General features: G+C 50.7%; 4 protein-coding genes across 10 annotated transcripts in view; 1 reads left to right on the top strand and 3 right to left on the bottom strand.

The window, feature by feature from the left end:
• Positions 1-5,704, bottom strand: part of SEMA4A (semaphorin 4A) — a 39,074-nt gene extending 33,370 nt beyond the window's left edge. For 2 of the 4 annotated variants that reach the window (XM_020815249.3, XM_020815247.3), the window contains exons 1-2: positions 5,309-5,704; positions 1,640-1,807 (exon numbers count right to left, since the gene is read on the bottom strand). The gene's annotated coding sequence lies outside the window, so the exon portion shown is untranslated. Of the gene's footprint in view, positions 1-1,396; positions 1,808-5,308 lie in introns of all 4 variants that reach the window. The other 2 variants (XM_078382124.1, XM_078382123.1) reach the window with 1 other exon arrangement.
• A 3,254-nt stretch (positions 5,705-8,958) lies between these two features.
• Positions 8,959-76,108, bottom strand: LMNA (lamin A/C). 4 transcript variants are annotated; one of them, XM_078382131.1, is made up of 15 exons: positions 74,263-76,108; positions 71,141-71,235; positions 68,606-68,881; positions 62,435-62,498; positions 22,217-22,373; positions 20,825-20,950; positions 20,053-20,223; positions 19,641-19,766; positions 19,153-19,373; positions 18,227-18,440; positions 17,048-17,155; positions 16,749-16,868; positions 16,278-16,376; positions 13,236-13,496; positions 8,959-11,661 (listed from the first exon to the last, which is right to left on the bottom strand). In XM_078382131.1, exons 6-15 carry the CDS (start codon positions 20,936-20,938, stop codon positions 11,635-11,637), a joined length of 1,461 nt encoding a protein of 486 aa, XP_078238257.1. In that variant the 5' UTR covers positions 20,939-20,950; positions 22,217-22,373; positions 62,435-62,498; positions 68,606-68,881; positions 71,141-71,235; positions 74,263-76,108; the 3' UTR covers positions 8,959-11,634. The 4 variants fall into 4 exon arrangements, with proteins under 4 accessions (XP_078238257.1, XP_072840060.2, XP_078238256.1 ...); XM_072983959.2 differs by having other exon boundaries at positions 68,401-68,881; XM_078382130.1 differs by lacking the exons at positions 68,606-68,881; positions 71,141-71,235; positions 74,263-76,108 and adding an exon at positions 68,401-68,521.
• Positions 76,109-77,253: 1,145 nt separating this feature from the next.
• MEX3A (mex-3 RNA binding family member A) lies at positions 77,254-107,632 on the top strand. The gene is given in 4 exon segments (XM_078382132.1): positions 77,254-77,499; positions 77,750-77,789; positions 77,792-77,962; positions 92,639-107,632. Coding segments are annotated over 4 exon segments (1,566 nt in total). The 3' UTR covers positions 93,748-107,632.
• A 4,879-nt stretch (positions 107,633-112,511) lies between these two features.
• Positions 112,512-121,079, bottom strand: LOC110091229 (ras-related protein Rab-11A). Its single transcript, XM_020815261.3, has 5 exons — positions 120,868-121,079; positions 115,592-115,787; positions 115,174-115,367; positions 114,616-114,696; positions 112,512-113,501 (listed from the first exon to the last, which is right to left on the bottom strand). The coding sequence occupies exons 1-5, from the start codon at positions 120,905-120,907 to the stop codon at positions 113,356-113,358; spliced, it is 657 nt and encodes a 218-aa protein (XP_020670920.1). The 5' UTR covers positions 120,908-121,079; the 3' UTR covers positions 112,512-113,355.
• Between the last annotated feature and the right edge of the window lie 216 nt (positions 121,080-121,295).

Below are 121,295 nucleotides of genomic sequence, written 5' to 3' on the forward strand. Positions count from 1 at the left end.
GTCCCAGTGTTACCAACCAAGGCGGGCTGCCGCCTGAGGACAGCTCCCTTCCCCAGCCTTCCTACTCCTTCCCACATTCCCCCCCCCCCGTTCACCCTGGGTCTTGCCGGACAAGAGGGGCAGGTGCGCTAGACGGGGCACCGATTCCCACAATGGCTGGTCCAGACGGCGGGTACAACCATCACCCGGGGGCTCCGATTCACAGCCGCGAACCAGACCAACGCCACGAGGAGCCGAGGACCGCGTCCAGCGGTTTCTGAGATTATATCGATCCACGCCTCCCACCCTGCCTGCATTTTCTCCCTGGTGAGGCGGAAGGCTCCAGCTGGTTCTGGTTGCATCGTCCCTTTCCCCTCAGACCATAAAATAATCCTATATTTTCGGGCCTTCCGGATCCCCCTGCCATCTTTGGCTCAGCTTCTGCCACCCAGGAATTAATCCCCCATCATCCACTCCCTGGGGAGCAAACCGAGAGCAGCCACGCTTGATGGAAAACAGATGGCTTCATTTTTCCACAGCTGGGGAGGCGCCGAGACCCATCCACGAATGTGTCGCCCTCTGGATGTGGGAGGCGTTGGGACCCTCCTGGACCGCAACCCCCCAGGTGTGTGTGGGCATCCCCCCCCAAACCTGTTCTCCCCATGACAGCTGAATGCCACCACCATCCTCACCCCAGACTTTGAGATTTATGGAGTAGGATAATTCCCACAAAGACGGGGAGAAAGAACCCAGACTCAGGCCAACCTACGAGCCTATTTTCTGGACCCAACCAGATGTAAGGACCCAGTTTTTTTAAAAAAAATCAAATTAAAGTAGTCTGTTTTCCGATTCCTTCATCTGTCCGTCCGTCCACCCACGCCGCCCCACCCCAAATCCACCTCGGTCTACCGAACCGTCGGCTCCAGCGGAAAGCCACCACCAAACCTCCTCCAGAAAGACAGCAATTTTTTTTTTTGGACAGAAAGCTCCAGACATTTAATTTTTTTTTTTTTTTTTTTACAGCAAGAGCTGCCCTTAGCGTGCGGGGAAGCTCCCTTCGATGCAAAAGCACGTGCGTTGAAATTAGAACCAGCGTGGAACCGGCTCATTCATTTACAAAGATGGGAAACCGATATAATACAAACCCCCAAGATGACTTTTTATTTATTTATTTATTTTTACTGAGGCTGCATTTATGGTCTTCTGAGTGTAACTCGCAGGTGGGGGAAATCCTTAAGAACAATGATCCCCCCCAAAAAAAAAATCCCAGAAAGGGTTTTATTTCCTTAATCTGCTCCAAATGCTTTCTCCGTGAAACCTCCCATCAGAGCCACCCAGGCTCTGTCACATGTTTTTTTCATTTTTCCCAATGAAAATCCAATGTTTAAGAAGAGAAATAAAGAGAGATTTTTTTTACCTGGTGGGTTCAGTGCATTCTAGATCTTGATCCTCGCAGGGTCTGGAGGATGCTCGGCTCTCTGGCCGGCCCGGATCTGCTCCCTTGTGGGTTCTCTACCACCATCGGCCTCCGCTTTACAACCGTGCAAAGGAAAAGCCCCTCCGTGGACGTGCATCTCTCCCCCCCCCACCGCCACACGCAGGAGCCCGCTGGCTCTGCTCCCCCAAACATCATCCCTGCGTTGCCATAGCGACGGCTTACCTCCAGCCGTGGTCCAGGCCTCAGATCTCCGGGCGGCGCTTGTCAGCCGTGCAAAGGAAACCGGCCGGCGAGGGCGAACCCCAGGTCCAGATCCAGCAGGAGGGGTCGGACAGAAAGGCGGTGCCGGGCGCATGGTCCCCCCACCCGGACCTCATCGTCGTGCGGCTTCTGGGGGAAAATAATAATAATAATAGTGATAATAGAGGGAGACACAACGAGGCGGAACCAGACCTGGCTTCCAGTCTCCCTTGAACAATGAAAGGGGCTGCCCGCCAGATGTTCCAGCCTCCCCACCCACAAGGCATCGGGGCTTTGAGCAAAAAGCCTCCACAGCTGCCCAACAGGCCAGGGTAGGAAAGGATCCGACCCGGATTTTTTTCCCAAAAGGAAGGGAATCCTCCTGTGGTGCTATGTGAGGTTTCTTTCAAGGCGGGAGGGATCCGGGTCATTTGCCAAGGGCCTGGGGAGGATGCTGAGCTCGGTTCAAACTGACCGAGGCAGGATTTTGCTCCCTGATTGGGGGGGATTTCTGCCTTTCTTCCACATTTGGGGCAAGGGGAACGGTGGCTCATCGCCGCTCAGCGATAGTCTCGTGCCTGGTCGTGTGGCTGGCGCGTGACCAGGGGTGCAAGCCGTGTCGCGATGCAAATGAAATGGTTAAAGAGGATTCTCTGACCATGTGCAAAGGGCAGCCTTGAGTGGCCACAGCCGGCCTGGCTCCCTCAGCGGGGACCAACTGACCCAGAAAAACAGCCGTCGCCTGCTCCTGCGCCTTCGACGACCGCTCGAGCTGCCCGGATGAGCTGTAAAGGCCGCCCAAGTGGAGCTTCCACCCTTGGAGGCAGTATACCTGTCTAAAGGTATTCTAGGCGAGCTGGGCCCACATCGTTGTCCATGTGCCAGGCCTTTGCAAGACCTGCTGGGCCCACTTTGCAACTCATGTTCAGCAAAGCCTTTCTTAGCTGCCTCGGAATGGCATTCCATTGCCCTTAAGGGCCGGCCTCCCTGATCTTGTGCATATTCAGTAACGACACTATGAAAGTCAAAGTGGCGTCTTTCGAACGAGCTTCCAAGGCCATCAGGATTTGGGGGGAGGGGGGTTGCGTTTGCTTTAGAAAAGTCGAGAGATTTTTCTCGGCGCAAATGGATCCATTCATAGCAAGCCCGGCGTCCGGTCCAAGCTCCTTGAGTGGCTGAGCCCAAGGTATGCTAAGCCGGAGAGAGAGAGAGAAGCGTGGGAATCAGGGCGCTCAGAGATTCGGGAGGGGCACCCGGCTTGCCCGCTCTTCCTGGGGGAATAAAAATCCCTTAAGATGCCAAGCCGAGACGGGCCAGAGAACGGCCTCGTGGTGTTTTCAAGGGGAGTGACTGGATTCGCCATAGAGTCAAAGAACGATGGATCCAGACGGGAGCCCAGAAGGTCATCTAGCCCAACCCCATTTCGCCAACAGGAGTAAACTAAAGCACTCTGTTTTTGAAGCTTCCCAGGAAGGAGAGAGGCCACCGCCTTCTTTGCCGAAGCCAAAAGCATGATTTGTGGTGTCTGAAAGAGGAGCACATTTCATTGGGCCCGACCTGTCGCTTGCTCTGTCTTCAGGCGGCTGAAAAAGAGGGCCCAGAGGCTAGGAAATGCTTGGGCCCGTAAAACTCTCTGAAGTGCCACCAGACTCTTGGCTGGTTTTGCTTGCAAACGTCTGTCCTTTTCTTTTGCAAGGAAAGAGCTTTGCTTTAAAAGGCTCCTGTGCCTTTAAAAACAGCAGAGCCCTCCAGGCAGAAACTCCACAGGTGCAGCAGCTTGGACATCACCCTCACCACCCAGCTGGTGGGAGGTAACAACACTTTGGGAGTCAGGCAGCCGCCTGTCCCTCGTTATCCTTTTGGGGTTAATGAGGGTGCAACTAAGTTACATTTGCAAAACCAACACCGGAAAGCAGGAGTAAAGTTAACGTATCAAATGCACGGAGCAAGTAGTTCCTTGTTCCTTTCAAACGTTCCTTCCCAAATAAAAGCTGTTTTGACAAGCAAAATGGGGCAGTGGATTTAAAAAATAAAATTAAAATTGGCAAGGTGCTTTTAAAATTACTTCTAATCCCACTGTATTTTAGAATTTAACTGGCTACTACATATGGGCCTCCGCTGAGGATGTTTGCACCCGAGGAGGCCTCAGACAGGAACAAAGCACACCTCCTCCTCCACCTTTTCGACTCCCCCCACCGAGAGATTTTGCAAAACCAGGACTAGACCCCCGATAATCCCCAGTTTGAGGCTGGGGCCCCTTGTTTCAGAATCTGGGGTCAGAAACCTGGCCCCCAAACCCTCGTTCACCCCACCCCGTCCACAGGGACCGACAGTGGCCCATTGTCACTGTTTCAGGTGGAAAACCTCTCCCAAGTCCTGAGATACTGACTCCAGGCTCCTCTTTTGCAGGCAGAAGAAAGGGTCCCGAATGAGTATCCCAGAACAGTGAGATCGGGAGGGACACCGGGAGGTCATTTAGTCCAACCCCCTTCTACCAATCTGCTTCAAAAGGATCTCTGACCGGCGGCCCTCGACCCTCAGCTTCGAAACCTTCCAAAATAAAATGTATCCCCTTTTCTTTGTTTTGATGCTCTTCGCCTTTCTTGGCATCGTTCACCCTCGGGTTCGGGTCTTACCCTCCCGAGTCACCGAAAACAGCATTGCTCCATCTTCCACATGATGGCTCTGTGAATGTCTGAAGGCGGCGCTCCTGCCAGCTCTCCATCCAGAAGCCTGCTCTGCCGGGCTGGGCTGAGGGCCCCCGAGAGACGTCTGAGCACCCTTTCTGTCTCCCGACTCAGCGCACTGCTGATTCCAACGTTGACCACCAGCCTGGATAGAGGAGAGCCAGGCTTTCCTAGCACAGGAGAGCTGCAGGTGCAGAAGGGGTGTGTGTGGTGGTTTCTGGGCAATGGGATAAAGAAGGCCCAGCTGAGAAGGATGCTGAATTAACGAGGGGATGTTTTAATTGGTGGTTTGGGCCGGTTCCCCAGGTGAATCCGTGGGAGCGGAGCCCACCACCGGACGACAGGGGTGTCTTAATTAGCTTCCCTTCGGGGGGAAAAAGAGAGAGAAGCTGGAAAGTTCCTTTTGCAAAGCCATTTGGCCCCGATGTTTGGCACAGACAGCCGTTTGGGGAAATAAATTGTGGGCATGACAAGAAAGTGACTTGGTACAAGGCCGGGGGGGGGGGGTATCGTGAGAATCCACAAGGACAAGCGCCACGAGAAAAAGTGTGTGTGTGTTAGAATAAAATTGGCTCTTTATTCTAGAAAAGCTGCACCGATACCTCAAGATCAGCACAGGGACGTTTTAGGGGAATGGTGACCCCTAAACGGTGACCCATTTCTGCACCGAGCAACCACCCCGGGGGTTGGTGGTGCCCGGCGGCCTCTCCGGCAAGGCCGGCACATGCTTGGACGCCTCAGGAACAACATCCACATCTGGAGCCCAAGGAGCGTTAACGGGAGGCCCACAAGTCTTCCTGTCCTCCACCTCCCCACAACAAGGCCCATGTGCCACCTATGGCACACACACAGGCGCAAAACTCTGGTGGTCACCCCTGGCCAGGCAGAGGCACTTCCTCTTCGGAGAGACACGTGCCTCTCCCACCTTTCCCCGAGGCCACGAAAGAAGGGTCACACAACTCACCTGGCTGCGCCCTGGTCGGACGGCTCCCGGGGTCCCTTGCCAGCTGGGTTGGCATGCCCACCCCGGGCAGAGGCGGTTAAAAGACGCCAGCGAGAACGGAACGACGGCCGTGTCGGTGGTTGTTTCTCTTTTCTCCCAAACTTGATGTTCCAGGGCTTGCCCTCCTTCCTCCTTCCTCCCTTCTCGCCAACCTCCCAGGTCTCCCTGGAAGGATTAGGGTGGGCGAAATCTCTGGGCCAAGAGGCCGGTGCCAGGCGGGCACTGCTTGGCACTGCCCCCCAGCCCTGTGCCGGCTGGCAGAGAAACCCTCCCGAGGTCTTTCACAACTTCCCGGGCGAGATCAACACTCCGGAGGAGAGCCTGCTTCTCTCGCCTTGCCGTTTTTTATCACACACACTGGGGAGTGTTTTACACACCACGCACGTGACCTCATTCCAAGGCGGCTGAGTTCTGGGCAGGATTACTGGGAAAAGCCTGGGTCACAATGGGTTTTTATCGCCGGCCTCTGGAGATCCCCCCACCTCCGCTTGTCTGCTGTTTCTTAGGGGCCAGGCAAGAGGCAAGGGGGGGGGAGAGGGGGTGTGTGTGTGTGTTTCCCATCACACAGCCGCCTTTCCACAAGGTTTTCTGGGCCAGGCAAAGCAGGCTGGCGCATCATATGAGTATAATGCGCCCATTATTAAAAAGGACGTGGGCAAGGCTCCAGAAACAAGCCGAGGGCTATGCACCCCGCAGGCCGACATACGGAGCAGGGAAGGTCATCCTTCCATGTGACTCACAATCCAGAAGGATTTGATTATTATTATTATTATTATTTTGCAGGCCTCTCCGTGGGCTGGTTGCGCTCCAGTGTGTGTGTATGTGTATATATGTGCGTCCGTGCGCAAATGTTCAGCAGTTCTCTCTGGCAAGCGAAATCTGAGACTGGTCTGTTCCGAATTATGCTCTCTTGTTTTGCACAGAGGAGGAAAGAAGGATACAAAGCTGTCCCGCCTTTTCAATGACGGGAAAGCTAAGGTTCGAGATGGCCCCGATGAACACATCATTTATCTGGAAATTTAATGCTCCCCAGGACGGACTGGCCATCCCGTAAAGCCAGACACGAAACCTCTTTCTGCTGATTATCTAGGAGTATTCTTGGGGAAAAGCAAAACTGGCGCAGACCACAGATGCACCAGCATGGATTTGCAGTAATGGTCAAAAAAGAGAGAGAGGTGTGTGTTTGGAAGAACAGGAAAGACAAACAGAGCGAGTGGCCCCCAGGTAGAGGTCTGCAGGCTTTAAAATATTGTAATTTAGTGCAGTGGTTCTTAACGTGGGCGATAATGCCCCCCAGGGGGTGATTTCATTTTTCAGGGGGGCAGTAGAACGAAAAGGGGTGGCGTGGGGGCGCTGGAGCAGAAGGGGGCGGTAGGGGGGCGCTGGAGCAAGCCAAACCTGTGAAGATGGCTGCAGCCTTTTTACAGTGTGCATGAATATATATTTTCCTCCAATCTTAATTTAGTTTCAGAGTTTTTGTCTTGAAATTTTTAGTTCCTGCATTGTGGTTTGTTTTTATACCCTTTTAATATTTCTTTTTCTGTCTTAAAATCTGCTTGCAACTAAATCATTAAATGTTCCTTTTTGGGGGCATTTCATTTTCTTGGAATTGAATTTTGTTTTCAGGGGTCATTGGATTTAAGTGTCTTAAATAAATAAATAAATAAATAAATAAATAAGTAAGTAAGTAAGTAAGTAAGTAAGTAAGTAAGTAAGTAAGTAAGTAAGTAAGTAAATAAATAAATAAATAAATAAATAAATAAATAAGATATCATCACCATGGGGAGGGGGGCGATGATAACTTCCTCAATGACTCAAGGGGGCGTTTCTTTCAAAAAGGTTAAGAACCACTGATTTAGTGTATTGCAAAATACAACTTGTGAAAAAATGTTCTAAAACGTCGTCCGTCTTTTCAATGGGCAAGCTTCTGGGTCTCACCGGACTCTTCATCAGGATGGCTGTTGAAGGCCTGGAGGGGAGAAAAAGAAAAATCCAAAAATCTTCCCGGCCGGAGGTGGAAGCTTCAGGATCGATTCTTAAATGACAGGCAGTGGCACTTTAAAGGTTTGCCGTTTCCTTTAGAAATCTTCACGTAGGGAAAACTCCTGGCCAAAAGAAACGGTCTACTTCTTCCCTCTCTTAGCTCTGTAGCGTGCAGGCTGGAAGAAGAGTCTTGTTAAACTCCAAAGCTTATCCATTTGTGAAGTTCAGAGGGTGGAAGAAAGTTATTACCCAACCGTGTACGTTTTTTCTTTTTTTAAAAAGAGAGATGTCTTGTGGTTCATTTAAAGAGAAAGGTCTTTAGAGACTTCTGCTTTTCTCGAGAGGAAGAACTCCCAGGATTCAATGGGTGGCAAGCGCGAAAATGATTCTTTGCCATGTACAGAGTCAAAGTGCACGGATTTCGCCCCCACGGATGTTGTGACGGTTGCCCGCTTGGATGGCTTTTAAAAGAGGACCGGGTGGCCTCGAGGAGGACCGGCTACCATGTTGGGTAGGGATCATGGCCGGTAATAGAGGAAGTAGGTCTGTGTATCTATCGGCTGATGGAGGACATGAGAGGAAAGGTGGACTCGCACTCGTACCCTGCTGGGGGGCTCCCCACAGGTCCGATTCAGTATTGTGGGGCTGGACTAGATGACCCCTAGAGTCCCCATCGAACTTCACACTGGTTTATCACCCTATGAGGCAACATGGATGTTCTTAGGAACAGTTTTCAGTGTCACACATACAGCCCTGAGTCTGGGGATAATGGGGAGTGTAGTCACAACTCTGGAAACCATCCTCCAGATAGGCATGGTTTGGCAGCACCTCCTAGAGAGGGAGGCGCTTGGTGGGGAAAGGAGAGCAAAGGGCGCCCTCTCGTGGCCACACCGGGTACACTGCACAACTCCCAACCGGATTTCGCTCTCAGATGTTACAAAAAGTCCCCTCGCTCCTTCTATAACTTTTAAGCCCACCCTTCTTTGGGTTTTTGCAGTTCTATGCACAAGAACCCCCCCCCCTTTTTCAGGAGGACAGGGCCCAACCTCGGCCCTGCTGACCAGCTCTGAACTTCTCCACGGCCCCATGGGGCCGCCATTTATCTGGGCGGTCAAAACGGCCCACCGCCTCCGTCCGAGACCCTCGCTTGGCTCCTGGAAGGCAATTTTGTTTGGAGCCCCTGTCTCCAGACCCCCCCAAAATTAACAAAATTAAAATGCACCTGACAACAGCGTGTTTCTGCCTCCAAAACGTGGCTGCCCGAGGCCCCTACCCGCCTAGAGACCTGATATTTCAAGGGCTAGGGTCTGTCGGCTTGCCTGGTGTATCTGTTGGAGGACACCGTCCTGGCTTTCCGTTTTCCTCCTGCACAAAAGGACCCGTGCAGGGATTCCCCCACCCCAATCCGTTCTTACAGGGAGGTGCCAGAGGCGGAGGGAGCCCACGCCCTGGATCCGAACCAGGCTGGCCTTGGGGGTCTCCAGCGGGTCACCCCCTCCTTCTTGGGCTCAGGACCCCACGCTTTTGAGAGGCTCCCACCCACCCTGGAAAGATGTCCCCCCCCCCCAAAAAAAGAGAGTCTTCTCTCCAACTGGAGCTGGCAGAAGAAAGAACCACAGGAGACAAGGTGGAGTAAACTTTTTGTTAACTTGTATTGGCTTTAGGAGGGGAGAAAAAAACATAACAGAAACGCTGGACTCCGGCCAAAGGATCGGCGACGCCGGGCTCGGCCGATCCGCCCTCGGGTACCCCAAAACCAGCGGCAAACAGAGGAAACAATTAGCAGTCGCTTCTCATGGACACAACATTAGACGTACAGCTCGTTGGCGGATCTTTGGGAAACGCCGGGCGCGGCTGCGGCTTAAGGCATTGGGTGGGTTTTTTCCCCACAGCTGCCCCCTGGACGTGGTGCCAAAACGCCCGGTCAGCTGACCGTCTAATAATCTGGGGGGGGTCAAGTTGGCTGATCCGGGGCCCCTGCTTGGGCTGGGAGGGGGGAACCCTCAAAACCGACCTTCTCTCTCTCTCTCTGATTTTTATTCTGCGTTCCTACCGAGCGTGGGCTGGAGGGGCCAAACGGATCACCATTTTTCCTGCAGGACCTCGGAGATGCTCCCCGGAAAATGATGACACTCAGCCGGAACTGGGTGCCTTTCCTGCTGAGAGGTTTAGGGGAAAGGTGGAGGAGGAGACTGGCAGAGGGAACCAGGGGAAGGCAGGTGGCAGCCCCCCAGATGTGGGGGAGACGCAACCCCCCTCCCAGGTTCCTTCACTAAGAGAGGGGCCAGGAGCTGCAAGCCGACATCTGGGTGGCTGACATCCCTCCCCGATCCCTAACAGGAACCAATCTCCTCTCCAGCCACTTTTTTTGGGGGGGGGGGCAAGACAGTAGAGATACAGATTTCTGTGGGGCTGCCCCACTTTACTCCATGAGAGAGGGTTCTCTCTCCCCCCCCCCAACTCTGGGATACCAGGATTCAGGCTTCTGTGTCTAAGAAGCAAAACCCTCTGGCCAGTGCTGCTCTCAGCATCTCAAAAGACTCGGCTGTTTGGGGAAACATTCAATGTGGCAAGCCCCCCCCCCCCCCCGAAAGGGGGTCAAGGCCACAGAAACAGAAACCCGGCCCCCCGGGGGGCTCAGATCAAGGCACGTTCTTCTCAGCTATCCTAAGTTCAACTTTCTGTTTAAAAAAAAAAACACCCCTTTAGGGATTTGGAAGGATCACCTTTTCTGTGGGTGTGGAGGGAAGCTACAACAGGCAAGCGTCCAGGGGCTGTGCTGGGATGTGGCTTCGGGTGACGGGAAAAAGGATTTTGCACCAGGACGGCGGATAGGAAGCCTGATCAGGGAAAAGCTCCGGGTTTGAATCCTGTCCTTCCTCCATCTTTCTCCCTCACCCCGTCTAAGGCCACCAACCTCCCTCCGAAGGCACATTTCGGCACCGCCGTCACCCTCAAATGCACCACCGTGAAGAACAATACAGTACATAAGCATCAACCCGGCCGCAGGGATCTCGTCCGTTCTAGCGCTATATCGGTTAGCAAGGGCGGGGTGGGGATTAACAGCAGCAGCAGCTCAAGCCAAGCAAGGCAAGGAGAAGGGGCGGGGTGGGGTGGGGTCGTCTCCAGAGATTTTGGAGTCGGTAGCTGCCAAGCCTCAGCTGCCGACAAGCTCCCCTTTCCAAACCAGGGAGCAGAGTCAATGCCGTTTCCCAAAGCACGGCATTTCCCCAAATTTTACGGTAAATATCTAAACATCCTGTAAAGCAAAAACAGACAATCGTCTTTGAAAACAGTCAAGCGGGACATCGAAAGGGCATGTTTTGATCCCACGCCCGAAGTTTCGCGTGGAAGGGGTTCGTCCAGATTCTGATTTTTTTAAGTGCAACCACGTCCCATGTAGACGCAGCCAAATCTGGATTCAAACCGGTCGAAGGAAGTGTCTTTTCTGCGTTCCAAGAGGGAAGGCGCCACTATGTTTCTTAAAAACTGAATTTGATTTTTAAATCTGAATTTCAATGTTGACCCAAAATTTGGGAGAACTGGTTTTAGAACCTGGGCTGATGACTGAAGGCCGTTTTGGATTTTAATCCGAACAACCTGCCAGTCTTCCGATGCAGGTTTCTCAGTCCGGAATTAAACAGGATGGATCTAGGTTGGATTAAGCACAGCTTTGTTTCCTATCCAGAATTTCAAATGGGAAAATCAGTACAAAATGAAGACGCAAACCGGATCCCGAACGGGAAGCGGTCTGCGCGGGTGAGCCAGGCCATCTTATTCCCGGGTTTGTGGCTTAACGGTGGAGCGCGGCTGCTGTTAACTAAGGTGCGATACAGGAATAATTCCTGCTTTGAGCACATCCCACAGGGAGACATTCAAGTGCAAAAAAACCCCCAACCCTTCAGAGTTTGCCTCGAGAGGACAAGACGAATCTTGGAGGCTTTTCCTTTTACAAGCAGAAAGCCAGATAGATATAACACAGCTATCTAAAGCATTATCGAACCATAAATGACATTCTTTTCTCTCTCTCTCTCTCTTTTTTTTTGGTAATAACATCTTTGGCTTGGCTTTTTTAAATATAAGTTTTCCTTGTTATAGAAAAAAAAGATTTTTTTCCCTCTCCTTTAAAAAAACCCCTGAAGCATCTTTAGCATTTTACATATAATAAAGTATAAATTCCTGCTGTAGAAAATAACTTCTTTAAAAATCTTTTCTCTTCTTTCCCCTTGCTCCCTCCCTCTCCTTCTCTTTCTCCTGCACAAGCTGTGTTAAGCATCATCATCGGGGAGGGAGAAACAGGGAGATTACATGATGCTGCAGTTTTGAGGACCCTGGAAAAGAAAAGAGAGAAAGGAGAAGTATTGGATTGCGTCCTGAAACCACTGAAGAATTGGTTGACGGCTCCCCAAAAGCCCGTCCTTTTGTAAAAAAAGCACAGGTTCCTCCCCTCTCCTGCAAGCTACCTGTGCCCACCTGGTGAGATTTTGAGCTGGAAACACTCTGGGTTTTAGCCCGAACACTCCCAACTGTGTGTCATTCGCTCACCCTCCTAAACCCAACTTTTAGAGTTTGGCACCTTTAGAGTTCGGAATAAAACCCACAGTGGGTCGAGCGCCCCAGCAAAACTGGAGCTGGCATCTTCGGCTGTGGAAGGCAGGGGCGAATCAAACCCAGTTTCAAAGCCCCCTCTTCCAAGCACAGGGTTAAGCAAATTTCCAACTGGCGCCTCCGTAATGGGAACGTGCATTGCCCTTCACGGTAGGGAGAGTTCCTGGAGGGTGCATCATCTCCTCTCTGCCCGCTCTCTGTCCTCCAAGGACCGAACCCATAAACAGCCAGCCAGCAAAACAACCAAGGGAGACCATTCAGAACACGGCCAAAGAGCCCGAAAACCCCACAACAACCATTACGAAACCATTAAGGCCAGTTGGTCATCTTTACGCCTCACGGGTCTCTGGGCGACCAACCCCAAAGCAAACTGGGGCTTCCCTCAGAATTATAATGCGCCTGACCTCTTTATTTATTTATTTTCAGGTCAAGGGGATGGGAATTGATAGTTTTAAGTAGCAGTAAGTAAAACGGTAATTGTGAAATTGGTTCTAAACTGGGAACTCCATTACCTGCAGGAGTATATGTGTGTGTTGGTGGGGAGAAATCCGACCCTATTGTGAAGAGGGGAGAGGGAAAAAAGGTGTCAAGAGAAACACCGAGGGATCCTGCGTAGGATGGCAAAGTAGAGCTCATAGAAAGCTGCATCCAGAGCAGAGTTAGGTGCATTCACTTATTTATTTATATATTTATTTATTTTATTTATATCCCGCCTATCTAGTCGATTAAGACCACTCTAGGCGGCTACCATCACTACCATCAAATACAATAAAAGCAAAAGAAGAGAATGCCAGGCAGCTACGAATATAATTGATGGCTTCTATACAGCCGCGACCCACTTTCTTGGACTGTTTGACAGATGGGGCAGAACACAGGGAGCGTTAAGAGCCCCTGGCTCAGAATGTGGAACAGGTATTAACTCTCTTTAGGTGGGTCAGGAAAGAAAAAGAGGCCCCAGATGTTACGGGTGGTTTTCAGAAACACGGCACACGACACTCTAGGCTGTTTTCTTCCTACTGAAACCCCGATGGTTTCTTAAAGTCCCCACCTTGGGCCCCCAGATGTTCTTGAACTACAACTCCCAGAGACCCCGGCCAGCACCGCAGGTGGTGAAAAGGCTTCTGGGAGTTGCAGTCCAAGGTGGGGAACCCCTGGCCTCGCCCCATACGCCCAGCTCTGGCTGGCAGCTGCAGCGCCCCAGAGATCGGGGCCAGCTCTTTCTCAAAAGCTGGTCCGGCGAGCCACAGGGGTGACCCCCGTGTATCTCCTCCCCCCAAGCCCCAAACCGAGGACTGACCTGCTGGCGTGGGCTGGAATTCCCCAGGATGTAACTCCTGGGCAGGAGACCCTCTCCGAGGGAGGTCCCCCCGGAGCGGTAAGTGCGCGTGATGGTGAGGCTGGAAGAGGAGGAGCCGGAGGACAGGGTGCTGGTGCCCGCGTTGGTGGTGCCGCCACTGACGCCGCCGGTCTTGTCCGCGGGCTGGCCGCAGGAGCCACACAGGACGGTGCGAGAGCGCAGGTTGTACTCGCCGGGGTCGCCCGATCCGCTGCAGTGGCTCTAGGGGGGGGGGGAGGAGGGAGAAGACGGAAAAGGTCAAGATCCGGAACTGGAGGCGCAAAGAAGCCCAGATTCCTCTTGGTCGCCCGAGGAAACGTAGCAGTGTTTCCTCTTCTTAATTCTGCTCCCCCCCCCTCCCGGTCTCTTATTTGTGTGTCGGACGGCTGCTAGAATTAGAAGCGGATCTTCACGGCCGTGTTTGGGGTGCAACCTCTGAGCCGCTTCGGGGTCCTTCTGCCGGGGGGAAAAAAGACAAGGGAGGAAAAGCAACACAACGCAGAGCAATGCAATACCTCTTGAAACCCTCTGGAAGCCACATCGATGGCACCCTTTCTGCAGACCGAACAGGCCGAACGGCCGGCAAAGTCAAAAGACCTCCCACCCCTTGGACCCTGAAAGGGGCTGCTTTAGAGGAGAACTGTTTGAAGTCAGGGAGAAGAGCCGAGCATCCCCAGAGACGTGGGAACGGCCGTCTCCACCGTGTCCATCCTCTCCGGCTTCCCGTCCAAGCTGGCCAGACTCAGAGTCTCTCCCTAGTGATGGCTGTGAACTGTAAAGGAGATGCGGGATCCTGGCTCTGGATTTCCAGTGTGGCCCCAGGTCGCTCAGAGGGATTTTTGGAACTAGATTTTGCACGCATGCACCCCACAGGGGAGAGGGCCGAGCGATGAAGGAGAGGACCTCCATGAAACGGGTGGAAAGCAGGTCCAAAGGATGGCGCAACCAGGAAAAACCAAACAGGGAAAGCCAACCAGCGCCATTCAAGGTCCTGGCTGGTGGGGTTCAGGATCTCTCCTTTTTCTCCGTTGCTTTCACGCACTCTTTCGCTCCAAACCTTTCGGACGCCCGTTTGGTGGAAAACAGACAGTCACCCCCGAGAGAACGGCCGCAGCCCTGCTTGCAGCACCTCCATCCTCTACCGGCTTCTGCGCGGCTTAAGGACAGCCAAGCACCTGCTACCCCCATCTCAGTTTCCCCCTTAAAAACGGAATCTGCCAGAGGGGAAGAGAGTCTTCGGCATCAGCAACTCGGGGGGGGGGGGCTTCCGGAACCCTTTTGCCTCGTCCCGTAAGAGATGCGTTTTCTGCAGTGTTTCTGGAAATGCGAGGAGGGCGAAAGGAAGGGGTTGCCCTCGTGTGTTGAGTGACAGAAGCTTATTATAGGATTTTTTCCCTGGATGATCACCTTTTCTGACCCAATACTGCCTTTAATACCCATCCATCCATCCGTGCTCTTTTGCATTTAAAGGCTCCCTCAACCCCACCTCTTGGGGCTGCCCTCGTGGTTGCCAGGGTGCATCCTTGCTGCGCGGGATGGGTGATGATGGCCTTGCCCAGGGATCATCACCCACACTTATTTAGCACTTGAACCTACATGGAGGGTGCCGACCCTACAGACGTGCCCCCTACACGATCACCCGGTCTAGTAGAAACTGGCTGTCAGACCACGGAAAGGGGTGCCCCACGGGGGTGGTGGTATTCCTCGTGGCTCAGCGGGCCGTGGTGGCCACGGAGTCTCCCACCTGCCCACCAAACATCCTTCATGGTGCCTCCAAACTTTCCCCCTCACTGAAAGGTTTTCTGCCAAAAATTATGTACCCTTTTCGACTCTTGGAAGTTTTACCACAGAAGGCAGTCTGAAAAAACCCACAAAAACCAAACACACACACACAGGAGAAGATGTCCAGCCAACATTCAGCTTGGCTCTATCTTCCTCTGAGTTGATTTTCAGTCCAAATGCCAACTTCTAGAAGGCTGCGAGGCTGGAAAATGGCCCCCCCAGCTGACAAGTCCCCCTTTCCCCTGTTCTACGAGGGGCAGGAGGAGGAGGAGAGCCCTCTCAGTTGGCCCGCGGACGGAAGACCTCGCGACACACATTTTCCCAACGATGGCTGAAGGAGGAGGATGGTTAAGACCTGTGCCCAGGGCACACGGATCCGTCTCTGCTAAAGGGGGTCTGTAAAAATCTGGGGGGTCCCGCTCCCCCCAAGGGTGGGTGACGGCCCTGATTGCCTCTGATTCTCTGACAAACTTGCTTCCTCTCCTGCTTCCACCCACCGGCCACTGTTGGGAAAACTCTGAACAGAGGCCATCAGCCATGGTCCTGTAGGGCCACTGACGCTGGCATACGTGTCCACGGTACAGACTGCAGTGGTAAACGGCCCCTGGTTAAGGTCTCTCTAGTGTGCAAACTGCTGCCCTTTAATTAGGGCCGCTCACTGCAACACCACCACGTGCCGAAACAACCCACATTCCCCTGGGACCACGGATTCTCTGAAGACACGCCGCAGAAACTTCCACCCACAAACCCCGCAGCTAACGCTGTTGATATAAATATATTTTAACGACTCACACATTTGGCCCTCAGAGATATGCATTCGTCGCTTTTGACGCTTCCCATTAAAAAAAGAACAACCCACAAACCCTAATTTCCGGCATCGGCCTTGAGTAAAACATCATCATTTCCGGTTTTCTCTCTCCTTTTATTTCATGATTCTGATGGTCGAGACAACGTTGGGAACACGTTTGTACAATTTTTTTAACCGCACGCAATGGGGATCTCGGGGCGCCGGCCCTTTCCCCCCTCTTTCGGGGCCTCTAAGAGAGACGTCCAGGAGGGCACCGGAGGCCACCGGGACGGGATCCCCGTTCTCTGTCCAGATGGACAGAGGGGGTCAGGATCCCGCCCCTTCGCCGGCCGCGCTTACGGGAACCCGCGGCGGAGCAGGGAGGTGGTGACCGTCGTTCTGGAGGTGGTGGCCGAGACCCTCCCGGAACTCACGTGGTGGTGGTGGCGATGGAGGCCGTCTTCCTCCTCCTCCTCCTCTTCCTCCTCGTCGTTGATGATCACGGTGCGCACCAGCTTCCTCATGGCCACCTCCTGGGAAGAGCAGGCGGGGAGGGAAAGGGAGACGCGTTCAGGGCACCAGAAAGCACCAGGCTTGGCTTTTTTCAGGACGGGCTGAAAGGGGATCACGGGGAAAGGCACAGAGCGGAGAGAGCCAGGAGCAGAAGAGACTCCGGATCCGAGCCTTGGTCCCGAGTAGACCTTCCAAGCAGAACCATCAGCCAAAAACACAAGGGAAGCACCAAACGGGGAGACCAAGGCAACCGTTTTGATCTCCGGCTCCTCTTCCATCATCTGCTCTGAACAAGCATCTCTCTCTCTTTCTCTGGCCTCACTGAGGACCAGGCGGTCGACGCGCCCCCTCCCGGGCACTCCCCCCCCGGCGTTCGTGGTCCCGAGTCTCACCTCTCCAGAGGAGGTCAGGAGCGCAGTGCGCAGGCTGTCTCCGCAGCCCCACGAGGCCTGGTTCTTCCACACCATGTCGGAAGGCGGGTTGTGGGTCACGCCTGCTCCGGAGCCCCAGATCTGCCGTTTGGGGAAAGGGAAGGAGGAAGAGGAGAGGACAAACCGCCCCGTTAAAAACATCCGGGCTCTGGGCACCAGTGACGCGTTTGTGGGAGTTGCCGGCCAGCCGGCCTCTTCTCCCGAGGCCGGGAAAGGGTCAGCCACCCACCACGCTAAGGGGCCGCGTAGTAGCCACTCACCGTCACCACCTGGCCGGCTTTCAGGGTGAACTTGGGCGGGAACCGGTAGGTGAAGGCCGGGTCGTCTCCGTTCTGGCGCTTGATCTGCCAGTTGCCCAGCGACTGGTCCTAGGGAAACGAGCAGACAGAGACGGTCACCAGAGTCCGTCCCCCTTGAGTTGGTGGCAGGCGGCAGTTCTATAATCCTCAGATTATTATTACGAATTATTCTGAACTGCTGGATAGCTCCATCAGTTTATTAACCCTATACGGAGGTTAGACCAAGCCTCCAGAACCTCATGCAGCTAGCATGCCATGTTGAAAGTAATTTGCTCCCGTTATTTAGTACAGGGAGGCAAAAACAATTTGAGTAGAAACTCTGTAGCCATGGGATCCGTATCCTCGGCGTCAACAATCCAGAGTTTGAAAATATTAAAAATATTAGAAAGAAAAAAAACACTAGAAACTATTGCTGCAATGTATTTATCAGATCTGGCCACTAGAGGGAACCAGAGACCACGGTAGGGAACGTATGCTTGGTGTTGAAGAATACACAGCAGTCTCTGGCTCCCTCCAGTGGCCAGTCCTGGTAAATATATTGTGAAAATACAGGTTTCTAATTTTCCCTCTCCCCCTTTTACTGTGCTATACAGTGGTGCCCCGCATAGCGATGTTAATCCGTTCCAGGATTAACGTCACTATTCGGATTCTTCGCTCTCCGGGCGGGGAAAACCCATAGAAACGCATTAAACTCCATTTAATGCGTTCCTATTAGGGAAAAACTCACCAGTAAGTGAAGAATCCTGGATCTGGCCGCCATTTTCGCTGCCCGGTAAGCAAGGGGAGGGCGCAAAAATGGTGCAGGCAGCCATTTTCTGCACCCGGCGGCCATTTTGGAACCACCGATCAGCTGTTCCCAAAATGGCCGCCGGGTGCAGAAATGATCGGAATGCGATGTTTAGCCTATCTAAACATCACAATGCGATCGCATTAATGACTGCAAAAACCGGGTCGCTATGCGGATTCATCGTCAAACGGTGCGCTCGTTAAGCGAGGCACCACTGTATATAGCGCTAACTACTATCCACGGTTTTTAGCATCTGTGGGGAAGGGTTTTGGAACGATACAGGGGCCCTGTGGTATTCCTGAAACTTCCCAAGCTTTGAGCTTTCCCGGCCCCCACCCAGTCCTGACACCCACCTCGTTTGACTTGTTCCTGAGACGGACAAACTTCCCTTCCAGGTCCACTTCCTCCACGGCCACGCGGCCGCTGGTCCGGGCGTGGTGGGAGAAGTTGGTGCGGCTCTCCCCGTCGCCCAGCTTCCTCTTCTTGGACGAGCCTTGCATGGAGGAGTGCGAGATGCGGGTGCGAGAGCCACTCTTCTGGGAGGACGGGCTGGGGGAGAGGCGCAGCCTGCGGGAGGGAGACAGAAAGAGGTCGTTTACGGATGAGGAGGGGAGACGCCTCTGGATCCCAGGACCTTCCCCTCAGCAAAGTTGGGTGGCAGGGAATCCGTTCCGAGATTTAGTCCAAACCGTCCGCGGCACTGAATCTGTTTGTGGGATAATCCCTGTAGAATTCGGACTATAAAAAGTATAACCATCCCACAAAATCTGTAATAACATCCTCCATACAGTTTTAAATCTAGCACTAAGCTTTATTCTTTCAACCCTTCTTCCTGGTAGGATTTGGGCTTGGAAAAAATTCTGTTGACAAACACTTTTGTTGTTGTTAAATAGTCACTCACTCTTCATTTCAATAAACAAATAAATGAACGAACAAACAAATATATCAATACTCAACATTTTCACTTATCCACCGTCTGAAAATATTAAAACAAACAAAACACCTAGAAAAAATATTTTCACATGCATTACCAGAAATGGCCACTAGAGAGAGCGAGAGACCATGCTATGAATACTTTTGAGTGAAGAATACATAGCATGTTCTCTGCCCCCCTCTAGTGGCCAGTTCTGGTAATGCATGTGAAAAAGTTACCTTGTTTTTTGCTCTCTCTCTCTGTGAGTATGTGTATCCTACTGTACACCAATTTATTAAAAAGGGTTTTGTTATCTGACCACTCTAGGATGATGGTTTTCTGACGCCCATCTTCTCAGGTACCCACCTCTCCTCCTCGCCCTCCAGGAGCTTGCGGTAGGCATGGATCTCCATGTCCAGGGCCAGCTTGATGTCCAGCAGCTCCTGGTACTCATCCAGCTGCTGCTGCATGCGAGCTCGCATGTCGGCCATTTCCCGCTCCTTGTCAGCCAGGATACGGCGGCTGGTCTCACGTTCCCGGGCAAGCGCGTCCTCCAGGTCATGAAGTTTGGCCTCCTTAGCTGCCAACTGGGAAAAAGACACAGAGAGAGAAATGGTTAAAGGAAAGGTGGAAAAGCCTATTCCACCTGGCGGGGCAAATATAGGTTTCCCTGCCTTGGAGTTAATTGGACAGCGCTGGACTGCCTTGAACAGCATCCCATGATTATTTCACCAGACACATTTGATTTTTGTTTGAAAGGGAAGATTTAGGACAGGAGGATTCAGCGCTTCCAGGACGTCAGCGAGCTAGGAAGGGCAACCAGGTTCTCGCCACCCGCTTCGAGCAACCCCAACCTGCTTCTGCAGCTGGCTCAGCTGGGCCGACAGGCTGTCGATGCGAATGCGTGTCTGCTGAAGCTCCTCGTGGGCTGCCCCGGCCATGCTGCTGTTTCTCTCGGCCGACTGCTTGGCGTTCTCCAGCTGGAAAGAAAGGAGGGGGAGAAGGCGTTCAACGGAATCCTCGAAGGGAAGAACACCACTTACTGGGAGGGAAGGAAGGAAGGAAGGAAGGAAGGAAGGAAGGAAGGAAGGAAGGAAGGAAGGAAGGAAGAGGTCTCTCTGGAGATGATGGGAGATGTCATTGACCCAGAGCCTGACAAAAAAGCCCATAATCCCCGGAGAGTGCCAGGATGAGAAAGGTGGTGCTCTGGTGGGTTTTGGACTCGAGGGAGGGGGGGGGAAAGAGGGTTGGTTGTTGTTTTTTCACCTTGGCGCTGTAGGTCTTCTCCAGCTCCTCTTTGTAGAGCCGGATCTGGGCCTCGTGCTGGCCTCTCAGATCCTGCAGAGCGTCGGCCAGCTTGTTCTCAAAATCCCGCTGGCGGCCGTTGTCGATCTCCACCAGGCGGGTCTCGTGGCGGCGCTTGGTCTCGCGGAGTTCCTGCGGGGGGTGGGGGAAGCGGAAGGAACCAGAGTCGGGGGGAGCGAAGGCGCCAGTCGGGACGTCGACACCTCTGGGGGCAGAGGCTAGAAGCCGGGAAGACGGAGCCCTGGTCTTTGAACGTGGGGTGCTCCACCCCTCAACTCTCCCCGCTGCCCCCTCCACCCTCCCACCCACTATTTTTCCTTGCAAAAATTGCTTTTTTTAAGCGAAAAAGCTCCCTAGGGGCTGAATGTCTTTCTTTTCAAATAGGTTGTATGGAGAGAGCCCATGGGGTGGCTGGAGACCTTTGGAAGCAGGACTGCATTTCTCCCCAACCCTCCCGGAGAGGTCAGGATGAATGGTTTGCCCGTATTCTGACTGCCAGAAACCACTTGCCTCTGGGCACGGGCAGAGTGCCATTCCCTACAGGCGAAGCTTCCTAGGGAATCCGGCAGCCTGGCCTTTGGCACAACCGGTTAACGGGACGGGAAGGTGGAGGGCCGCCTAGGAAGGTTTCGGGATCGGCGTCTAGGTCTGGCCGGCCGGCGAGCTTGCCCAGGCGGCCACAGCTGGGAGGCCGCAGAAGGAAGGCCGCTTTGCCCTTCCTTTCCCTGCTCACCTCGCTGTAGATGTTCTTCTGGAACTCCAGCTCCTCCTTCAAGGTCTGGAGACGGTTCTCAGCGTCCACCCGGCGCAGCATCTCATCCTGAAGCTGCTTCTTGTTCTCGGCCATGGCGGCTTCCAGCTGGGGGGGATTGGAAAGAGAGGGGAAGGTCATTCATCACAGGGAGGTGGTGGTGGTGGGACAGAACAGCCACCCTCCCACATTGTAGGCAGCCCGGAGATGTTCTGGCTGGACCCGAGACAGATGATTCCCAAGCACCATGCCCGGACAGCCTGCAGTTTTACGTGCTGAGTCAAATTTTTCTCCTCTTGTGATCTAAACTTGCATCACATGCTTTCTTTCAGTTTTTTAAAATCTTTTAAAAAACATGCACACACACAAACAAAAAACTCCAAACAAACAAACCAGAAACGATGCTTCAATTTTTTAAAGTCTGCTTGATTTGGGCAATGGGTTTTTGCTGCCCCCTGCTGGTCCTTTTGGCTATTTTTCCTTTTCCTTAAATGACAACAGGTTTCCTATGATCATTTGGCCAAACTCCGGGAGGCCGTGGAGGACAGGAGGGCCTGGCGTGCTCTGGTCTATGGGGTCACGAAGAGTCGGACACAACTAAACGACTAAACAACAACAACATGACCACAAAACAGGAGGGAACAGCCACACTGGCCGTAAAACCAATCCCGAAAGGCACACTGTTGTTGACACCTTGATCATGACAACTGAAAAAGCCACACATCTCTGTGCAAATACTGGAGATAAAAAAAAATCTGCTCTATCAGGCACACACAAAAAGCAGTGGTGGAGACTGATGTGAATGCTGGCTGCATCAACTCAATCCCACTCTACCTAACCCAACCAAAGAACAAGGTGGACCACCACGTCACGTCATCAAGTCAAGTCAAGACAACTCAACTCAACTAAATAAAAAGATGGACCATCAAGTCATCAAGTCAAGACAACTCAACTAAATAAGGTGGACCACCACATCAAGTCATCAAGTCAAGTCAAGACAACAAAACACAACACAACTCAACCAAATAAAAAGATGGGCCATCAAGTCAAGATAACTCAACTCAACTCAACCAAATAACAAGGTGGACCACCATGTCATCAAGTCAAGTCAAGTCAAGACAACTGAACCCAACCAAATAAAAAGGTTGGACCCTCAAGTCAAGTCAACCCAATGCTACACCATGGTGGGCCACCAACCCAACCCTACAACAAGGTGGACCACCAAGTCACCACTTCTTTGTGAGAGATTCCCCTCCCCAACTGGACTGAGGTCCAGGGGATGAGCAAGGAGATAGCGAGAAAGACCCCACTGGGGCCCCTGCTCTTCCACCATCAGTGGCAAACCCGGTGGAGGCGATTTCTCAGTTTACCCACCTTGGCCACCTGGCCTCGAAGGTCACGGACTTCATTTTCCAGGTTGCGCTTCTCCCCCAAGGCCGTGGTCAGGGCGGCTTCCTTAGAGTTCAGCAGGGCCTCGAGATCCTTGAGGCGGGCCTGGGCGGCCAAAAGGTCCCCTTCCTTCTTGGCATTCCTAGAACGCAAGGTGGAAAAGACGGGTCAGCCGTCGGCCCGGATTGGGGAAACCTGTGTCAGCGCTCCTTGCTACGAGGGGACCCATGACTGTGCAAAGCGTTACAACTGGGAAAGAACGGCGCTTTTAAATCTAAGTGGCTAAATTAACGAAGCAGAGAAGAGTCCAAAGGAGTCAGAGAAAAGATCTGCCTCATTCTGGATTCAACTTCCAGGTCCATCTTGACTTGCTAATTCCTACTGTTAATGCCCTCTCTCCAAATAGCCATTTTCATTCATACTCATACTACCCAAAGCCAAAAAATTGGTAAACCAGGTTTCAAGTAAACATCCTCTTGCTTAATTTACACGGACATGGGAGAAATGGCATCGCCACAGGGGCAGATCACCATACCCTGGAATCTGTGGCTTTGCATGCAACGTAGAATCCAAACAGAGACTCTTCAATTAGTGGCTGCCGCTAATTGAAGAATCCCCGCTCGGATTCTGGGTTGCAATGACACAGAAGGTGTGCCTTCTTAATTAGCAACCATCTGCCGCGGCAATGACATCATTCCTCCGACACCAACGTAAGTAATGCAAGAGGATTTGAGCCCCTTATTGTCAAATGAGGATTTCCCCCCCTTCCACATAATACATTTAAGCTGATACACATTTATTAGGTATAAAGCTACCCGTGGGACATTCTTACTAACTAGCTAGGACACCCATGTTGAGCCAGGAATATTTAACCCAGATCTCTCAGGCAGGGTTGCCATTGAAATTCATTTCCGACTTTCCCGAAAGGTGGAACTCGGGAAGAAATCACCCACACGTGTTTGTTACACATTAAAATCCTCGTACACTTAGCACATGGGCTATGAAACGAGATTATGAGAGCAGGCGGGGTCATGGAGGCAAGTCTTAATTACAAAACGGGACAGACGCTGAGGGGGGGGGAGAGACATTTTGGTCACAACCCCCTCCTCCCCAAGACCCACTGCCAAATCGACTGAAGTTTACTAAAAAGTGCCGTCAGCAGTTTATTGTCTGCATTTCAACTGCCGGCTTTAAGGAGAAAACACCCTGTTTTCTAAAGATTTGTGTGACGTGTTTTATGGATTTTTGCTTTTCTCTAATGATTTGCGTAACTTATTTTATTGGACTTGTTGCACAGCCTGAAGAAGTTGGATGATCATCGAAAGCTAGCTGTTTCTCTTCTTCTTCTTCTTCTTCTTCTTCCTTTTTAGTGGCTTCATAAAAGGTATCACTTGCTCTTGTATTGGTATCATTTACTGATTTATGCTTCTATCACGGTTGAGTCTATGGGAAACCACTGTACTACTAGATCGTCCACGTTCTGCAGTCTTTCACTGTAAGCAACCCTGCAACATTTCTAAACGACCTCCCAGAACGGCTGAAATAAACAGCCGTGGACAAGTGTTTTCATAAATAAAATTTAAAAAAATACAGATAACTTCTCGGCTTCACCCCAGTCTGCTGTCTCATAAAACCAGCGCCTTAATAAGTAAAACTATAAAACAAATATTACAGAGAGTTCCTCTTGGCGTTCCTTTCCACCAAACATCAAGAAAAACGGGGGGCCTCCAGAAAGTATTTTTAGTTTAGTTTTCGGTTGAGGAGAGAGAGAGAGAGAGGAGAGCAGGACTATAAATATGGCAGCGGGAAGGCAAAATCCAAATGGTTTATTGTTATTACACTGGATCCAAGTTTCCATGACTTGGTTACATTCCTCACGGCTCTCTCCCCCTGTTCTTTCCTTCCCCCTCCGGCTTTTAGGCCGAGACAGATGCAGGCGGGAAGCGAAAAGGCAGCTGCTGGACCGAAAAGAAAAAATAAGGGGGGAGAGCAAAAGGCGCCACCCCACACACAGACGGTGGAGTGCGAGAGCACAAATGTGGGCGAAGGAGGACAGACTTCGCTTGTGTGGCTAGAAGGTTGCAAAACAAGGGAGCCCCGGCTGCTTCACGACCAGCCCAGGCGGAGAGCCTGCGGGCCAGCCGCCGGCTAGTGTCAGGTTGCACTACGGTCTGGGAAGGGGGGGGCGGGAGGGGCTGGCAGGAGCTGCCTGGTCCCCTGCAGGCCGCTGGCCAAGGAGGTTCTGGACCCGGGACCGGGAATCAATCGAGGACGGGCTCACGGTGGGCCACGGGGGGGGGGGGCTCTTCCCAAAGCTGGCCCTGGAAAGGAAGGAACCGATTTCTCTGGCACGGGTGTGTGTGTGTGTGTGTGTGTGGCTCGCAAACTTTTCCGACTTGCAGCTCCTTGATGTAGCAACCACCGGCCGTGGTTCTCCAAAATAATACTTAGGGGGTAAAGGGGGAGAGAGGATTCCACCTCCCGGCTGGGAACCACCCCGATTTCTGTCCTCAGTTATCACGGCATTGCTTTTCCACTGCCCGGGAGATGGGGCCGTATTCAGCCCAATGTCCCTGTATGTGCATTTGTAAGGGGAACGCCAGGTGGGGAGTAAAGAGTCCTAGGGAGTAAAAGCACCTTGCATGGATTCTGCGTCTTGAATTCGGCACCTGGGAGATATAAATGTGAACCAAGAGAAACAGGATAGGGTTAAAAGTGAGGAAAGGGGAATCAAAAGCGTGGAGACCTTATAAGGAAGACGGTCAGGACAGTGCCCAAAGGGGGAGGAGGTGACTGACAGCTCCAACCCCCAATGGAGGCCCAAGGACTCTCCAATCCCTGTGCTTCTTTAAAAAAAAACCTGAAGTTACACACCAGAGCTGAATTTGGGTGTGGGTGCTTGCACAAATGAAGGCCGGGTCAGGATGCACCACCTGAATAAGGGAAGGGGAAAAAAAAGGACACCTCCCTAGTCATCCCCCCACAGTCCAGAAAAAGGTACATCAGAAATGCTCTCCGATTCCTACTAGTGGCCACTTTTGATATTGCACCTTGGGAATCTGAGTGGTAGAATATACCAGATGGGCAGGATATAAATCGAACAAATAAATAATAAATAAATAAATCTTTGTAAAAATCCCAAAGATGGAATCAACAAACACTCCCTTTGCCATTTAGGCCAAGAAAGAGAATAGCATAAAACTTGGGGGGGGGGAATGCCTCTCCAAGGTTCTTTAATAGTAACTAGGCATTGCTAGTTACTCCCAAGTAATTGGGGGGTTTCTTCTTGCACCTCTCCTCCTTCATTCATGCCAGCCAGATGCAATCCAAAGGTGGCACAACTTTGCTTAGTGGTTATACCAATTGCTAGCCAAAAGCAACTAGTCATAGGTAACTAGATTACTTGTAACCCAGTTACTTCCCAGTTAAATATACTGTGTAAGGACAACCGGAGTCACCCTTCAGAGTCCTCGATTTGACAATTGCACCTTTAAAAAGCGAATTCTCAGCTAGAAAGGTGGGTGAGCAGGGGGAAGAATCGCCGAATATATAGCAATGGGCCCGATCCACCCCAACAACATGTGTAGGTAACTCTGGGTATTTAAGCCTTGTTTCGCATGGTTCTGATTTTATCGATGCTCTCCGGGTTACGCTTTGGGGATTCAAGGCTCTGCTATCGATCTGCGCGGAACCCCAGCATTGCGAGCGAATGTAACCGTGGGAAAATTCGGGCCGCACAGAAGATGAGTCGCAAGAATAAAAAAACTGGCAAGTTCTGCTTGGCCCCGGGTTGCTTCCTCTGCAGCTGCTTTTGATTCCAGGTCTCAAGGTAAGAGGCTGGCGGCCATTCAGGGACCGGGAGGGCGAAGGTGGCCTGGGAAGAGCAGCTGGGGGGGGGGGAATTGAGAAAAATGCTCGTCTCTCCAGCATTTCCAGGTGTGGCTTCACGAGGGAGGAGCAGGAAGCCGAGGAGACAAGGTCACCAGCGGCTGTTATCCGCCTAAGGCATTGCACGGGTAGGATTTTGCAAGGATCTGCTTTCCTAGGATTTACCAGACGGCCATGGTGAGCCACCAGAGAAGCACAGGTTCGTACATCCATCAGCTGCACGGACGCGTTTCTAGTCCTCATGAGGGCTGTCAAGGCTCTGTTCCTGTTTGAACACCCACCGACGGCTCCCAGGCTCGGGACCCCCGAGAAAGAGGGCTTTGTCTTGAGCAGCAGTTCCTCAAAGCAGGGACTCCTGAGGTGTGGCGCCCCCCCCCAACGCGACCCGGTTCCTGATTCTTTAGAAGTATTTGGCGCTGTGTTGTTGTTTTTAATTGTTTCATTTTCGTCTTCTCCCTGAGGGCACCAGACCTGGGATTCCCCCTGGGCTTGTCAGAAGAATAAAAAAGGGGAAGAGGCACCTCCCTGGTGGTGGCCACCGCAGACGGCGGCGATCCTTCATGTCCTAATCATGAGGCTTCTCACAAAGCGGAAGCCAACGGTTTCTATTCTGGGTTTTGGGTAATTTTTCTTTTACCTCTTCCTGCTTTGGATTTAAGAATTGGTGCAAAACGGACCAGGCAAAATAAGCGGCGGCCAAGCCGTATACGTACTTCCTTCAGTGTTGCGAACAGAAACCCCACGGGACACCCTTCGAGGGGGGGGGGGGTGAAGCCTGAGCAGCCTGAGCCCAAACGGCTTCCCAGAAAACACAGAAATAGACGCACAAATGTTGAACACAACAACCCTCCCCCCTTTTTTTGCAGACATGCACTTTCCCAGCAGTGCAGTAGTAAATGTCACGCTGCTGGCACTCATTGTGACAGTTGCCAAAGCCACTATGCCCAATAAAGTGGACAGATCTGTTCCTAAGGGAGAGAAAAAGGGGTGGGGCAGGTCTTTTGTAAAGTCTATGGCTCTTGATGCTCACCCAAGAACAAACTATCCTCAATAACTTTGCATTGCAACAAGTATAGCTTGCAACCCTGCACTGTTTTCTGAGAAAACCCAGGTCGCTCCCAGTGACGCTAAGGATGGCAGCTAAGTTCAAGAGAAATGGGGCTGAGAAAGGGGTGGGAGAGGGGGGGGGTTTCATCCCAGTTTCTCACAAAGTTCAGGGGGGGGCTTCCACTCTGCCAGCCTTTGCTCCATCACACTGTTGATATTGACCATGGATCTCTTACTGGGCTGAAGTCTCCTCTTCTGGCTTGCAGCGCAGAGGAAATCACGGCGTTGTAGAGCCCGAGGGTCCCCCCAAAGGTCATCTAATCCACCCCCTACCAGTGCTTCTCAATCACAGCCAGACACTCTCAGGGCCGAATTCAACCTTCCCCATGCTCTCCCGCCTACCCTCCATTTCAACCAACGATGGAAATAAAGTATGTCATAATTTCATGTGCGGGAATATATTGCCTGTTTGACGACGCCCATTTTAAAATCTCTGGATCTAAGCCATTTATGATGGTTAATTAAAGATATTTGTTAATAGGCCACTGGAGGAGAGTCAGGATGACTCCCTTCCTGAAATTCTACCCCTCCAGGCAGACTCGGGGTGCAAACCTAGCGATTCCGGTTCTTCGTCACTGGGCTTCCTGCTCCGATTCAACCCATTTCGGAAAGCAGGTTAGAAGTCTGTTTTTTTTTTTTTTTTTTGAAACTGGAGATGCTACAAGGTGCAACCCTGGGACCCCCTGAATCAGGGCCCTGACACATCCCCATTAGGAGGCCCACTTGAACCTCTAGACTGGTCTGGGATGAAAAAAGCACAGAACTTCTATTCCTTCAGGACGTTTTGCTCTCGAAAGACGCGTCCATGGGTATCGTCTTGTTGGGCCTCCCCTCTGTCAAGTCGAGGCAACTGCTTCTGGCTGCCACCCGAGGCTTCCTGCCAGTCCGGACACACCTGAATCCTCGCCTTCCACCTCGATATTCCTCCGGCTTGGGCCTCAGCGCCCACGGGAGCACGTGGCCCAGAAGCCAGTTGGCAGCCGTGCAAGAACAGAGGCGCTAGCAGGGCGGGAACAGGGAAAAGCCGCCGGAAATATCTGGCCCCAGAAAAAAAAAAAAAAGGAAAGAAAGGTCCAGTAAGAAAGCCTGGCACAGATGCCAACTGGCCAGAAACCAAGGCGGGAAGAGTTTGGGGGGGGAGAGCAGCGGTTGTGATCCCCCCCTCCCCATGGGGGAAGGTTGCTGGGTTAGGGTGGGTGGGGTTATTTTCGAAAAACAGCAGAAAAAAAACAGGAAAGGAAGAGGGCAAGGCGGGACGGAACGGGATGCCAGGCTGTGTAACATGTACACACACACACACACACACACACACACACACGCCTTACACCTCTTGACTCATCTATTCTTTCTCGCGTTAAGGACGTCAGCGCCAAATCACTAGGGATGCCCCGTTTGGCAAGAGATGGGCACCACCGTGCTCGCCTGCTCCCAGACCAGATGGACGGGTTTTGATGTTCAAGGACATTCACAAAAGAAGCAGCAAGCCGACAGTGTTGCAGGGCGGGCCAAACCCCAAACGTGTCAGCAGACACACACAAGGGCTTTCAATAGAGAACCGTAAAGGCGTCGCTTGCCCCCCCCCTCTAACCTCAGAGGGCCGCCTCCCCAACCTTCAAAGACAGCCGCTCCAAAAGGTGAGGAAGTTTGGACTACAAAGACCAGCATCCTTTGGCAGATGGGATCTTCCGGCTAGGCTAGGTAGGGGCGTCCTCCCTAGACAGCCAAAGCAGAAGGCAAAGGGCCAAGAGAAAGGTCACTTCTGCCAAATGCCACCTTGACTGGCCCCGGTGTCCAACTGGCCTTCCAAAGACCAAGAACGGGAGCCGGCGATTTCGCCAACGATACGCACCAAAACCTGAATCGTCAAGAAAGCAATCCTGGCAATAAATAATATTCATCTGCTGGAGACCTTCGATCTCAGGGAAGGAAGGAAGAGCTGAGTGGGTACCTTAAATCCACCCAGCGACCCCTTCTTCTACCCACCTCATCGAATAGCTATTGAGAACACAGACAAAATTATTTACAGCTGCCTAATTCATAAAAGATGGTGTGTGTGGGGGAGCATCTGTGGGTCAAGAAGTTACAGTATAAGGGTTCGTGAATGAAACTGGTTTCTCCATGACCAAGAGTTGTAGGCTTTCAAGACTACACAGGTCTCTTTATGCAGCCTTCTGATACGCCCGCCCGCTGTGTTGCTACAGAACGCAGACCGCCTTCCGACCTTTCCCAGCAGCTTTTTGTTTTGGCCTCAAGAGATGACGCTCGGCAGACTGTTCTTGATGTATGAATCGGGCGGAAGCTGTAGTTGGTGTCTGCCTCCATCTAACCACGCTGCTCGAACTGTTGGCCTGCAACACGAACACACGACTCACGAGTAACCGAAGTTTAAATAGTAAAGAGGAAGCACTGGGTTCCCCATCTTCAAAAAAAAATATCCCCATCACATATGCATAGGAATCCTCTTGGTGGCTTTGAGGATTAGCTATTTATTTAAAAATAAATAACTGAATAGCACGCGTGCACACACCTATTTCTTCATATTCTAGCGGGAATCCTGCAGGTTCCACCAAATCTAGTTGCATGTAGAACTACAGGGTGTTAAAAACAGCATAATTTTAGATTCTGATTTATTTGCTTCCTGACACCCACTCCGTGGCTGTATCGGTGGGTCCGGTTTCTTAGGTTTGCCAACGGCCTTGTCCCTCGCGCGATCTACCCCAAGATTTCGACCCAAATCAATTGATGGGAGAGAGGGAAAAAGAGAAGTTTATGTAAAATAAAATCCATACACAACGTGCGCAGAGACTGACAAAACACGGGAGGTAAATCAGGTTGGCAACGTCACCCTCCGGAGCTGTTTACTGGGGGCCTGATCTTGTGTTGAATGAAAAGGAGGGAACAGGGATACTAAACGTTGCATCCGAGAGAGAAAGAGAGAGCGAGAGGAAGATGGCAATGAGCGAAACCTTGGCCGGGACGGCGGGCCCTCCTCGCCTTCGCCCGCCTCCCGCCTCCGTTTCGGCCTGGCTGGAAGGGCTGAGTCATCTCAGCCGCTCGAATCAAGAGTCCCAAAATGGAAACCGGGCATGTTCAGCCCTGTTGGGCCCAACGGAGAGCCTTGGCCACGGACGCCGAGCAGAGGCAGAGGACGAGGCCCAGAGGGGAGGGAGACAAGCGGGGGAGAAAAACGGGAAATGGGGATTTGAGTCAGGGTGGGGTTTTTCTTTTTGGCTGTGGTTCAAAGACACTTTGGGGAGAAATGAGTCAAAAGAATCGTGCATTAGCCAAAGCAAGAGATTCGGGGGGGGGTTTGGTAATTTGCCACTTCGTGGAGAGACGGAGGATGTGAGCCATTGAAAAGAAATGTCAGGATGCGACTTGGGGAAGTTTTTTAAAAAAAATATTTTCCCCACAGAGGGGAAAATACTTGAATATCAGAACAAGATTTGTGGGTGTGTGTGTGGGGGGATTTACACACCTCTGTCTCAGAGATTTAGGGGGAAAGTACAAAGCGGGGAATTGAGGCGTCCTTCCAGGAAAGACACTGCTCGGGGAAACACACACACACACAACCCCAAGGTGTGAAAACGCAGAGATTGGGGGGGGGGGGCAGATTCCTTTCCTCGGTCCTCTCTGCACACCCACCTCAGCGTGCAGGGGGCAAACGCGGCGTCGGCTCCCGCTGGCAAACCCGGCTGCAAAGCAAAGAGGCCCCCGTATGGTGGGGTTTCCACCCCACTGTTCGGAAGCCTCTGTCAAACCGCAGCCCGCTGGGGCAGGAAGCGGCGAGCGACCACAACCAGGTGGAAATAAACCAATTAAAAAAAAAAATCTTAATTTCTGCGCCTAAGTGCCCGGGCCGGCTGCGTTCCTTTCCTCTCCGTCTGGGGCGCTGGAGCGCCGTCTCTGACTCCGTCACCTGCACAAGGATGGGTCACAACTGTACATCTCTCACGCGCGCACACACCCAGACCTCGAGAGACTCGCTGTTCACCTCAGTGGGAATCTTCACCTTTGCAGGAACAATTCTTTGGAGCCCCGGGGCGTGAAGGAACGGCAGCTCCCTCGTTGCCTTCAAATGGAGGGGGGGCTTTTGCTTTGCAAGAACGGATAACAGAGATTTTGCATTCTTTTCTCGTACTGAAATGAAACGAACACACATCCCCACAGGCTAAGTTTGGTCTGGATCCACTGAGAAACAGTGCAACTTTCGTTATCCCCGCGGCTGGGAGATAAGGCGGAGAGGGGACGTGTCTTCGTGGGAGCCACCAGGGCCGAGAGCCACGCTCCGGAGCTCAGGATCTGCTCTGGCTGATTCAGTTGGAGAAATCTGGGCCGGCTTCCAAACTCGGGGGGGTTCCCTGTGCCCCCCCTCCAACCCATCAAGAGAGGCCATGGGGTTTAGCAGTTAGAGCTTTGGACCAAGGCGAAGCCACACCTACAGCCTGGGGAACCTCTCGCCAAGGGCTTTTTTTTAACGTTTAATTGGAGTCCCAACCCAGTAACTGTTCCCGATTTTGGAACAGGAAGGTTCCTAAAACAAAAGCCAACGGTCTGCTTCCCAGGAGAGCAGGAGCCCCTCGTCCCCAGCTTGTCCCGCCTTGCAGGGGTGTGTGGTGAAGATAAAACAGCACCACTCTCCCAAGACAGCCCTTCGTCCTAAGACCAACGTGGGATGAAAACGCCGTTCGTACGGCGTGGGGGGAAAAGGTTGCCGTACCGATTCATAAAACTTCAGCAATGTTGGGAAGTTTGAAAGAGAGGGCAGGCGGCTGGGTTGTGGATGATAGAGGTTATCACAATGGAGACGTGCTGATGGCAGGACAGACGGAAAAAGGAACTTCTCCATCTGGCCCTACATCACTTTGGACGGAGGAGAAGGAAGCCCCGCCCGGCACCCCCAGAACGGTTTTCTTTCTCCAGGGAGCACACAAGCCCCCCCCCCGATTCTTCTGAGAAGGCACAGGGGGCTCCAGGACCCGCCCTTTGTCCCCAAACCGAGGTGGGTCAGGGACACCCTTCCCGTCCTGGCCCCACCCTCCCCGAGGCGGGGAGCCACAGAAGCGCTGGACCCCGGCCAAAACCTCCCTGGAGATGAATCGCTCTTTATGTCCTCTGCGGTCGGAGGAGAGCGAGTGGGGATCAGCAGATCGGATCATGTGCCACTTCGGGAGGGGTGGGTTCGGGACTTTGGACTCTGTGCGTGCATGCCCTCCTACCCCCCCCGGAGAGAGCCACCCATTTCCTCGCAACCTCCACGCCCTTGCCAAACAGGGCCACCCCCGTTCGCTCGGGAAGCCCACCCTCTGCACGGCTGCCTGCCTGAACGACCACGTTTCGGGCCCCTGGCTCCCGCCCACGCTTCAGCCGGCCACGTTCTGGGAACACCCCCCCCCCGCGGGTGGACAGGATGCAGTTCAGGATATCCTGCAAGGGATTTCCTGCCCTGCAGGAGTGTCCGCGTGCGACACGCAGAGGCCTGGGCGGCCACCGGGCACCTCCTTGCCCAAAGGGGCCCCCGTGCCCACCTGCAGAACCCATTTGAATATCCAAATCGACACCTGGGGAGAATTAACGAAACGGGGCAGAATTTCACTACCAATCACAAGTTTTGCACGGGGAAATGGGGTGGATCATGTCCCGGGGAGGGCCGGCCATTTCCAAGACCAGACCCTGTTAACCCATAAGCAACGCTGGTGGGGCCACAGACTGGATTTGCCTTTGAAATGGCTGGGTTTTATGCTCAGAATGAGGCACAGGCTCAATCATCATCCCTCAGTGCTACTTTTGAAAGGCAACTTTCTTGCACTCGTGTTGCTCCAAAAAGTAACTAGTTATACGTAACAACATGCCTTGCGAGGTGTATTGAGTTACCGGGAATTGATGTGTTTACTGAAAACGTTTTCGCCCTGCCTTTCTTCTGAAAAAAGACCCAAGGCAGTGTGTATCATTAAAAATGGCAATGTTAAGAAAAGCTACAAACAGCCAGTATCCAAATCCTGGAAAAGATCAAACAGGTGCCAAAGTAAAAAAACATAAGCAACACGACCAAGTGATACAAGGCAGGAGACTCTGATTTAAAAACCCCACTCAGGGAGGCAGGCAGGCAAGGCAGCCACGGAGGGGAAAGCTCGTCCAAAGAGGCCAGTCTTCCTTTGCCTGCACGCAGAAGGACGGCCAAGAGGGGGACAGGCTGGGCTCCTTCCTCCAGTGGGAGGGAGTTCCACCGTCTTGGGTCTCCACCAAAAGCACCTGGGAAGGTGATGGGACTGAGGGAAAGGCCTCTCCTGTGCCCAGAAACGGATCGACAGCCCCCGGAGCAGCTGTCACAGGGAGGTTCGGCAAGATCCCGGTGACCAGCCCCCGTTGGCAATCTCATGGCTGCTGCCTTCCGGACTCGTGGACGGATTCAGGCCCTGCCTTTGACCCACAAGCTGGCTGGGTAGACTTGTTCTCTCCAGAAGCCTTTCTCCCAACAAAAATAAAGGGTTCGGTCTGCCCATCCATCATGCACACGAGTGGGGGGGGTGAGGGGAAGAAGCTTAACAGGATCCGCACCCCGGCCAGCAGCTGAGTCAGTCCACCTGGCTCCAGCCCCCCCCAAACAAGGGAAACGGTCAAGGCCGCCTCCCGTTTGCGCACATCGGACGCAAATCCCCCCCCCCAGCAAAACGAGGCTTGTGTTATTATGGCTCCAAGTGTTGGAGAGACCCAAACAAACCCCCAGGGTGTATTTTTACAGGGCCAAGACGAACGAAGGCTGGCCGGTTGTGCCCGGTGAGCGTGGAGACGGCTGGGGCCTGTTTCGTCTGCAGAGAGCGAGTGAGCGAGCGAGCGAGAGACGGGGGGGGGGAAGGAGGCCCCGATGGAAAACTGAGCCGAGGAGGAGGAAATGAGTCACCCGTCTTTCCCAGGGAGGGCCTGGCAGCGGCGGGATCGATCCACGTGGCACTGGGCACGAGAGAAAGGCGGCTGGGGTGGGGTAGGCCGCTGTGTGGGGCTCAAAACACCCACCGGCCAGAAAGAGGGACTCCAGTCCTGGTGGACCACGTTGGCCTGCGGTTTCCTAGACAGCCACGACGGCTGAATCCAGCCTCCATGTTCAGCTGCAGTCTACCCCCCCCCCCCGAACGCCAGGCACGGAAGGATGGTCTGGAGAGCAGCCCGTCACGTGAAAGGCAGCCGTTAAGAGACAGGGGTGGGACGTCTCATGAACAAGCCACAAAACCTGCTTCGGGAGGGGGGGCCCTTCAAGGAGTCCCTGTCCCTCAAAGCTGTCCTGCCTCCCAGGGTTGTCATTCGGAAGATCAAGTGGGAAGGAAGGGAAGCAAGCGGCAGACAGACCCCTCAAAGGAAATATGGGATACTAGTATTACTATTATTAATAATAATTATTATTATTAATTAAAACAGTTGACTATATTATTTAATTAAATAATATGTAATTATTAATTTTTACATATGGTGTGGGGGACCATGGAAACGCTTGCCCTACGGCTTGGAAACGGAGATGAGCACCGCGCCCTAGAGTCAGACACGACTGGACTCAATGTCAAGGGGAACCTTTACCTTTACCAGTAATTAAAATTGGATCAAGGCAAACTTTACGGCCTGTTTAAAGCATGCAAGATTGCTCATAAACGGTGATGATGATCTTAAGCCTGCAAGATATGAGAGAGGCCAGCTATTAAAAAAAAGTAAACCCATCAGGACTGAAACAGCTGCCCTGGTTTGGTAGATAAAGCTTCAGATCCACCCACGGCACGCAGGAATCGCACACCGTTTTGGACGACCTGAAGGATTCGTCAAGAAACGGTCTTTGGAACACGCTTTTCTGGACGGCAGCTGGCTTCTCCCCGAGGACCTGGGCTAGGAAAACTCCCGAGGAATTAAAAAATGTTTAGTCTTCAAGGGATCACTAGACTCTTCCGGGTTCCGAGCAAGCGCCCTCTTGGAGATGAATGTCGAAAAGGAAGGCGCCCTTCCTTCCGCGCCGTCCTTGGTCTGCTTCCACTTGGAAAGGTTACTTTCGGGTGCCCGACCAGGGGAGGTGTTGTTTCTTTTTACTCCCCTGGTGCAGCGCCAAAGAGGCCGGAGGGCCGTTCTAGACAAAACTACGCCACTCGGGCGCTGAGCCACTGGCAGGAGAGAGCCAGCTCAACGCCTCGGCCTGTATGCAAAAGAGCTGCTCCCTCGAACGGCATGCAGTGGCGGGGGCCCCCCGATCATCTTTCCAGCCGTGGCCTGCCTAGCTTGGCTCACCGAACGGGGCTGGGGGGGGCGAAGCAGGCCACCCAGAGCAGACGAGAGCCTTTCCCCCGCCCTTCCCGGCTTTCCTTGCTGCAATTTCTTCTCCAAAAGCTGCTGTTCTTCTCAAAGAACCACAAGCTTTGAGGCTTGGGGAGCGCAGGACGGACGGGGAGTGAACAAGGACTCCCCTGCACGGACGGCACATTTAATTTTTCCTCACTGAAAAGGTCAAGAAACTGCACCAGGTTCCTTTTTAAAAAATCAACTGTTTTGCTTCTCAGAGTAAAATAAGCCGGAGAGTTTTAAAAGCAGCCCAGAACTCCTTTCTCTGCCTTTACGTGGGAAAAAACAAAAATATTATCTCTCGGGAAGTGGTTTCGTGGCTTAGGTCCCCAAGCCTCAGTTTTCCCCCCATCTGTAAAATCAACCCCATGGTCTCTTGTGCTGTTCAGCAATGCTGAAATGCCCGGGCTTTTAAGAAAAGCAGAATCAAGCCCTTTAGGGTGGAAATGAAACAAGAGGGAGTGGGATTTCAAAAGGAAGGACGGTGGTCCGAAGCGGTGGGACATGAAACCCCAATTTCAAAGCTGCGGGGCTGCACAGAACTCAAAACAGCAAGCTCACTTCCTTTAAAGGGAGCCCAAATTTTAAAATGGAGTGGAAAAGTTAATCTCATTGCCATCAAACAGCCTCATCCTGTCGTGATTCTGCCCTTTTTTTTTCAGATTAACGCAAAATCTGACTTTTCTAATGAAAGAAGGGAAACGCCGTGTAATCATCTTGTTCTTGATATTTCCTAGCTAACAGGAAATCTGATTTTCAAAAGAGGAAAGCGCAGAAAGGCCGGTCAAGTGCCAAAGATATTCGCCGTCTTTCTGCTTCCTTCTCAAGGTGCCCCACTTTGATCAGTATGTGATGCGCCTAATAGGATGGCGGAACTGCCTGCCACTAGAACATTTCTATGTTTTATCAAAAACATAGTACAGTATTCTTCTCATCAATAGGAGCTCAATGTTGCTCTCAGGGCAACAATTTTAAAAATATGTATATTAGTGCAGAAGTGCTGGCCTGAAAGCATATTCTAGTTTAAAAATGGGTTTTTACAAAGAAATTCCAGTGCCTTTCTACTGACGTCACTGGAATCGCTGATGCGTTTCAGATATTCGCTCGAACAGGCTGCAATTTTTAACAAGACGTTTCTGCTGTAATTGACTGACAGCACATGTTTGCTTTAAAAAGCGTTTAAGCCCAAGTTCTCCCCCCCACACTCCAAAAAGCAGAGTACAAAGCAGTTGTTTGGGTGATTTAGACATTCTATGCGCCTGGGCCGTGCTCGAGACAGAAGTACAGCGTGTCCCTCCGAAGCGAAGCATGCCAAGTTTACACCAGATAATGCAACAGCTGGAGAACACAAGTGTGGCGCTCGGTTCAGAAGCCGCCACACAAGACAGCTGGGGGGGGGGGCTCACGTTCAAGTAACCGTGCCGGCCGGTGGATGATGGGAAGTGCCATCCAAAACAGCAAATTCTCCAAAGATGATGGATTTGGACACTGAACGCTAGAGGCGCAGCCCAACATCACCAAGAACTTTTTTTTTTAAAGAGGAAAGGAGAATTCTCCCCCCCCCGGCCACCCATGCATCGCAAGTTCCAAACTTTAAAACAAAACAAAACAAAAACACAAGTTACAATTTGAGCTTAATTCTTAAGCACAGGGAAACATGAAACACTGGACCAGACGCAAAACCTTTGCTAGGTGGTTTGAATCCACAGAAGTTGGAACATGGGCTTATTGGAAAAATTGCCAGAAACATAAAGGAGAGGTGAATTTAATGAAATTGGGGCGTCCTTTTAATTTGCATATGCAAGACAGGGAGGGACAGGCATCCCTTCGATCCTGGACAGACCCTTTGCAGAAGGACACGGGCGTACAAGTACTGGTCGAGGCCACACGCAAACAAGAAGACTTAGCATTCTTAGATAACAACATCAAAGCAAACAACAAACAACAAGCCACTTTGGCAGCGCCGAACTTTCTGCAAAAAGCATTCTTTAACGTCATCCCTGATAAACTGAAAGAACCACTACCATGACCACGGTTGTAAAAAAAACGGCTGAGGTTTATTGCTTATAACCTGTGATTTTATACTTTAGTAAAACTTTAAAGAAAGCTCTCTCTCTCTCTCTCTCTCTCTCTAAAAAACAAAGAAACTTTAAATCTCAGCTTTTTCCAGGAATTCTGCCCTTTCTCCTACCACTGCAAAAACAACACTACAAAGGTCTTCAGTTTGTCCTGCTAACCATCATCTCCAGCATCTGTTCCTCGGGGGGGGGGTAGCCTGCCTCTGCATCTGGAGGTTCTGCTTATAAGGAACTGCCCACTAAATAAGGTGGGGAGAATCTCTGGATCCTGCCTTCATTCCTCCTGCACAACTTTTCTACTCATCAGAAACCCATCCTGTCTACTTATCTCTAATCTTTGGCATTTTCTCTCTCTCTCTCTCTGCCAACAGGCAAACGACTCCTATTTTGCTTTCAGATGCAGGAAAAGGCCATTATAATAACCGCCGTTCCTGCTGACATGATCTGTTTGGAAAAAAGAGGCGAGAATTTCCAAGGGCCGACTGAATCTGCACACCAAAGACATTTGGGTGGTTTTTTTTTTTAACCAGGAAAATCCACGAAAGAAGCTCAGCCAGTCGCTGGCAAAGGAACCGTTCGGTTTTGGATTGGCTCGTTCAAAACTAGCAAGGGAAACAAGAGTCGGTTCCTGTGGGATTGAGGGAGGGAGGGAGGCTGGCCTCTTCTTGCAAGCACCACAAGGGGAAAATTCAGTTAGAATGGAAAAAAACAATTTTCTTTCCCACTCCATTAAAGCAAAAAATAAAAATACAAATCATGCCCGTGTGGGATTAAAAAACAACAACCCTGCAAAAGACAAAGCTAAAGGAAGCCCCAGAGTGGGTGGGATGAGGAATGGCTCCGTGGGAAGAGGAGTGACACTTCACTATAAGTAGAACCTCTACCTTCAGAGGCAGTCTACCCCCAAGTCCCAGAGGCCAGCGACTGTGGACAGGATATTTATTTGTTTGTTTATTTTATTTATACCCCACCTATCTGGTCATTGCGACCACTCTAGGCGGCTGATAAACCTTTAGGCGCCGCTTTGCAAAATGGAAAACTCTCCAAGAGGCCCATAGCTGGCACGGAAGACGGGGAGCCCCCCCCCAACCGCCATTTCCCGAAACGTGCCACTGGCAAAGAACGAGCTGTTCCGAGCGTGGTTTTGGATCCGGGCAAAAGACGGCAGGAGGATCTCATTAAAACGGGAACACGGCCCCACCCTGCTTCTGGAGGAAGAGGCCGAGGAGGGGTGTTCGGCCTCATCTGCCCCCATAGCGGGTACCCTTGCTTCCCTCTCCGGCGGTCCTGCTCCCTGGGGGGGGGAAACTGATCTGCAAGGGAGAGGCTCTTGTTTCCTGCTCACGGCCCCCACCAAACGGTGGTCCTGGCCTGGCCTCCGGGAAATCACTTTTCTTCTAAAACACCCAACCTGCTCAGGGCAAAGGCTGGGAAAGGCACACAGAGGCAGCCGGCTGCTTTCTGGCCCACGTGCTGCTACGGGGATCGCCAATGTTCGCCGTGGTCTGAGTTGGCTAAGACTGATGGGTGTTGTAGTTCAGCAACAAATGGAGAGCTCCCACCTCAAGTCAGTGTTCACAAGGGGACGGGGGGCAGAAACAGCTGTGTGATGTACAGAAAAGAATTGCTAAAAAGACCCTAACTTTTTTTTTTTTTGCTAAAATAATAATAATAAAAAAGGAAGCAGCTTCAGGAGGACATGTCCCATGGAGCTGAACAATTTAGGAAGGGGTGGGCTACATCACCCTTTCCCTCCTGTTTTTAAAACTCCCTGTTTCAAGATGGTGCATCCCCTTATCCATCTTATTTATTGATTTACTTATTTTACTTCTTCTCTTGCCGTTTCTGCTCTCGCCGGCCATCAGTGCCAGCTTCAGGGCAATATATGCCTCTGGAATTCCCACTACGGAGGGAAAGCCTGAGAAAACGGCAAAGACCTGCTTTGGCTCCATTCAGACGTTATCAGGGCTGCTTCTCCCTGAGCAGGAACTTAGAAATGGAGAAAAAAACCTAAAATGAAATAAGACAAAAGCTGCGTTTGTGCAAAGCTTGCCGAACAAGGCGTGGCCGCTGGGTTGCCGGAATGAGCCGGATCCATTGCAAAACCAAACATTTTGCATTTAAAAGAGAAAACACACATACGCACCTTGCTGCTTTTAAGGAGGACGGGAAGATGCATGCTTGTCAGTTGAACATATAATATTTTGGGTTAATTGTGAGGCTTTGCACAGCTTCCAGATTTGAAGGAAGATGGGTTTTTTTAAAAATGTTTCCTTGCTGAGTTTAACCATTTTCCAACTGAATTGGTTCCTTACTGGTTCCTCTTATTTGTTTTGTGCTGATTATGATGTTAAATAAACACTGGCCAGGGTAAAAAGGCAATCTGACAGTAAAAAACGGGGGCTGGAGATGGGAGAGAGGGTTTGCCCCAGGCTGGCATCTCTTCACTCCCAACAAGTGGCAAGTTTTTGCCCTTTGGGGACGACTCAGAGTCCTTCCCAAAATCCTTACACCCGTTTTGAGAAGAAACCAGCAAAGGCCAGGGTCCAGGCCCTTTGTGGCCCTCCGACTCTTCCCAGACTACAGTTCCCATCAGTCCTGGCCAGCACAGCCAAGGGTGGAGCGGGCAACCCGACTACAGTGGCCAAGACACAGATCACAGTCGAAGGTAAATGCACATTGCCACTGCATGCAACCGCTCTCCCTCTCAGCACGCAAATCTTCCCTGCGCTGCAATCTCCCTGCTGACCCATTTCAGAACAAAACCAGGCTGATTTGCAAAGGTGGGTTAAGGCCAGCTCTGGTTAGAATAAAGAGAGCGTCTTTCCCTCTCGGCTTCTAAATGCAAAATCTGCATCTCACCGAAGGGAGCCTTCCCCCCCCCCCCCCCGAGACTCAGAATGGGAGCAAAGAAAATGCAGAAGACAACTTTATCAAGTGGCGGCTTTGAGGGGTTCCCCAGGCTGAACATACACCTTCAGAGCATGAAGCGCAGGCGTGTCAGCTGGCGGGCTAAACCAAAACCACCCCAGTGGCCCCATTATTGCAAGCAAAATTATGACCACAAGAGCTTTGGCGGACACACAACCCACTGCCCCCCCAGTGCACAAAACAAACAAAACGACAGAAAAGAGCCATCCCATAAAAGCAGAGAAAGAGATGAACAGAGCGCTGGTGCACTGTGCCCCCCCCATCCGGCTCTCTCTGTATTCTTCCAGGAAGCCAGCTATGTCATGGGGGGGGGGGGAGATAACTGTACCATCCAAACAAATGTTATGTACAAAGACATGGTTTTGTTAGAGGTGCCCATTTGGAGGCTCCGATCGCTCAACGCAAGGTTGGGGTTTTTTTTAAAGTGCATCTTGCCCAGGAAGGTTTACACCCAGAAGGCACAGCAGAGGGCAGAGGGTGCCCCTGTGCCATGTGGTGCCCCCCCCCGGTCTCTGAACACTGAACGGGCTATTGGAGAGAGAAAAAAACCCGTCACTTTGAAGCTTGCACCTGGGGAAGGCAGAAGCGTGGGCTGCCACGGAGCCATCATCAGGACTGAAACAAAGCCCCACCCGCCAGAGCGAAGGGCGCTGGCTCCCCGGTGAGTCACGATCCGGGCGAGCCCTTCCTTTGGAGACCGGCAGGCCTCTGGTTCCCAGAATCCCAGGGCCCAATCCGCGCTTTCCCCGGACACGCCCTCCACCGTCCCTGGGCCCGTTCAAAGGGTGCCGGGAGCAGAGTCACCCGCTGGGCCCACGTGAGCGGATGCGGAGGGAAAGCGTTGCCCGTTGGTGCCAGCGCAAGACTTGGCACTCGGGTCTGCCAGCAACAGAGGAAAGGGCAGAGGCCTGGGACGGCCCACCCGCTAATCATTTCCCAACCCCTTTTAGTTTTTCGCCGGGGGTGTCTTGGAATGCCAAGGCCGAGAGCTTCATCGCTTTCCCTCTACTTGGCAACAAGGGCAAAATAGATGAAGAGCCCGTTGTTGTGTTTCTTCCAACAATGCCCCCCTTCCTACACAACAGCACCCCTCAAATGGCTGCTTTGCACATTCCTGCTGATGCAGAAAGTGGCTTCCTCCGCCCCCCCCCCTCTTCGTGCATCTGTGTTTTGGCACAGCATTTCTAAGCTGGAACCCAGTAAGGGAAGCCCAACATGCACCAAGGAAATCAGACGTTGAATTCCACGGTCTGGGTTGGCACCGTCAGTCTTCGCTGGCACCAGTCCCGTGGCTTCTCCTGGCCTGACTCCCCTGGAAATCCTACAGCCCCAGGCTCAAGGGACGGGCGAACCATGCCGAGCGGGCGCCCGGCCACCAAACCCCTGCACGGCCCGGTGGCCAAGAGAACCAGCCAATCTGCGTGGAGGGGAGGTGCCCACAACCAGCTTTGCAAACAAAGCCACAAAAAGTCACTCGCCCACAGCTTTTGAGGAACAGCGTCCACCTCCAACACCAGCCGTGTCTGATCATTGACAGCTTGAGAAGAACAGCCAGGCTCGCTTAGATATCAAAAAGGGTTTCGGTTTGCTCTCGAGCGACAGGAAAGAACATTCTCACCCAAAGAAGGGGCTTCTTTACGGAGAAGTACAAATTATCTATTTGTTATGTTTATATTCCATCTTTCCTACACGTAATGGCGCACGACAGTCAGGAAAGATCCGACAAGTGAACAGGAAGGAGGTGGGCAACCCTAAGCCGCTCGGTCCGGGAGGGCAAAGCCTGAGAAAAGAGATCGGTGTGGTTCAGACAACCACGTCCCTCTGCTTCCTTCGAGGCATAACGCGTTGTTCTTCCCTATTTGCAAACAAGGCACTTGCTCAGAGCCCGGGAGTAGGCGGCTATAGCTGCACGCCCCAGATAACAGCCCGCCTGGACCGCCAGGCTGTCCCTGAGCACCCCCGATAGCCGGCGGCTGTTTCCGCCCAGCATCCTCCGAACGCAAGAGGGCATTTACAGACTCACCCGGGGGTTACCCTGCTTCTTCCGAAGGGGAACAGCACGTAGGCAAGGCCTGGGAGTCGGGGGCCGAGAACCGGCATGGCGGTTCAAAGGTTGAGCTGCGTGATGGGAAATGTAGGGTATGAATTGCACCCGCCCGCTCGGAGACCTTGGGGATGGCACCCTCTCTCTCCCTCTCTCTCTCTGGCCTACGTGCAGGGCTGTCGCGATGGAGCAGAGCCTTTATAGATCTCAAATCTTCCCATCTCAGCTTTCTCAGTGCTTACGATCGTCTGAGGCGGCCCTTCTCTTGGTCCCACTGCCAGCACAGACACGGCTGACAGGGACACGAGAGAGGGTCTTCTCTGTGGTAGCTTCCCAAGTTAGGGGATGCTCCCCCTTGGGAGATCTAGCTGCCCCCCTTCTCCCTTTTATCCTTCCGTGGACAGCGGGTGACCCACCTTTCCAGGCAGTAAATGTTTACTTACTTTTCATTATTCCACTGTAGTATTTTAATCAGCGCACTGTACAGTTTAATCTTTTTTTAAAAAAATGCTTAGCTTATTATGATTTTGTTTCTATTCCTTTTAATATTGTGAGCCGCCTTGGGTCCTCTTATCGGGAGAAAGGCAGCCTAATAATAAAACAAACAAAATAAGGAATAATAAACGGACCCCTATTGACTGAGAGGGCCACGCTCCAGTGCCTGTTTGCTGTTTCAGGTTTTCCGTCAGAACAGGAAAGAAGGTGTGGAAATAAAAACAAGATGCCTTCCAGAGCCAGAGAATTAGTCTTCCTTCTGAGAGGAGAATCCTGATTTCAAAGGGGGAAAGGATTGTTACAGAATAGCTGGTGATACTTCCTCGCCCATTTTGCTTTGATCCTCGCCAAGCACCACATATTTTTTGAAAAATGCTAAGGAGGACAAAGGAGCCCGCTCTCGCTCCGCCTACAACTCCTCATGCAACTTCGGCCAGAAACATCAAGGAGTAATTATTGTGGGTTGGTTGTTTCTTTTTTTCCTCTCTCCGGCTGACTCATGTCTCTGTTTATCGGCTCACAACACTGGCGGCCTCTCCTGGCAACCGGGATTTTGCCAGGGCTGGCGCACGAGGGAGGGGGAAGGTGTAGTTTCAATGGGAGGTGCAGACGGCCGCCACGCGTGGGAAGGGTGGCTGCACCTGAGAAGGTTTGCAATGCCAGCACACAGCCAGGCAACAGGCGGATGGAAGGCTGCGAATGGAGCAAAAAGCGCCAGCAGAGACACAACGGCGTTCCCGGTATTTCCAAAACATCAGCACACAACTCCCAGGAGCTGCTACTATACGTAAAAGGGCACCCCTGAGCAAGCGTGCAAAGTTTTAGACCACTGTTTCCAAACTGCCACGGTGAGGATCATGAGGACTAGAAACACTAGCCAATTCCTAAGGCCCAACGGAGGTCTTCTAGGCACCAGCTGCGTCGTAATGATACGATAGCAACTGCAGTCATCATCTGCACCAACCGCTATTCAATTATAGTCTAAAGCAGGCTTGTCCAACCTGTGGCCCGAGGGCCGCATGCGGCCCAGGTCAGCTCATTCCAAAGTTCCAGTTATACTGCCGGTACTTGCGGCCAGAATGCGGCTGGGGCACATCACAATGGTGTGGGGGGGGGAGAGAGGGAAGGAACGAGTGGGAGGGGAGGGGAGAGGGGGGCTGTGTGACTGCATTGTGCCGTCCCTGTCTGTAGGTGGACCCCCTTCCGGCCCCATAAAGCCACCGGAGTCGAAGCTGGCAGCCTCTGCTGTCTGAGATCGCAGCTTCCGGTAAGCTCGCTTGGAGTGGGGCTGTGGAGGATGGCTAGGGCTGCCCGCCCCATGCGGCCCAAACCAAATGTATGTGTGGCCCAAACCAAATTTTCATCTTCTAATGTGGCCCAGGGAAGGTGAAAGGTTGGACACCCCTGGTCTAAAGTCTGCAGTTCATCTTTGGGTATCACGTTTCCAGAGCACAGGTACCCTCACCTGGGTGTGGAAGGAAGGAGGGGGAAAAAAAAAAACTACCCACGAGGATCACGCCACTGCCTTCAAAAACACAAAGTCAGCCCTATTCCTGGTATCGGCAAACATAACGTCCACGAGAACCCAACAAAAATATAATCCTTTTCCCACAACCGACTCAAACACCAAACTTTGGAGAACTGGAATACGAGTTGATCCTTGTTCAGAGGACGGCTAGTGCAGGATTAAGGAAGAGACCCTGCTCGCCTGGGGTGATCCAGAATTGACTCCAGGTGACCAGGCAAGATTTAAAAACAACAACACATGGTTCTTTGAGACAGGAAAGTCCTTAAAATAAATAGCAATGGGCAACCAAGTCAGTAAAAACAATTGTGAGTTCATTGATCTGCAAACCATTGGTTACTAGTTCCCATGAAAGTAAAAGTTTTCCAGCCTTCGCTCGCAGAGTGCGTTTCTCCTACTTTTGAGTCATCTCCGTAATCCTTATAAAAGAGGCAAACCATCCGCACATACGCCATGCAGGTGAGGGATGAAGCGAAAGCCATAGCTACAATCTGAAACACCGCTGTAATTAAACCTCGCTAAAATAAAATATGTGGGGATTCACACATTTCGTCTGCAAGGCCACCCAGAGTCTGTGGCTGAGAAAGACTCAAACCGGCAACTTTGCAAAAAGCTGACTGCTCCAGAGGTAATCTGAGGACAGGAAAATGTCTGGGTTGCTATTTTATTAAATTACGCCCACTAGCATTCATAAAATGGATTTCCCCCCTCATTGTGCTCAAGACTGTATTTTATCCAGCTCTCTGACTTCCCTCACCCTATGCTGGTGCCGATCCACCTGTGTTGACTTCCAGAAGCCTTGCGCCCATTTAAGACTCTGGCAAAGCTCTCTGGAAATGCCCAAAATCTAAATGCAGACGGCTTGCATTGCTGTGATCGAGGCAGCAAGTGCCGAGGTATTTAAAGGCAGACCGGGAACAGGACATGCGGGTTAAATATAAAACTCTGAGCTGCCTGCAAAGGGATCTGCAAAATGCATTATTTCTGGGCGAGTGGTTCTGCCATCCGGAATACTACGGGGTAGCAGAAGCCGAGAGTTTACAGAAGAGGGCCGGCAACTTCAAAGATGTTTCTCTCCTTCAAGAGATGCAAAATCCTTCCTGCTGAACCTCCAGGGGCCAAAGAACATGACCTGGCCAGAAAGGGAACCTCTCCTTAAAAGGTCCACCATCCCTAAACGTGGAAGCTTCACCGATAGTTTCTTAAATTTGTTTCTTAAACTCCGAGCTTGTGTGGGTCGCTAAGGGCCAACCGAGATCCCATAACCTCCTCTGAAATAAGAGGAAAGCAGCCATGTTTCCTGACCGGGAGGCCTGAAAACTGCAGTGAGGCCCAAAACCCGCAAGGATGCCCAGTGGCTACCGGGAGCAGAAAATGGCCACCAGAGAGAGGAGGTGGGAAACAGCCCGTCACAGAGCAGGTGGGTGTTGGAGAGATTGCAAGCACTCCAAAGAAAAAAGGACCCCATTCATCGGAACGTCGGGTTGAGACATTTCTGACGTACGCCCTGCTCCGAATGCATGGAGTAGGTGCCACGAAAACGTGGCAGAAAGGACCACTGGAGGGGGGGGAGATTTCCCGGGTGTGGAGTTTCTACTCCTTCCTCGTGACCACCCCGGATCTCTACCACGAAAATGCCACCAACGCAGCCGCAACTAAGCCCAGGGTGTTTTCCTCTGCCCGGCCCGGTTGATTTATTCCAGTTGCAAAACCCACAGGATTCCTCCCAACCCATCCGACACAGAGCGGAAGGGAGCTAAACCAGAAAAGGGGCAGGCGGTGGCGAGAGGCTGGAACGGAGGAAGACAAAGACGGGGAGGGCCAAGGGAGATCTGAACGGGGCGGGGGGGGGCAGGGAGAGGAGAGGAGTTCCACGTGGCCCATTTGGGAAGGGGGCCAGATCTCCACCCAAAAAAGAAAGCCGCAAACGGAAGTCTCTCTAGTCTGGACAAGGTGACAGCCAGAGTCTCTTGGTGTCCTTATGGGACGGTGCAATGACAAGCCTCTGGAGTAGACAAAGACTCTCTTGCTTGCTGAGGAACCTAGTTTAATCCGGCGAACTACCCAGGCATATTAGTTTTGATATCCCTTTAAAGGCCCTGGATATGTCCCAAATAATCTTGGGGGTTGTAGTTTGCTAAGGGAGGCTTTATTTGGGAGACAGCGGGGGGGGGGGGGAGAGAAAGAGTTCTCTAATCCCATAGCCTTCCCTTCAGCAAACTGCAAATATCAGAATCCCAAAGGAAGGAGGAGCCACCGCCTTAAAATGGGATCTGGCAGCTGTCCTTGGGGATAGAGACGCTTGGACTTCCATTCCCATAATTCTCTCCCGGTTTGGGGGGGGGGATTCTGGATGTCAGAGTGCAAACGCACAAAACTTGGACCATCAGGAAAGCCCAAACAACCCCTGGAAGCGAAGGGTACTAACCAGATGGGTCGGCACGCTTCTCCTCTCCCACTGGAGCAAAACTCAGAGCTAAACCCTAAATAATCGGGATATTTACCCCACAACCAGTGCTTGAGGTGCCCCGAGTCCCCCACAGGAGGTCTGTGGAGGGTGCATTTTTCCCAGCTTCCCCCCCCCCCAAAAAAATCCAAGAAGCCAAAGGGGGAAAGAAAGCACCCAGGAAGGGCCAGGAACTTTGTGAGACCCTGGAGTGTCACACGTGACGCATCCTGCACAAATTGTCTTGTGTGCTTTCCAGCAGCCCCTGGAACGGGAGATGGCTTAGGGCCCTCCAAAAAAAAAGAGGGGCCACCACGTTTTCTGGCACGGCAGAAAGTCTGGCCGACTGAGCCACCATTCGGGCTGCGGCGCCCCCCCCATCCCACCCCCACAACCGAGGCCAGGAGGGGGGTCCCAGACCAGCAGCTCCGGGCAGCTGTCCGCCACCGAAAATAGCTTTTCTTCCCTGCTCGGAAGGGGCCTCTGCCTCCAGAGGTGGGAGGAGGCGCTTCCCTTCCCCACCTCTGCTTTTGCACCCCTTGGGGGCCCAGAGTTGGAGCAGGGAAACAGTTGGGCCCCCCCTAGCCTACAACGCCCAGAAGCCTCCTCCTCCTCCTCCTTCTCCTGGAGAATTCTGGGAGTGGTAGTTCTTCCCCCCCCCATCCAAACCAAGGGCCGGTCCCAGCATTTCCCTGCCTCCGCTGGGCAAGTGGCCAAGCCCTGCCGGGCGCCTTCATTCCTGGGAGTGCCAAGGGCGTCCCAGGCCCGGCGGGGGGGAGGAGGGAGAGACCGCTAGGCAAGACCACCAGCCGGGAAAGAAAGAGGGGGGGTGTCCCACGCACGGCTGGTCAGTCGGCCGGCCGCCCAACGGGCCCCCTCCCTCTTGGGGGGACGAGGCTGCCCTTTCCCACCGGCCCGGGCCCCGGCTCCGCCCTGGCGTTCCCTGAAGGCCTCGATCCCAGAGGTGGGATCCCCCCACACGCGGGGTCTCCTCTAGTCGGCCAGCCGGCCAGCACCCAAAGGTCCTCGCTCACCTGGCCTTGAGCTCCTTGTGCTCCTCGCGGACTTTGCTGAGCTCCAGCTGGAGGCGGGCGCGCTCCTTGGCCACCGAGTCGAGGGTCTTGCGGGCGTCGGCCAGCTCGGCCTCGTAGGCGGCCTTGATGCCGGTCACCTCGCGGCTCACCTCCTCCTCGGACTCGGTGATGCGGAGGCGCAGGCCGGCGTTCTCCGACTCCAGCGAGCGCACCTTGTCGATGTAGACGGCCAGGCGGTCGTTGAGCTCCTGCAGCTCCTCCTTCTCCTGCAGCCGGGTGATCCGCGCCGGCGAGAGCGGCGTCGTCGAGGAGGAGGAGGCGGCCCCGCTCCGGGTGCTCCGCTTCCCTTGAACCCCCGGGGTCTCCATCCTGCTGGACCGGCCGAGCGAGCGAGCGAGCAGGCGAGCGCTGGACGCGGCTTCCCAAAGGCGCGCCGACGAGAGCAGCCCAAGCGATGCGCTCCGATCCCTCGCCCGAGCGCTCTGAGTCACCGGCGGGCGGCGGCGGGCGCGGAAATAGCGCGGGGGGCGGGGACTCGGACGCCCTCCGGCCCCGCCCCTCCCGGACCGGGCCCCGCCCACGCCTGGCACGCCCGCCCCGCAGAGCCGGCCGCCGCCGGCGACACGCGCTGCGTCCTCAAGAGCGCACGGAGCGCGGGGACGGAGGGAGGGAGGCTTCCAGGCGGCGCCGGCGCGCCAGGGCTTGGAGAAGGGATTTGTTTTTAATGGGACTACAACTCCCAGCATGCACCCCCGAGGGGAGGGAACGTTTTGGCTGGAGTTTTAAGTTTTGTTTTTTTTTAAAGGAGATGGAATAGAAGTCCCGGCCTATGTTGGTTTGTCTACAAAGTTACAGCTTGGAGAGGATTTTTTTTTTTATTCGGGACGATTTTTTAAATTTTCTTTTATTTTTACACCCCGCCTTTCGCCTTAAAAAGTGCGCAAGCCGGCTGACAGCACCATGAAAAGACCATATGTGAAGTTAACCACAGTACCTATACAAATCCGAACATGGCTCAGAACGAATGCTGCGATGAAATACAGTAAAATACAGGAAATATGATGGCATATTGATCTCTCCTCCTATGTCAGATTTGTCCAAGAAAGCTCACATTAAAAAACATAACAGTCTTTAAGGTCCCCCCAAGGTTCTGTCTTTTAAAAAAAAAATCTTCTAAATTTCTTATGTTGTTTTTACTTCCAAGGCACAGACGAATATGGCTACAAATTGTAGAATTTGTTCTTAATTGTCTTGTGAATTTTTCTGTTTATGGTGTGTGTGTGTGTGTGTGTGTGTGTGTGTGTGTATTGTTTTTAAGTGTGGCTGGTAGCCATATTAAATTCCGGGTATGGTTTACATACCTGGCCAGTAAATAAATAAATAATAATAATAATAATAAATAATACCTCGTCTACAAGATGACGGTATATGAGCCACAGTGGGTGGTTCCCCCCCCCTTTGGTGTGCCTTTGGAGGAAAAAAAATATTCTACGACTGAGGTGAACGGGTTGGAATAAAAAATAAGGATTAAGAATTGTATGAATAAATACAGTAAGTATAATTGAATCGCTGTGGATATGAAGAATTCCAATCGAAACAGCCATAAGATGCATCTTTAAAGTTCATTTTGAGAAATATTTAGATGTGGTGCGTTGTGTCTTTCTTCTTTCCTATTTATTTATTTATTTATTTATTTATTTATTTATTTATTTATTTATTTATTTATTTGATTTATATCCTGCCCATCTGGTATATCATACCACTCTATATATAAAGAGCTACACGCCCTGAGATTTTTCTCCCACCAGGAGACCTTGGAAAACGCAACAATTTCTTCAGATCAAGATGAAAGTTTGAAAACTGGCAAATCTGTCAATACATTTTTTTAAAAAATTACATATATAAAGAAATAAAATTTATTCAAAATGGCCTCAATGAAAAAGGTAATTGATGTGGACAGCCTCGCTGGGGATCATCCCTCTGAACGTGTTCATTTAAAAAAATAACAACTTTCCAGCGTTCTTGTTTCATGGCTAAGTCCGCTCAGAGCCAAGCGCATGGACACCCAGACCCCTGCCCGTGTGCAGAGATCTGAAGCCCACCAGAGAACTCTTGATTTCCTGCTGCCTTGGCAGACTGGGCCGATTAAACTTCCTGCTCACAAGGAAACCAAACAGGCCTCCCCAAACTTAATTTAAAAAATGAAGGGTGAGAGGAGAAAAAAAAACCCACAGCTGGTTTCCCAGCAGCCGAGGAGTGACTCACTCGGTCGGCATGGCAACACATGCGCACACCCGCACACACACACAGGAGAGAGACAAACACACAAGGCCTTTTATGAACAAGTAACCTAATATCTCCCAGTCACGGCAGGAATGAGTCACTGGCTGTCCGGGAGCTGCTGAAACGTCTCCCCCTGCGTTTCATGTGGGCTCCGCCACTTTCCAAAGTTGGGCGGATCCTGCCTTGCAAATATGGGGCGAGTTGGTTGGTTTGTGCATTTATTTGTTTGTTTGGTTGTTTGGAATCCTTTGAATCTGGGCAGCCCTGCCTTGTGACGGATATTTGGGAAGCAGCAGCCTCTTCTTTGGACCCTGGGCAAAATCAACGGCAGAACGAACAGCCACATGGTTGCTGTTACGTGACGTCAGAATGTCCTGTCCTCAAAAGCTATACTCGGCTCTTATAGACCCGATCCTGTGGCTTCCTTTAGGAATCCAGTCCATCTTGCATTGGGGTCTTCCTCTTTTCCTGCTGCCTTCCGCTTTTCCCAGCATTATCGTCTTTTCCTGAGACGATCTTGCCTTCTCACGAGGTGCTCAAAGTAGGACAGGCTGAATTTCATTAGGCTGGATTAGCTCCGGGACCAACTGGTTTGTCTTTCTGGCTGTTCAGGGTATCAGCAAAGCTCTCCTCCAGCCCCACCTTTCAAACAAATCCGTGTTTTTCCCTGTCAACTTTCTTCGCTGTCTAGCTTTCACACCCATACATGGTGATTGGAAATGCAAGAGTGCAGATGATCATGCTCTCCTTTCCTTTCACTCTATGGCCATCTTTGCAGTCCTTTAAATAAGACAGACCTTTATATATACCCATATTTTTCGCTCCATAAGACGCACCTTTACATAAGACGCACCAATTTTTTAGGAGAAGAAAACAGGAAAATATAATCTGTTTTCTTCACTCCATAAGACGCACAGACTTTCCACCCCCCTGTTTTGTGGGAAAAAAGTGAGTCTTATGGTGCGAAAAATACGGTATATATTCACAGAGATGTCTCGGGGGATCAGGCCACCCATTTTGCATCCTTCTCTGCTTCCCCACACATTTGGGGCAAAACACGGATGATCTCAGTCCTGGGAAGGCCGCTGATTTGTTCTCAGAGGAGATCCACCCAAATATATGTCTCTAAACTCATAATGCAAGGCTGGGATTTCTTCACCGTGAAAACGATCCACACGTAACAGTGAATGGGCACGCTTTTGAAAGAAGAAAAAACAGCCGAAACAGCCAGGACCTCATGGGTGAGATGATGACCATCAGGGTGGATCCACGCAAGAGCAGGAACGCATGCAGGCCAAAGGGTTGAAGGATCCCCACCTGAGAACCAGGTTCTGTCATTGCTATTTTCCCTTTAAAGAATACGCCATCAAGCTTCTTCCAAAAGTCTGGCAACAGTCTGGAGAAGCTATTCACCTCCAGAATTCCTGTCTTTAACAGCCCCTGTGCAGTTCTTCCAAACTCAAATCTGTGGGTCCCCTTATTGGGTCAATCCTTCACACCTTAGGTCTTCCTCTGTCCCTGCTGCCTTCCACTTTTCCCAATATATAACTGTCTTTCCCTATAAGTCTTGTGCGGCCAAAACACGATCATCAGAGTTTTGTCTTTTCTGCTTCTACAGGACGTACAGGCCGAAAACTCTTCTCCTCTGAGCCAGGCCAGATCTGGGGAAAATAACTTTCTGGACGACAAGACTCCAGAATGCCCCACAAGACCAGCCAAAGTGAAGGGAGCGCTGAAGCTCGTCTGAAGGCTGGTGCTTCCCCATGGCGGACACACTCTCAGACTCCTCGGGCTGCTCAAACAGGTCCGGAAGGCTTTGGAAACCCAGAGAAAACCAGTCCAGCCTGTTTGAGGCCTGTGGCAAACACCACATGCTTCAGTCCCACTTTCGAAATGCCATCAACTCTCTGGAAGAATGTGTCGGTGTCCTCCTCCTCCTCCTCCTCCTCCACAGATGCCAGGCAAAGAAGGTGGTGAAATTTCAGACCAGGAGAGCAAACAAAAATTACGCCTGCTGCATTTCTGTGAAGCTGCAGAAACTCCTCCTTGACACGGAAATAAAATCCAGGGGCAATCCTAGGACAACTGGCCATGAGCAAACAACCCACAAACCAGGGCTTTGAACGCCCTTGGGAAGCAGCAAAACGTTTAAATGACCAGGGAAAACCCTTGTCCTCAGATGGCGGACGGCCTCGTGTCACCTCTGTGGCAGCACAAAGGATCCGGAGTCCTGTGGCACCCTGAACCCTAACCCATTTTACGGGGCAGAAGAGGATGATGGGGATCCTTGCCAGTAGTGGAAGGCAGAGGATGAAAGAGAGGCAGAGAAGGGCGTGGGCCTCATGAATGTGACTCAGTCAACGGCACAAGGGTGGAACTCTGCCAGGGTTGTTAAACTCACACAAAGGCCGGAATGTGTGTGTGTGTGTTGTTTTTTTACTATGGCATAAATGACCCACTCTAGGGGAGATTAGACCCCCACGTCAAAGTCCCTCTACAAAGAACGTCAAGAAAAGGAGGAGATGGTGGCCACGCCACGGATGGAGGGGCATAACCTCTTTCCTGGATTCCTCTTCAAAAATAAAATTCCCCTTCCCAAGCAGGAGCTTTAATAAAGGAGGGGGGGAACGTGCAGAACAGAGGTAACTCTCTTCCCAGCGCTTCTAGTGAAGAGGCAATCCTGGGGAAATTATTTCAGAAAAGGGCGGGTAGCCATGTAAGTCGGTAGCAGCAAAACAACAACCTTAAAGGAATCCTCATCATCATCTTGGAAGAGAAGAGCAGGGAGGGACCCTGTGGAGCATGCAAGGCAGCCCGGGGGTGGTGGTGGTGGTAGATTCGAACCCCCAACCTGTAGCTCCTCAGCCAGAGACCTCGGCCACTACGGAATGCCCATTTTCATGCAACAGACCCTTTCCTGGGTTGCAGAACATCTGAACGGGTCGCACGGCGGGTTACATGACGACGCGCCTACCTGGCTGGACGGAAGGGAAACGTGAGCAGTGAGTGGTTCCCTACCTGGCCGGGGGGGGGGGGAGGAACCCAGCCGTGCTTGGACTGCCCTTCCTGGAAGCCTCCCTTCAGCACCAGCTGTGCTGGCCGGGGGGGGGAGAGGGAGGTTCTGGGGGCGGCAGTCCAAGAACTTTGGGGTTACGCAAGGTCGGGAACACAACGTTAGAGAAGAGAAAGGCAGACAGTAAGAAAGAAAAAACGCTGATTTATCTTCACTTTGAGAAACCATTGCTGGGAGGTTACAAAAATGTCCTCGCCTAGAGAACGGGGAGGAAGTGTCTCTGTCCAATCCAAAGCTCAAGCATCCGCCTGCCCGCTTTTAGGGAATGCCCTGCGCATCACAACTTTTGGCACAGGCGCTGGGTGCCCCTTGACCTGCCAGGGCTCCGACTCAAAGAAGTGGCGGCTCGGTTGTGCAGGGGGAGGCTTAGAATTCCCTGCAGGCACCTGAGGAGGGCCCGAGCGTTCCCGAGCAGAGAAAAGCATTGCTCTCAAAGTACAAATCTCAGGATGGTGGGACTTCTCCTGCGTCTTGGCAGAGGCTTCCGTCGGTGCCCCGGCCCCTGTTCCCGGGAACTCTCGGGAGGCTCCAGCGCGTAAATCACAGAACAGCCGCAGGGGGGGAGCCTTGCCCGTTCCTGCCAGCAGGAATGCCTCCCTGGCGAAGGTGGAAAAGTTGGCGCTGGCAAGGGGGTTGGTGGTGGGTCCCCCTGCCTTCACCCTCTTGCAAGTAGGGACGCATCCTGCGAAGGGTTTTCTGCACCTGGGGTTGGGCGGCTCTTGGCACCAAACCCATTTTGGATGCCTCGTGGCTCTCAGCTCAAGAAAAACCCAGGCGGGGGGGGGGGGGCTGGGGTTTGGTTGCCGTGGTTGGCCCCGACCGGGAACGGTGGCAGACGGACACGGAGCCTCTTTCAATCGAGGGCCACGTTTCATCACAGAGAAGATCTCGGAGCCCCGTTCAAAGGAAGAAAGGAATCCTGGCAGCAGCTTTTGAGGTTCTGAGAATGTGCGGGAGGATCCTGAATGCAAGTCAGGATCTCTCCCTCTCACTCACTAACGATGGTGTCTCGGGGAAGAGAGCGTGGCCCTCGGAGGAACCAGCGTCCTCTCACCTCGACTGGACCGAGGACAGTAGAATCAGCCAAATGGGTCAGAAAGCCCAGCTAGGCTGAAAAGAGGGAACCGGTTGCGTTTCTGCTCTTTTCCTGCGAGGGGGGAAAAACCAGGCTGGCCGATAATAGATGGAGGCAGGAAACAAGCTGGAGAAATGAAAGCAAATTAAAAGAGGCTGAAAGGAACCAGAGCTGGTCAGCTGGAAATGAGAAGGTTCTCGGGAGGGATCTGCTTCGAGGCAGGCGGGGAGAAAAGAGGGCACCTGCTCCCAGATTTAAGGACTCAGGGACGGGTGAGATCTGAGTCGGGCTCCTAGCCCATCCGGTGGAGGACTAGCCGCCGTCTGGTGCTAACTAGGAAGGGCTCTTTCGGAGAGCATGAAGGTGTGACTTTAGGGCCAGTGTTCCCAGGAACCCATGTCGGCTGAGGGATTCTGGAACTGTAGTCCACTCCAAATGGGACCCTCATCAAGGCCTACTCTTTCCCCAGCCCATGATTGGATTTCTAAGCTGGGTACCTACAACTGATCAATCACAAGAACCCCGTGGGGTAATTTGTTGTGGGACATCCAGGGCAGACTACGGATGGACTTCTTCACCCCATGCATCGTTGTGCTGTGGAACTCCCTGCCACAAGATGTAGTGATGGGCTACAGACTTGGGTGGCTTAAAAAAGGGGATTGGGTCAAAGGGAGGCCAGAGGCAGGCATGGATCAAGATGGACGCAGGACACCTTGCCGTTTACCACCAGGAGAAGCCCCCCTCCCCGTTCATGTCCTCTTGCAGTGAATGGGCAACAGGCAAGCAGGGCCAATGGCCACACCAGCAGGGAGATTTGGGGAATGATCATTTTAAAAAGTAAAATAAAAGCAATGTTTGGAAGCTGTATGAGTTGGGTATGTCTGAATCCCACCCAAACGCTGCTAATGTAAAAATGGATTGCGGTGAATCATCTTCTGGAAGGATCTGTGCTCCTTGACATTGAGGGGGCACTGTTGGATGGGATCTGGGGGTGGGGGGTGGGCATTTTTGCAGCAGAGGAGGAAGATGGGGGCCTTTAGAAAAAGAGCAACATGCGCCTGTTTCAACCGGGCAAGAAAGAGGGAGAGAAGACGAAGAAAAGGACTAAAAGGAATAGAGCGAGGACGACCAAGTTGCCAAAGCCACAGGAGTAGAAGGAATGCCTTCCAGGCCACTTAACGGAAAACAGATTTTACTCCTGGCTTTCTCTTCCCGAGTTTCCACGAAGGCAAAGGAGGGGTTTCAAGAGTTGTAGAACGAGAAAAATGGACGCGTCTTGGTCATTCTCTTGCTCACAGGTCACCTGCCTGCCAGTGCTAACTTTCCAAAGTGCTCTTCCCCATACATAGGTAGGGAGGAACCGATAGGGTTTCTCTCCCAGAACTCTCCTGGGACCTCGCCCTCCTCCCCACCAGCCCCATCGGCTGCCTGCCGTGGGAGGGAAGGCGGTGGAGAATGGACGCCAAAGCGCAGGGGGATGTGACTCATTCTTACCAAAAAATGCAGAGCCAAAGAAACGAGAGGAAGCTGTTCTTGGAGAGAATAATGACCACGATGGTCTTTTTTCAGGAGACGGTTGCTAGAGGTTGGGACTGTCCTATGTCCTGTTCTGGAAACCAAACTTCAAGAAGGATGATGACCAACTGGGAGCCAGTTCAGGGAAGGGCAATCAGGATGATGGACTCGACGGCCTTCTAGAACCCCCCCTTCAACTCCCTGGTTCTAGGATTCGATGTACATTTTCACATATATTTCTCCCGAGATGCACACCTCCATCCACTCACAGTCTGTTTGCATACTCTCTAGCTTAGCTTAAACCCACCCATAGCGCCTCTAGAGACCGTTCAGGCTGGATTTGCACCGTGGACAGGATATCAGCAAAGCTCTCCTCCAGCTTTCAAGCAAATCGGTGTTTCTCCCTCTCAGCTTTCTTCCTTGTCTAGCTTTCACACCCATACATGGTGATCGGAAATGATCATGCTCTCTGCTCCTTTTTTACTTTATGGCCATCTTTGCAACCCTTTAAGACAGACCTGCCAGCGTTTTGCATTTGGAAATGTTTCAATTTGGAAATGCGCAGTAAATTCAGTACATGCTGAATTCTGTGCAGAGATGGAAAGCGCGCAGACGCCCTGGAACCCCCTTACGCATTCAGCCGTTCTGCATAACCGCACTCCAGTCACTGCTTCTCCTCTGGCCCGAAACTTTGGGGAATGTTTGGAGCAAGTATGACATTAATTGCACCCTCCAGGAGCAAAACATGTGCTTCCTTCCACCGCCACCCCCCAACCTCGCCCCACCCTCCAGATCCAATTCTCCTCTGTTCTCCCTTCCAACCGCAGGTCTCCTTTAATCACTCCAGAAGGCAGAGAGGTTTAAGATGAGATTTGGCTTTTTCTTGGCACTCGTTCTCGGCCAGTAACTGCAAAATCCAGCCTTCTCCTTCCTGCTGCCACCCACCCGCCCACAAGTTATAACATAGGTTAGGCCTGTTCCCGAAGAGCCTTCCGGGTATCTTTGCAGGCTGCTCTCTTGTTTGGTTACACCAGCTGCAAAAGGGTAGTGAAATAAAGGATAGAAAAGAAAACAGAAGGAGCTTCTCCCCACCAGCGCTTTCCTCTGCCCAGAACAGTATCCCCCAGTTGGGGATACTGTACTGTGGATTCTTGTCCAGTCAGGAAGCCAAGCCAGCTGAGGAACGGTTGTGGAGAGCCGGGTGGCGCCCTCCGAGGTGTGAAGTATCGCCAGGCGGAAGGCCGTGCAAGCTTATTTTCTGCTGGTCAGAAGGGCGGAATTGGGAGTGGTAGGTCTCCGCTGGATCTAACAGCTCTTTTCAAAGACTTGCAAGGCAAGTCCTACAGAGGAGGGACAGGATCCGTTCTCGAGCCTCTCAGAGCGCAGGACACGGAAATAACGGGCTCAAGTGACAGGAAGCCAGACCGAGGCTGAATATCAGGAAAAACCTCTTTCCTATTAGAGCAGAGGTGGGTGAGCGCGCCAGCCCTGGAGGCCTTCAAGAGAAATTTAGAGACCCTCCCGGCAGATATCCTTTGATTTGGATCCCTGCAGAGAGCAAAGGGTTGGACCGGATGCCCTTAGAGGCCGCTTCCATTTCTGGGCTGGACTAGATGACCCCGTGGGACTCCCTCCAACTCTACAGGTCTATAGGTCTCAGAGTCTCAAGCACCTCAATCGGTGGGATCAATCGGTGCCTCAACTCTCAGCATTACCACCCGTCTCTAGAGTCCAGAAGAGCTTCTTCTTTTCAAAGCTCAGTCATTCTGTTCTTGAATGTTGCCTTCTTTTTTTGTTAAAAATCTTCAAATCATTAAAAGAGATTCCCCCCCCCCCCGACTGCCACCCCACTGAATCCAGGACCAGAGTGACGGCTATACAACAGGGGTATTTACACTCCCCAAAGGTCTGATTGTCGTTGTATCTTTTTAAAAATGTCACATGGTTCGGGTTCTTTGGCTCCCTGCGCCAAACAGACGAGATCGGGAGCTTTGCAATTAGGAACAGAGGTGACTTGGAGAGTAAAAGGAGTGTGATGATCCTCTGGTGTCCAACTCACAGCTTTTGCAAGCTGCAAATTAGGGCGACTCTTTGGAGACTAGCCATCAGGAGTGGTTAATAAGGTGACTTAGGCTTTTTCCAGATCCTGCTGATTACAAAGTGCTCATCTTGTGTGTTTCGGCCCTCGCTGTGCTAGAATTAAGGGTCTAGAAAAACACTCCATGTTGCCTTTGCTAAGACCTTTGGAGCTGAGCGCCCGGGGGGACAAAGTGGTACAAAAACTTTCAAAAGAAGACCAAGGCCTTCCTTTTATGGATCGCATCTCCCCGAAGTTGCACGCTTTGGCCTCAAGCCACTCTTCCGAAAGCTCTTCACAGGAACGAAACTGGGGGGGAGAGCACCCAGATCGAGGAGGGCTGAGGTTGGACTGAAGCTTTGATACTCCCAACACGCCTCGCTGTACAGTCTTTGAGAGGGAATCCCCCCTCAAACTAGATCCAGTTTGTTTTTGGGGGTGTCCTCATGCTGTTGGTGGATTAAAACAAAACAAAACCAAAAACCCTTTGCTCCTTTTCTTTTCCAAATCAGCCATGAGCGTAAAAATAAATTTCAGGCCGGCCCCTTGCAAACAAAGTGCCGGAGCCTTGATTTCAATTTCGTGAGGAGTGACTGAGTCAGCCGCGATTTTGTGCTTTGTTGGCTCTTTGAGGTGGTTTCCGTGGTGATGGCAGGGAAACCCCAAAGCATCTGGTTTTCGATACACGCCACCTCACATGCTTCCTTAGCAGCATCATGTGTTTGGGGAAAGCATTTTAGGCTTCCTCTACACGCGCACACACACACACACACACACACACACACACACACACACACACACACACACACATCCTCCCCAAGGGGAAGACGAGACCGACAGTTTTGGGGAAGGGCTACCCAGGCAGGAGTGTTCTCCCCACCCTCTCATTAGTGGCTCCAGGGCACCGTTCAGCCTGGAGGGCTCCTCAAAAACCAGCACCAAGTGTGGCCCGCGAGGAGCTTGTGCCAACGGAGTCATTCACACGATGCAGCCGCGGGAAGGGCAGTGGCCCACGCTCAAACTCTCTAGGGTGGGGTCCGTTCTGGATGGCTTTTCCAGTGACCAACCAAGAACCCGGCCTGCTTTGGTGGATCTTTTAAAGCTCCCTCTTGATCCATCTTGACAGAGCGTTGGCTTTTATGTTGTCATCCGTTTCCAAAAATGGCCTTACATCTGCATATGGGGAATGTTATTCTCTCTCTCTCTCTCTCTCTCTCTGTATGCTGGGAGTGACCACATAGAATCAAAAGTGATGAATTCACCACCACCACCATCATCATCCTGTTGCTGTAGCTATTGGCTCACCCGCATGACATGGAAGATGGGCCTGTTGCAACGGGTGTTGCAGAACTAGAAGCGAAGAAAGAAAACATTGCCAAAAGGTGACCCCTCGTCCGTTCGAGTTTCAAGCCATTCCGAGAAACCACTGGCCACTCTTCACCCTTGCCTGGCAAGGCCAGAAAGGGGAGCTGGCCAGCCGGGCAAGGCGGTCTGCGGGTTTAGGTGTTATTGATGGAGGGTGGCATTTGACCAGTTCTTTTAAAGTATTTGTGCACATACTGTTTTTAGCTTTTAAATGCTGACTTTTTAATGATGTCAGCGACCTTGGGCAAAGGTGGGGTAAAAAGATTTCCAATAAACAAACAAAGAAATAATTTACACCTTTTCAGCTTTCCCTTCCTTCCTTGGCTGCCCTTATGATCTGAAGAATCAAAAGCACTTGGTATGATTGACCATCAGGTGTCTTGTGTATTCTAAGCATTGCTTTCTCTGCATGCCATGAAACGGAGTATGTGGTCTTCTCATGCTCACTCTCTCATATATATCAGGAGTAACATTGGGGGCTTTTTTAGGTTTCCTTCTAGCCAGGAAAGAGTAGGAGAAGGCATTCAAGAGGGTCGGGACAATGTCTGCTACTTTCCAGTACCAGGAGGGGAGAAAAAAGGGGGGGTGCATTTGAAAGGTGGGGCTGGAGGAGAGCTTTGTGAATACTCTCGAGTGCCAGAAAAATAAACAACTGGGTCCTAGAGAAAATCAAGCCTGAACTCTCTCTGGGAGACAAAGATGATGAAATCGATTTGTCCTACTTTGGGGCAGATCATGAGAAGGCAAGATTATCTCTCGAAGAAGGCAATCCTGCTGGGAAAGGTGGAAGGCAGCAGGAAAAGAGGAAGACCCCCCATGCAAGATGGATCGGCCCCCTAAAGGAAACCACAGGCTTGAGTCTGCAAGAGCTGAGCAGCGCAACTGAGGAAATACATTTTGGAGTCAGCTCATTCCTAGGGTCACCATGAGTCGGGGGCAACTTGCCGGCACACAACAACAACAACAACAACAACAACAACAACAACAACAACAACAACAACAACAACAACAACCGTACCAACAGCCACATCCAAGCCCTCCCAGCTGTTGACTTTTGCACCCTCTAAATTTTGGAGCCTTGGTTCAAAGCCCTGTCTGGGTGATGTCCCTGACAAAGAATCATCCGTAGTAAAGCTGGAGGGTGAAGCCGCCTTAAACCACAATACTTCCGTTTCTATATTTTATCTCCCACCCACCCCCGGGGCCAAAACACACAGACACACACACACACACAAACCACCCCGACATTTTTGTAAGCCTTCACAGAGAGGTTGCAAGCCTATTGGAGAAAGTCATATACAATTGACAAAAAAAGAAGAGACTGAAGCAACGACGTAAAATAAATAAACAACATTAAAAATTTGGCATTGTAACCATAAACCTATTCGTCCTCCCTGAAGAATCTTGGCCTGCTGTGCAGGGGCCTCCTGGGCTACTCATTAGCTTCCAGTTCCATAATACAACTTTCTGAAAGATTAAATAATATAAGAAGGGAGATTGGGGTTTAACGTTCTCCACGTCTGCTTGCAGCACACAGAGAAGGAGACTCGGCCCCAGGCACGCAGACAGATGTAAATGCTGGGGATTTTTGCTTTAAATTTGCACCCCTCCGGGTAGGCGGGCATGCTTACTCTGGACAAGAACTTTGCCCTCTCTGTTTCTCTGGCTTAAAGCCGGCCAAACTTCCTGGCAGGATGCGGCCAAGGGTGGAAGGCAAAAGAGGGCAAGGCTGCCATCTAGCGGACAGCTGTCGGTTCAACGAAAGCCGCCGAAATATTTCCCGGCACCCAGAACAAAAAGATCAAAACGGGAAGTGCCAAACTGCGGTGGGCACCCTAAAGATGAACAGATTGCAAACCGCCATCACCACCCCCCGGGCGTACTGGGATTATAAACCAGGAAAGCTCACGGCGAAAGAAATCTGTTTATTCGAGAGGTGCCACAACCTCTTTTGTGTTTTGCTATACATGTTGCAGTGGCTTCCGCTTTGCCAGTTAATCGCTCTTTCTTTCGTGCGTGCGGGTAAATGCCCAAGATCGCAGGTTCAAGCTTTTAAGCTGACATGGGGAAAATTTACTTCTTTGGGATGCAGTTTCTAGAATCCTACCCTGTTTCCCCCCAAAATAAGACCTAACCTGAAAGTAAGCCCTAGTATGATTTTTCAGGATGCTCGCAATATAAGCCCTACCCCAAAAATAAGCCCCATTGAAGTGAAATCCCACCCTCCACCCTTGTGCAGCAACCAGAAGATGACATAACTGTAAAATAAAACATCTCCTGAAAATAATCCCTAATGTTTTTTTTGGAGCAAAAATTAATATAAGACCCTGTCTTATTTTTGGGGAAACACAGTACAGACCAGGTGTCTGGCTTGGGCAGATGGGTGCTGTAGTCCAATCTCATCTGGACGGCCACAATTAACCACCTCTGCAATTATGCTTTTATACATTATCTGTTTTAACTGCCATGAGTTTGCCAGGGAACCCTGTTATTTGGCGAGCATGCAAAGAGTTCTCAGCCCATTTAATGATTTGCTATCCCACCTTTTCTTCAGGCTCTCCACCTCCACCGCCACGCTTTATCCTCACAGCAACACAGCGAGGTAGCTCAGCCTAAGGAAGTATGATCAGCCTGATGCCCAGCAAGAAGCTTCACAGACACAGGAGGACTCGAACCCAGAGCCTAAGTGCCAAGTGCGAACCTCTGCACCACACAAAGAGACCCATTCAATGAACACCACCATCGGCAGGGTGGGAGCAGCCCCCTGATAATGCATAAAATTCAAGAGCTGTGCTTCCAGACCATTTTAACTAAACTGCGACACTGATATCCTTGGAGGGGGGGGGGAGGAAATGGACTGGGGCTCCCCCATGCTCCAGGCTGGCTCCAAAACCCCTAGGACCCACATATGACTAAAATATGGCATCTTAAATTTCCAAGGACGTAAAACTCACCTTTCCTTGGCAGCTGGGACTTTTCTTGGAGGTCCCTCGTATCTCTCCTCCAGTGGCCGTCGCCCTGTGGATACAAACCCCGGGTAGGCGCATCAGCAAACAAAAATAGAATAAAATCCCCAGGGCAGAACCCTCTTTGCTTCTACCATTTCACACAACAGCTTGTGGTTCATTCTTTGCCTTATTTTTGTGCAAGGCAACATTCACTGGTCCTTCACACGTGCAGACGTCTGCCGCTTTCAGCAGGGCGATTCTGCAAAGGCAAGCTGGAGATCGACTCGAGCAGAGCCTTAGCCCTGCAAGAATTTTGCTCCGCATTTCGTCTGCGGGGTTCTGCCTTCCAAAATCCACAGATGAGCCGTACATGGAACCTCTGAATCTGCAAGGCATTCGCTCCAAGCCCTCCCCCGCTCAGGTGCTGAAAAACCGCAGACAATAACACACTATACATAGCATGTTAAAAGAATAAAATCTAGAAAAAAAAGGTATTTCCACCATGTATTATCAGGACCGGCCACTAGAGGGAGGCAGAGACCACACTATAAATTCTTCAAGGAGAATCCATAGCATGGTCTCTGCCTCCCCCTAGTGGCCAGTTCTGATAAATACATCATGAAAATGCAGATTTCTAGGTTTGTTTGGCGTTTTTTATATTTTTAAGACCACGGATAAGTGAAACCACAGATGCCGATCCTGCAGATACGGAAGTCCTACTGTATTGACCTTATAGGTTTCCTGTTCCCCAACAGAGTAGCTTCTATGGGTGAAGTCTGGATAGGCAGAGGAATCTACAGCGCCTCAGCCTTGGGATCATAAAGCTCAATGGACAGTTCTCATAGCTGGAGTGTTGGTGCTCTTGCCCTTCTGAGGTAGGATTTTGGCTGCAGGATTTAGCCTGTGGACTTTCCTCTGAGGAGACCACCTCTTCTAAGGAAGCTCTTAACCCCAAGAGGAACCTTTCCCCACCGTCTCCCACTTTGCCTCCTGCTGGGCCTCTGATCTTGAGCCCCAGTCAGTGCAGGCTCAGCAACTCTTAGCTGTGGGGCGGGCTCCACATTGAGCCCTACCTTGTCCAGCTGCATCAAAATGGGCAAGTCTCAAAGGTCCTTGACCACTTTAACTTCCCCCGGATGCTGAGAGGCGGCACCAGTCTGGATGGATAGTTCAGTGGTTTAGGTCTCTGGCTGCAGAACCCACCTTTTCAGGCAGCTTTTAAACAATCATTGCTGAGTCCCTGAATGCCAGGGTTTTTCAAATTGAGTTTTTAAAGTTTTTACTGATTTGACTCATTCGAATGCATTTTAATTACTATTATACTTTAATTATTTTTAAATGTATAATGTATTGTATTATTTTTTAAAAAATTAGCACTTTGAGCTGACTCAAGTCCCCTTATCGGGGGGAAAGGCCACCTATAAATGAGAACAAATAAATAAATAATTCAAAGTCCAAAAAGGAGAGGATGTCAGCTCAACATTATGAAGAATTTCCTGGCAGTGAGAGCTATTTGACCATGGAATAGATTCCCTCTCCTTGGCCGGAGGTTTTTAAATGGTGGCTGGAGGGTCACCTGGATTTCCTGCACCAGAAACAGGGGCTGGACTAGATGACCTTTAGAGGCTCTTGGCAACCCTAGGATTCCACGAACCTGGGTCTGAGAAGCGGCCATCTCAGCCCTCCTTCCCTCAAGGAAATGAGTTGCCCTTCTGGGCCTCTGCTTCCAACCCAACAAAGGAAAGGGGGTGGCGGGGGTTAGGGAGACAGGCAGGTGGTGCCTGCTGCTGGCAGGTGGCCCCGAGTGCGTGCGCCAGGAGGAGCCCAGGTTGCAGTCAAAGCGGCTCCAGTCCCTTCTGCCAAAGGGGGAGGGAGGGAGGGAGGCGGCCAGCCGCTGGGGTCTGGTTTTGAATGTCATTCATGTGATGCTCTTTCTCACTCTCTCTCTCTCTCTCTCTCTCTCTCTCTCTCTCTGTGCTGGCTGAGTCATCCTCAGGCGGGTGGAGGAGTGAACAGCTCCCTTTATGCCTCTCCTCCCCTCCCCTCCCCTCCCCAGGCCAGCTGAGATCACCTTCCCCCCCCCCCCACAACCCCCTGGCTGCCAGATGGCCTTTTATTTCTAGGTGGTGGAGAGAAACACCCCTTGCATGGAGAGCCCCGGGTGACGCCACCAGGGCTGAGCTCTCGTCTAGGGGCAGAAGCCGGCAAGCCTATCCGATGGAGGCATAAAACCCGATGCAGGATTTAGAGCCACAGCCCGGTAATTTTGCCTAAAGCTTCTGTGAACCGAGAGTCACACCCTTTCTGAGTCGGATCCATCCCAGCGTCAAGGGGATCTCCCCATCAGGAGGGGCAATCTGCCTACGGCTGAGTCAAAACTCCCCTTCTTGCTGTTGAGATCCACGAGGATGGGTTTACGCAGCGGACCTCGGAATATTTGGGAATACCTGTCTTACCACCTCTCCTCCAGGTTAACCCTAGAACGATGGAGTTGGAGGGGGCCTCGTTGGCCACTGAGCCCAACCCGCTGCTCAAGGCAAGAATCCAAGCCAAAGCAGATCGGGCAGAGGGCTGCCTAGCTTTCCCTCGGAGGCCTCCAGCGTCGGTGCGCCCACCACCTCCCCAGAGTCAGGGGTTCCATTGTCGTGCCACTCTAACCGTTACGAGAGAAGTGTTTCTGATATTCAGAAATCTGGCTTTCCTGATTATTAGATGCCTCACTCTCTGGGATGATCAGGAACAGATCCTGCCCCTCCTCTGTAGGGCAGCGTTTCCAGGACTTGGAAAGTGTTGTCCTGTCTCCTCACCATCTTTTTTTCTTAGGGCTAAACATGCCCAGTTCTTTCAGTCCTTCAGCATCTGTGCATCCCCCCCCGACTTATTCCCACGGCTTTGTTTCCAGATATATATTTTTTTACTGTTTTAGTCTCCTCCATCTGGACATGTCCCAGTTTCTCGCTGTCCTTTTTAAACAGGGGTGCCCACAACTGGACCCACAACTGTGAGAGCTGACCAAAGCGCAACAGGAGTGGCCCGTTCAAATCCTTGGACCAGGGCAGATTCTTTCTCTTTACATTGGCTTTTTGTGATGGCTCCAGCATGCCTTGACTCACATTCATCTTGGGGTCCCCTAAGGACGACCCCCGAGACCCTTCCCACACCAACGGCAGGCATGTGAGGTGTCACCCGTCTTATATCTGGCACATGCTCTCCGTCTTTTCAGCAAAAAAGAGAGAGATTCAAATCCGTGTTACTGAAGGGAAAAGGTTTGCTGAATCCTGCTCCTCCTGGAGGAAGGCTACCCAAGAACCATCGCTAGGAGCTAAGAAAAGTACTTTTGTCTGGAACGAGAGTCCTCTGGGGTCATGACGTAGGCAGGCTGGTCTACGCTCAGAGAGCCTTTCAAAGCCTGGTGATTAGAAACCTCTGAATGGAAAGAGGGAAACACACACAGGCAGGCTCAAGCCCGTCCGTCTGCAGTAACTGGCCACGGAAGTTACTCAGAGCTAAGATGCCGGTGACTCTCTTGATTTGCAGACCAATTTAGGCTTCTCTTTCAGAAAGGAAGGCTTCTTCAGCCCGGAGGCTCTGTTGGACTACGATTCCCAGAACCCCACCACCCCCACCACCCCCAGCACAGTCTGTGGCCACTTCTTCCTGTCTCCTTCAAAGAGAGCCAGCTTGATAGAGCGCTGGACGAGACCTGGCTTCTCATTCCTGACCGGCCATGCACCCCTCTGGGTGTTTTGTGACCCCATTTTTGACCCAATCGAACCAGAGGGTGTTTTTTGGAGGGGGGGGCAGCACTGCTTTTAGGGATTGCAACGTCAAACTCCCCCCAGCCATCCTGGCCACGGGTGGTGCATCTAGCTGTGTCCCCAAAAGCGGCTGTTCTCGGCTGGCTCGGGGCAGACCAGGAGAACGCCTCTCCCTCTCTAAGGGGCGATCTCTCTCGTGGCATCGCCTCGCTTCCCAGGAGCCTCCCCGGGGCCAGGTCTGGGATGCCTTCCCAGAAGTGGCAGAGGTGGCAGGAGCCACGAGTGCTTTTTTTTCCTCACTCCCGGAAGAGAGAGGAAGAGAAGAAGAGGGCGGGAGCGCAAGATGACCGAGCAATTTTCACCCACCATTTATAAATCAATAAGGCCAAGTGGGTGTGATTTATAACAAGTGCCAAGTGCACCAGGCCTGTTAAAGGGTAGATGCTCTGTGTTCTCTCTCACGCTCTCTCTCTTCTCTTTCTCCTCTGGCACTGGACTGGCACTGAACTGGCCATCATCCTTCCAAGTCTCCATTCCCATCATCTTGACAGTCTACAAGCTTCCTTCCCTCTCATGGGGAACGTTTGCCTAATGCCTAAATGGGGGTGGCCCATGATTTCTTTCCAATTATTTCTAAATAAAGAAACGATCTCGAAGCCCGACGGCTTATTTCTAAACAGGACCCATAAAGGGATCAGCCTTGCCCCTCTCCTGTTAGAAGAAGTCCTGTTCTCTAGGAAACACCTGGGGAACTTAGGAAGTAGCCTTCAACGGAGACAGATCAGCCATCGTAGAACTGTGGCGGGCCCGCAAAGGTCGTCTCGTCTGAAGCAGCCCTGACAGGATGGCCGTTCCACCTCTGAGATGCCACAACTCAATTCCATTCCACTACGGCTGTTGCTGCACGTTCCCCCCTCCTCATGTTTTACAGAGCCTCTTGGCGCAGGGGTTGAACTGCAGTCCTGTTGCTGAAGACTCAGTCCTGGCAGGCTCTCAGGTAGCCAGATCCGGGTTGACTCAGCCTTCCATCCTTCCAAGACTGGTAAACGGAGTAGCCAGCTTGCTGTTGGAGGGCCAGTGTTTAGCTTGTGTACGTAACTGAATTGTAAACCGCCCAGAGACAGCTTGAAGGACGATGGGGCACATTTTGTTTTTGCTGTGCTTTTGCTCTTATTGAACCCCATTACTTTTGGGGAGGGGGGCATCCTCTTTGGACCAGCAGAAAACAAGCAAGCTCTGTCTTCTCCTTGATAGCCCTCCAGATTTTCAAAGGGGGCTATGAGACGTTCTCTCAGTCTTGTCTTCTCCGGGCTAAACTTAGCCCGTTCCCTTTTTGTTTCTCAATAGCATCAATTGAGGCCAGATCCAGCACGGAATCCCCTCCAGTCTGGCCCTTACGTTGTTAGGAAAGTTTTCCTCTCTTGCAGAAAAGCTGCCTCCTACCCCAGTCAGAAGTTTGGCCCACCTCCTTAGGGATCATCCCTGGAGATGGCTTTATTGGCACCCTTCGGCATTTACCTGTCCGCCCCATCCCCAAAGGCCCTGGTCTCTGTTTCTGTCTCTTTACAATGGCAAGGAGATGTAAACACACTTTGCTATGAAGGACGGAGCCCCCCTGGTACCACCTCTTTGTTTTCTTGGCGCCTCTTCCACCCCTGGCACCACGCAAACCCCGAGGGCTCCTCTGGTGTTGGCCGTAGTGTGTCTCTCTCTCTCTCCCCCCCCCCCCCAACTTCCAGACTCCCAGCGGGGCAAATGGCATTGTCTGCGCAGAGATGCTCCTGAGAGGTTTCTCACTGGGAAATGTGCAGATTTTAACTCCTTATGTGAAGAGATGACTACCCCATAGCCTAGGATGTGGCGGGCACCTTTACACAGCAGCCCCATCATTGCCCTGAGAGCACCTGAAAGTGGGAGCTAAAGAGGGCTAAGCCTGGGTCATCCTTGGGCATCATAGTTAACATGCTAAAGTAGGACTCGGAAGACCTGCGTTCAAATCCCCACCCTCTGCCTTGGCCATGCAACACACTGACTGATCTGGTGTGTCCCTCTCTCCACCGTGTCCTACCTCACAGAGTAGGGTTTTTTTTTTAAGATAAAGTATCATATTTATTGAAGGATTTGATTTATATACCGTTGCCTTAGTGCAAAGCCTGCACTGGGTGGCTTACAAGTTAAAACTTCAGAGTGCACAGAAAGAAGATGGTGGCTGACCTGACGGTGAGCTCCCTGGAGGAAAGCGGAGGGGCGGGAGGACAGCAGAGGAAGAAGCAAAACAAGCAAGCCATGTCTCTGTACCCCTGGGCTCCCCCAGGTGTGACTCCCCTCGCAGTGGCTCTCGCTTCTTGAGCCTGCCGTCTAAGGACAGACAGAGAGAGAGAGAAAGCAAAATTACCTTGAGCCTGAAACTTGAGCTTACCTGGAATACAAAGAGGACAAGATCCACTGGGATCACAAAGCTGGCGCCAGTTCTCCCACTGGCTTTATCCTCCTCTCCTCTCATGATTTTGCAGCAGCTGCCCGGTGCCTGTCTGTCTGTCTTCTGTCCACAGGTCGGTCCGTTGGGGCCACCGTTGCCCCAAGACGCCAAATATCCCCCTTCCGAAAGCTTCCCGGGGGGGGGGCGTCCTGGACCTCGCCTTCCGTCGCCCAAGGCAGACAAGACCTCACTTCTTGAGTGCTCTTGGTCATGCTTCTAGAGGAAAAAGACCAAACAAATGGATTAAGAAACTGATGCTTCTCTTGTCTACACACGGGTGCAGGTCTCGGTTTCCCTGCAGTTGTTTAAATAAACGAGTTATACGTAGGCAATCCCATCCCTCGTATGTGATTTCCCAGCTCGAGTGATGGCTGAGCCCTTTGGGTCGGCTCTCAGCCCTAGACAGTTCCCGAGGGGGAGACAGGAAGCAAGGCCAGGGCAGAGCAAGAGTGTGTGGGGGGGGAGGCAGAACCGAAGACCAACCAGAGGGTCAGATCCAAGGAGGAAGAGGTAAAGCAGCCAGCCTCTCCAACCTGCTTGGCCAAGGACTGGCTGTGGGTGGGAACACTCTCCTGCATTTTCTTTTCCTGCAAATTCTCTTCCTATGGGATCAGAACCACTTGAAGACAATGGGATGAGGCGGGGGCAGTGACTGGCAGAGGGGCCCAATTGTCCCCGGGGGCCTCTAAGCAAGCACTGGTGTCCAGCATCAGCCATGAACTGCATGCGGGTCTATCACGCGGGACCAAGAAAGCTGCCCCCTGTCCTCACCCCAGTCCCTTTTTATGTCCACCCCAGTTGTCCTAAACACTGTGCATGTACAGCCCCCCCTTCCAATGTCCAAAAACATCTTTCGGGTGGGTGCATGTGTCACCAATTTACCAGCACCCGTAAAATATTGCATATCCCCTTTTCTCCTAACCCTCCCTCTGCAACTCCCCCCTGCCCTGCTAGTCTCCAAAGGCACACTATAAATTTATTCCAGCGGGAACTTACTTTAAATTGTATTGTTCAGGGAATGATTGTGTATTTGGGTTATGTTTTGACAAATTTAACTTTAAAGAAAAGAAGAAGGAAGGAAGGAAGGAAGGAAGGAAGGAAGGAAGGAAGGAAGGAAGGAAGGAAGGAAGGAAGGAAGGAAGGAAGGAAGGAAGGAAGGAAGGAAGGAAAGCAGCTGTGTGGTTCCACCTGCAAGAGAACAAAACCAGGATTGACTGAGATCTTTATTGAATGAAGTGAGCTTTTGAATCCTGCAAGACTCTTCACCAAGCCAGCCGATGTGTGATCTTCGAACTGAGAAGTTCTGTGTGACTCAAAAAGCTCATCTTTCAATGGCCCAAGAACGGTACTACCTAATTCTGGTGTTGCTTATATTTGTGAGGATGTTATATGTTTCCAGCACAGCTCTTGGAATTTCGAATGATTAAACCTTACCTCAAGGTGGTCACTTTAGAAAGGGGGGGGGGGGTTAGCCCTGTAAGGTTCGCACACCAGCCCTGAAAAGGAGCCAGCATTTAAAAGAAAGAAATACAAATCAAGACTGAATCTTGCAGGCCATGTACTTCCAGATTCATTTGGGAGAGGGGTGCCAAGGGGTTCTGCATCCAGTTTTATTGTAAAGCCATCACTTTTCCAAGAATGGATATCATTTCCTTCCATGCTGGGGCTTCTGGAGACCATAAAGACAGCCTCAGAGGACTGCCCGTGACCCCCCCCTACACATACACCCTACACTAAATGCCCACCTGCCTTTCAGAGACCCCAAAAGTGAATGGCTGGCACTCACAGAGAACCCCACCAGTGAGCTTAATAGATCAAAGCAAAGTATTTCTGCACCTCAAAGAAACACTGATTTCTCTGTTTCTCCACCCCCCCCCCCTTTAAGACACTGTGAGGGACGTTTGCTCTCTTTTCTTCAAGGGTTGGTGCCCAGCGCCAGCTTACTAGAGCCAGCAGGTTGGAATGCCATCCACCTCTGGGAAACTCCACAAACAGTGTTTCCACCGACACGACCCGTTTTTAGCAGCTGGTTTCTTCTTTTTGATAACTACTTATTTTGAGGAGTTTTATGCTGATGTGCAGGTTCAGATATGCATTATATTAAGGTTGTGGTTAAATGTTGCATGTCTGTACATATTGATTTTATTGGAATGCACGGTGGTGTGGAGCGCAATATAAATAAATATCTTCATTTTCTGCATTGCATTTCGTTCTCCCTCACAACGGTTGTGCATATAAACAGACAGGCCTGGACTCTATACTTCTTGCATCCAAAGGAGATTCTCAACCCTGGGAAACGCAGGCTAAAATAGCTCTGTCCGTCTTGAAAAGTGCCACACATCTCTCGCCCCAGCCCACCCCATGCCTGCGGAAAATAAAATGCGTTTTCTGCTCTGACACCACACAAGCAAAAAGTTGCACAGAGCAATTGAGAAAGAGAGAGAGAGAGAGAGAGAGAGAGAGAGGGTGTCTTACCTTGCTGAAGGAAAGGCTGGTGGCTAAAAGGCCTCTGACTATCTGTGGTCTTTCGAGTTTGCAAAACCAACCAAGGGAAGGCAAGAGAAGATCTCCTGAAAGCCAAGGAAAGGGAAAGCCAGTGAAGGAGAGAGGATGGTGCTGGGTCCCATCGCTCCCTCCCCATCTGGGAAGGAGAAGAAGGCTGGGTTGCTCCTGCCAGGCCCTGCACCAGTGAACAGAGACTCTATGGGGGTCTTTTCCGCCACCGCCACCACCACTCCTGTCCTTCCCCCCCCCCCCCTGTCTTTGTCCTTCCATGAGCTCACACAATCTCATTTCATGGGAGACACATCTGCTTTGACTCAGACAGGGGTGGAAAGGGGGGCGATGCCTCCCAGAGACAACAGGAGGCCCTCCCCCAGTCACCCCCTCATTTCAATAAGAAAAAAACACACCCACACACAAGACCAGCTTCCCCCTTCTGCCCCCCTCCCCATATCTTTCCTAGCGCTCTGTATTTGGGAACAGGAACAAACCGGTCCTTTCCTCTCTCTCCCTCCCCTCCACATCCCATCGTTCTTGCCCCTGTTAAAAGACCAGGCCTCCATGGGGAGAGTGTGGGTCTCGCTCTTTCATACTCCTGCATTGTTCCTCACTGGGCTTCTTGGCTTAAGTTTGGATCTCTCTCTCTCTCTTGCCCCACTCACACACACACACACACACACACACAGAGAGAGACAAACAAGCACCATCCCCCCCCCCCCCAATAAAGAGTGCTGTGGCCCATTAAGGACTAAACATGGTTTCTTCGGCACAAGGGGTGGGTGGGATTGGAGCTGCCCCATTCATCCTGCACACCCGCTGGGGATTAGGAGGGGAAAATATCTAGAAAAGCAGGGACCATCTTTCACAGCCATCATGAAGAATCCTGCCACGGTCCCAGGCAGGCAACCTGAAGAAGAAGGAGAGGCCCCTTTGCCCAAGCCAAGAAAATATATGGGCTTAGTTTTTCCCGAGATGGGATGAAAAGAGATAAAACACATCTTTGAAAACTGGGCTGAATCAGTCGTTCACCCCAGTTGGCCCACAGAACGAAGAAGACTTGGCGAGTCTGCTCTTAGGGAAGCCCCAGAGTCTGTTTTAGCTGGAAATAGCCGTTGAGTTTAGCCTAAAGGATCTTTACTGTACCTGCCATTTCCTTCCCTCTTCTAATCAGACTGAGTGGCCTGCTTTGTAAGAAAGATGGGATATAAATTAAGGAAATAAACACCATCTATGAACGCAGGTTGAAAGACCAGATCAGCCTTAACATGTACAGTGGAGAGAAGAAATAACTGCACACTGGGAGTTGTTACGACACAACACAAGTGATGTATTTAGTTATCTATCAGGGATAACCGGGGGGTGGGTGGGTGGGCTAGCTGACCCCTGGGCATGCTGGCAGCCCTCTAATCCTACCATTCGGTGGACAGCCATATGAAGCAGACCAAGAGGCTCATCTGCTATGGGGGTAGTCCACGACGTGACTCCTTATTACAGGCCTGTTTGCTACACGGATACCTGTTGTGGACGGGAGGGGGCTCTGCCAGGTCACCACAGCAGTGGCAACCACCAGCACTAGTGTATTTCTAGTGGGAAACATGGCATATGGCTGGCTGGCAGCCATATCCATACTAGTGGCCATCCTGTGGCAAGGGGTTCCACAGCTCCAATGACTCAGGGTGTGCAGAAGCCCTTCCTTTTTTCTAAGCTACATCACTCTTCTGTAGCAAATGACTCCACTGGATTTTGATATGGTGTCAGGTGGAGAAATCCTTTTCCATCTTCTCTACCTGATCCATCATTTTATGCACCTCCGCCACGTCCTCCCATTCCTCACTTTTTCTTCTAAGCTAAACCGTCCCAAGACTGACGTGGCTTCTTCCTGATCTGACTTGCTCCACTCCTTGGATTATTCTGTCTGCCTTTTCCCATTCTATTTATTTATTTATTTAATTTATACCCTGCCTATCTGGCCCACCAGACCACTCTAGGCGGCTTCCAAATATAAAATCAAATAATAAAACATAGACAAATACATAATAATCAAACAAGAACAGCAGTAAAAATTAAAAGGAAAAGTAAGAAAAAATCAAGAGTTGGCTGGAGGGAAGGCCTGAATAAATAGCCATGTTTTTAATTGGGTTTTAAAGGTGCCCAGCGTGGGGGCCGCGCGAATCTCTGGAGGGAGATTGTTCCAGAGGCAAGGAGCCACCGCCGAGAAGGCCCAGTTTCGTGTCTTCTCCTTCCGGGCCTCTCTCGGCGTCAGGCTCCTCACTCACCTCCTGACTCGCGCGGGTGATCCGGGTAGACCTTGTTGGGAGGAGGCGTTCCACCAAATATCGACAAGTTCCTTTTTTCGGTGACCAAAACTGGTGTGCCTGATGTCACTGTGCTTCGAGTTTTGAGAAGGGCAGCAGTTGAATATTGATCTTTTCTTTTTTAATTGCCAATTTTACTTCGCACTCCTCCCAGTAATTGTGCCTGGTCAATAAATAGTCTGGCCATTGCATTTTGGACCCGTCCAAGTTTCCAAAAACTCCTCCAAGTGGGGTCCATGCACAGCTCACTACAGTAACTCAAAGAGGAGTGAACTAAAAGTTATACATCACCATAGCCAGAGGAGACATTTCCAGAAACGGGTACAGCTTGTACGCTAGTTTTAAATGTACAAACACATACCCCTCCAAGGAGAGACCCTGAGACTTCGCAGGGACCATGACACACACCCCCCCACACACACACCTAGCACAGGTTGGGTCTCCATTCTCTGAGGTGCTTATTTGGATTTTGGTGGGGAAGAGGTTTTCAGTTGGGTGTCATTGGCTAGTATCAGATCCGCCAACTCCTGAGAATTTCCACCGCAGCTTCTGCTTGTGCTTTAGAACCACAGAAGCAGAAACGGGTTCTACTGAAAGGAACCTCAAGGACCAACTGGTCCAATTACGGTGAAGCAGGAGATCCATTACTGAAGCATCCCGATACTGAAGCATCCCGATACACACGCTGTGTGTTTTAAACTGTCCAACTCATGTCCTGAGTTAGTCTGTTTTACTATCAGACTGCTCCCACCATTCATAAAGTTCCTTCCTAATGCTCACCCAAATTCTCCTGTCTTGTAATTTCACTCCAACGGTTTGAGTCCGACCCTCTGGAGCAGAAGAAAACACCTTGCTTCGGTCTTCCAGGAGGCAGTCCAGACACCGGAAGATCCTTATCCTGTCCACTCTTCTCCAGGCTGAATTAAAGCCCAGCTGCCTCCACCCCTCGTAGTGCCTGTTCTCCAAACTTTTTATCAACCTCTTCCAGACACATTCCAGCTGGTCCAATATCCTTCTTAAATTGGGAGGCCCAGAACTGGACTCAGGATTTCATGTGAGGTCAGACCAAAATGAGATAAGAGTAGCAACCTGGCTTCTCTTGACCAGATCAACAAGGAACACGAAACAAAAGCAGAAACCCAAAAAGAACAAGAGGAGGAAGAGGATGACAAAAGCACTGAGGTTTCGTGGAATGTGCTCGCTTTTTCCAGAAACAAGAGTGAGAATCACTGTTGAACAGGGCATTATTCTTCTGGTGATACAGCCAAGAGTGGTGTTAGCCTTTTTCACGCCCGCATCACACGGTTGGCTTATGGTCTCCTAAGGCCCCAGGTGCTTTTCACGTGTACCATTGCCAAACCAGGTACAATCTTAATGGACAGAAGGGGTGAGACAGAACATGGAGAAAGCCCGGAGGCCAGTGGTGGTGCCATCGGAAAGTTAGGAAAGAGTTGGGCCCGTTGACCACCGGAACCCCTTCTAACACCACCCTTCTATTACTTTGTGATGAACTATTTAAGCTTTTTAGGAAAATGCAGGCAGGCAGCCAGCTAAGTGACATCATGATAAGCTGATACAGGAGTTGTGTCTGTCTGTCTCTCTCTCTCTGTGTAATACCAAAGCCCCTTCTGAAAGACTTGCCAGTGGGTGAGACCAAATCTTTTGGGGGAGTTGACAGACCCTAAGCACGCACCCGGGGGGGGGTATGTTTTACAGAAACAGACATGGCGGGGAAATCTTGCAGCAAAAGGCCAAAGAAGGTGGAGAAGAGGACGAGGAGCCAGGGCCCTGCTTCCTAGGCTTGGAGGGGTATCTTTTTCGTAAGCGTAAGAAAGGTCTGGATGTTTTCCGGAGAGCTTTGTGGATTCGAAAGACGCCGCCACACCTTGGACTCAAACATCACCAACCGATGTGAGCATGCCATGGAAGAGCAGCTGCTTCTACACTTCCATGAGCCACCAGGTTGTGGGTGCCTCTTTCTTTCTGAGTTGAAGCCCGCCCGTAGGCCTTCACTCACCTGTGGCCCCATCTTCCATGGGGCTGGGGGGTTCCCCATAGAAGCCAGCGGGTTCCTCCCCTCCCCCAGGCGGTGAGTTCCCTAGCGCTTTTGTGTGACCAGGAGGGCTAGCCTCCCTTCTGTCTGGGTGCCAAGAGATGAGTCATGGGCTTGCTCATCGTGCCTCACCCTCAGCTCTCCTCCCTCCCACCTGAAGCCAGCCGGCCTTCTTGCCTCCCTTCCTCCCAGGTGCTGCTGCGGCGGGGATGCCTCTCCAGCCCCGGTCCCTCCATCACCGCCTTTTGGTCCACGAAACTTCCACAAAGTGACCTTGGGCTTGTCCTGCTGGCAGACACCCCTGATCTTCCTTGCGGGGCTGTTGTGAGGACGGAAGAGGCTGGGGGGGGGGGCAGAAGGGAGGCGGCCCTGCCTGCCAGAGGGCCCGTGGGCCAGGCTCATGCGGGCAAGGGGGCTTCGGCTGTCCGTTTCTTGGAGCGCAAACAAAGGAGCGCCGGGAAGGGCCCCTCGCACAAGCCCGGCCTCCGTTCCACCCCTCCGGGGCGATTTCCTTTCTCCCCCTGCCTCCTTAAGCCTCTTTCTTGCATTCCTTTGTCTCTCTTTCTCTCCCCACCCCACCCCGCGTCCCCCTCTCCCCTCCTTCTCTCCCCTGTTTTCGGGTCCTCGTCCACCCCACCCCACCGCCCGCCCCCACCCCTCCGCCGGGAGCGCAAGAGAGGCAGAGAGAGAGGGAGAGAGAGAGGGAGAGAGGGAAAGAGAAAGAGCGAGAGAGCGAGCGAGCGTGCCAAGGGGGGTGTGGTGCGCCCTGGCCTGGGAAACTACATCCCCCATCAGCCCGCGGGCCCCTCCGGCTGAGAGTGTCAGGTTCACGCCGCAGCCAAGGCATTTAAGACAAAAGAGGCTCTTCTCGCTCCCTCTGCCCCCGACCCCATCCCAGTCCCTGTCCCAGTCCCGGCCGCAGCGGCGGCGGCAGCGCTTGGGCTCGGCTCCCCTTCTCCGGCTGCCTTCAGGGCGCAAAGAGACGCCGCCGGCGGGCAGGCGGGTTCCGCAGGCGCGGCGCGGCGGGGTGGGCGGTGGGCTGGGTGGGCTTTCCGCTGGGCTGGATCTCTTCCTTTTCGCCCCCTCCCCTCTTCTCGCTGCTGCTGCTGCTGCTGTTGCTGCCGCGGCGGCTGCTTTTCTCGCTCTCTCTTTCTCCTGCTCCACGCCCCCTTCCCTTTAGGAAGCAAGCGAGCAAGCGGGCGAGCGAGCGGGGATCTTGGTGCGCCTCGAGCCCGATCGATCCACCCGCTTTGGGGAGGGAGGGAGGGAGGGGATCGGGTGACGGAGCAGGGATCGCGGCCGAGGGGAGCGCCCAGGGGGCTCGTCCGGCGGCGGAGGACCAGCGAGGGGAGGGGGCGGGGGGTCTCCCTCTCTGCCCCCCTCTCTCTTTCTCTCGCTCTCGCCACTCCAGCCCCTCTTTGTGCCTCCCCCCCTCCTCGCTCCCCGGCTCTTTGTTTCCCCCCCGCCCCCTCCTCCTCCTCCTCCTCCTCCTCGCCCCCCGCCCCCTCCCCAGCCGAGCAGCGGCCGCGGCGGCAACAGCAGCGAGTCGAGGAGCCGCCGCCGCCGCCGCCGGGCTGCGCGCCCCCCACCCCGTGCCCGCCATCCCGCCGCCGCCGCCGCCGCCGCGCCCCCTCAGCCCCCTCTCCTCCTCCTCTTCCTCCTCCTCCTCCTCCTCTTCCTCCTCCTCCTCCTCCTCCTCTCGGCAGCCTTTGTTCGCCATGCCGAGCCTGGTCGTGTCCGGGATCATGGAACGGAACGGGGGCTTCGGCGACCTGGGCTGCTTCCCGGGCAGCAGCAGCAGCGGGGGCGGCAAGGAGCGCGCGCTGCTGGAGGACGACCGGGCGCTGCAGCTGGCCCTGGACCAGCTCTGCCTGCTCGGGCTCGGCGAGCCCTCGGCCGTGGCCGCCGCCGCCGCCGCCGCGGCAGCAGCAGCCGCCGCCGCCAGCGCCACCGCCGCGCCCCCCGCCGCCGCCGCCGCCCCCTCTGCCTCCTCCTCCTCCGTCGCTGCCGCCACCCTCGGGGACGACCCGGCCGCCGGCGGCAGCAGCACCAGCAGCCCCCCCGCCGCCGCCGCCCCCGACGCCGCAGCAGCAGCAGCAGCAGCCGCCGCCCCCGGCCAGCCAGCCGCCGCCGCCGCCGCCGCCTTCCCAGGCGGGCCTCAAGACCCCCTCCATCCCTGGGGCGCCGCCGCCTCCCCAGCAGCAGCAGCAGCAGCAGCCGCCTCCTCCGCCACCGCCTCCTCCTCCGCCCGCCGCCGCCCCCCGCTGCCCGCGCCCCCGTCGGCGGCGGCTCCTTCGGCCGCCGAGGCGGGCAAGCTGTGCGTCCTCTACAAGGAAGCCGAGCTGCGCCTCAAGAGCAGCTCCAACACCACCGAGTGCGTCCCGGTGCCCAGCTCCGAGCACGTGGCCGAGATCGTGGGCCGCCAAGGTGAGAGCGCAGCCCGGGCGCGCATCCCGGCCGCCGGGGCGCCTCCTCGGCTCCGGGGCCGCTCGCGCCCCATCCCGCGCCCCTTCTCTCTTCGTCCTCCCCCCCGCCCCAGCACCACCATCCTTTCTTCTCCGCTCCTTTGTCTGCTCCGAGGCCCCGCCGCCCCGCTTCCTCCTCCTGCTGAAGCTCGCCCCCCCCCCTTTCCTTCCTTCTTTCCTTTGTGCTCCCCGGGCGAAAGGAGTCCCGGGCACTGGGCTTTGGGAGGGTCCCCGCCTGCCTCCACCGCTCGCCGGCCCGCTGGCCCTTCGGACACCCACGGCCCGGCCGCCGGCCAGGGGCAGCCAGCCGCTCTCCTGTCTCACTCCCAGCAGCGGCGCCCCACTTCTGAAACAAGCCCCCACCCACCCACCCACTTCATCCTTCCTGGACCCACGGCTCCTACTTTCCTCTTTCTTTCTTTCTTTCTTTCTTTCTTTCTTTCTTTCTTTCTTTCTTTCTTTCTTTCTTTCTTTCTTTCTTTCTTTCTTTCTTTCTTTCTTTCTTTCTTTCTTTCTTTCTTTCTTTCTTTCTTTCTTTCTTTCTTTCTTTCTTTCTTTCTTTCTCTTCGCCTTTGTTCCTCTATCTCTTCTCCCTTTCACGCTCTCCACTTCCTTCCTTTCCCCCCTTTCTCTGGGATTCCCCCCCCCCAAAAAAAACACCTTTTCCGGTCCTGTCCTGCCTGTTCCACTTTCTCTTTTGAGGTCTCTGGCCTTCCAGCCTTCTTCTTCTCCTCCCTCACCCGCTTACCCCGAAGCTCCTTTTCCCCCTGTTGCCCCCCCATCGCCCACTCCTTCCCGACTTTCCTCTTCCCCTCCTGTAGGAGAACCTGCCCTTCCGAAGGGCCCAGACATGGAAGAGGGGTCTCCCCTTGTCCTCCATCCACCCAGCCGAGCCTCTTTGTGGCTTCCTTTGTGCAAATCCTCGTCCCAGGGCCACTAGAGAAGGAAGGTCCCGTCCCGCAGCTCCCGAGGAATGCTGGCCCCGGCTGGGGGTGGAAGCGGGAGGTGGGCCCCCCTCTTCCCCTTCCCCTCCCTCTGGGCATCATCTCCCAGCGCAAGCAAGAGACGGAAACCCCGTGGCCGAAGGAGCAGGACCCTAAGCTTCCCTCACGGCCCCTGGGCTCTCCAGCCGTCCAAAAGGTTATGAATGGCTTCTTCCCTGGACAGAAAAGAAATTCTTTCATCGTGGGGGATTCAGGGTAGAAATCTGACTTATCTGCATGTAGTAGACGACTGGTTTTTAATTTTTTTAAAAATGGCTATGCAAGATCTGAAGCTCCCCGCCTTTGTGGGCACCCGCTTGTTTCTTTGAATGGTGTCCAGCTGGCTATTGTGTCTCTCTGGGTTTGCCAAAGGGTTATATTCTTAGCTTTGAAGCGCTTGTTGGGGTGGGGGGGTTGCCTTTTTCTCCTTCCTCGGGCTGGTGTAAGAGAGACGGTGGGAAAAGCTTCGCAAAACCCCACCGCCAACCCCCCCCCCCGGCTTTTGTTGGGCGCATTTCTGGAAGTCGAAGGGGGTGTGGTTCTCTCGCTCGCTCGCTCTGTGGCGGGTGGGTGTGCGCAGAAAGCCAGACGAAGGGGGGAAAAAGGTTCAAGAACAGATTAATAGAAGTTGAACTTGTTATGGAATCATGTGATTGGGGGGGGGGCAGGGAGAGGATGGCCTTTCCAGGAGCCGCCTGGGCTTTAAAATCCCTGCTTTGGCTTTATTTATGCGCGCTTTCCCCCTCCTCTCTCTTTGTGTGTGTATGTGCTTCAGTAAATGCAACGGGGTCTCTGCTGCACATCAGGGCCTTAAAACAAGTGCAGATATACTTGCCTGTCATGTGTTAAGCTCTCGCTGGTGCCCACGACCTAGCCTTGGTGGCTGGGGGGTGGGGGGGAGGCCGCGGGATGGAGGAAATGGTGGTTGTAAATAAAAATATCAATTGCACCTCCTCGCCATGCAAGTCTGGGAACTGCAGATTCGTATCCGGCGTGGAAAGGGAAGGTTGGTGCTTCGGGGTTCTTGGGGAGAGGGGAGAAAGGGCCCAGAGTTTTAGATGCCCAATGAAGCTGCTGAAATTGGGGCAGGGGGAACGGGGGTGGCGCGCGATTTGCTGGGGAGAACAATGGAACGGGCGCCGTGGCCAGCTTAGGGGCCCACCAGCTGCGTTCCTGCAGCATCGAGACGGCCCCTTGTCCGCCGCCCCCCAACCCAGACCCTGGGGAGCAGCGCCTCTCCCTCTCTCCTGACCTGATTGTGAGACACCCATCCATCCACCCCCGCCCGCCCCGGACCCATCAGCCGTCCCCAAAGTCACTTTGAGTTCATTCCCGACCTCGGTCAAGGAAGGAACGACCACGCATGGCACATGAAGGGGGTGTGTGAGCGCGACCACTGCCAGGGAAGGCGGGCGCCTCCTTCCTTCTCTTCTCTCCCCCCCCCCGCCGGTTTCCCATTGTCCACCCCGGTGGCGCACCGCGGCCACCCGGTCCTTTTTCGCCCAGGTGCTCCACGCGGGTGGCGCAGGCGTCAGACCCTGCGGGGAGGTGCATTGCGGTGCATGGAGAGGCCCGCTCTTTGTTTAATTATTCCAGGTTCTTGGAAAGGGGGACGGGTGTGTTTGTGTGTGTGTGCGCGCGCGCGCGCGCAAAAGCAGCATTGTCCCTGTTTTGGAAATTGTGTGTGCGTGTGTGTGTGTGTCCCCTTCCCCCCCCCCCCCGCAAAATCTAAAAGAGAAGTGACTGTCCAGCTTTGCATCAAGATGCTGTTTTATTGTGTTCTCCGGGGTAACCCTGCCGGTCCGCCGCCACTCGGCAAGGCAGAAGGGGGTGTGTACCGAGAGATCACTGTGGTGTACAGCAATGCGCTGAGAAAGGAGCTGGCAGAAGAATGGCAGGGCTGGGCGGGCAGGGCGAGGGAGGGGGCGCGGCGACGGGGGGGGGGGCGCGCGGGAGAGATGCCCTCCCTTCTGTTTCCAATCCTAATAAATGTGTAACCCTAAGATCCTTTGTGTGGGGGGGGGTCTGCGAAACCTTCTCGGGATCTTTTTAAAAATTAAAGAAAACCTAATCTCTGAGTTTGTTTGCTTGCGCATCCTGCCCGCCCCCCCTTTTTAAAAAAAAATACAAAAAACCCCCAAACAATGCTGGAACTCAGAGAAAGAAAGAGGGGTACATAAGGGAGTCCTGGCAGGTGGGAGCAGGCGCTGGAGGCAGCCCAGGTGTCTAAGGTCTGCCTTGGGAGAAGAAGCCTCCGCCATATCCCCACATCTCAACAAAGAAAGGAAGGGTTCTCGGCCTCATTGTTCTCCATGGGGCCTGTCGTTGGGCGTCTGTGGGAAGGCCGACCAATCCAGGTTGTGCAACGTAATCAGCGCCGCTTCCATCCAAGGGGCCTGTGCTCTTTCCCAGTTTTCAGGGTACCGGGTGGTGCAGAAAAAGGATCCCTCTCCATGGGAAAGCCAAAAACGAGAGGGATCGAGGGAGTGGCCCATTTGATGCACAGGCAGCCTAGAGTCTGTGCTTAAATATGTCTTGTGGCTGGGAACAGTGGCAGGAAATTTGTGCGCACACACACTCCCCGCACACACCCCTCTCTGCTATGGAACAGCCTTGCTTTCTGCCAGCCCCTTGCTGCTGTACAACCAGGCTGGAATCACGCACACCCCCTTCTCTTGTTGAGTGTGGGTCAGCGTCAGGGTAACCCCGGGGACACAACAGCAGCAGCATCTTGTCTGGCCGCTGGCGCAACCCTTCCATGTTGGATTTTGCCCACCGGAACCTGGGATGGCACAACCACTCAAGTGGCCTCGGAGAGGATTTGGGGGGGTGGGAGGGGAAAGAGGATTGCAAAGGTTGGTGGAGAAGAGAAACCGGCAGCGATGAAACAAACATTTTATGGGTCGTGAAAGCAGGGTGGGCAACTTGGCAAAAAGGAATCCCAGCCGCCAGTTGAAAAACAGCAATGTTTTCGCTCTTGTTTTAAGTGGTCTTCTTCCGCATCAGTCAAAGCAACAACTATTTGAGGAACACACCGCCAGAAGGGTTTGCTGTATATGTCATGCTAAAGATGGCTAAACATCGCTAAAGACCCTTTTAAATCAGCCGGGGGGGGGGGCTGTAACAAGCCTCTATACTGACTGGCTCACCCACTCTTACACTGCCTGCCCTTCAAAGCACTTGGGCAAGGGAGTTGATTATCACTAGGAATAGCCAAGAGGCCTGCCCTATACTTCTTTTTCGGGAGAAAGAAAAAAACACCATACAGAATAAAGTTGCATTTGGATCCCCTACAGCCCTCCTCTGAAGGAAATTTAGGATTACCCCAATTTCAGCAGTGTTATTGCCTTAATCATAGCAAAACAAAAACAACCTCGGCTCCTTGAGTTGTGGAGTTTTTCAAAGATCACCAAGTACAGTAAAGGCATAACCTGAAGGGAAGCATCTGTTTAATTCTTAATTCTTTAATTGGACTGCCATGTTGCGTTCAGGCTGATCTTGGACCCTAATTCTTCTCAACCCTGGTGCACACTGCATTTTGACTGGTACAGTACCACTAAGATCGGTCCTCCCCTATTTTCGCTGCCTTCTGATGAAATAATCTTTCCATACCCCTCCCCCTTCTGCTTGGATTTAATGCAAAATAAGGGGTGCATTGGGCTGGACTGAAAATTTTGGGTTGGGCATAAGAGAAAAGGTGGTGTCCCACATTCTGAACTTCATGGTTCAACATGCAAAAATAACCCTTTTGTCTCTTTAAAGAATCCCTTGTTTATAAAGGGAAAAATCCTATGACATGCTAGTTTTCCCTCCTCTTTTTGTTTTTGCAAAGAGGAAGTAATTTTCCTTTATTAGCCTGATAAAGAGACTCGAACCTTGCATGTTTCTGTGCATCCCTGGTGGGCCTCAACCTAGATGTTGTTGCCTAACAGTGGAGTTTGCTTCTCCACCACCACATTACAAGAGGAGCCCAAAGGAAACACAAAGGGCCTTTGACACCTTGAAGACTAATGCGATTTATTTGGCCTAAGCTTTCAAGGATTGTAAGCCCGCGTCGTCAGAGATGGGGAGCCTTGCCTCAGCCAGCAAACATTTATATTTTTGCTTGGAAAAAGACATTGCACATGTGCGAATCTGCTTGTGTACTTGGCAAAGGTGTCTTAGGTCACACCCACCCATCACCCCTTTGGAATCGAGGGCAAAGAGAATCATGCTTGTGAAACTCCCATGGATGTCAATGGGGTTACTCAAAGCCTCACTAAGTGAGGAGCCCGTTTGGTATAAGGTGCTGTTGCTGAGGACTGTTTTGGGGGGGGGGCATCCTGAGAAGGTGCAATGGGGGCAAGAAGCCTTTGTGAGGGCTTGAAGGTTTTGGGAAGAAAGAATCCCAGACGGTGGCCCCTTGGAGCAGCTTCCTTTACAAAATAGGGCCAGAACCCTTTGTGGCAATTTATCTTTGTGTGACTGAAACAACATACTTCTTAAATGGCATCTAATGAACAAGGTCCTGGTTGCGTTCCTAGCCAGGAGTAGGTCCAATTGTAGTCCAATCAATCAATCAATCATATCTATCTATCTGTTTTTTTACCCATTCTGGGTGGTGGTAGTGTGACCTTAGTGGGTCCAGGATCTGTGTGTGATGATTGTGTGGAGGAGAAGCGATCCAGGGTCCACCCCACTGTGGTGCAGAGACCCAGCTGGTTTGTTGGTTTGTTTCAGACATTTTAATGCCACCCAACTCAGTGGCGTGCATTGAACAAGAAATGTAAACGGCCCCAAATCTCACCCCCAATCCAAAAAGCTCCATAATGAATGGTACTAAAACAGCATTTTGAGGGGCCCCTAAAAACCCAGCTGCCAGTCCAAGCTGTCAAAATGGATGGGGTCAAGGGTGCTGTGGCTCGGGAGAAGCCAGCGGGAAGCTTAAATCTGTGCATGGGATCAACCCCAGCTTTCTATGCAGGGCCTGGGCCCGTGTCACAAAAATGGACACCAGTGCTTCTGAGCATATGCAGAGTGCACCCAATGGATCCAGAGAGTCCTTGTGCAATAGATAATGGGTTTCCTGGCAGGGGAATGCGATTTCTTCCACTTTTCTCCCTCTGTAAATTTAAGTTGTGCACTGGAGAAAAAGTTTTGACACACCCTACTTGAATCTCTCTCTCTCTCTCTCTCTCTCTCTCTCTCTCTCTCTCTCTCTCTCTCTCTCTGTGTGTGTGTGTGTGTGTGTGTGTGTGTGTGTGTGTGTGTGTGTGAGAAAAGGTGGCTGGCTATTAACCTTGTAATCTTGGGACCAGCTTTGCATATGGCTGCCTTTCCGTATCTATCTAAGATGGAAAAAGCAGCTTTTAGCAGACCACAACTCCCAGAATCCCCCCCCCAGGTGATGGGATTTATGGAGGGGGGTTGGGGCTGATGGGAGTTGGAGTCCTGCAACATTGCATACCAGGAACTGACATCCTTTTAAGGACAATAAAGTGCTAATACCTCTCCCCCCCTCCCCTGAGAGGATAAATGGGAGAGAAGCCAATACTGAGGAGAATTCTGAGGAGAACATTCATATAATGAAGCTGGAACTTGGAAATGTTCCTGTTTTGCAGGAGGAAAAAACATTTTTGCCTCTCACCACCCTAAAAAACCCTAAAATACACCACCAGCCAGTAGCCATGTTGGCTATGGGATTCTGGAGTCAATTTTTGTCCACTAAAATAACCCGAGCCCAGACCCTCACAGGGCGAATGAGCCACAGAGGTCTTCTTATCCCTATAAATTACCTCAAAGTAAACAAAATATTCCCTCAAAAACCTTATAACAGGCCAGGTAGCCCTGAGGGGAGACATACTCCATTCTTCACTGTATGTGGGTAATGCTGTATCTTTTTGTATATATATATAAGCATATCCAATTCCTTCTGGGCCTTTTCCTCACTAAAACTGGCTTTTATTTTAATAAAAGAGACTACAGCTCCCACATTCCTTCACTCTGGACCAAGCTGTCTGATGCTGTTGGGAGTTGTAAGCAAAAGAGGTAAATAAACCACCTGGAAAGCCACCCCCTGCATTAAAAATTTCAGGGTTTCCCCCCTTCTTCCTTATAATTTCAGGTCCTGGGGATGTTTGGGCAATGAGAACTGGTGGCGGCTGTTTTAATTTACACATTTTCCCCCTCACAAGTTTTCCTCAGAGCGAAAAGGCCTTTAAAACGTCCTTTCTGGAGGTTTCCAGCTGCCAACTCCCTTTTCCCGCCAAAATTCTCCTCAGGAAAGACATGGTGGGCATTTGAAGGGCCATATGGCTTTTCATGCCTCATATCTCTATAAGATCAGAGAGAGAGAGAGAGAGAGAGAGCTCTTTTTCCTGTGTGTGTTTGTGTTAAAAATATGCAGTTCTTATATCCACAAATTACCTAAAATAAACCAAAATATTCCCTCAAAACTGCCATAATAGGGCAAGTAGTCCTGAGGAGAAATCATGAGGGAAGATCTATTGGGCCACCTCTGCTGTATGTGTGTGTTTGCACTATATCTTCCCATTTAATTTTTTTTCTAAAATTAACCTCTCTAGTGCTTTCTCGGCCTCTCCCTCAACACCTATACTTTTAATAATTTTTTTTTAAAAAAAGACTAGAACCCACAGTCCTTCACTCTAGACTAAGCTGGCTGAGGCTGCTGGGAATTGTAGGCAAAATGGGGGGGGGGAATTGCCTGAAAGCCACCCCCTGCATTAAAATATTTAGGGTTTTTTACCCCCTCTATAAAGGTCTTTAAATATTCTCTTCCAGAAGGTTCCAGACCAACTCCCATTTCTCACCAAAATTTGCCTCAGGATGCCCATGCTGGGGATTTTAAGGGCCATATTGCTTTTTTATATGGGTTGACATAAGAACGCATAGATGGGTGGGAAAAACCCATTTTAAAAACCCTCCAAGGTGGCTTTTATGGCCTCCAAAATGTCTCTGGAATGCTGGATGATGCCTCCCCCTCAACTTCCCCTCAAATATATATATGAAAAAATATATATCAAATGTTGCTTCCTCAGGAAGCCTTCAAAATGGAACAATCATTCACTTTTTAAAGAGTTAAATAAGAAGGTTCCCCCTGTCCAGTTTGGCCCTAACCATTGCCTGTTTTCCAAAAGGGAAAATGCATTTCTAAAGTGGAAACTCCAAGTAGACTTCAAGTGACTTTTTGTGGAGTTCCTTTTTTGATTTTTGGCTCCAGAATCGCCCAAATGACCCACTCTTGAGTAAAAAAAAAAACCTAGGTCTACATGGATGGTGAGAAGAAAAAGTGTAAAGAGATCCATAGACATCAGGCGTTGATACAGTAAAAACAAACTAATATATAAAAACCCTAGTTTATACAATTCTAACAGAAGGGAGGGAAATCAAGGTTTCTCTCAGCTGGGCTATGACTGCTCGTTAGCTGACAACCCCATCTGAAGGATAAATGCCTCTATTTATTTATTTATTTATTTATTTATTTATTTATTTATTTATTTATTTATTTATTGGTGGAAGGAAGAAAAAGATCCTGAACCACTTGAAAAATGGACAATCTGGGCTTTACAAACAACATCAACCATGAATTGTTCGGGTCATTGAAAATATTATTTGGGGAGTTCATGGGTCGGCCATGAGGTAGATCAATAGATATTTGTATAGAAATATCTCTCAGTGTGTGCCTCCATTATATCTCTCAAAATTCAGCCCCACACTGCAGTTCGGGGTCAAGAAAAGAGAGATTCTACCAACTGACTGGATTATGCAAATCACACAATCATTTTGCCTCATCATTTTCCTGTTTATGTCCTTCGTTTCTTCTTCATTTGGGGGTGGGTGGGTCAGGAGGAATTATGGAGGACCCTGAAGGCTCCCCCACATCAGATCCCTTTGAAGTTTTATTCAGGGACTCCAACGGACATTAGAGATTTAACCGCACACTTTGGAGCCTATATTTAAAACCCAAGAGTTAGTCTTGTATTCATAGATCCCTTTAGTATTGTGTACTTTAGTATCATGTTACAAAGTTGCATACTGAATACTTTCTTTTAATTGTTGTGAGCTGCCTTGGGTTCCCTTGCAGGAGAAAGGCGGGTTAAAAATATTTTCCATAAATAAATGTGCCTTCAAAAGGCAGAAGCAAATAGAAAGCAGCTGGACCTATAGGACACTGGCATTTTTGCAGGGATCACAGCGTGCAGCCAAGATCTGATTAGGTCCATATCCTCTGTGAGGATGATGGTGGCCCTGTTAAGGTGCCGTGGCAACCCTTTTCAGCTTAGAAGTGGCCCAAGGACCGCTTCCCCGTTGCGTTGGCACAACCCGCTCTATGGTTTCAGTTGGGCTGCAGTGCATTTGAAGCCCCAGTAAATAAAGGGGGGCTCTCCTATAGAGGTGAGCAAAAAACCCGATGAGGGTAAATAAAATAAATAAATAAAACTATATACAGCAACTAAGACTGGGAAACGGGGGCAGAGAAGCAGGGAGGACCAGCCACTGATGGTGCATGGGGGATTTCTAGAGAAATTCTGCATTTCTGTGCCATCTCTGAACGACCCCGCTGCAGATCCACTGGCAGGGAATCTAGGGCAGTCGGAAACGGCGTGGCAAGGCGCCCGTTTCCTTCAACCCTCTTCTCCCTTCGTGCCCGTCCGAGGCCTTTGTCTCCGGATGCCTTTGGCTCGCACCTGCCGGAGCCTGCTTCTCAGCTTTCTCCCCTATCTTCCCAAGAGCGCTCGGAGAAAGCACGTGTCTGAGGCGGCCATCCCACCGCGACACACCCACCTTGTGCTATATTGTGATCTGTCGCTCGTGATGGGGCCATATCTGGCTCCAGCCACTGCTGCTGAGGGTGGTGCTGTTTTTAACATCCATGGGCAATGCAGTCAGCCCCAGAGATACAGGCAGGCGGTCGCCTTGCCCTCCACGGGTCGTCTTTAAAGTCTGTTTTTTAAAAAGAAAATCTGCATCAGTGCTGCAGTTAAGTATTCAGCCTTGAGAGGACCACCCTAGCATGCACAGGGCAGAAAGGGAAACCCTTGATTATCTTAGTCTTCCTTCGGCACAACAAAGACAAACTACAGCATTGTTCTCCTCAGCCATCAGACAGCAAGACATTTTGTGTCAGGATCGAGAAGCGTGTTCATTACTTTCGTCCTTGCACAAAAATACCAGAGTGTCTCCCTTCTTGCCCGGACTTTTAAAATTAGAAGGATTGGAGGAGTTGCTTGTGCCTTTCTGAACAATTACTCAGATATCTTCTCAGTGGGTTGTAGTTTTTGCATCTTATGAAGTGCTTCCTTTCATGTCGCCCTTCAGGGCAGGGTTTTACCATAGTGGCAGCCAAATCTCGGAACTGCCTACCCAAGGGGAAAAAAAACCTCACTATTTCTTTTGTTCTCTTACTGCACAGCTGTTTAGACGAATCAGAAGTAGAGTGTGAACCGGTTTCAGACACATCTCAGACTCTGCACTGAGTTGGCCTGTTTGGGACTGATTTTTATGAGTTCTAGCTAAAAGCAGAAGGGCCACCTTGAGTTCTGGGGTGAGGGAAGGTGGATTTGCAAATCACTTGATCCCCAGCACAAAATCGAATTGAACAGGGCACACGTCACTTCAGCCTTGACATTTCTTGATTTTAAAAAATAAACTATTCTAGGCGCTTAGTACCCTGAAGTGTGCGCTGTCCGAGGTGGACTCTTTGTCAGAATCTGTCGTGTCCCAAATTCTACATAAGTCAGTCCAAAATGAAAAGCAATAGCTATTTGGTTTTACAAGTCCATGCATCGAATTAGTGAAGTTGCAAATTGTTTCAGATCTTGTTCCGATCAAATCAGGCAGGGCACAAATTTCTACAAACCCCAATGGGTTATAATCTGAAGTCCTGCAGTGACATGGGGCTTGGTGCATGAAGGTTTTACTTATCTACTGGTATCACAGTTTGCAATCATGATTTTTGACCCAGGTATTTTATACTAAGGAAAGCCAATCAGGGTCATCATAAGTTGGCATCAGCTTGATGGCCCATAATTATTTTTTCGAATTGGTCTTGATTCTCTGTTCAGAACTTGGGGGATAATGAGTCACCAATCATGTAGTTAGTTATCTGTAACGAATTACTCTCTTTTTAAAAAATAAGGCATAATAAAGAAATGTCTCAAAGTAACACAATTAGGAGGAACAAAAGGGAGTGTATTTTGAGGGCCTTTGGAGCTGAATTTTTCATGTTTTATGCAATTCTCTTTATCAATCTCAAGGGGTATACTTCCAGAAAGCAATGAAAAAGAAACATGATCAAAATCATGCTATTCACAATAATGAATTACTCTTTTTATAAAGAAGTGTGCAAGTTCTATGTGTCGTATATAGTGTATATGCCTTCAATCCATCCTGGATAAAAGCAGAAATATAATTGTGTAGTTATAACACCTGTTCTCATATCTAGGATCTTACTATATTACACTTTTCCGCCTGCTGTCATAATGCTTTGTTTTTCAAAGATGTATAACAGTCCAGCAACATGTTACATCTCACAGTTAATCTACTGGTAATTATAAAACAGCTCCAACTAGTGAGTCATGTTCATGCGTATGCAATTATCAGAATGTGTGTATACACCTTTGTGAGGCACACCAACAAGATATCTCTACTAATTCTGGAAGACCCCTTTTTAAAAAAAAAATAGAATAAAGACAGGAAATACTTAAAATCTGCAAAAGATGGAGGCAGGAGTCATTGGCAATATGGACCCTTCACAATGTATTCTGTCTTCAAGAACTGCAACTAATCAAGATATAAAGCTTTATTCACTTGCTTAGTGGACTGTATTGGAGCTGTTCTATTGGAATGGTTTTCCTCTTCCAGCATCTCTGGAGTGTAACTTTTGAGCAGGTCCTAGGTTTTGGCCAGTGGAACAGAACAACCAGTGTCTCCGCATCTTCTAATGCTTTAGTTCTGTAACTTCAGATCGAATCATACCGGCCCAAAAAGCCATGATTCATTGTTTTCGGTTGCACACCTGCATTTCTGTCTGTCCTTTTGCTCCAAAACATTAAAATCAGGCCCTGCTTGACATGACGGCAGAATTTCCCCTGCGCGGACGTGGCCCTGCCCCAGTGCCCTAAAATGCACGGGTCTGATTCAGAAAAGGAAAAAGGACCCCCTGGCTCAGGGGTTCAAGACGTCCCCCTTTGCTCTTGTCCTGCTCCAGAGGAGGAGCGGGCCTCAGAGACAAAGGAACAAAACAAGCCCAGATTCTAGCTCGCCCTTCCTAGGAGGAGACAAATCCCCAAATCCCACCCTCCATGCAAAGCTCTTCCAGTTAGCCTCTTGGCTGGATCCCAAGAAAGGGGCCTAAAGTCCCCAGCCTTTATGGTCATTTTGGACATCCTCCTGCTTCCAAAGTGCCCCCCCCCCAGCTTCCTTGATGGGGGTCAGGACTCTGGAGCTCTCTCCATCTTCACCACGAAGTCTCATAGAGTCTTAAAGACAGAAAGGTTTTATGGGCATAAAAGTGCCCCCAGCTTTCTAGATTCATGGAGAGAGCCTTAAGAAGCTGGCATTTTTAGAGGACTTCTTCCTGGGAAAAAGCTGATGCTAAGGTCAAGCGTGTGCTTTTGTTTCTCCACTTGGCCTTCAGTTCGCCACCGCTCAAGGATGGGTCGGTGGGAGAACGGAGCGAATCCTGCAGGGAGGCTCTCGGAGGCTCTCCCCCTCCCCGCCTCCTCCATGCCAGGGTGTGCAACTCACACACATACACACCCATCGTGCAACTTGAGCTCAATTTCAGACCCAGGTCCCCTCCCATCCGTCCGTGTCTCTCCACTGGCTGGCCCTCTCTTTGTCCTTTTCCTGCGCCAGCCCCCAGCCTTACCTTGGCTTGATCCCCCCCTCCTCCCTCTTTCTCCTTTGTCCGCCCTTTCCTCTTTCTCCGCTTTCCCCTGGCCTGTTGTCCCTTTCGCTCACTGGTGGGGCATCCCGCCCTCCCTCCCCACACTCCCTTTTCTCCCCTGCATCCTTTCTCTCTGAACCCTCAGCCCTCTTTCCCTAGTCTCACCCCCTCCCACCTCTCTTAGGCTTGGACGACCCAATTATGCCGGGGTTTACTTCCATCTGCTCCCAGCAAGGGCTGTTCCCCGCCACACACACACACACGCACACACACACACACCCGGCTGCCCCTCCTTTCCTTTGTCTCTCCATCTCCATGACCCCTTTGTTTCACCTTTCCTCTTGCCATAAGGTTCTCTTTTTCTCCTCCCTGCTTTAAGCCCCATCCACAACCATCAAACCGAGTTTTATCCCCATCTTAGCCAAACCCACAGGGTGGTGGTGGTGGTTGAGAGCAGGCAATAAACCAGTGGATGGCGTTTCCACCCTTTTTTGTTTCATAATTAGGCCCCGGACGATGGCAGGTCTTCACAATGCAGATTCCCCCGCCTCTCGGCATTGATTCTTTCCATGCAGGCTCTCTGAACACGCCAGCAGGGTGGAGAGTGGGACAGCCCCCCCCCATAGCCGCCTAGCCTTTTGCATCCTCCAAAGCTAACTGCAAACCTATTGCCAGCTTTGTCCATTTATTCAGCAGGATGTCTAAAAACATGCGTCCAGTTTTGGGGGTGAATCAGTCTTATTCCCCATGAAATGCGGGAAGGAAATAACATCCGTTTTGATTCGCCTTCAAAAGTGGTCTTTGGTAACAAGGGTTAAGCTCGATTTTCAGTGGGTCTAGTATAAGGTTATCTGTGGAGAAATGTGAGCTCTTAGCCTACAGCCCTGAACTCTTGCTTCTGAGTTTTAAAAACAACATGGGGGGGGGGGGGAAATCCTGGCCACATCATAAGGTAGAAGATAGTATTCCTGTCATCACCCCCAAGGCCTCCCACAGTGAAGGTAATTTGTTGATAATGAATATCACTATTGCTATTGCTGGCAGCTTCTAAACATTTCCTAAGAATGATTAATGCTAATTAATTGGTCTGGTTTTGGCTTTTTGGGGGCAGGAGAGTGAGTGATATGTACTGTATACCATTTCTGAACAGATGTAGCTGTTGCGGCTAATAGCCACCAAGTTAGATGTCTTCTGTGAGTTTGCTTAATCCCATGGCAGCAATGCAGAACCTTCATGGCCAGGAGCAGTTTTTCTTTGAATGCTGATTGCTGATGACCCAGTAACGGCAGGAGGGATCCCTTCGGTTTTGTGCTCTTCGTGCAGTTTGCCCAAAATTCACCTTGCTGACGAAGGGGGAACCTTTGGTCCGGTATAGCATGTTCTTCACCCTTTCCATATTAACGAATATGTCACATCTTGTGGCAGAGAGTTCCACAAGAGGTAGGAAACACCTCCCAAGATTTGCCCAGCCAGCTTGGCTTTTGACAGTTCTGGCTGATAATATGTGTTTCCACACCTTTCTGGAGCCTATGTTTCTGTGTACAGGAATTCTCCCTGCCCACCCGGAGCTACAGTTCCCAAAATGTGGAGCTGGGGGAAAGGAGGTTATGACTAGAGGCCATGCTAGCAGGGGATCATGGAAGTTGTAGTCCAGACAAGCAATGGATCCCGTTTCTGTGCCACGCTGCAATGTACACAGCCTCAGTGGTTGCAGAGTTACTAATCTGTCTCCTGTTTCTCTCCTTTGTCTCCCCCCCCCCAAAAGGTTGCAAAATCAAAGCGCTGAGGGCCAAAACCAACACCTACATCAAGACGCCCGTCCGTGGCGAGGAGCCAGTTTTTATGGTGACCGGGAGGCGGGAAGACGTTGCCATGGCGAGGAGAGAGATCATTTCTGCTGCGGAACATTTCTCCATGATCCGGGCCTCGCGTAACAAAGCGGGAAGCTCTTTCGGCAGTGCCCCCACCTTGCCGGGTCAGGTCACCATCCGGGTGCGAGTCCCTTACCGGGTGGTGGGTTTAGTGGTCGGGCCAAAAGGAGCCACCATCAAGAGGATCCAGCAGCAGACCAACACCTACATCATCACCCCGAGCAGAGACCGGGATCCTGTCTTTGAGATCACGGGGGCCCCGGGCAACGTGGAGCGAGCCCGGGAGGAAATCGAAACCCACATCGCTGTCCGGACGGGCAAGATCCTCGAATATAACAACGAGAACGACTTCCTGTCCAGCAGCCCCGACTCAGGCATGGAGAACCGTTACTCGGACGCCTGGCGCGTCCACACTCCGGCGCCCGGCTGCAAACCCCTCTCGACCTTCCGCCAGAACAGCTTGGGGTGCATCGGCGACTGCTCCGTGGACCCCGCCTACGAGACGCCCCGGCTCAACGACCAAAACGACTTCAATTACAGTTACCTCTTCCCTAATTACGGCGTCAACAAGCAAGATCTGTATTACGGGGTCCCCGAATCCGGGACTCCCCTGTGGGCAGGGCAGGAGAACACCAACCCTGTGTCTGTCCTCTTCTCCAAGCAGCAACGGTCCAGCAATGCCGGCGCTCTGCACCCCAGTTCTCATCGCTCCCCGTCCTCCTCCATCCAAGAACCGCCTCTCTCCGGGCTTCCCAGAAGATCTCAGGCTGAGTCCTCCTTGCAAGGATTTTCCAAATTGGGCGCTTCCGCCGCTGCCCGGACGTCCCTCTCGAGCAGCCGGGAGTGCATGGTGTGCTTCGAAAGCGAAGTGACCGCCGCCTTAGTCCCGTGCGGCCATAACCTCTTCTGCATGGAGTGCGCTGTGCGGATCTGTGAGCGGACCGACCCGGAATGCCCTGTTTGCCATGCAACGGCCACCCAGGCCATTAGAATATTTTCTTAAGCATTTTAAAAGGAGAAGAGAGAAAGAGAAAGGGGAGGGGGAAAACAAAAGGCAGAGAGACGGACAGTGTTTGGGTAAAAATTGGAGCGGCTGACAGGAAAAGTGTGGGAAAGTCCAAAACACAGGATGGAACACATCCGAAGAACAAACGGATGAATTGGGGGGGGGGGGAGGGCAAAAGAAAAGAAAGAAAGAGAAAAAAATTAATTTAAAGAAGAAAGAAATTATTTTAGCAGCAATGTATGTTATTTTTAAAAGAAAATAATGCTAACGGCGATGGTGGTGATGACTTTGGCGAGAAAATGGAGACGGAAGAGACAGAAATAGGGAGAAGACAGAGTCCTGGAAGTATGGGAGCTTTTTTTCCTTTTAAATTTTTGGACAGAGAACTCTTGAAGCGTGCGAGCGATTCGCAAGTGACGCAGAACGTGACATGGCGATCTCGGGGTTTGGGGTGTGATTGCCCCAGCCAGCAATTGGAGATCATTCATTATTGGACCGATCAAGGAATGAAGTGGGGGTGGGGAGTGAGATGTCTTCTCCTCCATCCCTCGACACGGGCGCCGGTCTTGGAACAGGATGGCCTAAAGTCGCCGGGCCTTCAACCTGCCCAGTGGACAAAAGCTTGGAAAGAAACGAAACCCGGAAAGGTAAACAGGAAAGAGAGAAAGAGAGAGAAACCATCAGCCTCTGAGGACCTGATCAAACGAGGGCACAACTGTATTACCTCAAACATTTAAAAAAAAGAAAAAGAAGCAGCTAAAGACCTTTATATTCTTTTTCCTCTATTTTTTTCGTAAGGAAAAAAAAAAAGTAAAATGAAATAAATAATATTTGAGCCAGTGAAAATGGGGGTGGGGGAGAGGGTTTTGTGCGGGAGGGGAAAGAGAGAGACTCCCCTCTAGGGAAAAATCTTCCTGGCCATTTTTAAATTTTCATTTTGAGTCTTCTGAGCCACTGCAAAGGTTTTTCGAACGTTGATTTTTTCTTTTTCCTCTTTGAGCAGGGATTCATCTAATAAGAATCAGGAGTCACTAACAGGGTATTTCCAAAACAGAAACGAAACCCCCACCACGTGCAGACGTAACCTTTCCAGATCTCCACGTGAGAAGGAGTATGGAAGGTCGACCTCCATGTTTGTACATTTTGCTTTTCATGGTTGCCAGCCAATGCCATTTGAAAGGTACACACCCGCAAACATAGACCCACATGCCCCCTCACACACACCCCAAAACAAGAGAGAGAAGGAAAACATGTTTTTCTTCCTTTCTTTCTCTTTTGATTTTTTTCCAAGAAAACCGACAATTTTTACACCAAAACCTAAGAAAGACAATAATGCAATACTGGCAACAAAGCCCACTTAAAACAAATCCACCAACCCTACAGACAGCAAAAAATGAAAAATAAAGTTATATATTATCTGTACAAATTAATGTGTTTATATATGATTTTGTCATCTTTTTAAACTGGACCAAAACTTTTGTTACTCAGATTCAAGTAAAGAGAAAAATAAGATAAAGAAAAAAAGTATTTCCTTATGGACCAAAACCTCTTCAACTCTCCTGACCTGGATCTTCCGGAGATATTGCCTACTTTTATATATTCTATTTTTTTCAGAATGAAGCAGACAGACACATGCTCGAAAAAGAAAAGAAAAAAAAGAAAGAGAAAAGAATTATAATTATACTAATAACGAATTGCCTTGTTGAAATCCTTAATCATTTCAAGACATTTGACTCCTGATTTTGTTTCCTCGTCTACTCAAGTTCAAACCGTTGGGAGTAGGAGAGTCGAGCAGGGGAACGCCTCTCTTTGCCGACATGCACACCCCAGCCACACAACAATAAAAAATAGCCAGGTTTGTCCAGCTTTGCTGCATGGATGCCAGATTGCTGAGAATCAAAGGAGTGGATTTAAGCCACCAAGTCCCGAGGCTTTTTTTTTTGTGGGTGCACACACACACATGCACACCATCTCTTCCCCTCTGCTCCTTCCTATTCCCTCGATGTTTTGCTTCGCATCTGTTCTCAATGCTTGGACCTTTGTGGAGGAGAAAACTTTGGAAGCACGAAGCTTTGTTAGGGATAGTTCTGAAAAAGAAGGTCTTCTGAAGGTCCCCCCTTACCTTTGTATACTTTCTGAGACTTTTGTTCTATCTTAACAATACACTGTCCCTCAGAATAATCTCCTCTTCCTCCACCCCACACCTTTCTCTCTCCCTGTCCTAAAAACCATCCTTTTGACTTTCTGTTCATGTTTTTTTAAACCTTGATGGTCCTCCTCAATCCTCTACAGGCAGAGCTGGGTGTACTCTCGTGCATTCTGCTAACAAAGGGGCAACAGCTGTAGAAATTATTCGTTTGTATAGTTGGACCCTCTCCTTCTTTGCTTTGGGAAGGAGTGCACAGCTCTGCTTGGCACCAAAGTTCAGACCCTTGGCCGTAGAAGACTGGATCTGTGGTTGTGCCGGAGCAGCTTCAGATAGCTCTTGTTCAAAACCTCCATGATTCCCCGCATGGCCAGATTCTCTCCTCATCCTAGGCTGGTGCAGAATCTCTCAAGAATACACACAGCTCTGCCTGCTTGCCCTTCGTTGGCTCAGCAAAACAGCACGTGGGGACGTGGCCTCCGATTTACGGTCTGGGTTGGGACTGCTGGGTGGGTCGGTTATTTTTAAAAGCTGGCAGAATATACGCCATCATCCAAAAATTTGAAAGAACAAGAGGATGAGATAAAGGATGGCCAACAGATCCTACGTTCTGCACTATGAAAAGAATAAGTCGATATTGTGTAAAAAGGGGACACTGTCAGCTTCCCTGTAGGCCTTCCCACCCTCCACCCGAAAACTAGTGTCGGCTTCATCCTGCACCACAGGGTTGTTGGGGTTATTTTATGCCAGCAGCCAGGTGTGTGAAAAACACCTCCCCATTCCTGGTTGATTCCTGTTTGGCTTAATCTTGTTCTGCTTCACAACCCAAGCTGCCTGCCCGTATTTCAAATTCCAGCGCCTAGGGGTCTCATCATGGCATTCCGCCGTCGCAGACCGCAAGGAATCTGCCCACGTACAAGGCGCCCAAGCAAAATTTCCTGCCCCAGGAAACGTGGCTGAAGGTTGCAAGGGAGTGAGCTTGGGCCAAACCAATCTTGGAGCTCTTGGTTTCCAGAGCCAGCAAATTGTAAATATTGTCAAAATTCATCGGACACTCCCCCAAAACTCATAGCAACTCCACAGGGCCAAAGGCCACCTTTCTATTCTCAGCTGGTCCCCTGGTCAGCCAGCAAAGCCACTTTCTATGCATTCCTTTTCAAAACCTGCAAAGACTTTAAAATTTTGGTTACCAGCCCCCCTGAGCCTTTTCCCCTCTAAAAAACAAAAACTCCCACAAATGGCTCATGGGGACCATTAACTCTGACAGTCTCCCCTTTTTCCCCTAAAAAGGAGAATTAAATATATAAAAATATAAATATATATATATATATAATCTATAATGCTTGTTTTATTCAATAGGATTGTAGAAATCCCAGTAGGAAACAAAAGAAGAAGAAATAAACGGGGTGGGGTCGGGAATACAGGGGGGAGGGCAGGAGAGAGAGAATATTGTGCTTTTTCTTTCTTTTTTTGAGCATAAGAGTGAGAGGAAACTGAACGGACGGACGGTGGATTTGGTTCCATGCTTTCTTGGTGGAGGAATTCTCTTGCTGATGTAGATAAAACGGGGTGTCGGGAGGAGAGGAAGAGGGGAGCAGGAGGAGGTTCAGACGATTTGGCGTCTGGTTGGGGACCCGCATTAGGGCGCTCTTGGTCCCTTTGGCAACCTCGCACACACGCACGCACACACACACCAAGCGGAGGTTGGCAGAAAGGGGTGTGTGGATGTCTTCTCTGGATTTAGTCGTTCTTGGCGGAGTGAAGTCTGTTTTGTAGTTCTCGTGAGGAAGTTTTCGGTCGATGTTTTCTTACGTTTTAATGCCAGGCAATGGAGAAAAGAGCGGAGGGGAATTGTCCTGGGGGGTTGGGGTGGGGTGGGGAAGATTTTAGCTTTGGCCCTTTAATGGGGTAAGGAAAGTGGAGAAAAGTAGCTGGGTGGGTGTGGGGTGGGTGGGATGGACGTGTATAAATCAAGTCCTCTGGTTTTCCCCATTGTCTTATTCGGGATGAAAAATTAAAACAGCTCCCCTAACCCCCCCAAAAAACACGCGATGCATGATGAAACTCTTAGCATATCCCCCCGCCCCTTTAAAAATAAAGAAAAATATGAATCCCAAACCAATAGACACACTTGCTGATTAGAAAAATAGAAGCGTCCTTTTATCGGGTCTCCGAGCTACTACTAGTGTTCGTGGGACAGCCCGGTGGGACCTCTTCTGCACTTGCTTTTTTGTTTTAAGGAAAACAACAGCAAAACGTTTTTAGTTCCAATAACCTTTTATCTTATCTATCTAATCTATATATACATATACATATATATTAAAAGAAAGCCTGATGTAGCAATTCTAGTTTAATAGCAGTATTTTAACTCCCATCTTTTAAAAAATATATATAAATATAAATATATATATATATATATATATATTTCCGTGAACTTGCCCTCCTTGTTATTTTTTAATGTAGCAAGAAAAAGAAAAAAAGGAAAAAAAAAGCCCTACTCAAAAGGTGCAGCGCCTCGTTTGCGTAAACCAACAGCTACCTCTGGTCAGAGAATGGGGCTGCCTACGTCTGGGAAACGGGGCCACCGGAGGGGGCATGTGGAACAGGACAGAGGAAGCACCTCACCCCCCAAAATTTGTGTGTGTGTGTGCGTGTGTGTGTGCGTGCATGCGTGCGTGCATGTGTGAGGTACCCACCCTGTACTGGTCACAAGTCCTTCTTGGCGCTTCACTCCCCATGCATTAGTGTTCCCAGTGCCTCTTGCACGAAGGGTATGGGAATGGATTTTCAAAATTCCTTTTTTTTAAAAAAAATATATGTATATATATATGGCAGAAAAAAAACCTGAAAAGAAAAAAAAAGAAAAGAAAAAATGCCCAAGACCTTAACATTTCACTCTTGACGTGCATCTTCCTTGGTAGCGAGATAAGAGATCCCTCGTTGGTCTGATTCACCAGCAATAAAGATGACACACACACACACATATACAAAGATGATGATAAGAATAAAAAACTTCTTAAAAGGCAGTCCCTCCTCCAAGACCACCCGATAAGCTCCTGGTAACTCAGGAACATCTAATTTCTGCCCATTCTTGAAGCAACCCAAGGTCTGGGGAGGAATTCAAGCGCATGGGGCTGGACAGCCAGAGGGGTGCTGAAGGACCCACCAGCGTTCTCTTAGCAACTCCATGGTAGATCTCAGGCGGTGGGGCTCGGTTGCTCCTCCTTGATTTGTTTTGTTTTTTTGGCCTGTAGCTCCCAGAAACCCACAGCCAGTCCAAAAGGAGTTCCTTTTTTTCTGAGAAAGATCTTCTGCCTGAAACCCCAGAGGGCGATGGCCACCGGTCAAGAGTGGACATTACCCTGCTAGACTGATCTGGGTCGGTCAGAGCAGGTAGCTTTGTAGAAGGTGGTAGTGGCCAGATTTCCATTATAAGCAGCAGCGTCCACGTACTTTAGGCTTCGGCGCTCACATCTGGCCCCCACAGCGGTGGGTTGTGGAGGCAAACTTGTCTCTTTGGCCCCCGCCTGGAGAGACCTGTGACCGGAGGCATATTCACTCCATTACTCACGGCATCCAGCTGCTTCATGGGACTGCCCCATCTTTCCATTGATCAGAGATGGGACGTCCTTGTGGACAACATTTCCCAGAATCCCCGATGGCTCCTTGTGGACTTTAGAGAGTTATATTTTAAAAAAGAACATGAAAACAGACACACTCCATGACTGCCCAATTTGGTTACCGCACCGACAGGAATTCTTGTTAATCTAGCCGAAAGGGTTTAATCTTAATAGGGGCTGACCTGACGTTTAGGGGCACCTTGGTTTGCACGAGGGGTCCAACCTTTTGTAAAGTCAATTCCACGTGCAAAAATTCATGCAGCCCTAAATTCAGTTTTGCCCCTCCTGGCCAAAGAGACCGTGGCCACATAGAGACCTGTAGCGACACTTAAGGTCTTTGCATAGCCAGAGAACCTGGGGGCGCCTGCCACCCCTGGGGAAGCACGTGAAGAACGGGGAACCCAAAAAATTGCATACAAATGTCTTCAGAAGGGAAAGCCCAAGGAAGAATGGAAAGGCATTGAAGCAACGGAGTTGGCTGGTTTCTGGAGCAAATCCCAAACTTTTCAAATGGAGCTTTGATGGCATTGAATTTGGAAGCTTTAACAATTATTACTATTATTATTAAGGAATTTTAAATTCTGGAACCCTAACTAGGGCTGGGGCTTTGAGAACTCAAAACTGGGATCTTGGCATCCAGTTTAATTTTTAAAGAATGATTTGATTTCACTTTGGTCAGAACTTTCAATTTCAAACTCTCAGATCAGGCATGAATGAGTACTTTGTCCATCCGTGTTTTATCAGCAACACAGGGGTGCGTTTTGGGTTCTACAAACTTCAAAATCTTAAACAAATAGGTTTTTTTAAAAAGGGCTGTCACCTGATGGGGTTTAATTGATTGTTTCAAGTAATCAATTAAGGTAAGGCTAGTTTGCATCTAAAGGGGGTGGGGTAAAGTTTCCAAAGAAAATCTCATCATTTGTGTGGTCTTCAGTTCTACCTACTTCTGCCAGGGCTGGTATAATCTTAGCGGAGGAAATCCCATTAGATGCCTCTTCTAAGACAGTTAGAAGTCAGTTCTCACAAGTTTCCATCTACTTGAACTAATTTTAAAATAATTAAATTACACGGACCATTGAGGAGTGGCGCCTTGTTTATTCCAAATGTATAGGTGTGTGTGTTTATACTGATAATCAATTATCCTTCACCCTCCCCCAAAAAAGGTTGCAGCCCTAAATTCATGACTTGAGTGCTGGGATTGTCAGTGATTTGTTTTTTAATGCCTGGATGAGAAATTTTCCTCTCTGGATTTCGGTCCTCTGTGGAATTTCAAATTGGAAGACCAACTTTAGGCAGGCGGTGAGACCCGGTGGGATCCTGAATGGGGGGGAGTCGTCTTTAATCTCTGCATTGTTTGGTATGGGAAAAGCAACTCATCCACGTGATATGAAAAGCCACTGTTTAGAAGTGTTTTCCTGTGAAGAGATGAGATATGGAATTGGGGGTGTTTATTCCGAGGATTCAGTTGTAATCATTGCAACTTGCTTGACATAAATGGTACGAAGAACAGTAGGATTGCAACGGATTTAAACAAAAGAAATTCAGATTTTGGGTTGAATGAATGTCATATGCACAATCTGAATTACAGAAATATTTGTAGGTGGTGGAAAGTATATTTTCTCCCTCTCTTTTTCATTCTCTCTCTCTCTTACACACACACACACACACACACACACACACACACACACACTTGTACAAATACACTTCTAAAAATTCCTGACAATGCAAGGCTATGACTGTTAACCCTCTTGAATCAAATCGACAGCAACAAACATTTCAGTCTTTTATTCCTTTCCAGTTTCGTTTGGTTTTTGGTTTTTCCTTGATCAATGTGCATTTACTTGCCTGGTTATTTGGATTTTATTTTGTTTTTTAATGGTTCTTAACGGAGAAGGGGGGAAAGATGAAAAAAAATTAGAACATTTCTTTATAATTTAATATTCTATTTTAATAAATGCATTTATTACATGTAAATGTAGTAAGGAACTGGGCTAAATAAAAAAATACTTTTTATTAGGTAATTTATTATAAGGAAAAAAAGGATATTTTATTTTATGATAAAGTGATCCTTAAAAAGATTAGAATGTTTAGAATATATGTAGGTTAAAAATACATTTGTATCCAGAGTATTGCTTAAAAAGTGTTTTTAATATATGTTTCACTTTTTTTCCTTCCTCTTGTGTGTGCGCGTATGTGTGTATAAGTGGATAGTTATGGTAAGAATAGCCCTTCCCAGGGAAAAAAAGACCTGTCATAAAGTTGTATTTTAATGAATTGGATAAAAGAGTGCCACTTCGAAAGTATGCAGATATTTGCTTTTGCTTTAAAAGGTACCCTTCGCAGGCAAACATTTCTATTTGAATTGTTTGGTTGGATGGGTTAAAAATTAAATCCACGCCTGGAAACTCAGTCATGTTGCAAATATGGGTTGATCTTGGATCAGTTTCTTTTCCCCTGGATGGATCTATTTGGATCCACGGAGTTGGGTTTGCAGAATTATCACTTTAGGTTCTGTGAGCAAATTTTGGGGACAGCCCTTGTGAGCTACCCCCCCCCCGCCTGCCTTTCGGATCAGGGATTCTTCCCAGATATTGGAGGGGCCGTCCGGCATGGAGAATTCTGAGAAATGTAGTTCAAAAAAAGTCCAGTGGGCAGTTTTCCTTAGGTTGGTTTTCACCCTGGAATTGCCTTTCACGTGGAGATGTAGGCTGGGCAGACTGGCTGGGGGAAAAGTAAGCAGGAAAAAAAAGACTGAAATTCTGGGCAGAACGGGAGAGGTGGCCTTAAAACGAAATGAGGAACGGCCACCTTTTCTGTTGCCATTTGGCAGCAGGGGGTCAGACTAGATGACCTTTAGGATCCCTTTCGACTCAACGTTTGAGTCCACAAGATCCTTTTTTCTTTTTCTTTTTTGCTTAGCTAGACAGGATTTGCAATACCTGGGCCTTGTTCAAGGTATGACTCTAGGGACAGATGTCTATACCAAATTGCCATGCATCGGGGTGCCTCTGCTCTCTAAGATTGGGGTTTTGTGCAGAAAAATGGAGATCTCTCTTGAACAAACTGCCATTCCCGGGTAGAAAGCTGATATGCTGGTTTGTAGGGCAGCTCTGGCTCCAGAAGATCCCGATTCGGTCTTAAAGGACAATGAGATTTCTAAGTCTTCTACCTTTGAAAGAAGTTTCCTTAAAGTAGAGAAATAGCCCAGATGGATTTTGCTCAGAGAACCATTTTGTAGTTTTTGACCAAAAAGTGAGAAAGAGAGAGAGAGAGAAAGAGAGAGAGAAAAAAGGAATCACTAAGTATAAAAAAGGAACCTTTCTAAAAGTATAACACTATCTAATGTATTTCTTATAATCCTATAGAAGAGAAAGAAAAAAAGAATAGTAAATGCTACCCATATAAATATATAAAGAAATTGATAATCCCAGACTAAGCAGAATGTAAAATAAACTGTTAACCAAGGTCAGAAATTATTATTTTCTGTTTGTTTATTAATGCGCCCGCCTAGGTCCTCCTTCTGGATAGACGACATTCCCTAGCTGAAATCTGAACCACACTTCGGTCGCTTTCTGTCAGTCAGAGCGGTAACGTTATTTTTTTTTATAGACAAGAGAAAACTGTGGGATCTAATAATAATTCCTTTTGTGGGTGGGGGAAGAATATTTTTGGTTTGTTAATGTTGCTCTTTATAAAGAAGAAGAATCAGATGCACGAAGAAGGAGACGAGGCTTTATGTTTTAAAACTGACTTTTTGCACCTGCTCTGAGCTACAAAAACGGCTGGTTTTTGAACAGAAAAGAGAATTGAGACTTTGTTTCCTTTGAAAGGAAGAGAAAGGGCATTTCTCAAAAAAAAAAAAAAACAACCTGTGGAGTTGAGGAAAGTCTTGAAAGGGGCGCGTTGAAGCTGTTATAATTTTAGCTGCCGCGTATGCAAATAATCACAGGTCTGTGGGCTATAATTAATACCAGGACCTTGAGACTCAGCAGTCGAAGGGGTGGCAGCAGGTTTGAATTGGTGCCCCTTAATCATCATCATCATCATCATCATCATGAGGTGCTGTCAAGTCAGTTTTGACTTACCTGCAACATTTTTCAGGGTTTCCCAAGTAGAGAAGACTCCGAAGGGTTTCCCCCTTCCCTTCTTCCGGGGTTGCCCTGGGACTCCTGTGCTGCTTTTGCCCCCAAGGCCACCCAGGCTGGCTCTTCTCTCCCAGAAGCCCCAGTGGGGGATTCGAACTCCCAACCCTCTGGCTCTGCAACCAGATGGCTCAACCACTGAGCTGCCCCTTTTTGACAGCTTCTTTCATTGGAAGTAGCAAGTCGGCCTCATCAGACAGCCCGTTCGTTCTTCCTTCCTCTAGTCCCGTCTGTAGCGTATTTATCCAGAACAATAAAACAAATTAAATTAAAATAGACAAGGCACCAGATCACACAGAGGCCTTCCTTCCATCCAGGAACATTTTCCAGTGTAGTTTAAAAAAAAATAAAAAAACACCTCGCCACGGCAGCTATAACTTTTGTCCCATCTCTCCATTCCTCGAAATTTCGTGGTTAAGAGGCTGACCTGTTTTTCCCCAGAGAAACTCAGCCGAATCGACAGTTCAGACACACCAAGTACAGATTAGACCTTTGCATCACCTCCTGATCAGGTCCCCCCCTCAAACTGGTCAGAATTTCCAATAACTGAACGAGATGGACTGATAGTCTGGAGATACAAATGTGGACTTCAAATAATGCAATTAGGGAGTGACACACCTTCCAGTTTTCAAAGTGTGGCTTTCTGAAAACAGCAAAAACACAGTCATTATGTTCCACATCCAGAGATAGCTTTGTAGATTAACAGATTTAACTCTTTATGGAGACTTTGATTTGGTGGGGATCGGTGAACTCCCTCCGGATTTTGGTCCGAACCATCCGAGGTGCTGAATCTCGGCCCTGGGATGGAATAAAGCAACATGCTTTATTCCTTTCTGTGGAATTGTGGCCCCCGCTGGTCCCCACCGTCGTTCTGGAGGAGGCTGGCATGGAGACAGAGTGATTCCGCTGTGCCAAAAACCGACTGCTGCTTTTATGGGTCAGATTTACAGCCGTCAAATGCTTCACAAACCTTTGTCCTAATGCTGGTCCTAAATCCGTTACGGTGCTTTGTCATGTCCATCTCAAATACTTCCTGACCTCTTCAAAAGTGGGCGTTTGGCAGGTCCTGATGGATTCTCTCGTTTTTATAGGTGCTGCTTAGGATCCGTCTCAATAAGGTTGGCCCTACAGTTGCCACGAGCAGCTGATGCTGAGATGCGGCAGCAAGGAGAAAATCCGGCTTACTTTTACGTAAAAGCAAACTGGACAGCCACTTACTGTCAGCCTCTACCAATAGGAAATCTTTCTCTTAGTTCCGTGCTTCTATGATCCAAATCTAGTTTGGAACAGAATTTTTAGGTCCTTCGGCAATCTAAAGAATTAAGAGTCAGTTTCCTTGTTTCATTGTCTCTGTTTTTATTTTTTGCTTGTTTACTTTTTTTAAAAAAAATTAAACCTTGTTTTGTTCTTTTGGTTTTATACTTGAACCGCGATACAGTTGATGCCCTGGACTGAAACTCAGATGCACTTTATAGATGTCTCGAGTACACATTCAAACCGGTTTTTAGATGCCACGGTCACAACTGCAGTTTCCCACAATAATTCTGATTTTCTCAAGTTCATGGAGAGTTCTTTTAAAAGAACTTATAATAAATGTCTAATTACGGTCATTGACCAGCAAAGAAAGGCCCTCTTGCTAATTCCTGGGATTTAATGCAGGCAAGAAACCACCCTAAAATAAACCGGTTTAAATTTGTAGGGCAGAAATTTTGATGATGGTTCTACCCCAACAGTGAATTCTAATCATTGCTCTAGTTGAAGGCAGAAGCAAAGATAATTTCACATTGTCTTGAGTAATTGTAGCTGATTGCTTCTCATAAAAAGGTTTCACAGTTCTAGGGAGAGATGTATGTGTTGCTTTTCACTGAATTTTATTAAAAAATTGCCGTCTGGATTGAAAACTGGGACCTGCGTTTAGGGTGCTTGGGTTTAAAATACAAGTGTTCCTCGTTGGCCTCAGTAACATTTACTTCTTTTATGCACAATCTGGAATCCTTCCAGTTGCTATAGAAGTAAAAGGGAATTTAAGGTCTTAATCTAGGATTTCACCTTCTGGGTCAAGTGGGAGAATTCAGTTTTGTTGTCTCCTGAAATTGGTTCATTGAAAACGAAATGGCTCCAGATTTATAGTGTTGCAGTGCATGTTCCCATGATATTGTAAGGGGAAATCTAAACCTGTGCTAACTGGACTATGTTTAGTTATTGTAGCATTCAGGGCCTGAAACAGTCAAATTCAGAGTCAATTTAATTTTGGATTAACTAGTTGAACGGCTGTTGCTATTAAAATGATTGCAGAACGCCTTTCCTGGGGGTGGATGGCCCTCTCTTTTCCCAGGTCACAGAGTCAGGAAATTCTGATGGAAAGTTGAAATAGGAAACTGGGTCCCTGTCGCCCTAATCAATGGGATTTTCCTAGAGGCACCCATTGAAATAAATAAATTGGCGTCTTGTCCTGGACATTTTCGGAATCAGAAAAGTAAAAGAGTGTGCTGAGCTAGAAAAGTTCTCCCACAAAACTTTCATAAACAGACTGGTAAAACTTGCATGGCGGTGATGGTTGGCTAAAAGGAGGTCCCTTTCTGGCTTCATCATCCCCATTGAGAGACGGGGCCTGAGCCTTTTGCCCTATAGGTAACCCTCTTCCCGGATCTCTTTTTGAGTGGAAAAATGGGGGGTTTGGAGTGCCAGATCCCCTGTCTTGTGCCTCCTTGCCTACCCACCTGTGACTAACAATAATAAGGGCAGGATTTTTTAACACAACACTGGTGCTAGAATGACCTTTTCTGTACAGTCTTAGATGAGACGAGTCAGTTGCTGACACACACACACCCTGAGCAGATGAAAGATGGGTTTCCACTCACCCCATCCTGCCTGTGTGTGTGTGTGTGTCCCCTTTCAACCCGGTCTCTACAACCCTGTGTCATTGAGGGGCTGGACTAGATGCCCTTTGGCTTCCCTTCCCACTCTATTGTTCCATGGCCGCTCTGTGACCCAGGAGTACCCCAGCATATGGCCGGATTGTCACCGGCGGAGGTGTAAAACCGGTTTGACCCTACACAGAGTTTGATCACTTTACCTCTTTGGATGGCAGAGGCCAGAATCTCCCAGATTCTAGGGGGATCCCAAGAATCTGGGGCTATGAGGAATGGGTGCTGACCTGGTTTTAATTTTGCAGGGAAGTTTTTCCCCGAAAGCCCCTCTCCCTACAAAGCATGATTTTATGGCTTCTTGGGAATCCAGTCCGCCCCTCCACCAGGGCCAGGTTTGCAGGCTGGGATGGTGCTGATCTTTGGAAATCTTTAGCGTAGCTTGATTTCACCATTTCTTCTGCTGTACCTCTTAAGCCCTAAAAAGTCTGGGGCATGCAAACTAATGAGGGCTGTGGTCTTTTTCTCACATGGTGCTGAAATCTTTCTTCTGATTTACAGTTTTTATGACGATGTATGCTGGTGCTGCGCTGTTTGATTTTGTACTCCTATTTCTGGCCCGGATCCTTGACTGTAACAATAGGAAATTTCTTTGTCATAGGACATTTGTAAATCAATCTTTGGAAGTTGGTAACGCATTTCTGCTAGTGTCTTTTTTTTTTCCTCTCTTACATTTTTATTTAACTTGTTTTTTTAATAAAATAAACCCTCTCTTTCTCTTTCTATCTCTCTGTCTGTGAAAACCCGAGAGGAAAAGAGAGATGGAGGGAGAGAGAAGCTGATAAATTTTAACCCATACGTACAGAAGAATTAAATGAAGAGAAGAAAAAGAAGAATTAAGGAAAAAAAAACTAGTTAGACTCAGTGTCTGAGTTTGGAGGCATATAGTTAAAAGGAAAAAAAAAGATTTTAAAAAAATTAAAGTTAAGAAAAGAGAATAATGATGTTGCACAACTTGTAAGAAAACAAAGAAGGGAAAGGGTTATTGTATTAAATGTGCTAAATTACATTAAGAACTTAATTTTATTAAAGTATTATTACTTAAGAGATGTGGAGTCTTGGTCTTGATTGATTCTTTTTAATACCATGAATGCATAAGGGGAGGCGAAAGATTTCTGAAACCACTCCAGCTTGAAAGTGAAACACTGGCTCTTTGCTCTGCCCTGGAATCTTGTCCGAATTACCACCAGATCCAGTCCCTTTTTGCATCCTAGACCAAAGCCAGTGGGTTGCAAAGCCGGTGGGTTGCAAACTAGCACCGTTTAAAACATCTCATCCCAGTAACTCTTTTTTCCTTTTTATAATTTTTAAAAGCAGTATTTTGAGGTTTTTAAAACCATGAATTAGGAAACCAGCTGTCAAATTAAGCTTTGTAACCTTGTAAAATAAATTTTAAAAAACTTACTTTGATGGGTTAATGTTTGCCGGTTGGTGCCCCCACTCGGCTTTGGAGTTTATCAACAGCTAGAGTTCCTTGCTCCTTTTGGGGGCTACTTTATCCTGGGTCAGACCCTTTTCCATGCCTGTGCCACTCCATCAGCGACTTCAGTGTGCTTTGCTGTGTTAGGCTGCAGGCATCATCTGGTCAAGGGGGATTTGCGGGCATTGCTGGCCAGCCGTTCTCTTTTCCACTCGGAGCAAACTGAAATCAGGCTTTTCCCTCTTTTTTTCTGCTTCAAACTGTTCCTTCAACAACCGGACTCCCTCCCTTGTACGGCTGAACATTGCCCACCCCAGAGGCCAGGGCCCGTGATCGCACGTCTGCTCTTGGGATCAACCCGTTCTCAAGTTGCTGCAAGCAGTAGCTTTTGTTCAGAAGTTGGGAGAAGTGAGTTTTGAACCTCTGTTTCCAGACCGTGGTGGTTGAAAGATTATGGGAATTACAGTCTTAGGGTCTTTTGATGCAGCCTACAATCGCATGGGCTTTATTTGCTGCAGCATCACATGCCCGGCTCATGTGTAGCTTGTGATCTAGTGAGAAACGCCCTCCCCCCGCCCAAGATCCTTCTGGTGCCAGCTGCCACACCTCCCCCATCTGTTCGCCTGATTTCTCCTGTCTAATTGCAGACCTGCTACATGAATCTCGGTTGAAATTCAGCTTGTTGAGTTTGGCCCGGTTCTCTGATCCCTTAAAGCCGTGAATCCTGATCCTCTCTTCTGAAACGTCGGCCCAAATCCTGCTGGGCGGGTGGGTGCCACCTGCGCAAGAGGAGTGATGCCCTTGGCCGCTGCAGGTGGGCCCCTTCTTCCAGACTTCCTTTTCTCATTTTGGGGCTCACACACAACTTGGCCACCTTGCACAAATGCAAACCCTGAAACAGACAAAGAGAAGCAGTACCTGTGTGGCCGTCTGGCACGGCCCGTAAAATCACTTTCGCCACTGTGCTGCACAACTGGATTCCAGCCCTTCGCTCCCTCTCTTTCCTTGGTGGCGCCTGTGGGTAGGATGATGATCTGCCCCCTCCATGCCCTCATCCAGGTCATTGCAAGTTCTGACTTTATGTTGGCAGAAAGGAAACGTGTGTGTGTGTGTGTGTGTTTGTGTGTGTGTTTGTGTTTATGGGGACTTATTTAGAGCACCTGCCAGTCTGGGAAAATTAGAATATTACTTCATCTCTCCCCTTCTTCTGCTAAGCTTTTGCTGGATGAGATGACCTCACCGCCTGGTCCAGGCGTGTCCGAAGCAGATGGCCGGGCCAGGCAGATGGGCTGCCTGCCATGTCCAGCTCTCAGGAACCTCGAACACAGACCTCTGCAGATTGCACAAGAGGGCACGGACTTACAAGCAAAAGCACAACTTCCTGCCTCCTGGCCTAGCCGGTGGCTGCCGTCTGTCCTGCAGTGCAGGGGGCAGAGAGGTGACCCTGCCCATGCTGCGGGGGGCCTGGATCCGGAAAGCAGAGGAGGCGGAAGGTGTGCACTATATAGAACGACAGATGGGTGTGTAAATTCCTGGTGTGGTGGAGGAGGAGGAGGAGGAGGGGAGAGGGAGGGAAGGAAGGAAGGGAGGAAGGAAGGAAGGAGGGGGCATCCCATCATAAGCAGTTCTGGAACAAACAGAGGGGCTCTGAACCCAAGCCCCTCCACTGCCGTCCTATCCAGTCTAGACTATACAGAGGAAGAGGGTATAAAAGGGGACCCAGTGCAATTTCAGACGAACCATCACCCAACCCAGGTCAGGAACTAGCTGGCGGGGAGACGGGGCCCTCGGCTCTTTGATCTGCCATGGCACCCCCTGCAGGGAATGCTCCTAAAGCAATCCTGAGTGCCGGACACCCAGGCTTGGTCAAGGGTGTTTCCCTTGTCAAGTGGCCAGAGGAACATCCTGCCACTTGACAAGCGTCCCGTTTGAGATGACCCTAGAAATCAGCTGACCACAGCTGTCGTTGAAGACTTCTATCTGTTTGTATAACTTCTCTTCTCCGAGCTAAATAGACCCTGCTCTTTTTTATTCCCCCCCCCTCCCATGTTCAGACCCATCATCATCATCCAGTCTGTGCATGATTCAGGTGGTTTCTCACCCTGTCCTACCTCGTGGGGTTGTTGTGAGGAGGAGAGCCTTGTTACTAACAGCTGGGGAGGGGGTCTGTGAAGCTAACAGGGCACTACCCTTTCCTGCAGTGGGGGGGGGAGGAAACCAATAAAATTAACGGTAGGGATTGTTAAATGATAAAGGCCAAGCCACTTTCTGGGCCAGGAAAGCAGCATCATCGCCAACCGAGGCAAAGGTGAGGAAACGGTCAGCTGTTATTGTTTAGTCCTGTCCGCCTCTTCGTGACCCCATCGACCAGAGCACGCCAGGCCCTCCTGTCTTCCACTGCCTTGCGGAGTTGGGTCAGGTTCATGCTGGCAGCTTCAGTGACCCTGTCCAACCATCTCGTCCTCTGTCGTCCCCTTCTCCTCTTGCCGTCACACTTTCCCAACATCAAGGTCTTTTCCGGGGAGTCTTCTCTTCTCATGAGATGGCCAAAGGATTGGAGCCTCAGCTTCAGGATCTGTCCTTCCAGGGAGCCCTCAGGGTTGATTTCCTTCAGAACGGATAGGTTTGTTCTCCATGCAGTCCAGGGGACTCTCAAGAGCCTCCTCCAGCACCACAATTCAAAAGCATCCATTCCTTGGCGGTCAGCCTTCTTTAGGGTCCAGCTCTCCCTTCCATACATCACGACTGGAAAAACAGTTGCCTAAACCAGCTTAATACTGGACCCGGACCTACGGGTCTAAACTCACAAGCAAGGAGATTCCGTTAGGAAGAAATAAAAGGGGCATCTCTTAAAAAAAATTTATTTTGCTCTCTTTGGGACAAAAGCCGCTCCGTAAGGAAATGGGGCCCGTTGGGCCACGGGAGTCTCTCCTTGGGTGGCTTTTAGGCAGAGGTCGGGTGGCCTCCTGGTCAGAGGGTGCCTTGGCGGTAAACTCCGTCCTTTGGCAAAAGAGGGCTGGGCTAGATGACCTCCAGGGATCCCCACCCCACCACCGAAAGGACATAACCCTGTCATTCTCTGACCTCGTCTGACCTGCTGGAAATCCAAGCTGAATGTCCGGGCTAAACATTTTCGTTTGGTAAAAATACAAATTGAAAAATGCATTGAATTTTGATGGAGGAGGTGATGGAAAGGGCTGGGGTGGGGTTTGGGGAGAGAAGCAGATGCAACATGACAGTAAAGTTACTTTTCTCTGGACGGTCCTGTTTTTTTGGGGGGGGGCGGCGGTCCGGTCAAGAAAAGCTACCAAAGAGCGCCACCTTCTGTGCACTGCTTTGTATCACAACCCATTTTCCCTCCTTGCTCCCCTTTCTCTTGCTGTCCACATGATTCTCTTTATTCAAACAGATGTCATCAGCTTTTCTAAGTAAAAAAGTTTTAAACAAACCCTCGCCAACCTCGGCGATGCACTTCTATTTAATCAGTTATTTTTGCCCAGAAAATATAGCTTGGAAATGTATTGTATCGCTTCATGTTAACAAACGATTTATTTAAAAAATGAGGGCAAGGTTCGGGTTGCTTGGTAAATAAATAAATCACTGGGTGGGTCAAGCTGGTGACTTTTTTTTTTCCAAGTGGGAAAGATCATGCTCAGGATGCAGGTGGGGACAGAACAAGGTGTGTGCGTGCGTACAGATGCTAAACAGTGTAAGTCCCCTGTATCCACAGTGGATCATTTCAAAGCCCCCATGGATTATAGCGAATGCTATTTTAATAGCCAGTGCTGTACAGGGACCAGTTCGGGTAACTTCATCTTTAGAAATATGTATTTCTAGGATTTTTCTTTTAATATTTTGAATATTTTCAGAGCATGGATAAGGGGTCCCCATGGTGTAGTTAATCTCAGTCTTGCTTTTAGCGTGCAGAAGTTATCAGGGGGGGTCTAATCAACTCCAGAACAAAGACTCTGGTGCCACTGCAGCCAGAGAGGACACACACACACACACACAGGGTGGACAAGCCCGAATTCGGAATGGCCCAGACCCATCACTTTCGGACAAGAGGATGCTCAGCCTCACTTCATGCTTTCTACAGCCGGCAACTCTGCTGGTATTTCGTGGTTTTGCATGCATTTCGGGGGAGGCCACTAAGCCAAATCTCAGGAGAGAGGTTTGAAAGTTTCCAAACCAATGCAGGACTGGTTGATAATGCGTGGAAGCGAATGTTTGGGGGTTTTTTTTGTGTGTGTTTGTGTGTGTGTGTGTTTTTTTCAGAGCCTGCAGAAATGATGTTGGAGTTCCATCCAAATTCCATCCACCCCCGAGCCACCATGAATTCTGAGAGTTGTGGGTTTTTTTTTAAAAAGAAACTTTCCCCAAGTCTGCATTTTCCCCAGAACATTTAGCCTCCTTGCAAGCCGACCGGGTTCGAAGCTGCCTTAAGAGAAACCTCTGAGCGCATGCTCAGCTCAAGCCCAATTTATTAAAAAGGCTCCAGCGCAGTGATCCTATAATTGATTTATTTCTCAGTATCACAACAAAACAGCTTGTGAAGGTTGTACGATAATCAGGAAAACACGCCAGAGAGAGGGGAAAGTTTTAGACAGTCAGTGGGGTTTCCAATATCACATGGTGCATTCTCCCCCAATCCCCAAATCCGCCACTTCTCCCAGAGCAGAGATCTTGGGCTGGGAGCCCTGCTGGTTAGGAGATCAGGGCATCATCTTCCGGGGGTTGGGGGGGAGAGAAGTGGTTTGAAATAACCTGCTACCTTGGATGGCAAACCAGCTTGTTTTCAGACATAAGGACATGGGTTTGTGCGTGAAGGAAGCTCAAAGTGGGAACACCGGGCCACTTGAAGAGCCATCTGAATGGCTCTCAGGGGTCACACTTTCCTGTGGCAGGCAGTTCCCCAGGCCAAAGGCAGACGGGACCCAAACAGCTTGAAGGCTCTGTTGCAGGTGATTAACTTGGGAATGGCCTTTCTCCTCTCCAGGGGAGGGGGAAAAGAAGGCCCATCGGAAAGCTGGGAAGACCGCCAAATCATGGTGCCATGAAATAGAGAGGGCACGGCCCGATTCGGACTGAGGTGTCACTCCTGCTTTCCCAGAAGGGAGCGTAATTAAAAGAGCAGAGGGCGGGGGCCAGCGGGGGCCAGCGGAAGCCTGAGTTTCTCTGGAGCCCGTTCTCAGGAGATGCGAGGATCCAGGCGGCGGGCTTTCAATTTCAGAGAAATTCCCAGAAAGAGGGTGACGGATCCCACCAGTGGGGGCTGGCACAAAGATGCCCTCTCCCTCTTCCACCCTGTGGCGCCCCATCCGGCTTCTCCTTCCCCCCGAGCTGCGGCCGGTCAGATGTTCTGGCAGCACGGGGCTTGCCTGGCGTCCTGGTGGGTAGGCAGGACGTTGATGGGCTCAATGGTGGTGGTGTTGCTGCTGAACTCCGTCTCCGGCTGCCCACTCGCCATCTGCTTCTGGGAGACGATCCGGTAGATTTCTGGTGGGAGGGGGAAAGGCGTGGGTCAATCGGGGGGGGGAGGGAACGTGCCAGAGCGAGGGTGGGCTACCTCCAAGCAAACCCACCGGCCACATCCCTCCATCCCAAAACAACACCGTTCAGGATTTCGGACGAGCGCGCCCCGGTAGCTAACGAGGCATCAGCCTCCTCTGAGGGTATGGTGCAGGCAACCCTTTTCCTCTCCTGTAAAATGATGCCACGTCAGCAGAACGAGCATCCGTCCCTGGGAACTTCGTTGTTGTATTAAAGCCACTGCACTCTAAATTCCCCCCAACCAGCCCAGCCTGATGGAGGGGGAAACTGCACCGCCGAGGAGGTGGGACCGCCTCCCTCCCTCCGCTATCAACCCAGAAAGAACGACTCAATACCCGGGGAGGTTAGCCGGTCTTGGTGTCCGAGTCCTGGGTCCGAATCTTTGGCACCAAGTCCCTGACTCCCAAGCCCAAAGTCTGAGACTCTGTGGAAGACAAGCTTTTCCCCCCGGAACAAAAAGGGGAGACAGGATGGGTTTCGAGTCGGAGCCATCGGGAAAAACAACAACCCCGAGTCATTGGTGTGACATGACAAGCGAGTCGCGTGACTCTGCTAAGGCCACCAGGGCCAGGCGGGCAGTGAATCCATGCCAGCTTTTAGGAGTTACCTCCAGTGTTGAAATTATTCCAGGGAGAAGAAGATTCAGGATCTTAGAGGGCCCTTGCAAATTTCAGACCCAAACCCGGTGTGGATAGACCACCCCTATGAGATGGGCCTCATGAAACTTGGCAGAGCAACTCGGGAGCCGCCCGATGCAGCTGGGCTTCAATGAAGAGCAGGTTCAGCCATCAGCAAAGGACGATGGGTGTTGTAGTGCAGCAAAATCACACGGGCCAGGACAGGTTGCCCGCTGGAGCTGTGACTGTCCGATTTATCTTTGCCTCGGGGCCACTATCAAACAAGGGCCTGCCGCACAAACTCCATGTACGGCACCTGCTTCAGACAGAGGTTCGAACCATGGGCCGTTCGGTCTCCACCTCACCCCCGTGCACCCCCGCATCCCAAATTCGCCCCAGTGCTGGAAGGTGGCCATTTTGCAAAACACGGAAGGAGAACTGACCTGTCAAGATGTTGTGGAAGGCTGTTTCCACGTTGGTGGAATCCAGAGCCGAGGTTTCGATGAACGACAAGCCATTTTTTTCTGTGCCGGGGGAAGAAAAAAAGAGGGGGTCAGAGTCCCAGGCCTGGTACGAATGCAAGACGCCAACCCTTTCGGCCATTTCCGCTCCGTCCATTTCCAGAAACACAGGGGGGCGCGGATAAAACCGTGCCCATCCGGAGGACCTCCAGGCTATTCCAGGATATAAGTGGGTTTGCAATGGGTGTGTGTGTGTCAGGATTCCCTCCGCCCAGGCCGGATAGCAGCTTTTTGGGGGAAGACAGCAAACATTTCTTTAGCTCAGGATGAAAATCTCATCAATATAACCCTTTGGGGGATTGTAAAAAAGAGAGAGAGAGAGAGAGAGAGAGAGAGAGGAAATCTGCCCACTCTGCAAGGAACGATCTCACGGTTAAACTAAAAGACCTCCGCCCTCTGCAGTGAGAACGCCGCTCCTTGATGCCGCAGAAGAAAGGGAATAAAAGAGAGAAAGGCGGGACGGCGCAGACGGAGCCTTACCGGCAAAGCTCTTCGCCTCGTCGGTGGGCACAGCCCGCAGGTGCCGGAGGTCGCTCTTGTTGCCGACCAGCATGATGACGATGTTGGCATCGGCGTGATCCTGCAACTCCTTCAGCCAGCGCTCGGCGTTCTCGTAGGTCAGGTATTTGGCGATGTCGTAAACCAACAGGGCCCCCACAGCTCCCCGGTAGTAGCTGCCAGAAGTGCAGAAGAGGTGGGTGGGGGGGGGAAACTCTTGAACCTCTACATAGCTGTGGAGCCAGAGTTGGGAGTTCGAATCCCACCATCCCTGGGGGCCTCCTTGACAAGGGCTGGACTGGATGATTCAGAGGGCCCCGTGGTCTCAGCAGCCGCAGGGAGGTTGAGAGGGGTGAAAGAGGGCAGAGAGGAGCAGGGTCCAAGGCTCGGAGGCACTTACGCAGAGGTGATGGCCCGGTAGCGCTCCTGGCCGGCCGTGTCCCAGATCTGAGCCTTCACCATCTTGCTGTCCACCTGGATGCTCCGGGTTGCAAACTCCACGCCGATGGTGCTTTTGCTTTCCAGGTTGAACTCATTTCTGGTGAAGCGAGAGAGGAGATTGCTCTTCCCGACACCCGAGTCTCCGATGAGAACAACTGGGAAGAGGGGGGGAGAAAAAGAGTTTAATCGTCACGATCACCTCATGGTTATTGATTTGCTGCTCTGTGCTGGAACAGACTTAAGAGCCACCCTAAGAAGGCTTTCAAGGTCAGGGAGAGCTTTAAGGAGTGGCTTTACCAACTCGGACATCCCCAGTGAACTTCCATGGCTGAGGGGGATTCGAACGCAGGCCTGCCAAGTCTGTTCCTCTATCCACTACATCCCACTAGCTAATAACCATCACGATAAATTTGTGGTTGTTGTTATTATTAGCGCTGTGCAGATCTGAACTGCCGGCTGCAGGACCCGTCATTCCTCAAGCAGCATGAGCCCGTGGCAAAAGATGGGTGTCGTAGTCAAAAAAGGTGGGAATTGTAGTCAAAAAGAAAGAGTTCTGCAAAGTGTCGTCCTCTTTGCCTTTCACAAATAGCTTTTGGTCTGACTTGTCGACGTTTCAGGCAAAGCAGCCAACGAATTTGAAAAATTAAAAGTGTGTGTGTGTGTGTGTGTGTGTGTGTGCGCGAGAGAGAGAGAGAGAGAGAGAGAGAGAGAGAGAGAGAGAGAGAGAGAGTGTATAATAAAGCCAGATTTTCAGGCGCAGCCCTAAGCTTCCTTCTCTCGATACAGAGACCGACCCTGTTTTCTTCCGTCAACAGGAAAGGGTGGCTCACCCACAGATTCCTGCCAAATTGTCCCCAGGAAAACAGGTTGATCTCCCCGGGTGATGATGCATCTTCACGGCTCCTAATTGCCAATTAGATCGCCAGGTTGAGTTTGTGAATGGCAGGGAGTAGAACACCTTAGAAATGACAGTACAAATGTTTTCGCCCCGGCTCTCCGTATTTATTGCGGTTCTCCATATTTTGCTGGGGGTGGGCCTGCAACTCAGATTCTTGGAGGTGGGCCTGCAACTCAAAGCCCTTTTGCACTACTCAGATTAGGGCAGTTCCTCACCTACTTTTCCATATTTTTTTTAACCCTTCTGTCTCTCATCCAAAATCCCTTTATTTTGAGCTTTGGGGCATTTTTGAGGGTGGGGTTTTCAGACCTCAGAACTTCCTAACATTGAGTTTAGCCGTTTTTTTGGACTTGAGCTATGAGTCTTGCACTGTGTGGTGTAGTAGCGGATAAAAGGGACAGGACTCGGGAGATCTGGGTTCAAATCCACAAGAAGTTGAAGTGGAATCTTCCTGGGAGGTGGCAATGGGAAACTGCTCCTTGACCATCAGGCAGGCCAGGAAAACCCCAGGAGGGTTTCCATAAATCCGAGCGTGGTTCGGGAGCCAGGGCAGGGAATTTGCTGCGTCTGCGCTCTAGCTTCTGCTAATGCCCGATGGGTGGCTCGGGGTCTCTGCTCTCCCTCTGTGGGGTTATTCCTTTTAAATCAAACTTGGCCTGGATGGCACTTCAGATGGAGAACCCCTGTTCGAGGAGGCTCGTCAGACAGAGAGAGAGAGACCCTCCCTCTCCGTCTTCAAAAAGGCTTCTGGGCTCAGAAGCATGATTCTGTAGCTCAGGTAGAAGTGAGGTGGCCCGAGAAATCCAGGCAGCCAAACTGGAAGGACTGGGTTTTCTCCTCCCGATGTCAGCAAGCGGAAGGAACAATGGATCACCGGGCAGCTCCTCTCTCACACACAAAGCATGAATCACGCCTTCTTCTGCACGGCTGTCCTCCTCGCTGAAAAGGAGAGTTTGCAAACCGAAGAACCGGGCTGTGGAACCGAGCCGAGGGTGCGGAGAAATCCCGTTGAAGGTGTGCCGTTGGGTTGAATGAAAAGGAGGCGGGTGAGGAGGAGAGAGTCCCCGAGCTGTGAGCGATCGATCGTCTCGTCGTGACTCATCCGTGCCGCTGGGGGCGAAAAGCTTAGCGCTGAAGAACGACTGGGCAGACCTATTAGGAGGGTCTCCCTGGAAGGATCATGAAGCAACCCCCCTGGGGCTTCTCTTACGTATGTCCTCAAGGGATGCCCGGTCCCTAGAACGGCAGAGTTGGGGAGGGATCCCCAGAGTCCTGAAGGCTGCACCCCTTAAAAGACTTCTGGACCAACTTGGTTTAGAAATGGAAAGGGTGCCATTTTTATCTCCTACAACCCCATCTGCCTCTGCCCAGATGATTAAAAAGAGGTGACCAAGTCCTGGGGAGCATCTCAGGGGGATCTGAGAAGCCTGTCCGGGGTGTGTGTTGTGGGTGACTGGCTGGCTGGGGGTGCAAGAACAGACACTTACAGTCTCCAACCATCAAAGCCACAGGGACTGGCCAAGGGGTGATTAGAACCCACACCAGAGGGGAGCCTTTAGAGGATCCTCCTTTGGAGGTCACCGTTTGCTGGGGGTGGGCCTGCAACTCAGATCTTGGAGTGGGCCTGCAACTCAGAGCCCTTTTGCAGTACTCACATTAGAGCAGTTCCTCACCTACTTTTCCATACAACATATCTGCCAGGTAACCAGTACAGTTGCTGCCCCATTGAAGATTTAAGGGGAAGAGATGGAGAGGCTGGGGGGGGGGGGGCGACACTTTGAGGTGAACCCGTTTCCAGAGATAGTTTGTGGAATCGCACCAAACTGGAGCGAACTTCACTTTGGAAAAAAAAATATATTTTAAAAGTATATCCAGGAGGAAAGGTATTAGTTATAGGAAGCAACACATCCCAACAATAAAAAGTTTAGTGATAAACTTTTATGTATGGGAAACATTATTAGGCTGCTGCAACCCACAAAAACACACATTTATATTAGGGATGGTGGGTTGCTAAACAGACACGTTCCTTTAGCATTTGTTTACAGCAAATGCAAATCCATTTGGAGCTAAATGCAGTTCTTTTACCTAGTGGGAATGGATCTGTTGAATCAATGGGACTTTCAAGGGAGGTGACCTAACTAGTCGGCCGAAATTTATCCAGTGGGTGGCCAAGGTATATTGTGAGAGGACCGCACTTAGCATCTGCTGCTGCCACACAATGCCTCTAGCTTGTGTATGTGAAAATAATAAGTTCAAGATTCATGGGGAGCTGCAGCTCGCCATCTTAACAAACTCCATTTACTCAGTGGGTGTAGCTGGAATTCGCTCTTCAGCCTTTAAGATGCCGACTCTTTCTTTGACATTGACAACAAAAGACCCACAATTTCTGTTCACGAGTTTGACCTTCAGATTTTTAAAGTGTTAACTGGTCTGGAGTCCTAACCCTGCCGATCCTTCGATGGCAACTACAGTGGTGCCTCGCTTGACGATGTTAATTTGTTCCAGCGAAATCGCTGTAGAGCGAAAACATCATCAAATGGAACAAAAAACCCCATTGAAATGCATTAAAACCCAGTTAATGTGTTCCAATGGGCTGAATACCTGCTCGTCCAGCAAAGATCCTCCATACGGCAGCCATTTTCGGTGCCTGTATAGCGAGGAATCCGTCCTAGAAAACAGCGGAGGGCCATTTTGAAAGCCAGTGGCCATTTTGAAACCCGACGATCAGCTGTTTGCTGATCGCTGTAAAGCAAAAAATCGGTTCCCGAAACAGGGAACCGATCAACGTGAAGCGAAATTCCCCCATTTAAAACATTGTTTTGCGATCGCAAAAATGTCGACGTAATGCGGATTCGTTGTAGAGTGGGGTAATCGTCCAGCGGGGCACGGCTGTAGTTTTCTATGGCAGCAGCAGCTGCCTGTCATGAAACCTGGAGGCCGAATTGAATGGCCATGAGCCTTCAAGTGAAAGGGCCACAAACCTCTTCCATCGACACGCCTGGGGCCACGTCTCCAGCCACCCTTTCTAGTAATCACTTTAAAACCCAGAAAACAGGAAAAGCACGGTTTCTATTCTCTCTCTCTCTCAAAATGGGTAACACCTCATTGTACAACTCTTGCCAAACCTGAATTTCACACTGCCCCCCCCCCTCAACGGCTGCACTTCTATCCAGGCCCTTTCAGTTGCTTTTAGCTGAACACCTCACACCAGAAATTCAATTTAAGGAGGGCAGGAGGGGTGCCGGGGAAGGTGTGTCAGCCATCCTCCTCGACCTGGCCTTTTTTTTGAAAGGATGCCACACGGGACAGGAGGGACCAAAGAAGAGACTCACAATAAAACCCCACTGAGCTGGGTCCCATTTTTAAATGAGATGCAAGACTTCAGCAAGCCGCGGGTTTAGAATTCATGCTTTGGAAATGTGCCGGACCATAAGCTTGGCACAATTTAATTTTTTATTATTATTATTTTAAAATTGTTATTATTATTTTAAAAAAATGTGGCATCATTGTAAAAGGCCAGGCCGAGGCGCAGCCCTGACTGACTCCTTCTCAGGTACCCTCCTTAAATTAAAAATTTAATAAATCATCATCCTTATTTAAAAGGCGAGGAGCAAGAAGGTGTTTGGGAGATTGCCTTTTCCAAGCTGTGAAACGTGGCCACACGAGAGGCCCGTAAAGGGAAGTGCTGTCCTGGGTGTTGGGGAGGATGTCGCTGATTTCAAATAATTGGCAAACTATTTAGAGCATGTCGCTTTTAGCGGAAAGGGAGGGCATAAAGTGCAGAAAAAAAAGAAGAAGTAAATAAAGGAGGAATCTGTAAAAGAGCGGAAGGGCGCAAGGCAGGGCTAGGGAGAGGCTTTTGTGGAGCTCGACCGGAAGGCAGGGACCCCCCACCCCCTGGAACGGCAGGTGGAGTTTGGGGGCACCTGAGCTTCCCCCCAAACTTCCCTGGGGAGGTGATTTCGTAGGGCGCCAGTCTCCTAGGGAAAGACCCAGTGAGTTGGGGGCGAAGGCTGCCAGTCGAGACCCTTGGGTTGAAATCTGCACCCAGGCTTTTTAAAAAAAAGCCCTGGATGGAAACGTTGGCCCACCTCACAAGGTTGTCGTGAAGGCAAAACAGCCCGAGGTGGGGGGGGGTGAGAGAGAAATCAAGCGCTTCTCTTGAGCTATCAATGAACTCGGGGAGGGGGCATTTCGGAAAGAAGCCCCGAGACCTCCCCCCCCTCAAGACCCCGAGAAGAGCCAAGGGGGCCACCTTTAAAGGAAGGAAAGCCTTTCCCACCCCCCCAAAAAAAGTAGGGAGAAAGGAAAATCTGAGGGGGGGGAGGAGAGCTTACTTTTGAACAGGTAGTCGTATTGGTCGTCCTTGCCCCGCATCCTGGCTTGCGCTCCCTCCGCGGACCTGCGAAGCCCCCCCCCCGACTCCGCCCGGCCCAGCAGGTAAGGACACACCTGCGCCTCCGCGTGCCGGACCCGAGGGATGACCTCACGGCTCTGGGATTTCCTGGGTCCGACCGGCGGCAGGTAGAGCAGCCCCGGGAGTTGGAGGAGGAGGAGGAGGAGGAGGAAGGCTTTCTCGCCTCGCCATTGGTGGAGAGCAGCCCTCGGGCTCGGCTCGGATTGGTGCGCTCGGGGCCCCCGGAACCGCCCCGCCTGGCCAGGAGCTCACCTGGCGCAGGTAAGGGGGCGGGGCCCGCCTCTTTTCTTTCGCCTTTCCCCCACCCTCTCTTTTAAAGGGTCAGTCCGCGAAGAGAAGAGGAGGGGA

This window comes from Pogona vitticeps, chromosome 15 (genome assembly GCF_051106095.1).
Source record: "Pogona vitticeps strain Pit_001003342236 chromosome 15, PviZW2.1, whole genome shotgun sequence".
Classification (NCBI taxonomy): domain Eukaryota; kingdom Metazoa; phylum Chordata; class Lepidosauria; order Squamata; family Agamidae; genus Pogona; species Pogona vitticeps.

What these genes read in the sequence shown, in the direction of transcription:
- LMNA (XM_020815245.3), bottom strand. Translation starts at nt 48,460, where the DNA reads ATGGAGACCCCGGGGGTTCAAGGGAAGCGGAGCACCCGGAGCGGGGCC. An exon ending in CACAAGGAGCTCAAGGCCAG is followed by an intron (nt 22,374 to 48,092) that starts GTGAGCGAGGAC and finishes CTTGCGTTCTAG; the next exon opens with GAATGCCAAGAAGGAAGGGG. An exon ending in AAGCCGGCCAGGTGGTGACG is followed by an intron (nt 16,869 to 17,047) that starts GTGAGTGGCTAC and finishes CCCAAACGGCAG; the next exon opens with ATCTGGGGCTCCGGAGCAGG.
- LOC110091229 (XM_020815261.3), bottom strand. Translation starts at nt 120,907, where the DNA reads ATGCGGGGCAAGGACGACCAATACGACTACCTGTTCAAAA. An exon ending in CGAGGCGAAGAGCTTTGCCG is followed by an intron (nt 114,697 to 115,173) that starts GTAAGGCTCCGT and finishes CCCCCGGCACAG; the next exon opens with AAAAAAATGGCTTGTCGTTC. An exon ending in CTTCCACAACATCTTGACAG is followed by an intron (nt 113,502 to 114,615) that starts GTCAGTTCTCCT and finishes CCCTCCCACCAG; the next exon opens with AAATCTACCGGATCGTCTCC.